General features: G+C 40.4%; 4 protein-coding genes across 4 annotated transcripts; 2 read left to right on the forward strand and 2 right to left on the reverse strand.

The window, feature by feature from the left end:
* Positions 1-30,127: 30,127 nt before the first annotated feature.
* slc38a6 (solute carrier family 38 member 6) lies at positions 30,128-54,888 on the reverse strand. The gene is made up of 16 exons (XM_007903834.2): positions 54,730-54,888; positions 52,116-52,246; positions 50,298-50,371; positions 49,847-49,899; positions 48,977-49,016; positions 44,813-44,891; positions 44,166-44,251; positions 42,698-42,756; positions 39,448-39,513; positions 38,682-38,735; positions 36,337-36,416; positions 35,447-35,547; positions 34,740-34,864; positions 34,054-34,198; positions 33,203-33,297; positions 30,128-31,329 (listed from the first exon to the last, which is right to left on the reverse strand). Exons 1-16 carry the CDS (start codon positions 54,796-54,798, stop codon positions 31,228-31,230), a joined length of 1,359 nt encoding a protein of 452 aa, XP_007902025.1. The 5' UTR covers positions 54,799-54,888; the 3' UTR covers positions 30,128-31,227.
* Positions 54,889-55,041: 153 nt separating this feature from the next.
* Positions 55,042-61,049, forward strand: trmt5 (tRNA methyltransferase 5). The gene is made up of 5 exons (XM_042338344.1): positions 55,042-55,085; positions 56,561-57,201; positions 57,871-57,995; positions 58,121-58,772; positions 60,651-61,049. The coding sequence occupies exons 1-5, from the start codon at positions 55,081-55,083 to the stop codon at positions 60,719-60,721; spliced, it is 1,494 nt and encodes a 497-aa protein (XP_042194278.1). The 5' UTR covers positions 55,042-55,080; the 3' UTR covers positions 60,722-61,049.
* Positions 61,050-62,841: 1,792 nt separating this feature from the next.
* Positions 62,842-107,291, reverse strand: mnat1 (MNAT1 component of CDK activating kinase). The gene is made up of 8 exons (XM_042338268.1): positions 107,174-107,291; positions 100,732-100,884; positions 96,529-96,602; positions 95,245-95,348; positions 93,152-93,292; positions 91,983-92,108; positions 85,425-85,546; positions 62,842-64,081 (listed from the first exon to the last, which is right to left on the reverse strand). The coding sequence occupies exons 1-8, from the start codon at positions 107,263-107,265 to the stop codon at positions 63,961-63,963; spliced, it is 933 nt and encodes a 310-aa protein (XP_042194202.1). The 5' UTR covers positions 107,266-107,291; the 3' UTR covers positions 62,842-63,960.
* An 11,269-nt stretch (positions 107,292-118,560) lies between these two features.
* Positions 118,561-130,562, forward strand: six4a (SIX homeobox 4a). Its single transcript, XM_007903884.2, has 4 exons — positions 118,561-119,207; positions 124,063-124,421; positions 124,533-124,748; positions 125,996-130,562. The coding sequence occupies exons 1-4, from the start codon at positions 118,561-118,563 to the stop codon at positions 126,796-126,798; spliced, it is 2,025 nt and encodes a 674-aa protein (XP_007902075.1). The 3' UTR covers positions 126,799-130,562.
* Positions 130,563-144,179: the final 13,617 nt, after the last annotated feature.

Genomic DNA, 144,179 nt, shown 5'->3' on the forward strand with positions numbered 1-144,179 from the left:
ATTACCAACACTGAGATTCCATGAGGAGGAACAGTGAGGCACAGTAGAAACAAAATGAAAATACACTGGTATTTTTACAGTCACACAAAGAATGTGCTTCAGTGGATTTATTTTTGGTGGGGCGGGGAGAGGGTGATTTTCTTGTGTTATGAAATCAGTGGCAGTCCTCTTTACAATAAGCAGAGCTAACCAAAATTCTTTAGAACATTCAGCAGCAAATCAAGAGCAGCAACCTCAATAATCCAGATTATACTGTATACAAAAATCAAGTCAAATAACAGGGGACAGTCAAGTGGACTATACTCTGTATATAGGCTGAACTTTAACAAGGTGCTTCACACAGCTTGTTGTGGAGGAAACAATCAACTGAAGTAAGATGTCCACTGAAATTACCATATCGTAGAGTTACCATCTCGAGAAGGTTGTTCTAGCACTGGAGCTCAGGAGAATCTAGAACCGTGAGAATCTGGGAAGATCAAAGGCTGCCTCATTTACAGCAAAGTGGAGCTCTCAAAAAACGGAACAGGGGAGTTCCAATAATGCCATTCTCAATGGTGCTATCAATGGCAAGCTATGTGGTTTTAGCTGGCTAGACTCCAGCAGTTACCCCAACGCACACTCTGGGGTCCCCGAGCCTTGGCTCTTGCCAACCTGTTCGTAATACTTTCTGAAATTAGGGAAGCAGGATGGGTTCCAATAATCTATCTCTGGGATTTCCATGAGTAGATGGGATGCATGGAAATCTCAGCTTGGTTTGGATATTTTTAAGCAATGGTGATGGGTTTCCGCATGTGTCAGACACCCGTCTGACCAACAAACTAAAAAGTCCTTTCTTACACTAGAGGCATTAGCTACTCATGAAAGTGTTGGACCATATAGAGAAGGTAGTGAGGAGAGAAGTGATTGGATTCAGAAGAGCAATTCCAGGGTAAGGTCAGGAATACATGACATAAGCAAGCCTTTATTACCCCGATGGACCTCTCCATCTTTGGTCACTTTTGAATTTATTGGCCGGATTACACAAGAGGAAAACCTCAGAATAATCTGAAGCTTTGATTCAACGTGTGAATGGCAATACTCATGTTGAATTTAATCAAACGAGGAAACTCATCATTTTCCAAGTACCACCTTAAGAACAGGAAATATCCAACGCAAAATTACATTGCATTTCTTAACCAAATCGCAAGTAAAAAAAATCTATTTAATTTTGAGGTCAGGATGCCGTACTGATGCTTTACATTATGCTGAATGGACCATAAGAATTTCCTGCATTATAGGGTCCGTTTTACATCCGATCATGTGTCAGGAAACTGAAAAAAAACACAAGCATGAGCTCAATATAAAGCTGCACACACGATCAATAAATTACCCTGCTCAGCTTGTAACACTCAAAAACTATCATTATGCACCCTTAACCTAAATTCATATAGGAGTTAAAATAAATTATCTTTATAAAGACATTCTCAACAAAACAGCCTTTCTGCCAGATCACCATATATCTCCCCCTCAAACCTCAAGGCAGTCAACAGCTCTATTACATTGGAGCGCACTCTGTTTACACAGATGTCTGGAGTTCTGCTCAGGATTTTAAGCCCTTGTAGATTTCTGCCCACGAAAAAGAAAATAAATCAAAAGAGGCTCTTGCATTAAGAGACGACAGAGTCGGTCGTGCCATATTTTTTAATGGATTTCTTAATTAACAATGGATTTCTTAATGAATAAAAATCAGAGCGATTCTGCGTTTGAAAGTGGGTCACCACAACTCAAGAGAACCCTGCTCTGAAAATAGATCGAGTTGCAAGCACTTTCCTGCGAGTCTGTGTTATGCTGTTCTGGATTTCTTAATCAAGAAATACCGCATAATTGGCTCGAAAAGAGAGAAATTAAAACGGATGATTTGTTTTAAAAAGCGAAGGAAATGAAGAGAAGTAGAAACACACTTGTATTTTGACTCACGACTTAAAATAGCAGGATGATCTGAAAAAGAGCAGGAAGGGAGCAGGAGAATGCAATTAATACAACGGCTTAATATAGTCCAAGCAATTAGCACACCCAATGCTGTTCAACTTGATGGCAGATTGTAAATCCACTGTAAACGTTTCGCTGATGCTATGTAAACAGTGAAGTGATGAGGGATTAAAAGCCTTGAATGTGGGATTTCTAAAAAGATTGCGCCACTTTTCTCCTGTGTTAGACACTGCCAGGTTTCATGGTTTCCAAGAGTGAAATTCTTACCTTTTCGCCTGAGATGCAAAACCTAGTTCCCATCTGCCTGTTTTGGTAAAGGTGAAAGAGTGGCAGCATGACTTCAAAAAAGAGGGAATATGTTTCACTCAAATTTAAAGTCATCCATGGTCTTTCATCGATATCATGTGTACGCTGTTTGTGGGACGATGGTGTACGCAAATTGGCTGACGCGTTTCGTCTACAAAATACACAGTCACTCCACTTTACAGTATATCCCGTGAAGCGCTTTGAGACGTCTTGATGATGTGATGAAGTGCTGTATTGAATGCAAGGATTATCATTAATTATTATTTTTATTGTTGTTTCCTTCAGAATAAATTGTTTTTCTGCCTTCGTCAAATAATAATAAGAGTACTCCCAAAGGGGATTTTCTGGGATCAATTTCTTATTTCTTGCCATTTTCCATCTTCCATTCCTGAAAGTACCTTTTTTTCCCTTTCTACTGGTTACCAACACTCTCCCAAGTGCCCCGAAAAGAGTGAAAAAAGAGTGGTGTGGAGGCAATCACAGCCAAACCCAACACTGTCCTTGGTGCACACAAACACATGTGCTCCTTCGAGAGAGAATTGGACCAGAGATCTTATTGTGTGCTCCACCACAATCCCCTGTTGATTAATCTCTTTAAACGCTGAGTGTCAAAGAGCTTCTAGCTCGCAAGCCAGAAAGTTGTGTTTACAAAACGCTAAAGCATTGTGAGAGAGATGAAATCCAAACAGTTGGATTCGAGAAACCTTAAAAGAAACAGGCTTGTTAACCCAGGTCGCCACAGGATAAATTCCATAACCCCCCCATAGCAGCATTGACAGATTTTATAAAACTAAATTGAACTGAATATGGAGCAAATAATCTCAATGGGGTGTTCGATGAAGAAAGGGGAGGGGAAAAGGTGACCGAAAGCACTTAAGCGGTCTGAAAAGAAAGGTCTTAAGCGGGTGTTAAAGTTTGTGGGGGAAGAGGTGAGGCAGAGGGACTCTGGATGGAGTTCCATAGAGCAGGGGCAGAATGGTTGTCCATCAACGGCTTGGGCAAATTGGGTGGAGGTCAATCAGATAACACGCTGATCCTCAATGCATGAGCTCAGGTGTGAAGACTGGCCACTTTATTGGTAAGTTACAGCTGTGGCCTGTGGAACCATATTCCAGGAAGAGCCTGGGCCTTCAGGAGTGAAAATTGGAGAGAAGTGTGGTGCAAACTAATACCATCAATAATTGAGTTGAACAAATTGTTAAGTATTTACCGCTTCAGTGATCAGGATAATAATCAGGCTCTTACAAAGAATCGGCACAAGCACAATGGGCCGAATGGCCTCCTTGTGTGCTGTAATATTCTATGTTTCTGTAATAATATCATGAAGAATCCATCTCTATGGGTTAAACTCTTTTTTTCTAAGTTTTTCTAAACAGTTACAACCACAGCGTTTCCTCCATCTCCCACTGTGGGAGGGCAGGGCGGTCCTTTACCTTTGAGACTGAAGCACACAGTTCACGAAGACCGTGAAGGGTTTAATACACAGCGAAGGTTTTGGAGAACTCCCTTCTCCAGCTCCTCCACTCTCAATGTCCCGATACTGCCAAGAACTGTTCAGCCATGTCACTCACCTCGCCTCTTCCCATTTCCAGCCAGTCACCAGGCAGGCTTTTCCCTGCAGATTGGATGAAGGAACTGCATTCAGTCAAGTTCTAACAGTGCCAGAGGGAGGAGGTTTATAGTAATACCATATGGCTTGCAAATAAATGAATGTATTCATGAGGAATGATTTCATATGAATTGATTTTCAACACTTCCAATTATTAGATATGGGATTGTACCGAGGGCATAATCCTTCACAGTTCATGACATGCTTATATGCCCTGCAGTAAATGGATACTTATGGGTGAAGCAATTAATACCGTAACAATTTTTCTAATTTTCTGAAAATATTCAGAGTAGTTTTATTCAGGTGTAATTCACTGCACAACAACTGTATTAAAAAAGGTTGGTTCTGGTCTGTTCCGTATGGCAATCGGTTCAAAGTCGACACAAATGAAAGACCGTCTTGAATCATAGTCTTAACGGTGAAGTTTGGATCAAGAAATGTATAAATCTAGGTAGAAGGTAAAAGAATAAACCAGAAGGTCACAGGTTCAAATCCAGGTCTGCACCAAGTTAGTTGATCTCAGTTTGGACAGCAGAAAGAGTCTTACAATTGGCCTCAGTGAATTGCACAAGGTGAAGAAAATACACAGTCAATCCATTTCACAATATATTCTGTGAAGCACTTTGAGCGTCTCAAAGATGTGATAAGGCAAATACAAAATACACAGTCAATTCACTTTACAGTACATTCTGTGAAGCACTTTGAGATGCCTCGAAGACCTGATAAGGTGCTATATCAAATACAAGGTTTAATATAATATTATTATAAATTTCAGTCAGCATTTTCATATCTGATCACAATACAGAAACCACTGCCGGTTGGGGCGTGCAAGTACACGCTAACGTCTCATCCACAGCGAGCAGTGAAATAAATGAATGTGGCTGTTATGCCCAATGGCTGTTTTATATCGGTAACATAATAATGTTCTTTAATATGTTTTGTGTCAGGAGAAAAGTTGATGAGGCGAAAAAACAACTAAGTTTCAGGTGTAACATTTCTAAGAAATAGCAATCATATTCGAATCACTTAGCTCTGGTTTCCACAGTGTGTATTTTTTGAACAGTTTATGTGCAGCTTAAAAGAGTTCAGAATAAATAGACATCATTCTCCCCCTCATCTAGCTAGTTATTGCAGTTTTAAATGCTTTTCGTCAGTGCCTAGCAGAGCTGAACCCCAGTCACATCACCATGGTGTTAAGACAGGGTCTAATAGTCTGAAATAAATTGGACTTTTCCTTATCTGGCCAAAACACCTCATCACTGCTCCAGATATTCCTCCCATCATCTCCATTGTCCTTTGTTCTTTAATTTTTTGTATTGATATCAATGATAAGTTATGTGGTTTTAGCTGGTAAGACTCTAACAGTTACCCCAACGCACACATTGGGGTCCCCCAAGCCTTAGTTCTTGCCATCCTGCGCCTGATACTTTCCAGAATTAGGTAAGCAGGATGTGTCCCTCCAAGGAAGAGACTGCGCATTCTAGTCCAACAATCTATATCTGGGATTTCCATGTCTAGACGGGATGCATGAAATTCTCAGCTTGGTGTGGATACTCTTAAGCATGGTGATAGGTTTCCGCACACGTCAGACACCCGGCTGACCAAAAAAATGTTTAATTGAAGAGGAGAGAGCATCTGATTGCTATGTCAGGAGGTTTAGACATTTAGAATATAGTTTTGTGACTTGGAACCAATCAGTTAGGATTCATGGTACTTGGCTGTCAGTCTGACAGGAAATATTAAGCTTTCAAAGAGTAGCTTCACAGTTTGTCCTGACATGCCAGTACTATTTTATTGCAACTATGCTGTACATTTTGTTGTCACCCATCTGGAAAACGACACTGATATGCATAGTGCCAACTTTCATTAAAAAAATGGTCTCTTGCCTATTGAAATTCCATCGCATCATTCAGCGAAGCTGTGTTCATGATAGGGGTCAGACGGCATCAAATTGCTTCTTGTAATAAAGTGGTGTTTAGCATCAGCATGTGGGAGATGTCTCCGACTCCATTGCCTTGCCCTCGTGCAGTCAGGGGAAGCTTGTGAATAGGTGGAACTGGACTATAGCAGGGTTCTTTACAGGTTCAGACTAATCGCCGTAATTTACACTGTTTCATTGTCAACATTTTCGGCCCAAGGTGCTCCATTCTGCTGCCGTTGTTTTGTGCTCTGTGACCAACTCAGCACAGTTCAGTTACCTGGTCTCCTGGAACAGAAAGGTTCTTGATGGAAAAGACGGTCTGGAATTTCAAAGACCCTTTTTGTCTTCAGCTTGCACGTGAAATTTGACCACCTTCTTTGTTCCGTTCGTTATTCGCTGCAGTACAATTTTGTACCGAGGTTTTAAAGAAACCCTAGGAGCAAATGTCACATGGTTTCATTAACTTGATAAGATTCTTCAAGAAGTAAATTGATTGACTTCACTTTCATAGACAGATGGTACCATCGTGAGATATCAGCGCTCGTTGAAGTAACGGCTCAAAAACCTTGATGGAAGGACGGTAGGGCGGGTTTCTTGGAAGGATGAGATATACCCCCAGCTTGAGCGCAAACCAAGTCCAGCACTTTGGTACGTCCTCCTGACGTGAAAGTCACTATATAAATGTAAATTTGTGTTGTATTGAGATCAAATAGGCCGAAGGACCTTCATCATCCAAACCAAACTTGTGACTCTTCTGGCTTGCCAGGCTCTGTTGCAGTTTTGTCAATGAGAAAGATACCAAATTGAAACACGCCCTCAAGAGCACTTTTCACAGTTAGGGTATTGATCTTGGGTACCACTGTACAACCTGCCCTAACTGTTGATTACCTTCTGCGTAAAAAAAAATTGTGATGTCTTAACATTGGACTTCACCATGCGTTAAGTCTACAACAATTGACTGTAAAACTCATGCTATTAAACATGCAGAATTATCCGACGCACACACATTACAGATTATCACAGAGTCACATTTCACAATGTTTGCAAACCGCTGATGCTTTCAAACCCATTAAATAACTGGGTCACTCCATCACATTAGGTACAATGGCACACACACACACACAGCAACACAGTGAAACCACACCCCACAGTGCTAGCCAAACAGTGAAAGGAATAAATGTAATATATAGCTTTCAGCCCATTTGTAAGTAACTGGTAAGCAGTTCTGAAGATCAAAATTTGCTTGAGATACATAAAGGAAACCTTCACAATGTGTTTTTTTTACACTGGATTCTTCAGTCCACTCACAAATTGACAAGAATGTTTATCGGATGAAATGCACTAACCACTTTCACAAATCATCACAACATATGAATTTATCAATGAGACAATTGTATTTAGTTTGGACTTTAACAGGCAAGCTTTGAGTTGACGTACAGGTGTTTACCTAGCTCACCATGAAGCAAGTTATTGGCACTTTCACAACAATAAAAAAATCCCACCAGTTATTTCTGCTGTCCGCCTGCATCAGTTAAAGTCTTTAAAGAGTGAGGATTACATAATCATGGCTAAACCCAGGTGACAATATATTATTGTAGACTCAAAACACCAATTTTAATAAGTCTGTTCACTGTATTCTCCACAAGGGGTCAATGTAACTCTGTGTGAATGCTCGTAATAGTTATTAAGACGAGAAATTCAGCTTTCCATGTCGCCTGGAGCAACAATGTTTGGCGAGGGCTGCACGGTTACCTGTAATATTTGACGGCACTGCACTTATTAATGACAATAAATTACCCTCGTGTCTCATTAACGTCCATTAAGCAGATGGTTAGAAGCAGCAGACAATACCGCCAGCTAACGTCTGAGGCAAATGTTAAATACAGATCATAGACGGGAGGCGAGGGAATTAGAGGGGGAAAGCAGAGTGGCAGTAGCAGGATCATTAATTCTAAAGAGGATGCCAAACCCAAATGAGACTTGCGGGTTACTGAGAAGACCTTTTTACACCATGGGTGGAGTTTAAAAACAGGTCATCCTCACATGATGTGTTTATACACAAACTGTGAGCTGAGACCCTGCCCACACTGTTAAAAGCTCCATGAGAGGAGGGAATATGCTATCATTTTCATGGCACACATTGCCTCACAAAGCTCTTCGAGGTATTATTTCAGTCATTAAATTTTGCACTCGCGATTATCATTTGGGTTTCAGTTATTCTGTACATAAACCATGTGAGTCTATTTGTAAATAGCTTACGGTGGGGGTGATGGTGATGGTGGAGGGGGGAGGGAGCAGGGAGGTGGACAGCACATTTGAAAAGTCAGCAGTTTTTGAATATGCAAGTTGTTATTTTGGGAACACATTTGGTCGCTGTGCTGTCAACACTGTGCAGAGTAATGGAGGACTAGAGCAGCAACAGACAGGTACCAGTTCAGCAGAAAGTGGTTCAATTCATTTGTTCGTACACTACACAGCTCAGTAAATCCAGTTCCACTCAGACCTTCTCTCTGTAAGGAAAGGGAATGCGGAATAAGGATTACCCGCATTACAGTAAAAGAGTAATGAATCCAGCATAAGCTTAATTTTTGTCACCAAGCACAATTGGATCACAGTTATTTTTATAACACAATACAGTTAATAATAATAATCCTTGCATTTGATATAGCGCCTTATCACATCTTCTAGATGTCTCAAAGCGCTTCACAGAATCTACTGTAAAGTGAATTGACTGTATATTTTGTGGGTGGAATCCGGTACCCATTTGCGCACAGCAGTGTCCCACAAACAGTCATGGATTGACCAAATTATTATTATTTTTTTAAGGGATTATTATTCCCGGAAAATTGATCCACTGATTGAAGATAGGAACAAGAATAGGCCATCTGGCAGAGCCAGGTCGCAGGAATCGTACAATGATATTAACATTTGGATTTGAAAGGGTTTCAGGACTGTTTTGCCCATTGATTTTGGAGACATGATGATTTCTCTCACACACAAACACAAGTACAAAAACACAGATAAATGTGTGCTCAGGTGGATATTAGAGATCCCATGGCACTGTTCGAAAACAGAAGGGAGTTTTTCTCTCCCCGTGTCCTGGACAATAATCCCTCAAATAAAATTGCTCATTCACTTCGTGGCTATCTGTGGGACAACTGCTGTGTGTAAATTGGCTGCTGCGATTGCCTACCAATACACAGTCACTGCACTTTACAGTAAATCCTGTGGAGCACTTTGAAACATTTTGACGATGTCTATATCAAGGGCGAGGGCTATTGTGGTAATTATATATTTCAAGAATGTTTAAAATGGAGAGTTGCTACATTTGATTACAATGGAGTCATAAACAAGGGACGTTATCAAATTACAGATTTTTAATTTGATAAACAGATGTTAGTTCACTCAGTGAGAAATGACATTAGCTGATATCAAGTTCAATTTTGCAGTGTTTCTTACTTAAGAAATTCGAAAGGGAACTCATTCCGGTAACAGGGCTCGAGGGAGCAGCAATCCCAAGCTTATGGCACATCTGTCCAAGATTTCTTACTTAAGAAATATCGCAAAATTCCCTGCATTATCACAATACAGTGCAAACCCCAAGATGAAGCCATTGCCATGTCAATCAAAAAGCAGAATACTGCAGATGCTGGAAATCTGAAATAAAAACAGAAGTTCGCTGGGAACACGCAGCAGGTCAGGCAGCATTTATGGAGAGAGGAAAGTGAGTTTAGGTTTCAGGTCGATGAACTTTCATCAGAACGAGAATCACGTCACATCAACCAAATCCACGTCCATCAAATCTGCTCTTAAGCACTGGGACTGTTGCCTCGCTCAAAATAACCATCGTGGTTGCCTCGCAGGTCAGCTATTGCTGGTCAGGTTCGAACCTTAGTCTTCAAAGGTAACCTCAACTACCTTGGGTGACAGAGAGAAAGAAGAAAAAAAGGGTTGTGGGCTCAAGCCAAACCTCGGGAAGAAAAATTATTTGAAGCTCTTTGAGACATCTCAATGGCGCTACAAGGATTTGTATTATTTAGAACCGTCAGATGGGCGAGATGCAAGAGACCAGTGACTGTGGGACTGTGTCTCCTCAGGAGAGAGGAAGGAGGGAAAAATCAGTCAAAATAAAAAGGCTGAAAATTGTGTTGCAAAATTATCGAAAACTTTTTTTTAAAAAAAAACAGCTGCACAGATGAAATATTTGATAGGACCTGGGCGTTTATTGAGTGTTATTACACTCAAGAGGCATTTCTACAAGACTCCCAGCTATATTATTCACAAGTTGCAAAGTCAGCCTCACTGAAATAATAAACACTGTGTCACTTCCTTTCTTTTTCAGTGCCCTCAGAACCCTTTATAATGAGGGGGGGGAGTTACAGTCATGTGCAAAGTCAGCATTATTCTGATCATATAATGATATATCTTCCATTTGATATAGCTCCTCATCATGTCGTTGAGATGTCTCAAAGTGCTTCACAGAATATATTGTGAACTGCAGTGACTGTGTATTATACAGCGCACAATGAGTTCCACGTTCAATGCTATTAAGGCAAGACAACCTGCTCGCTCCAAGGCCTTTCTTAAAGGCTTCTCTCAGAAAGTGAGTGCCGGGAGGTGTGTGGGAATGGTCCAGGGAGAATTGGGAAGTTCGCTCACTCCTTACCTGGGAACAGCCAGTCTTGGCTCTCACTAACCTGTGCCTAATACTCACCGAAATTAGATGAGCAGCGTGCGTCTCTCCACGGAAGTGAGTGTGCATTCCACTCCATACACAGGGAAATTTCACTGTGTAGGTGGAGTACATATGTGGGATTCTCGGTTTAGCTTTGATGCTCATAAGCACAGTCATGGGTTTGCACATGTATCTCACACTCCAAGCTGTTCAAAAGCCTCTTCTGTCTTGTGGGTTTGGCTGAAACTCAGGTCGACCAGTCCTGGACACAGAGCAGTGCAGTACTAACCAATACATTGGACTATGATTCAACCCCCTCACTCCTCTCCTTTTGCAACAAGCTGTCAGGAAACAGTGGCAATCCACAGTAAAACCTGTCAATGTCAGCCAAATCATTCAGGCCGCCATTTAGCAGTTCATGTTACACGGATACACAAACAACTGTGAAAATAAAAGGCTTTCTACCAATGGGAGATGTGTGCCTTAGATATCTACAGTGACATCAAGGCTATCACACCTACAATGCCTGGAGGTCTCCCAAACATCACTGAAAAGCTCTTGAAACTGAAACCAAGTCACACCATTTGTATTAGTGGGGAACTGGCAGATCACCATTCAGCTTCTGAGCCTCACCCCCCCTCCACCCCGTCCTGTCCCCACCCACCCCATCTCCTGACAGGACAATCAGGGATAAAATTAAAGCCACACGCAAGGACTTTGCATACAGTTCCTGGTGATTATGTCAGAATTTAGAGCAAGCAGTTCAAAGTGAACACATAATAATCTGCTCACCCAGCACAGTGTAAATCTAAAAGCTTTCTACTTACCCATCCATCTATCCCATGAACCTATTCATCTACCGTCCAAACAGAATACATTACAAAGAGCCACAGGATACCATAAGTGGCACGGACGCAATTCATTCCCGAAATGTTTATTTATTACTGAAAAAAAATGCGGTCACTCAATCCACGTCTGATTGTGGGACACTGCTGTATGCAATCGGCTTTACAGTATATTCTGTGAACTCTTTGAGACGTCTTAATGATGTGATAAGGTGCTATATCCAATGCAAGGATACTATTATTATTATAGGCAAGGATTATTGATTATTATTATTATGATAAATATCCAAAGGCGACCTTGCAACTGACAGCGCACTCCACACGGCTGCTATCTCAAGACACTATCTTAACTGTTCCATGGTTTACAATCACCCACAAAAGTTTGGGGCAACAACTACGAATACTTTCTTTCAAGAAAGGAGAATCTTCTGTGTCTGTACGTCAGGGGAAACAGAGAGAGAGACAGAGGGAGAGAGAGAGCAGCTGAACAGGCAGGTGTCACTTCCCTTCCCAATGATACCACTTGCATTGAGGACAAGTTTCGATGCAAATCTGTGCAAACAAAAATAGGGTTTTAGGGTTTTGCACTCGGTGGATTAATTGGAATCCAATAAATTAAATTGGAATAGATCCTAATGACTTTTTTTTTAAAAAAAAAGTTCTGGAATAGTCCTCATTCAGTGTCAGTGAGGTCAGTGTTCCAAGTTGCAGTCTGTGGGAACTGTTTTGGTGCCTCTTTGTCTGGGCCTCTGTATAACTGGAGTAAGGTTTCACACACAGCCTGAGGGTAAGCAAAACAGCTGCAGGCGAACTGCAAGGTTCCTCCAATTACACACAGTAGAACTGGCGACTTTCGAGTGGAAAAATTTTGCTAAAAGCTAGATTTTGCTCTTTGCATACAGTGCTGATTCACAGCAGCGTGGCAGGTCAAACGGCCGTTTTGTTTCCCCCCCCCACCCCCCCCACCCCACAAAAACAAGCTGCTAACCCGATGCACCGTGTATGCTTTAACTTGGACTCCTTTCAAAGTAACGTCTGGGAGTTTGGTTTTCTGGCTGCGGACCGGTCCTCCTTTGCTGAGTGCAGAAGTAGTGCAAAACGACAACTTGCGTTTATTGTAGTGCCCCTCATGCGGAGTAACATCCCAGAGCGCTTCAAAAACAAAACGAGAGCATCACAAGCCTGGATGGGTAGACTGCTCAGATTTGACGAGATACTAACATGGCTGTGAGCAGCGCCCGAGACAGAATGAGGATGACTTTAGATGCATTCAGACGTCCCAGGTCCCAGTCTGCCTACCTGCATCCAGGTGCATATTAAATGATCCCACGGCACAATTTGAAATGAGAAAGCTGTGTCTTCTGATATCCTGACTTACAATTCCGCCCCCCCCAACCCCGAATCAATTGGTCACTCACTACACGAGTGTAGGGCATTGCTGTGCACAGATTGACTGCCGCATTCATAATAATAATCCTTGCAGATGTGATAAGGCTCTATATCAAATGTAAGGATTATTATTAATATTATTTGATACAGCGCCTTATCACGTCTTTGAGACGCCTCAAAGCGCTTCACAGACTCTACTGTAAAGTGCAGTGACAGTGTGTTTGGTGGGCAAACACTTCGCTTTACAGAATATCCTGTGAAGCGCTTTGAAACATCTCCTGACGTGAAAGCCGCTTTCTCAAATGCAAGGATTATTTTTATGAATTATCTGCTAGGCAGTCTAGGGGGCATCAGATGCAGGCGCCGTACCAAATGCACGGATTGTTATGGAGAAAAATTCCTTCCCAAGGGTCACCCACATGGGTCCAGGTGGGAGATGTAACACACACACCTGACAGTGAGGCATGTAGATTTCTGTGGGCGAGTCTGGAGGGTTGGATTACATGGTTCAGCTTGGCTAGTCAGTGCAAAGAACTATAGCACTCTTGTGGTCCACAGGCTTTTGACCACCGCTATTTGATAAACAAAAGGCAACTGAGCCAATGCACTGATAGCAACACATCTGTTCACCTGCTGGCTTTTTGAGAGAACAATATACGGGGGAGTGCAAATGGGGGGAGTGGGGAGAGAGAGGTAAGCACAGGGAACTGGGAAAACTGAACCCAGCGGCAAAAATACAGCTGTCTTACATTTGGATCATTTAATTAATCTGAATGTGGAATTCTCCATTGGAAGCAATCTATGCCAAAAGGCTTTGTTTCAATAGTTTGTTCCAACACATTTTCACATTTAGCGTTGGCTCAGAAGGTTCTGTTTTCTCGGTTACATTCTTTTTTCTTCCAGATTTTCGCACTAGTGTTCTCTTCTTTGTTTTCCTCACCTGAAGGCTGTTTGGGCATCATGCTGGAATGGGCTGGGATGTGGTTCCTCGATGGCCTAACCCCGGAGTCTTGTGTCTAATCTTTAGGAGCAGATGGAAACATCACAGCCACACTGATGCCATCCACTTTCCATCAGAGGTTCATTTACTAGCCACGGTGTAGGCTGACACACCAGTGCAGTGCTGGGGATGGGCTGCATTGTTTGAGGAGCCATCCTCCGGGTGAGATGTTAAACTGAGGTCCTGTCTGCTTATTCAAGGGGATATTAAAGATCCCATGCTACTATTTGAAAAGGAAAGGAAGTTTTTCCCAGTGTGTTGACCAACAATCCTCCAAATAAAATTGATCACTCGCTTCATGGCGGTTTGTAAATATTGCTTTCGTCAACAAACACCAAGTCACCATCAAATACCACTCACATCCTGTGAATCTCTTTGAGACATTTCAATGATGTGATGAGGTGCTATATCAACTGTAAGGATTATTCCTGTTGTTATAGTGTGAATCTCCACAACTTTAGCAATTATTTGGGCTTTACTCAAGTTCAATGAACAAAATTTATATTAATCAAATGCAAGGATTATTAAAACATGTTTTGAAACTTAATAATAATCATTGCATTTGATATAGCTCCTTATCATGTCATTGAGACTCTCAAAGCGCTTCACATAATATACTGTAAAGTGTAGTGACTGTATACTTTGTTAGCGAAATGCAGCAGCCAATTACTTGCGCACAGCAGTGTCCCTCAAACAGTCGCTGATCGAGTGACCAAATTATAATTTTTTTTTTTGGAGGGTTTATTATCCCCGGAAAGTGACCTGCCAATTGACTAAAAACCGGGTTCCTACTTACTGCTAGGTAAACAGAGGCGTGTGGAGTAAGGAAACTTGCCTAAGGTTTCGCCCTGCAGGAAATCAAACTCAGGTCCTCTCACTTGCGAGGCGAGTGCTCTAACCCCTGAGCTACCGGACTCTAATGAGGGAGTCAGTGAAGACATGAATAATAATAATAATAGTATTGAAGAATATAAAAGGGGAATAGCAGGGACGAGAGCATTTAGTTCTAGTGAAGGAGCCATCACTAACATAAGTTCCATGAGCCAAATTAACTGTTGATAAATCGTTAGCCTAGGATGCTGACACTGATCTGATATCCTCTGCTGTTTTGACATGCTCAAATTTTGGCAAACCACCTCAAAGATAATTTTAACTTGATCCCAAAGAATCGTCAAACGATAACAATCTCTGTAGCCCATTTACACATGAGCCATTCATGCCTCACTAACAGTAACTCTAAAACAAGTGCGTAATATATTTCAGACATAGTTGCTCTGCTTTTTTAAAAAAGTGTATAAGAGTCTGGAGTCCTGTAGCTCAGTGATTAGAGCACTCGCCTCGCAGGCGAGAGACCTGGGCTCGATTCCCGGCAGGACGAAACCTTGGGCAAGTTTCCGTACTCCACACGCCTGATAATAATCCCTCAAGGGGAAAAAAAAATTGGTCACTTCAACACCCGCCCCCCCCAGTTTGTTGGACACTGCTGTGCGCAATTGGCTGCCGCATTTCGCCCACAAATATAGTCAATTCACTTTACAGTATATTCTGTGAAGCGCTTTGAGACGCCTAGAAGACATGAAAAGCGCAATATCAAAGGCAACGATTATTATTATTATTTAAAAAAGGAGAAACTATAAATAACAGATGACTTTACAATAGGTGGTGGCATGGTAAAAGATTGTCTTCAGTCTGTAAAGCTTCCTCATAGTTGTTTGTAATCGGGTTTTAACAGTGGGTAGGAGTCCAGATCATCACTTAAAGGAGACTATCCTCTCAGTATCTTTGCCTGTTCCTCTTTCCTCCTTTACTGAGACAATTATGCTCCTCCACCCACCTCCCCATGGCTGAGCAGACAGACAAGTTGGCCTCTTAGTGAGTCCCTTTGCTTCTATCCTGGTTCAGAGGTGCGCTTATGGGGGGGGGGGGAATACTCAAGAATGATCTCTCCCTTCCTCAGCTTGACACTCCATAAATCAGTCAGGAGAGTGAGTAACCAAACATTGCAGACATAGCTGGTGGGTAGGAGTGCTGCACCTCATCATAACTCAAACCAGTGACTAGTTAAGGCAAGTTGCAATAGGGGAAACATCTTAACCTTTATGCATGCTACTGGGTAAAGTATTCCCTAATCTTTACGAGTTAAGAGAGAATTCCACGTGAGGTTATAATGCAGTTTCGAATTTAGCTCGCGTTTGGCTGAAATGCGGAGATCGGGGACAAAATTACTCCCCAGGTTTCTCTTCAGCCGTAACGTGCAAAACGTATTTGGAACATGCCAACCACAAACACATGCTGCGCTCAAGAATGTGTCTTGCGATTTGTAGAAGTCAGGCCCCTGGAGTCTCAATGGCGCTTGGCTCGAAAGATCTTTTTGAGAATACTGTCCTGTATGTTACAGCGAGGCTGATATGTGACCATTTAGGCAGCTGTCTATAGGGTTGTTTTATGCATGAATGTGCAATATGCTATTCCCGGCCTAAAATAAAAAGATCGAAGACTCGTTGCGAGTGGAACTGCCGTTAATTCTATGTATAGAGCGGGTCCAAAGTGTATTTGTCTCTTTATGTAGGAGAATTTACTATAAACTGTTTTAGTAAACAACAGTCATAGCTTGAAGCAGCTGTTAGAATCAATCGAAGGCTTCTCCCTCTTCCTCATCAGTCAGTGTCACCAGCATTCAATACATTTTTATTGCACTAGAAAAGAGCCTGGCTGAGCATCAAGCCAACCACACAGTTTATCAAATGGATGATTTATTGACATTCAGATTTAAAACTAATTTGTTAGTTTCACTTGATAATGATTTCCACATTGGAGAAGTTGTACTTTCAGGAGAGAGGAAAAAAATACTCTTTTGACTCGTGTGTCTTGTGGAAGTTGCATCAATTGTTTCGAATCTAGAAAAGCGATTGTTTCCGTAGAGTGCATTTTTTATAATATTAATAATAATAATAATAATTCTTGATAAGCCTCTTATCATGTCGTTGAGACGTCCCAAGGCACTTCGCAGAATATACAGTATTGTAAAAGTGAATTGGCTGTGTATTTTTGGGGTAACATTGTATAGCTAAGAAAGGAGGGAAAAATCTGGTGTGAGGGAATTTGGAATAATGGTCGGAAAACTGTGTTGACGGTCACTGGAGGTCCACAGACAGATGTGAAGGTTAGCTAAGTGGGTTATTTATTGGAATCATATCCCCCCCACCATCTCCCACGTATAAGCAATTGTTTTCAGGAGAGGGTGAAAATCATAAGCAGAAGAAAAGCGAGGATACAAAACATGGGAAATTAAAAGTCACGTGAGCCCAGTTTAGAGTCTGTGTTTCTGGGGAAGTTGTGAAGGGAACTAACTCCAAACTGCTTTTAACTGATGTGACCTGAGGCTGCACACCTCTGCTCCGTGCTAGGAGTGTTTCAATTTTTCCCAACCGCTCACTCACTCGCTCGCTCGTCCCTGTCTTTGCATCTATTTCAGTGCTCAAGGGGTTAAGTGGCAAAGCCCACCTGACAAGGCTTCAATGTAATTAACAGGGAATTAAGTCAGGTGTTTGCTGATAGAAACCTGGGTTTCAATAGTTTAGGGTTTAAAATAATGAGCACATTATCAAAGTGCATTGGTCTGACTGAAATAGGATTACCCCTCACACACACACCTCTAACGACACACATGCAATGTTCCTCACTTGTGCAAGAGAGCACTGAATCAACCCCTCAGAGAGCAGGTTGCTTTGTATTAGCTCACGTGACAAGTGCTGCCAACACGGGCCGCAAAGTAGACTCCAGACCCAATTACGTCAAAGACATTCGATCTGCACAGGGACACTATATCCCCCAGCACTAAAAATAAACTTTTAAACTGCTCTGCGGAACCGGGAGACCTGGGCTTTAATCCTGGCCTCGTGCTCACACACTCAGGCTTCCCTGACCAGGGAATGGATCAATGACCTTGGCCCCAACACCAAGCAGATGGTTGGGAGGTCCTGGGTGTACGTGGTGAACCTGCCTCACTCCCAGCACCTCCAGCCAAAGCCACATTGGTAGGATCTCTGGAGAAACACCAGGCTAGTTCATCCAGGGACAGATATTGCTGGAAGGAAGGAAGGAAGGAAGGAAGGAAGGAAGGAAGGAAGGAAGGAAGGAAGGTTACACTTGGAGGACAATATTCCTTGGAGGACAAGGGGGTAATAATTCCTTCAAAATAAATAAAAATAATTTGGTCACTTCGATCCACAACTGTTTGTGGGACACTGCTGTGGGAAATTGGCTGCTGTGTTTCGCCCACAAAGTATACAGTCAATTTACTTTACAGTATATTCTTTGCATATTAAGACATCTTGAAGATGTGTTAAGGCCCTATTATCAAATGCAAGGATTATTATTAAGATTAAACAAAATTAAGACAGTATAAAAATGACAGCATCACTCACTCATTCATTTCCAGAAGAAACAGGTAGAGTACTGTTAATTACAGGGTATTTTAAGTAATCTATTCCCACCTGGTGAAGATGGATTACTCCTCATGACAAATTATAATACTTATGGTTGATATAGAACCTCTTACATCAAGACGACGTCTCAAAATTTACTGTGAAGCACGGTGACTGTGTATTTTGCAGGGAAATTTAGTAACCGATTGGCACACAGCAATATCCTACAAAAACAACCATAAAATGAATGAGCAAAGTAATCAGAGGGATTGTTAGCTGACACACTGAAATAAACTCCCTTCCCTTTCGAATAGTGCCAATGGGAACTTTAACACCCATCTGATCTGGCAGATGAGACCTCAGGTTAATGTCTCATTCGAAGGACGACACCTCCAACAATGCAGTGCAGTGCCAGTCTAGACTGTGAGCCCAATGTCCTGCCATAGGCCTTGAACAACCTATAACATTTTGCTACAAAGGCCAGAGAGCAACCAACTGAACCAGGTTGACACAACAGACTAGCATTTTAACTTGGGTCAGGGGGGAGTAAATCAGATGACTGCATAATCTCCATTTCCCTTTTCCTCTCCCTCCCCAATTAAAAAATATATGCATAAGCCATGGTAAATGATTGTACAGGGGCAGACGGTAGAGGTTTACTGCAGGGTCAATGGACCCAACTCAGACAGAGCGAGAGAACACACAGAGTGTGGAGGAGTGTGTGTTCGTTTGTGTGTGAATTTTCAGTAAATTTACAAGCCTCTACAAGCTAAGACATATTACACCCACCAGCTAGGGCACTTTATTCTCTGCTAGTCTGTAAATTTAATGACCCTGGTGGTGTGATCTTACAATGGGTTACTCAGTGAGTGTACAGGGTTTCACTGTGAAGATTTAAAAAAGCGGGAGAAGGGGGAAAGAAGGAAAGCCCATGGGATGTACCTTCAGTTTAACTTATTCCCTTCTACATACGGAGGAAAATAACACAGCAATAAAATGGTACTTTACTTATCGTGAGGACTCGTTGCTTTTCTACTCTACTTCTCTCTGCGTTAGGGCCTCTCTGGTGACTTATGTTACAGGGAAGACATGCATCAGTGACTTATTTCGTGAGGAGGAGCCCTGTGTGTCCCAGACGAGATCCATCGAGTTAATTGGGGCAGGTGCTTTGGTGTGGCCTGGGAGCTGATCCGGAGCTGCCTGCCCTGAAACACACACCACCACTTGGGTAATCCTTCCTACTTGTCAGTACTATGCATTCCCGGGTTGAGATGTCTCCAGATCAGCTCTCAGGCTGCTCCGAAACTCTGACCCCTCTTAAACCCCAACGCAGCAGCTCTGGAATCCATAGAACTCCTCCCTGCAACATACATCACTGAAGCAACTCAGGTACTATAGAAAAACAACAATCCTTCGCTTGTAAGTAAAACACAACAGAAGAACAATGTTTTTAATATCTAGGGGTTAGGGCTTTGCTCCGTAGTGTTTCCCTCCCCCTCAGTGCAATCGTTGCGTTAAGAGAATCATAATGTAAATCTAAACCAGATGGATGACTAATCCAGGAGATTTCTGGATTACACTGTTACAGTTGCAAAGATTATAAACACATTGAGGCACTGAGCAGTAATGGTTTGGCACATCTTACTCACATCTTGACTGTCTGATAACAAAATTGGAACAAGGTCTTTCATTGCGCTCCGCCACTTGCAACAGGTTCATGACTTCATGACAGGATTTTCAAAACAGGGTTGGCTGCATCTTCATATGAGGCGCCCAGCAAAGTCTAGAACTGCCTGCCAATATGTATCGTTAAGAATAATGGCTGTATGGGCAAGACACCAGAACAACTAACATTCATAGAACACCACACTGTAAGCAAAAAGGAGCTAAAAGGCCTTCAGGAGATGAAGAGAAAGATTTGGCCATGGAGCGAGTGACCAATTGTATTTGGTGAATTGTTGGCCAGGACACTAGAAGAAACTCCCTTCCCTATTTGAATATTGTCATGAGATCTATAACATCCACCTGAACAGGCAGGTACCATTAAACCTAAGCCAGGCTGACATGCAGTTACTGAAAATTCGCCAACGTAAGGGTTAATTTGAAAATGTTAAATCCACGAGAAGCCACCTTATTCGCAAGACACCTTATTCGCAAGACACCTGATTCATCGAGACACTTTCGCCTGCGTCAATTTGCCATCTCGGCCTGCTCTTTCCGGCCTTTAGCAAAGATGATGTTTAAACAAGTTCAACAAAGCGTTTCATACATTAGAACGTGTGGGTTTGTGGCCTTCAAAACAAATAGAAAGCCTTCCACCTCTCTTTGTGTAGGGATCGACATAATGCGTTTGGAACAGGATCATTGTCCGGCCTAAATGACATTCATGAACCCCTCCGCCCCCCATCTACCAAAAAAAAATCAATTGGGCTTCAGTTTCAGCAGTCGGATGTTCTTATCTCTGTGAGAAAGACTTGTTAGTGGCTAGTTATGTGGAGAGCAATAGTTGGGCTCCAATTCATCTCATTCCTCTTGCTGAGGATCATGCATGTGGCTTCCACAATTGGAAACAATAGTATATGGATTCAATGAGTCACTGTCTTCCTGGAAAACATTACCTTAGCAACCAGACCCACGTGACCTACTAAGAGGCCAATTTGTTAGCTGACACCGAGCCACAAAAATCACAACTGACGGGAACAGTCAAACACTCATACCACAGAAATTCTACTAGGACCTTGGAAAAATGTATTTGCGAAATAAGGGGATTTACATTGTTCCATGTCGTAAGGGGGAGTAAATCCCTTTTATGATGCTATCTTTGGGAGACATATCAAAAATATATTCTGAACAAGGAGGTGGGGGTTGGTGAGAAGGGGGGAAGACTTTATCAAGTAAAGGAGTTACATCAGCGACCACAGTATCTTAAACATCATTGTGGGAGGGACCACATATTTAAAACGTACGGTCTTGAATAGTCATCTGATAGCATAGCTGTAAGAATTTATTTACACTTGAAGCTGTAACCAAATATTTTACTAAATGTTCCTTTTCCCCCAGGTGCGAGATGCTTCTTTTAAAGCTATTTCACCCTTTCTCAGGTTTCACTGAGCTATTTATCAAACCACAATCAAGAGGGCAGGCAGGTGCCCTGACTCTTGAATAGGTTTGGGACCCAAAACAACCACTAGGAGGTGGTGTTGAACAGCTCAGGGTTGAAGGAAGCACCCAAGCCTTCAGTTATTTTATTTTTTTTAAAGGATTTTTTTAAATAAAACACGATTCCCAATAGTCATCTTCATCCAGTTGGCTGGGCTGCCGCTTTTCGCCGACAAAATACGCAGTTAATCCATGTTACAATATGTTCTGTGAAACACTTTGAGACATCTCAAAGACTCAATAAGGTGTTGTATTCAAACGCAAGAATTATTATTATTCGTAAAGTATTGGAATTAACTGAAGAGTCGTTTATTTTCAAAAGTAGCCCGTAGAATTATTTTTGTAAAACTTGAAAAATCTCTGGGATACAGCACGGCCTTATATAGATGACCCAATTGCTTGTCAAACGGAGATTCAATCAAAGTGACATTTTGATTGATATGGTGCCCTGTTAACCCACTTCCTTCAGGTGAGCAAATGTTACTTGCTACTCTGTCTGTCGATTGCACATGGGCAATTTCCAGTCTAAGAGGAGGCAGACTTGGGAGTCTTAGGAATCATTTTAGGAATCATAAACACCCCTTTCCTTCATCAGCATAAGGTTAAAACAACCCATACCAGGAGGCAGATTAGTTCTAAGACTCCAACACATGGGAGGTGAAATGAGGTGTATTGTGTAAGTGAATTAAATTACATTTACCTTATACTTCTGTTGAAGGTGTGTTGTTGTTGCGTTGCATTCACTTCCCCCTCAATTCAGTTGAAAGCAACATTGATAAACTCCTCCAACATTTTACAAATCGGAAACCACATTTTGTAAGTGTGAGATAAAAGCAGATGAGGTCTTTTTTTTGGGGGGGAAGGGAGGGAAAGGGGGCAAAACCAAAGCCCCAACACATTTCTCTGGTCAGCAAACATGTTCTCAAAATAAACATGCTTAATTAGTCTCTACACCTATTTTAATTGATCGCATTCCACTTTTTTTTTACAAACCACTTTAAATTCCTCTTGTTATTTATCCAATCTGGGAACATCAGCACCACCTTTTACATTCATGTCATTGGCCACATTCACTTGATTCCTCACAAGCCAATGATAGATAATTTATTGGCTAAGTTGACCAAATGAGGCATGCAACCAGTTTTGACCACACCAACTGCTTGTTCTCAAAATACTTGGGCAAATTCTTAAGAGCTGCGGCCACAAATAAGTTGCTCAAACAGTCTAGGGTTTTTTTTTGTTAAGATTTACTCCCCTTAGCAACCCATTTTCTCAAGCGTTTTGAAATGCCAGAAGATTATTTTTAAACTAATTTAATTTAGCTGGTACATTGCGGCAAAAATACCTATTACTTCTCCTTTAGGTCCAGAGAGCACACACAGCATTTACTGAGGGGGCAGCCAGAGATTTAAAATTCCACCGCGGCTCATTGCCTTAAAATTTAAGATCGCTTAATTTCCACAGAATTGTGGAAAAATATTAAATTCACTCTTAATTTGGAAGCCACCCCTCCCCATCCGCCCAAGGGAAGCATTTCATCTCCACTCTGTGTTCAAGACCAAGCTGATATCACAAGCCCCTTGTGCCTATAAGTTACACACACAATCCTGTATCACATCACAATGATATATATTAGTATAGTGACCTATTATACACCGGCACCTTGTTAAAATTCTTTAAAATTAATGTTGCAGAAAACAATGCAAGGCTCAATTTCCTCAGCTGTACATTGTGTTGTGTTATACTGGTTGTGAAAGGGGAGGGGGGGATGCAGAGAGAATATAAACTCTGTGCTATCATCAAAATGCTACGTAAAAGTTACTACTACAACAACTGTCAAAAAGATCATCTTGAGATTCTCCGTCAGTGTCAACAGGTCAGGATCATTACCCAGATTGTGCACTGTAGGCAGAAACAAGACGTGACAAGGCCCCAATAGAATTCCACTGATGATTTGTCCCTCACAAATTGTTTTTCATCTTATCAGCATAGCATTGCTTGTGTGAATGTGCTGAAATCAGTTATTCTATTGAATCGCTGCTATTTATCACCATAGAACCAAAAGTCCCATTACACATGTTGCACTACCTGTCTTCTTTTTCTCAGATACAAAGAGCGTGTTTTTACAAAAAAAAAGATTCCTCAATAAAGAATCCACCTTGTGCAAATGGGACATCTATCAATCCAACCCATGGGAACATCCTTCTGCCATGTCTACTTCTGAAGAGGAGTTCCGCAAGATTGATATTTAATAATAATCATCCTTGCATTTGATATGTAGCATCTGATCACGTCATTGAGACATTTCGTCCACGAAATACACAGTCAATTCACTTTACACTGTATTCTGTGAAGGGCTTTGAGATATCTCGAAGACGTGATGAGGTGCTCTATCATGTGCAAAGATTATTATTATCATTATTATTAGTAGTATTATTATTTCAAAGCGCTTCAAAGGATATAACTCGGGTCCTCTCGCTTGCACTAAGCACTAAGCTACAGGACTCCACTTTTTTTAAAGTTGCGACTGTTACTCTATCACCCCAACGCGTTACTCAAAATGTAAATAATCTTCTTGAGAAATCAATAGTGTGGCAGCAAATATAAAGTAATAACAGCACAATATAATAATAATAATAATGTGATATAGTACACATTTTGAAATTTTTCACTGGCCTTAAAAACAAATGTGTCAGACAGCATTGAACCAGATATTCTGACTAAAATGTCTGAGAATTCAACAAAAAAAATTCACCAGTTCTGCCCAACTGATTACTCACTTCACTGCATTTAATGGTGATACTAAATGGAACGTATTGCTTAGGGTCATGATTTGCGGTTTTCCTAACGATTAATAATAATTTTGACTAATGGCAAAGGTGCTTTCTTATCTTCATGTACCCCATGTTGTCCCTTTCAAACACAGATTAGATAGTTCTCTTTTAGAAAATAACATTATGGGATTTATAGTACATAGGAGTTTGGGACATATGTGCATGTGTCCGCCAGGAAGGTGGAAGGCTAACCAGATGGATCTTGATCTTTTTTTGTTTAGCATTTCTTATGTTCTTATGTCCCAGATGTTTTGGAGCCAGGACCTTCTTTTGATAACATCTAGTGTGTGTTCCTAATAGCTTCATCCTATAAAACCAAACCACCCCAGGAGTCCCAACTAGATACGACAACAATCTCCCTTAATCCCAGAACACTGCCCTTTCCTCCTACATTATTGACCTTACTAACGAAACCCTCTCCACTCCCCCTGCAGTGAAGCATCTGTACATTATTGTGACAAGTACAATGCTACATGATGGCCTGAGCAGAGCTTTTGACTCCACAGCACATGAATACGGAGAGAGACATCGTGGCTGTATTTCAGTTCTGCCAGTCATCTCAACACTACTATTTTTATGTAAAGTCCACTATTAACCATTGCTCCCTGCCGTCAATCCCTTAATGGAGATATTTGGAAGTGAATTGGCCTCTCTTGTTAAAATGCACTTCAGGAATAAACAGCACTTGATATGCTCTCTGAACAGGCTGACAGTCTGAATGGATCCATATGGGATTTAAACCCTAACTTAAACCCTAAGGATGTGTTTAATATAGACGGCTGCAATTCAGCAGTGAGGATTTACAGCACAAAACGTCCACACAATGCTAATTGAGGTCAATATATTGCTCCTCACTCTGTGCTGTCTTTCCTAGTCGAAGTATTTTCAGACAAAACCTTGCATTTGAATAACGTTCCTATTTCAAAACATCTCATTGAAATGAAACCACTATTTTAATTGAAGCGAATGGGCAGGGAGTGTTCATACAGTCTCATCCCACAAACAGCCACATAGTGAACGGTCAATTTTATTGGGAGGAGGCAAAGTACTGCGGATGCTGGAAATCTGGTAGAAACACAGAAGTCGCTGGAAACACGCAGCAGGTCAGGCAGCATCCAATGAAGGAGGAAAATTAGTTAACGTTTCGGGTCTGACAAAATGTCATTGACCTGAAACATTAACTAATTTTCCTCTCTCCATGGATGCTGCCTGACCTGCTGCGTGTTCCCAGCGACTTCTGTGCTTATCAAGTGAAAGGCTTATAAGGATTATTCTAGATGGCGTAAAAATTCCGCCTTTGCATTTCTGATCTAAGGAAACATCTTTACTGTAGATTGGTGACTGTGTATTTTGTTAATACATCGTGGAGTCCTGTAGCTCAGTGGTTAGAGCACTCGCTTTGCAAGTGAGAGACCTGAGTTCAATTCCAGGCAGAGGGCGAAACCTCGGGCAAGTTTCCTTACTCCACACAGAGCCTAATAATAATCCCTCCAAAACCAAAAACAATACATTGGTCATTTTCAATCTACGCCCACAAATATACAGTCAATTCACTTTACAGTGTGTTCTGTGAAGCGCTTTGGGACGTCCTCCCGACGTGAAAAGCGCTATATCAAATGCAAGGATTATTATTATTATTATTATTATTATCTGGAGGGTTGTTGGCCAGGACACCAGAAGTAAACAGTCTTTTGGTTTATTTTGGAATAAGGTCATGGGACCTATTCCATATAACACGATTCTGCCGTGTTTTATGATGTAAACGTCATGATGTAAATTAGAAAGCGGTGGTGATCAAAGTATCCAAGGTCATTTATGGTTGAAATTGTCATTTCCTTTTCAGGTTTGATTGCAATCTCATGATGGCAAGCTCAAAACTGAAGTGAGATTCAACTGTGCCTAACTTGGGGACATTGTTCAACGGATGTATTGGTTTCCTTACCCAGCGATTAGGAGTGCCACACACTGAGGTGCTTTGTTCAACCCAATAAAAGGCCTGGAACACACCTGTTCTTACAAGTCTGCACCTACATGGCCAGTCTTACTCAAAGCTCTTGCAAATTCTTATTTTCAAACTGTTACGCTCTGCTTTACACTATTACCTCTGGTTCCCATTAAACGAATATCTCCAAGCAATATGCTGAGCTGCTTCTGGGCTGCCAGGGTTGGTGTTATCTGGGGGGCTTTTTTGGATAACCCTCTGTGGGAGAGTGTGAAGAACAGATTGAGCAGGAACAGTGGAAGGGAGCCCTGGGTTACCATACTCTGTCAGGGTATTCCAGGGGTTATTTTTAGAAGACCTGATGAGAGCTGTGGTCAAAATTGATCTGCAAGCTGGTCTCAAAATCATCAGAAGTCCATTTCTCGGTAGATTTCACACACGTCCTACTTCTATGCATTTGTGTTACTCTGTTGTGTGCGGTTTGTTTAGGTGTTTCTAATACACATGGAAAGTTCTTCCTGTGAATGTTTATTAGCAGAGTGACCCAGACTCAAACTCTTTCTTTTTTTTAGAAAAAGTACTTGCATAAATATTTTATTGCATTCCCATCTTTTAAACGGTAAGAGGTTTGGGTCTGATATATCCTCAGAAAGGGTGAAATGTTTTATAGCGGTCCTCTGCATTCCTTTTACTTACCAATTTCACAGCTCCCAAGGGTAGACGTCTCAGTTTTAAGTTTCACATGTGGTCAAACTGTGATGGGGGTGGTTAACTGAGTACAGAAGTTTGCAATTAAAAGTATTGAAGACTATCTGATCAAAACAACACATAAACCAGTGTGTCAGAAGTCAACTGTGTTTTACATGTGAAGCTCCAGATAAAATGTGCGTGCACAAGACATGTGAAGAATGAATGTAAAAATGAGAATTCCTATTGAATTTAATTATTCAGGCCGTGCTTTGCTTTGAGAGCTGTAATGAACTGAAATAATGGGCATCTATAAGAACAGCAGGGTGATGGGAGCCAGTCTTCAGATTATTTGGTTTATTACAAGCAATTTAATTTGCCCCTTGTTCTTGTCTCACAAAGTACAAGGAAATGTCAATCCTTAATGTTTTCAAACATGTTTGTAATCTGCTCTCGACTAATTCAAATGGTCCTTTTCAGTCATTTATTATATACATGCTACAAAGTGCCCATGCCTATCGTTATCAAAGCTTTGTAGCTCCACTAATTGCTACAGAACGCAAAGAGGGACCAGGAAAGGACAACTTATCTAATTATCTCTTGAGCAGTTTCAGAGATAATATTTCATAAAATGGTCAATCTCCACCCTCAGTTAGCACACTTGATAAGAGTGAATGTAGTAACATTTTATTTTATTGGTTTGTTAAGCTCTGTATCATTTCAGCCCAGCCTCAATATTGTACCTTTTCACCTGATTTCCTTGTACCCAAAAGTACAGCTATGACCTTGCCTGTATCTACCAACAGGATTTCATAAAGTATTGCTTATGTAGATACTAGATGAATATTGTGAGTTGCGTAAGGAATTTTACTACAATTCAATATTAACACATGGTCGTTAAGCCTTGTAATGCTCTGGAGTTTGTAAGCTTTGTAATGTATGATAGATTAGCCATGAATGGTAATGACATACGTATTTAACTAGTATGGCTCAGTAAGGTACTTGCTCTTAAAAGGGTTATGTGTTATGGACCTGTTACCATCAGTGCCATCCAGACTTTTTTTTATTTTAAAAGCTCTGATGTAATGCTACAATAATGAAGTGTTGAAACCATCAATTATACTCTCTGGCTTTATAACCTCCCCACAAAAAAGTATGAGGAATTCTAGAAATGGTAGAAGCCTTTCACCCCTTCTTGCATTGAAAACTGCTTTGACCTTTAGGGTGCTGACAATAGTAGTCTGACATCATGTAAAACAACCTTTAAATGTAAACCAGGTGCAGATAGTTTGCTGGCGTCTTGCGGCTGACATTCTGTCCACAGACTGGTGGACAGAAGTGCTGAGGTACCGAGTGTGACTCCATAGAGAGCACACAGCTAACCGGAGCTCAAAGGCACGCCTTCAAGTCCACGTCAATCCAAAACAGTTCCACTCCGCCTGCCAAGATAGTGGATTGTACGTTCAAAGGCTTCAAATTTATATCAACTCCTTTTGTAGGGAGCAAATCAGAGTTAAAGGGCAGGGAGAGGGGGGTGTGGGGTAGTGGATTGGATTTAGACAAAATATCTTTGCTGATCTCTTCAGCTATGTGTGCTATCAGTGACATTCAATGTAGGATCCTGTAAAAAAAATTCAATGCAATGGATCCGTTCAATAACTCTGTGTGGACATTTTTCTCCAAGCAACTAATATAAATGATTTCAGGCACAGTACGAGGTGAAATTTGCAGCATTTCATGACACCAGGAATGTATCATAATATACTGGTAATGTCAGCTCTGCAAAGTTTTATTGTAATTGAACTGGACGACCTGCATAAATAAGAGAAACCGTTTATAACGTCCTTCAATGTAGTGCTGCCTCTCTTACGAGGCGGGCAGTTAGTGGACCTCAATAATTTGCGACATCAAATCCAGTTCTTGTGAGAATAGCGTTAGCACTACAGTGCAGCTCTGTCTGCTTACCCGTAAAGCACTGACCCACTGAGAAAATTTCCCGGGTTGAAATTTTCAGAATCCCCAAAATATTGTTAGAGCAAAGGTCCTCTGTGCCTGACGCATAAATACATGGGCCATAGTTTCAGCTTTCCACTTGGAAAACTAGACAAAGTAAATGCACCCCCAGGAGCTCTAATTGTCATGAGTTTCTTCCAACAATTGATTTAGATTTTGTGCCATTTCAAAGACAAGTTTAACTATGAAATAATTCACGAGTTTGCGACTTTCTTACTGCGGTTCTAGAAGCTTGGATAAGCAGCAATACTTGGACACCATTAAAAAAAATCCTGATGTTTATTGAAGGAAAAGAAGTGAGATGTTCATCATTATCATACAAAGGAAACAAAACGTGTGATACTTCTTTCAGAAAATACACACAGATACCAAAAAGCACAGGATCAAATCCAGCTTAGGATACACTAAACACACAAATATTTTACTCAGCAAATAACAAAAGCAAAGACAAAGAACACAGGACTATAGAAAGTGACATTCAATTTTAAAATGTGCTAAATATTAGCGTAAAACAGACCGCACTGTTAATAGACTCCAGTACTTTAGATTATCATCGCATTTTGCATTTGGTTAGAAATTCTGCACAACATGAAGGTAACTTACTGGGTCATCAAAACAACTGCCAAAACAGTGCAAATACTGAAGCTTTCAAAGTTAAAGTAGATTTTACCGAATTTGAAAACAAAACTGACAGCAATGAAGTCAAACTCACTGAAGGGCTTTTGTTTTTAAATGCTCCGAGACACTGCCCTGCGTGAAGGGCGCTATATAAATGCACGTTGTTTTCCCTAATTGCACACTTGTTTGCGAGTGCATGTAGGCTGTACTGTTACATGGATTGCACAGATAATGCATTGAATGATAAATGGCCAGAAAACTATCAACTACATACAAGGCTAAGCACCTTTGGAGTTGTGCACTATTTTCAGCGCCAGGTATAAGTTTACAATATGAAATCTTGCAGAGGGTACCAACTGCACAAATGATCCTTGATGACTGATAACGGTGTGCAAATTCAAATCACTGTCAAACCTTCGTGTTAGGTTTCTGTAGATACTTTAGGGCTGGTAGTTAAACTGAATCAACATATGCTGCTATCCCTCCCTAAACATAATCACCAGCTTTCAAGTGCAACATTTCAAGATAAATGTTAATCCCTGCCAATGTGGAGATTCGAGAGGTAGATAAGGTGGTAAAACAAACATAAGAACATAAGAATTTGCTGGCGAAAGAAGATCCGATGTCCCTCTAGTTCACCTTCCACCATCCCGGTAACTGCTTGACATGTCGTGTCCCGAACTATATACTGTATCCCCAGATATTATTTTCTAGCAGCAATCTATCGAATTTGTTCTTGAAACAGTCGACACTTTCTGCTTCCACCATCTCCCTAGGGAGCCTGTTCCATAAGTTTACTACTCGGTCACTGAAGTAGGATCCGCAGATTTTGTTCTGAATTTACCCCCCCTTCAATCGCAAACCTAGAAACAATTTGAGATACACCAGGGTACAATTATTTCAGGGTTGTGAAAGGCAATTTCATGCCAGGACATCAAACTAACAGCTTGATTCTGGAATTGGAGGCCTAAGGAGGAGTTCAAATAAACCGAAGGGCCTTCTTCATCCAAAGTTGTCTTGTAAAAGGATGATGACACCACTGGCCATGTGCACTAAGTCAGAGACACGTATTCACACCACACCCATAACATGCATTCAGCTAGTGTGTTAAGCTTTACAATAGGCGCTTGATAAAGCTGGATCGTGCAAAAAAAAAGGTTATTCACCAACAGTATATTTTTTAACAAAGTGTGTACAATATTGAAATGGTGAAAACATCCTTCCTTATATGTATTTTCACACGATAGATCACAAAAATAGCAATAACATAATGCTGTTCTTTAAAGTTAACTGTTCAGGACAAATATTTGGAGGTGGCGAGATTGGCAATCAAGTTGCACTTTGAGTACAGTGCCGTAAACAGATCTCACTTTATGTAGACCCTCATCATGGAAACATTTTCCACAATGAGATCCAAGTGGCAGAGCAACCTGCCAATTAATAACATTTCTATGAAACATCCCAGCTGGTCTCTGACTTTATTCATTCCTTTTCTCAGTGGGAACGCTCGCAATGTGGCAGAGTCCCAGACCAGCTGAACTCATAAGCACACCTTACTTTTAATCTGGCACCAATTGTGCTGGACATTCACATCTACGTTTTTGGTCCTTTAATTGGCACTAATTCTATTAACATTCGATCTGCTGACACTCAAAGCAGAAGTTACCATGTTGTGCTAATTTGTTGCTTGCAGTCATGACACGGTTTCCAAGGAACTTGAAATAAGTGCTAGGTTGCAATTACCATAGTGATTTCAATGCATAAACTGACGATTTCCTGAGAGGTTTTGATTTTGGTCATTTATCAATGTGCGACTTCTCCTCAGTGGTCTGAATCAGCTGTGAGGTAATCTCTGTTCGCTCTGTACCCAGTTTAGAATGATTACAGGCAAACTAAGCACACCAAGGCAGGAGCCGAGAATAATCAAACCGAGAGCCTGTCAAAACAAGAATAGACAATTAGTCTGAGACAATGCGAGCGAGGGGATTCACAAATACAAACAGGTTGATTTTTTATCGGAAATCTCATTCATTTTGCCCTTGTTTCAATTCAAGATTTATGTTACAGGTCCTTTTGGTGTTAAGGATGTAGGCTGACACTGGTGCAACAATTTGCATTTATATAGCATCCCATAACAGGGTCCGACTCTGAGCAAAGGAGAAGGGGAGGAGAGAGCAAACACAAGTACGGTTAAAGACGTGGGTATTAAGGAAGGATTAAAAGACAGATCAAGAGGGGGAGAGATTGAGGGGTAGAGGAAGCAAAGAAACCTCCAGGTAGAATCATATGTATAGGCGGTTTACATGTAACCACAGAGCCACACTATAGTTGTGCTGTCAACGTGCCCAATACTACACGCATGCGAGCAGGAGAAGCTGTGAAATCTTTAATGCCATCTCATTTGTGTGGTACCAGTTACCATAAGAGATGAAGGTCCTTTAGTCCATTAGATTTCATCCATCCAGAATACCCACCCTACCATCTTCCTGTCACAGTAACAAGATAAATTTTAAATCCGTTAGCTGTTCTGAGTACGACAACTCCACCAAACTCATGGGACAGAGACAGATTACAGAGGGAAACTGTTGAAGAAATAACACAGGGCTGTGATGTGTATATACACCAGACTTGACAGTAAATCCTATGGGCACTAAGAGATGCCCTTCTGATGTCGGGAGGCACAAAGGCAAGAATTAATCATGTATTATTACATGTATAGATGATATAGATTTATACATATAGGATGTGGGAAAGAATTTATTTTTCCTCTCTAGGTGAGGAGGGGCAGGATGATTCAATGCTGAGGACTGAAAACTTTCCGCATGAGTTGTGTGCGTTCAGTTATTACCTGTGGGACTTGAGGAGCGAGCAAGAGTGAAAGCAATGACTGGTAACTAAAGAAACATGTGCTTCGTAACATTCACATATGGTTATAAAGTGCACTCAAAAAACAGCCAAACTGGAATTCAAAAGATGTTATGCTAAATGTTTTCAAGCATGTACTTAGTGCTTGAATATTTAATTGCAATAGTTGGAGAATTATGTCAGTAATCACAATAAAGAACCTTAGTAATTTGACAAAAATAAGGTAAAGAATTCATCAACAAATGTCTGTCTTGCACTGCAGTTTTGGAAGAAGAAATGTTTTCACATTTTGCAACCAATGACTGTGTTAACATATGGGTTAATTACAGGGTAAAGCTGCCCCATCGCCGCCAAAATAGAGTGTTTAAACCTGAATTTTAGAAATGTTTCTCTCCCTCAAACCCCTCCCTGTGCCAATGAGGCATTCCCATAGGGGAAAGAATGGGCTTAAATTCATGGCCTCAGAATTGAAGGACGCTGCCCATTCCCACTACCTGTAACCTTAACTGAAAATCCACCAACTTTGAAATGGTAGATTGACAATGCTTCACCAACACAGACACTGGTCAAAATAATCTGCTTTCCAATCCACTTCCTCAAGGAATCTGGCATCGGAAGTGGGAGGCAAGACCCTTTTTTTAAAAATAACAGTTGCAAAGGATTTGATGCCTAACATAAAATTGTCTAAAACTGGCCAGTGCAATTTCATAGTTGGTGAATGTGACAACTCCCTACTTTTAGCACCAATGTGCAGACTAGACAATTATATGATAGTTAAATATTTAAAGTTATTAAATACTGGAATCAAGCAATAATAATAATAATCCTTGCATTTGATAAAGCGCCTTATCATGACTTCGAAATGTCTCAAAGCGTTTCACAGAATATACTGTGAAGTGAATTGACTGTATATTTTGTGGGCAAAACCACAACAAAAAACTCACCCCCAGCTTCTGGACTGATTTGAAAGGTTCGGTGCTTATTCGCAGGTAAAAGAGCCCAGGGTAGATAAAGAGTAAACAAGATGAGGTAGTGGAGCCTAAGAGAAAGGACAAAATTCAGACAGTTAATGACAAACTAAAGTTAACTCACTGGTATAGACCCAAGCGAGTGAGTTTGTGCGCCAAAACACATTTGAGTTCAAACAATTAGAAACCTAGAAACCTAAATCCTACAATCAGAACACCTTTTTTATATTGTGAGTGCAGCGTGACATTTTGCCACAACCTTTGAAGATATAAGATAGTGGACTCAAATCCTTCTAAAACTATACTTTAAGAAGTTTGGAACAAAACTTTGAAAGAGAGGACTAATCGCCAATTTAGATTTCATACGAAAGATTCAGTGAGACACTCCTTCACACTGGAGCACAAATAGAAACATCAGCGACTGTGTGAGCAGGAAATTGCAATGAGTTGAGAAAAAAGGCTTTCGCGCTTGTTAACCTCACGACCAATCCTTCAGCAGTCACTTGCGCTTCGAGTGAAATGGGAGCAAAGGCCAGGCCGATGCCTCCCCACAAAGATTCTTCCAGCACACACATCCCACAAAGTTCCTGGCATTCATCATTCACACGCTGCAAGATCATAGGTGCCACCCAACAGAATGCGTCAATTCTCCACATCTGCTGCGTTACATTTCGGAGCCAAGAGGTGATCAATCTGTTCGCGTGAGCTTAAAGGAAAAAGTCATTTATAGCTTGGTTTACATCTTTTCACAGCTCAGGCTTTGTATATTATTATCGCGGTCGCTTTGCTCATTAATGAGAGATAATAATCAGAAATCGACTACGTACCGACTACGCCAAAAATATTCTGGATGTTTGGCATGTAAATCGCCAGCAGCACGATGGCAGTGAGGTTAGCCAGCGTGACAGATGTGTGCCGGAGCCACGAGAAGGGACTGTTTGGAAAGAACAGCAGCATAAAAGACTTCCTTGCCTGTCAGAGAATGAAACGCCAAATGAAAGTGCAATCCTAAATACTTCCTTTCGAATACTACATTTCAGAGTCGTAGATGGAATGAACGGGGAGAACTGCAGATTCTAAAATGACAGCCTTACACGGGTTCGAAATTAGCACAAAACTTCTGACAACCTTATAAAAAGACTTGCATGCAAGGGCAGCCCCATCTCCAAGGGTGCAGTGGATCGAGCTGCTGCTTACAGACCAGAAGTTCACTAGTTCCAATGCTGAGTTTGCTGGTCTCGGTGTTTGCTGACAATGGGGAGGCTCTCCATCAAAGCTCTCCTTAAGACACATCTTTCCCTGGGAAACTCTCCTCTTGCCTCAGCCGAAACGCACTATATAAATATGAATTGTTGCTGTTATGAAAGCGATGGTGGAAATCTAGGTATCACTAGGGACTGAGGACAGGTTGGTTCAGGAGGATTCAAGCTGTCCGGCAGCTTGTTCAGCAACAAAGAGAAGCACTTCTCATTAAGGAATGTACAGGAACAATCATATCTATGTCAGGACTTACTGGGAAATGTATCAGAGGCACAGCCAGAAGCACAGACAACAGCATGCAGACTCTGACGGACATGATAACAGGATCCTGTGGCATGTACTGGCTGTAGCTGTGCAGCAACTCAGAATCCACTTTGTCTGGAAAACAAAGAGACAGAACCCGATTCCTTCAAAACTCAATGAAAGATTATTAAACCTCTGTCCAATAATAATAATTCTTACATTTATTATAGTGCTTTATCACATCGTCAAGATGTCTCAAAGAGCTTCAAAGGATATATCGTAAAGTGGATTTTACTTTAAATTTTTTAGGCGAAATGCAGCAGCCAATTTGAGCACAGCAAACAGCCTGAAGTGAATGAGCAATTCTAGTTGGGGGTTTGTAGGTCAGAACACCGGGAGAAACTCCCTTCTCTTTTCGAATAGCACCATGGGATCTTTAACATCTACCTGAACAGATAGACAAGACCTCAGTTTAACGTCTCCTCTGAAGGATGGTACCTTCTACAATGTAACACCCACCCCAGCACTGCATTGGAGTGTTAGCTTGGACTATGTGAGTTCAAGTCTTGAAGTGGGATTTGAACCCACAATCTGCCTCTGACTCAGAGGCAAGAGAGGTACCACTGAGCCAGGTTGACAGTTTGCAATTCATAGAAAAAGCATGGACCCGCCACCCCACCCCCACACACACATAAATTAAAATTATGCTATACTTACCATAAAAGGTTAAATACCCAAATAAGGCAGACAGTAGGTACACGGCAAAGCTCAGAGAAATTCCTGTGTTGACTGCTTTTTGCATCCTGCTCTTTGAAGGCCTGTTGAAAGAAATCTAGTTGAACAGGAGAGTATGCGGTTGGTTACAAGATGTGCCAGTCTTTAAGCAGAATCCGTTGTAGTTTACAAATCAAGGCTCTCCGAGCTTATAAGCAAAGTACAAGTGGCAACACTTTAATGTGTACAAGCTGCTTTAGGTTTAATCTTCTCCCCTAGTTTGGCTGCAAAATTTGCTTTCTTTTTATAACACACCGTAGCTGTGATCAAGGAGAAGGATATCAATGCTGGAAAGGGTCGTTTTGCTGCAAATATTGGCAGCCTGTATCAAGCACTCACTGATCAGTTACAGCAGAGCATAAATGTAGAGCAGAACTTCTCTTTAGCCCCAACCTTAGAAGATCAGTCATGGTTCTCTCCCCCCCACACCCCAATTCTCCAGGTCAGAAAATTCCACCCAGCCTGAAAGACCATTCTGTCTTAAAACGTAAGACTGTGCAGAGTTGTGAAAGATTGTTAAATCCAGTCTTTGTTTGTAAGCAGATTTTCACAGTAATAATAATAATAATCCTTGCATTTGATACAGCACCTTATCACGTCTTCGAGACGTCTCAAAACTCTTAATAGAATATACTCTAAAGTGAATTGATTGTATATTCTGTGGGCGAAACGCAGCAGCCAAATGCGCTTAGCAGTGTCCCACAAACAGTCGTAGATTGAGTGACCAAATTATTATTAATTCATTTATTTTTTAAGGGAAAAAAAATCATGGGTCAGTAGTCCTTAAAGGGGAAACGTGTTGCAGATTAGTGCATGGAGTTTCCTAAACTCACCTTTGCAGCTCGCAGTAGATGGGCAAGACAGAAGTGTGGCACAGAAATGAAAAGGCCATGGTTGGAATTGCGTACACACTCTGCAGGAACAGGATGGGTTTACAGCGTTAGAATTCTAAGGCAAATTTGTTTTACGGCCAGATTTTGTTACAGAAGAGCCATTGAGAACTTTTAACCTCATCAACTGCACATCTTCTGACGTTAGCGTTAGGCATCTTGCCATCAGATGTGAGCAGGAACACAAGGCTGAGTCAACTCACATCACATACTAATAAATAATAATACTTGCATGATATGTGCCTCATATTATTTTAAGCGTTAGAAAAATGGTTGCATTTCAGTGACACAAAGTCAAGTGCTGACAGAGGTGGAGTGCCATTTTGATAAAAAGGAGCCAATTTTAATGAGTTGTGTGCATATATAAAAAAAACCAGCCCATTTTATCCTTTACAGACACTTCTTATTCTGTGGTATTCAACAGGTCGCAATGTCAAACGAATATTGCTCTGTCAGTGGATAGTCAATAGGTACATTCATTCATACAGGAAATTGCTTTCACCCACCTCCCTTTTCTTTTTTTAAAAAAAACTTCAGACTTTAATCACCCACACCCACGAAACAATGGGTTACTTCATTAAAAGAATCAAGGTGGAATTAAATCACATTTCACTTGGAAATGGTGCAACTCAAAGTGATTTACAGATCCAACTTGTGTTTAGTTTAATATCAGTAGTTTTAGATCCATTTAAGTCATGTGCCCCAGAAACACGGAGAGCGTTAGCATTAGAAGTTTAGTAAAATGCATGACTGGATTGAAAACAAGAGATCCACTGGGAGATTTTGTTAATTACAAATAATATAGTTATTTTTATATACATATATATATTAATCCTTGCATTTATGTCGCGCCTCATCATGCCCTTGAGATATCTCAAAGCACTTCACAGAATATACTGTAAAGCGAATTGACTGTTTTGTGGGCGAAAATCAAAAAAGTACGGTAATAATAATAATAATAATCCTTGCATTTGATATAGCGCTTTTCACGTCGGGAGGACGTCCCAAAGCGCTTCACAGAACACACTGTAAAGTGAATTGACTGTATATTTGTGGGCGAACGCGGCAACCAATTGCGCACAGCAATGTCCCACAAACAGTCGTAGATTGAAAATGACCAATTTATTATTGTTTTTTTTGGTTTTGGAGGGATTATTATTAGGCTCTGTGTGGAGTAAGGAAACTTGCCCAAGGTTTCGCCCTCTGCCTGGAATTGAACTCAGGTCTCTCGCTTGCAAAGCGAGTGCTCTAACCACTGAGCTACAGGACTCCAATGAAGGTTGAGGTGAGAGAGGCGGTGAAGGAGGATAGAGTGATCAAGGAGGATGAGGAGATAGAATATCATTAGTGACTTTGACCAAAGTTGTTTCTGTGCTGTGGGTGGAAATCCGATTGGAGGGTTTGTGAGGAGAGGAAGGAGCGAAGCATCAATTTGTTCAATTATGGGAAATTATGGGAGTCCTGTAGCTCAGTGGTTAGAGCACTCGCTTTGCAAGTGAGAGACCTGAGTTCAATTCCAGGCAGGTCAGGGCGAAACCTTGGGCAAGTTTCCTTACTCCACACAGAGCCTAATAATAATCCCTCCAAAACAAAGCAATAATAAATTGGTCATTTTCAATCCACGACTGTTTGTGGGACATCGCTGTGCGCAATTGGCTGCCGCGTTCGCCCACAAATATACAGTCAATTCACTTTACAGTCTATTCTGTGAAGCGCTTTGAGACGTCTAGAAGACGTGAAAAGCGCTATATCAAATGCAAGGATTAATATTATTATTATTTCCATCACGACTTCCACGATAGCTGATTAATATCAACTTTTAAAAAATCATAATGGTCATAGAATGATTATGACTTCAGTCCTGCTGTCAAGATATTACTGCACCGATGTTCATGCATTCCCTGGACATGTCTATAAGTTCACTCAGTGGCGAGCAGGAGTGCCATTAGCATTCATACATCACTCAAGTTGGATTCCCCATGGGTCAATTTCTTTAGAAGTGACCGTCACAGCCCATTTCATTGAAAGCCCAAAATTCATTGCTTACGGCGCTACAACTAATTAATGGCAGGTCTCTCTGGACAATGGTGCTTTATCGATTGTCTTGAAATCTAGTTGCTGCTTTAAGCAAATTGTGATGATGGGGAAGCCTCAAGATTTTTGTTAATTGCAATATTTTCATATCTAATGTGTTGCACCAAATTCACACTCTGCGGGGAGAAAAAGAGTTATTATCTTGCTGTAAGTTTCATTCTATACATACTGTTAGAAGTGGTTGGAGTGCAAACCTTGTAGGAAATATCCAAAAGCTTTGGTTTACATTCATCAGTGGAGTTAGTGTTCTAAACAGAAATAAAAAAAATCAAGAGAGGTAGTTAGTTAGCAGCCTATCAGACCTCTACATTGGTAATGACCCGTATACTGCCAGCCCAGGAAAGATCAACTATCAGGACAGACCAGGAACTGAACTGGTGGAATTTCCTGAAGTTAACTATTAGTTTATCTACTGGAACTCAATATGATTCAAATAGAAATTTGTTAATGGTCTAAATTTATAATCGAAAGAAACACACTTTCTAGTCTTGAACATCATACAATAGAAACAATTCATAGCACTGGAGCATATTAAGATATTAATTATATTAATGTAATCACATTCACAGATACGGTTTGTTCAGGGGAATTTGTTCCTCTTCATGGGAATGTTCGGTTGCAGGTTTTAATACATTTTCCTGATGATGATGATAATAAGGGAAGGATTTGTTGTTGGTCAATGATATCTGTCACTTGTGAAAACCCACCACCTCGCTGAAGAGTATCCAACCCAGATCTCTACATATGCCACCTCCACATAGAAATTTCCTTGTATCTGGAGTGGAATGTGCACTCTCTTCCTAGAGGCACACACCCTGCCTCCCTAATTCCGGAGAGTATTACATACAGGGTGGTGAGACCCAAAGTCATGGAGAAGTGCTCCGGAATATTGTCCTAGGTGGAGCGTGAAATAAATGCAAGTTGTTGTTGTATAATGGTCTCGACAAAGGGTATATTTACCTGAATAAAGTCGACGGTACCATTAACTGGAAGTGGGCAAGGGATCATCCACTTTTTAACGATAATCTGAAAAATACAAGAAAGAAGGATAACACTTCATTTCAGCACAGACCCAGATACCAAGTTTATGTCGGCAAGCTTATGTTGCGGGTGGTTTTGTGAACAGCAATGGGGAGGCGAGAACTGAACCAGGCAATCAAGCAAACGAACAATGGAGCCCACCACAGCCCAGTCTGAATCCTCTCCTAACCAGACGATCACACAAGCTGACAAGAGCAGCATTTGAGTCCTTTCTCTGTGATCCGAGACCAATTGGTTACTCCACAACTCACTTGCTGACTGAGATTACCTTCTTGGAGAATGGAAACTGGTTCACTTGTCTCAGGACTATGCTATGAAGTGCATTTGCACCATATGCCATTCGGGTACTCCCTCTTAGAGGTTTTAACAGTTCTCACTTTAAAGTAAGATCAGGAGTAAAAAAAAAAGTAGTGTCAGAAGAACATTAAGAGATCCTCATTATGGTTATAACTGACAAGAACCCTCAAGATGACAGTTACTGTATTTAGAAGCAAAATAATATAAACGGGTTGCAAACAGTACATTCAGAGTGGCATACAAGTCAAAGGCTTCCATCATAATAATTTTTCACTAATCCATTCGCCTAAAAAATACACAAGTCACTACACTTTATAGTAAATCCTGTGAATCGCTCCCTTAACTTGTCTATCCCACCCTCCCTCAATGCTTCATGGCAACATACTGCTCTGTAACCAGCTACCGGGATTGTTCACAACTGGCCTGGGAATCACTTGCTCTCCAATCTGTGCTCACTGTGGGGGGAAAGGGCTAAAAGACCCAACTCAGCAGTGTGCGTCTGTGTGTGCGTGGGGGGTTGGGAGGAAAGGGCAAAGAAAATCGCAAAGAACTACTCAGAAGTAATGCTGAAATACAATACTCTGTCACTCTGCCAGAAACAGAATTATTTCACAAAATAATTGCCAAAAGGCATCGCTTAAATAAATATAATATATATATATATATAAAAATTCATGAAAACACATTGCACCGGGGAGAAGGATCTTAGTGTAACTGTTCAAAAGGAATCCGGAAAATGAGAAATGAGAATTAACTGTTAATTCTGGCAAACCGTGAGTTACTGAGAGTTGTTGGGGGGTGGGGGAACCCAAGAGGATTTTATAGGGAAACATGCAAGAATTTTGTGTACCACTGGTCGAATCTCATTTAAATTATTAAAGCCATGAAGTATTCACAAGACACATGCATCCTAAATCTCACTGGGTTCTAGTGAAGGGGAGAGAGAGCGTGTATGCCTGTGGGTTAGGAGAATGCCCTTCGACCTCTGGGTTTTTCCTTTGAATCCAGTCAGACTACTTTTTTTTGCAAAAAGTTAATTAAAAACACAAAACTTGGGGCTCAGATTCGACGCACCATTTAACGCTGTCTCAAACGGTTCAGATTTCTTGATCAGTCCTGGCAGTGTATAACACATAAACGACCAGACTGAACCAGAAACATAAGGAACACCCACTCAACAGAAGGTACAATTACACAGAACCCTTTAGTCAATTGTGTTATGAAAAATGTCACCATTAAACAATAAAAAATATGCTGCAGAGGAGTATTCAATAACTTGTAAACCCCACACAGTTTTCACATCAATGCAACCGTAAGTCGATGAAGCAAGTTCAACAAAGTAACTACATTCTTCTCTGGGATCATTTTAGGTCCGGTGTTCAGCAAAACAAAAAGATGAAAGTCACAGGAGAATATCTGCCATTGGTAGATGATGTGAAAAACAGCAGTAAATAATCTTAAGAGCCAGGTAAACATGAGAAAAGTTCACAGGGCAAAAGGATTGAAAGATAACTAAATCTATTAAGATTTACCTCTTTGACAACACTTTATCATCTCCCCTCCCCTGTCCCCACTCTCTTCAGCTCTCTTACCCCCCCAATCCCCCACACACACCTTTGGGTAAAATGCTTTGAGACATCCTCCTTACATGAAAGGCATATAAATGCATATCAGTGTAAACAGTGATCATTCAATTCATGGGCGATCGAGGGACACTGCTCTACGCAAATCAGCTACCACGTTTGCCTAGAAAATACACAGTAAAATTCTGTAAAGCACTTTGACGCGAAAGGCACCATAGCTAATTCGAGCATTATTTTTCTCTGTTGGATCTTCTCAGCACAATATAGAGACGATGTGGAAGATTAATTCGGAGAGGCAAGCTGCAAATTTGAGAAAAACCTTAGCATGAGAACCCGAGCACGGATTTGATGATTATGTTGTCCTGTGGTGCCAACAGCATTAGCACATGACTGTCAGTTTCTCTGGACTGCGGATCTGTATTACGTTAGGTAACTGTCATGGTACATATTTTGCAGTAATGTTAAATTACCCACTGTAATACCAGTGTAAAATATGACAAATAAAGACCAGCTGCTCTATTGAATTTAATGAAAAAAGTCTACAATAAAAAAAACGACATTGGCTGCAAATTCTCCACATCATCCAAACCCATAGTATGATCAGAGGCCATCTTTCCATGTTTTCTGTGACTTCCAAACTGCTGTCAGCCTGGCTCAGTCAGTAGCACTCTCTCTCACCTCCAAGTCAGAAGATTGTGTGTTCGAAACCCAAGTTGAGGCTTTGAGCTCGTAGTCTAAGCCAGTGGTGGCCAATCTTTTTGGTCGGCCAAGAAAATAAATGTTCTGGATTGAATATTTCTGATTTAATGCCATAAATCAAGACTTATTCAATCAAGGAAAACCTGGAAACATTACCAATCGAACACAGAATTATCTAGACTAATGCTTATCGATGTAGTTTGGCTGGCACTGGTCTAGGCCAACAGAAACATTTGATCATTCCCTTCATAGCTGTTTGTGGGACAATGCAAATTGGCTATTTACTGGCTTACAAAATACACTGCATTTTACACTGAATCTCAGGAAGCCCTTTGAGATGAAGCATTATATCAATATAAGGATTATTATTATTATTTTTCAACGGGTTTTTGACAGGTAGCAGAATATTTTTAAAAAACAAAATATCCTCCGGCTGACCAGTGACACAATGGAGATGTTCACCAAAGACACTGCAATTCATCTGGTCATTCTCAAAGTAAAAACATAATGAAACTGTTTACAGCGTATTAATCATTCAGAATATTTTGGTTTACAAAGATATGATTTAAGCGCTGAATTTAAAAACTTACCACAATAGCAAAGTAGACCATGAAAAAGATGGACAGACCACTTGCGTAACTAAGACATCCTTTTTTTAAAAAAAGAGAGAAAAAAATATATCAGAAAACTCTCCACTCCAAAGGTCCAACAACAGGGAAGAAAGAGATGTTAAATCGCATGATGGGCGGGCGGCAGTTTCAATGATGGCAATTTTTCCAGCATTCAATATGTCATGTCTCATGATGCGCTCAGAAGTAATCTCATTTTTGTCCCCATGAAACGATCAGTATGGCTCAATTGGCAGCACTTCCCTCCTTTGGCTCAGAGGTTGTAGGTTCAAGCCCCACACTAGATCCTGAGCTCAGAACCTCTGCTAACACTTCAGTACTGGGGGAATGTTGTGTTGTCAACCAGGTGTATGAGACACTACTATCCTCCTGATGTGAGGTGGTTCAGGTGGCTGTTAAAGATCTCAGGGATCTATTTATTTCAAAGAGCTCCTTGCGATAAGATGTTTATACATAATAATAAATTATCCTTGCATTTGATATAGCCCCTTATCACGACTTTGAGACGTCGAAAAGTGCTTCTCCGAATTTACTGTAAAGTGAATCGACCGTATATTTTGCGACAGAAACAGAATTGACAAACATGAGTCGCTATCTCAAATGCAGGTGTCTTTTGAAATAAAATATTGAGCACAGAAAAGATTTTAGTGAAAGCGTTGTTCTCTATAGCATTTCTAAATCTAACTCGTATTTGGTGCCAATATCTCCGACATGACTGAATTCTTCTCCCCCACCCATCCCTACCCCTCGGGAATCAATTTGATTAAATATATTTTAAAAATTACACATTGAAACATCTCCCGAACGGAGGGAGGTCACTATGTGTCAACAAGGGAATTTAGAGGTCTTTATATTTGATGAAACAAAAATAAAAGCTACCACAGGCCAGGCCAGCCCACCAGTGTCCTGCAGGGCAGAGCAATGAAGAGTAAGTTCAAAGTTTGGCGTATTCCTTGTAGTGGAATGAAACTACCATAAGCAGCAGGTCATAAATCAGACACATGCAGGGTCAAAGGAGGCTGAATTTTTTTTCATAAAACATTGCTCTTACTGACCAACCCCCCATCCTCTCTCCGCCCAAGCAACAAAATCCTTATTGGCCCCTTGAAGCCATTTGCAGGGTTAAAAAGCGAAGTAGTTTACAAAATAACTGTTCGATAAAGTGCACCTTGCAGTCACAAGTCATTTCACAACTTGGCATTGAAGTGCACATCAGTGCAATGTAAAAGAAAAATCTGAAATGCCACAGGTTCTTACCCTGTTAAGATCATACTGTTTTTTTTCCAGATTGCATCTCAAGACCTTCCTCTTCGAGAAATGGGTTTTTGCAAGCTAGAGATCATAAGGTACAGAATTCACAGCCGAGGAGAGGTCTGAATTCCTTAGCATAGTCAACCCTCTGTGAAGATGACACAATAGTGGAACTCACCTATTTTTGGAAGCATAGCAAGCGGAAGGACAATACAGAGAACGGTGATGATCAGAAGGATTTGTCCGTTGAGGTACCACGGTGTCCTGTTAAAATGTCAACATATAGTTACGCAACCGTGACATTCAAAAGGGGGACATAAAAGTCTAGAAAAAAATGTATGTTTGTACAAAGTATTAAGCAGATATAAAAATAATAATCCCGTCATTTGATACAGCATCTTTCACATCAGGAGCCCACCACAAAGTGCTTCACGGGATTTATTGTAAAATTGTACTGTAAAATTGTATTTATTGTAACTATTGTAAAATAGTGACTAATTTTGTAGGTGAACATAACAGAGGACAGTTATACAATAGACCACCTAGAGTGAGGAATTCTCACTTTAATACAATATCTGGAACTACCTACAGTCCTGTCCTGTGATGTCTGTAGAATTAAATAGTAAAGTTTCTTTGCACTCAGATTTTTGATCTGAAGTCAGCAAAATAAAACCGAAAGTCACAAGGTCTATCAATGTATATCTGTAGACACTGACGCTTATGATCAAGTCCGCATAGAGACACCTTAAGATCATGTCTGTTACGCATTTGTGCGCATACACACACACGTACACACACAACCATTGCTCTTCTCCAAGCACTTACCCGCTGTAATCAGAGTGTAGGAAGCCACCAATTGCAGCTGGAAGCTCAGACTTCACAATAAACAGATAGGAGGACATTGCTATAGGAAAGAAACCAAAAGTCAGACTAGCTTCTGAATATTTATTCTGCTCTGTTTCCTCCCTGTTGCCTTTTGATCTTTGCCAGGACAACACAGGGGCATGTAATTGGCTTTAGTGATCCTTGGTTTGTGGGGGTCGGGGTGGCAATACCCATTGAGATGTGTAGAATATGCCATAAATTAAATTTATTGGAATACACCACTTTGTCTGACATAAACATTTAAAAGCAGACAACCATGGTATGCAAAATCGAATACATGTGTTCCGTGCAACCTTGCCTCCCTCTTTTTTTTCTCAACAGGAACTAGCAACAGACGCATCAAGTATTTTTTGCAACAAATATGAAACGTCAGAAAATAGGCTTTCAGCACGGGTTTCAGGTGAGCTAATGGAAGGTATTCACTGTGCTGTCACTCAGTCAGGCTCAAAACCCTTATATATTTAGTAGCAGTTGCACAACTGTTGAACATCAAGTCAATGAAGTCGCTTTCCTGACCTTTGGGATTAAGGAATCTGATCTGGCCCAGTCTGGAGGTCACCTAAACATCATAATTACTTCCACTCAACTTCCTGCCAAAAGCACTGCGTGCCAGGAATGACTGCACTCCTTGTTGCCTTGGCTCGGCAAAAGGTTTTACAATGAAGGTCAAACAATGCCAGCCATTCTACAGGCTGGTTTTTATTTTTAAATGAAGTGCAACGTTCCTGTTTAAACTGTTTGCTAAGAGCATGCGAGGAGACGTTTGCGATCTGCAGAGTCAAGCACATCATTTTCAAATCAAGGTCAGCAGGTGGTCTGTGCTCTGTGTTGAGCACGGGGCTACCCTGCAGGTCTTATTTATTGTTGAGCAAAATTCCTCAAAGGCTCTATTTACACAAGTTCTGGAAAGAGCAGAGCATTCTTTCATTGCAGGACAGTGTCGGCTGGTTTGAAGAGCACGGGTACTCTTTCTACTGCTGCTGTACAATACAATTTACATTCATACGACGCCTTTCACGTCAGGATGTACCAAAGCACTCTGTTCCGCCTGGGAACCCGAGCTGGGGGTGGGAGCCGAGGGAGGCTGTGGGAGGGAATAGATGACCGGAAGCCCCGGTCAAAGAGGCAGATCTTGAGATAGACCTTAAACGAGTTGAGGAAGGAAGCAAGTCTCGAGAGACTGGGAGCAGAAAGGCTGAATGAAGATTGGCAGCTAACAATTTCAGCAAATTCTATTTGGGGGATTGTTGGCTAGGATACCAGGAGAAACTCCCTTTTCTTTTCGAGTCATGTAAAGGATCATTAACATCCACCTGAACAACAACAACAAAATTACATTTGTATAGCAGGACACACACACAGAATGCTGCCATGCGATAACCAACAGCCAACAAGGGTTCAGCACCACACAATGTTTGGGGCAGTCTTGGCTAAACACTCCAGTGCAGGGCTGGGAGATCACTGAGGATTATTATTATTACCACTGTTACTATTGCTGATGCTTCTGCGCACACATGGCAACAAAGAAAAGGTTAGCGCTGCACAAAGAGCATTGCCTACATAACCATCACTGATGCCTACAGTCCTGTGTGAGGTTTCCTTTTTATCATGAACAGTCCATTAACACCCCTTTCACAGTCTGTTAATGGTCCATTAGCTCCCTCTTCGTGCCTGTGATTTTTACAGTTTTAACTTTTTCCTTATGTCTTGGTTTCCCTGGCCTAGTCCTGTTTGTCCTTTACCCTATAAACAGCGTCTTTCCCAGGCCAAGAGTTTCAGTACAGATGACGGCTGAAGTAATGAATAGAGGAAGTAAAAGTACAAGGCAAAGAGGGAATCTCTGAAATAGATCTAGGGGTGATGGGATCACCTATAACAACTTGTATTTATATAGCGTCCTTCACGATGGACAGTGTCTCAGAGTGTTTAACAGTGGCGGAGCCGGATGCCGAGTCAGGGAGAGGGGGAAAGTGACAGTATGGATGGTCGAAGAGGAACAACAACAATAACAAGATTACAATTGTATAGCGTCTCTCACGTCGGGAGGACGTCCCAAGACGCTGCATTTCAGACCCAAGCTGGGGTTGGGGGGGGGGGGGGGAAGGTGAAGAGAGGTGGCCGACGGCATGGTCAAAGAGGAGGGTCTTGAGGTGGGACTTGAAGGAGGCTAAGGAGGGGGCAAAGCAGAGCGACTGGGGGATGGAATTCCAGAGATTGGGGGCAGAGTGGCTGAAGAGATGAGAGCCACACCACCGCCACGGAGATTAGGCTGTGGGGTTTGGTAAAAGGTGTAACCTGGAGGTGTGGGCCTCAACTAGTGGGAAGCTGAAAGGTCTTCAAGCGCACCTGAAAATAGGAAGAGAGGGGACGGCGAAGGGATTGAGGCAGAGAGTTCCACAGCTTCAGGGTGTAGTGGCTGAAATGCCCCTGGACAGTACATACCATCAGATCACTATTCCTTAATCAACGTTGAATCAAAACACTATCATGGAAGCACCATCGCCCCAAGGACTGCGAGAAAATGCCCCGTTACCACTTTTTCAGGGCGACCAATGTGACGGACAATAAACATTGGGACCTGCCAGCGGGGCCCACATCCCGAGTGAAGTACAAAAAATACAGGAAGGGTTTACTCCAGAGTGTTCACAGCAGCTGAATCAATACTCGAGTCACTGCCAGAATAAATTCTACAGTGTAAGGAGGGCTATGGTAGTCTGACAGGACATCGGGAATCACCTGACAAACTGTTAGCAGCTAAAGAAGCATTACCATCCACAGGGCAGCCTTCTCCCATATTGAAAACATCACAGTGTTGTTCAGCAAGCCTGAGTTTAAACTGTTTGAATCCTCTGTGAATCCTCTGTGGAAGAGCAGGTCACGGGGCGATTCTGAGTGATTGGCAAAATGCTGGGCTTTTTCCAACCCGCCGTTTGAATTAGCAGAGCCCACAGTTTGACCTTCGTGAAGCGAGAGCTTGCTTTGCTGCATGACAAAAGCTTAAAGTACCTGAGAACTCACTTTTAAAACAAAGTTAAGTTGATTTATTTTGGGGAGGGGAACAATGTGACAGGGAAAGAGAGGGGAAAAAGAGAGAAAGCAAAGAGAGGCACCAAATCCTCAGTGTTTGCTATTGCTGGAGTACTGTGCAAGCCAGATGTCTCACAGACTCAACAAGCCCGAGCAGCTTACATTGCAGTTAATGGGCTTCAAATGAGGAATTTGTAAACTGGAAGTCACTGCGCTTTTAGCAAAAGAAATTGCAGGATTCACTATAAATGATTAAAATACACCAAATAACGAGAATCTGCTTATAGGGGTTATTAGTAATAACTGGAACACCAATTTCTCCTCCTTGCACCCTCCTTCCCCTATTTTAGATCATGTCTGAAGAGCTTCCTCTTTGAGGTGCTTATGGTCACTACCTCCCTCCCCCGGCTTGGGGTCAGGCTCCGCCACTGTTAAGCGCTCCGAGATGCTGCACCGTGTGAAGGGCGCTGTGTAAATGCAAGTTGTTATTACACTGAAACTCTGATAACTAGCACCTGGGAGAAGTAATGAACCCCACATAACTAGTTACTCAATATCCAGGCTATTCGGGTATGTTGTATTTCGGGATACTGTACTTTGGATAACGAGTTAACTTTGATAATCATAACTTGTTGGTAAGTAAGTCATTTGAGTGATTTCCCTTGGGGTGATGAATTATCAGAGTTTGACTGTATTAATCATAATAATCCGTCTATTTCACATATCACCTTGCACCTCAAAGCGCTTCATAGGATTCACTGTAAAATGTAGTGACTATATCTTGCAGGCAAATGTGGCTGCCAATTTGCGCACAGTAATGTGCCATGAAGTGAACAGCCAGTTTTATTTGGGGGAATGTTGGCCTGAGCACTGAAAACAGTCTGACATCAACTTCAGTAACTTAGCTCTGAATTTGTCTCCACGTTTACTTCCAGCACTACAGCTAAAGTGTGACCGATACAACATTCATTTACAAAGCGAATCGGTTTCTCATACAGAATTCCAGTTTGAACTTCATTACTCAACACATGATGCTCACTTAACATTAGTTTCCTTCCACCTGACAGGGTAGCTTACCTCCAATGTTCTGCATTAATATAGTGCTGGCAACAAGAACCTGCAAAACAAATGGAACAGAGGCAGAGTTCAGCGGTCTCTGATATAATGCAGCAATCTTGGTTATCTGTCATGACCCCATTCCAACCAAGAACCTGATTGTCTCAATTATTGGGCCTGAGCCACCGATCAGCTTACTCAACCAGGCACAAAAAAGAAGCTAGTCTTTTGCATGTCTCAGTCTCTATTCGCCAGCCCTGGTACAGGTCTCTTACCACACTCTGTCAGAGTTGAATAGAGAAGGAGCTCCAGACTTTGCTGTGGTGTTAAATGAACCATGCAAATTTGGAGAGACGGGAAAGAGATACAGAGTTATCAGGTGGAGGAACAGCTCGGGGATTGGATTGTTATATTCACAAGCCTTCCTCCCTCCCCTATACCTCCCTGAATTCTGAACCAGTGAGGAGAGGAAAATATTTGGAGTTACAGAAGGAAAATTCCACTTTTACAGGCAATGGTTGAAATACTTTATAGTGGTTCATAAGGGTACAACAACAACTTGCATTTATATAACAATAATAAATAATAATCCTTGCATTTGATATGGCGCTTTTCACGTCTTCTAGACGTCTCAAAGCGCTTCACAGAATGTACTGTAAAGTGAATTAACTGTATAGCTCTGGGTCAAACGCAGCAGTCAATTACGCACAGCAGTGTCCCACAAACAGTCACGGATTGAAGGTGTAGCATCCTTCCCACAGGGTAGGGTCCCGGAGCATTCACAAGGGTACCTGACTTATTATCTTCATAGTGACAGAAAAAGAACACATCTATTGGCGAGCTTTTATGGGAGCCAAATAAACCAGATTCAATATGAGATGATTCACGTACCTTTCCAGTGGTCTTAAAGGCACAAAACCCAAGGTCTTCATAGGATTTCTGCTCTGGATACATAAGGGAAACATCAGGGATTGTTGAAAGCTAAGTTTCAGTTTTAATACCTAGTTATGAAATATCATTAATATGAACACGTTCCTTTCTTTTGCTGCTATCGTGCTAATTTATTGTAGCAAAGTCCAATTTATGATGTAATTTATAATCCAATAATGTATACATCCAATATATAAAACACAGCAGGCAGACATTGCCATTTGACATCTGACAAAGCGCAGGCTGGAGTCCTCATCAGGTATACTGTACTAACACAGGCTATTTGTCTTCTGACAATACAGAACACTATCCATTTTGCAGCAACGTTGCCTCTGTTAAAAAACATTACAAGACTTATTGAAGGCTGGTGTGCAGTCGGTAGGGCGAGTAAATGTGCAAGTCTTCAACTCACCAGTTTGTGTACACATGTCAAGCAGCAGGTGAACGGAGTATGCCGCCAGCGAGGCAACTATCAACAATAAGGCACTGCAGGAGGCAAAGTTCAGACAGTGTGCAAATTACACTTAAAAGCACATTAATGTAATACTGATAATCATCTCCCTTGTATATATAGGGAGTAAAACATCCATCAGGGGGTGGAATCCTGCCCCACCTTCAACCGCGAGTGATAATATATAATAATCCTTGATACAGCGCCTTGTCACCTCTCCGAAACGTCTCAAAGCGCTTCACAGAATACATTGTAAAGTGAACTGACTGTATATTTTCTGATGCAGAGTTAATGTTCCGTGATATCAATACGCATTGATGAGGAAAGAGCAGACAACATGCTGAGAATGGTTTGTTTGCAAATCAATAAGTATATTTCTATGGCTCTACAATGGCCCCAAACCAGACTGCTAAAGAACAGTGCACTAGACTGCACTAGCACCTCCCTCCCTGTCAACAAAGTAATGCACGTGCAAATAGCTCTAATGCACATGATTATGTAAATCTTATGCCCACGTCTGCAATGGAAANTTTTTTTATTTAAATAATTGGTTTGACAGTTTGTGTATTGGCAGGGGAAACAGGCAGAATCCGTGAGTTAAAGGGACAATCATTTCAATACCCAGACAATTGACTTTACAGTCTGTGAAGCGCTTTGAGACGTCTCGAAAACGTGATAAGGCGCTATACCAAATGCAAGAATTATAATTATTATTAACATTAAGACCTGAATTTAACTCAGTCCAAAACGCGTCTCTGCTGGCTGAGTTTGGATAGTCTGAACTTCATTTCCACTAGACATGGGACCAACAGCAAGAAGACAGCTCATAATTTAGCACAAATCGGCAATCTCAAGAGAAGTTATATGCTTGGCTAGTCCAGGAAGTGGAAAGACTCACAACAGTGCATAGGGGTATGATCCACAGGGCTGGGAGTTGAGCCATCTTTATTGTTAAACCATAGCCAAGTGGGGGGTGCTTGACAAGTGAAAATAGGGTTCTATTTCATACTAATGACATTGAGTTGACCACCCACCCAGAAAGCATTCAATAAAAGAAAAAAAAATTTTGCTACTAAAATAAAATTATCCTTGTATTTAACATTGCGCCTTATCCCACCATTGAAAAGTCTCAAAAAGCTTCATAGGTTTTACTGTAAAGTGTAGCGTAGTATTTGTAAATGAACCCGGCAACTATTTTGCCCACAGCAAAGTCCCACAAAACAGCCTTGAAATGAAATCCTGCCTTGCTCTTTCCAGACCTTTGAAAGCTCTGGAACTTCACCCTGGGTGAGGGGCGCTATATAAATGCAAATTGTTGCTGTTATTGTTATTGGGTCTGAAATGCTGTACTCTGTTCAGCGCTTTGGGACGTCCTTCCGACGTGAAAGGCGCTATACAAATTTAATCTTAATGTTGTTGTTGTTAATCCTTACAATTTTGGTTGTGTTTTTGAAAAAAAGTTTTTTTTAATGCTCAAAATCAAAGTCCCTTTCTGAAATATTTTCCACATTCTCTGGAACATTTTCCACTTATGTCAGCATTGAAAAAAATCCTATGCCTATTCTGCTAACAATGTTCCTTAAACTTCATTCCTGTTACACAGGTCGCCTTTAATACCCTGCCAACTATCTGCGACAGTGCGTCAATTAGTGGGACATTTTTGTTTTGTGAGTGGCATTGCATTTTTGCATCCTTGGAAAGGAATTACAAGTGCAAAGGAAAGCCCAAGGTCAGCTCATTATATGAAACTGAAATACAAATACATAGTGTTTTTCTCACCTGAATCCAATAATGCCTGTGTTGGCCATTGCATACGCTAAGCCGAGAATGCCACTTCCCATAATTGCATGCATCAAGTTGAACACAGAGGAACCAAAGGAGGCACCTGATGATCCATGATGCTGAGGCACCTTCAAAAATACAGATACATTACATTAGATAGGATCATTAGCATAGGCATGTGAAATTATGTAAGTCAATTCGCACAACTCATACAATCCGAACATGCGTTCTGTGCCTTTGATATTTATTAATTTTCAAAAGAACTGCAACTTGAAAACTACAAATAAAAATCTGTGTATTTGATACGGCATCTTTTACGTACAGTCGTACAGAGTGCACTATGGAATCAACACAACATACTTCAGCAGGGTTTCCTCGGGGAAAAAACAGGAAGTATTGGTCGCTATAATTTACTGGTTGGAGGGTGCAGGATGGAAATTAGGAGTACAAGGATTTGAGAAAACCAAAGAAAGATAATTAACTGTATTGTAAAAGATCAACTGATCTAGTAAATAATTAACTGTTACAACAGGAGTCAATAGATTTAATTAAGTATCTTTCACTTGCACTTATAGATTTAAGTGTAACCATTGCTCAAAATCCCTACCCATTTAAATAAAACCTAAGTTAATTAAGTTTTTTTGAATTTCACTCAGAAGTGATGTGCAACATCAGGTTATTGTATCAATACTCAGGTTCCTCGGGTTAAAACAATAAAGAATTTTAACAACATGGAGATCGGTCTACATTAAAGGGTTAACTCAGTTGTGAAAGAAATTCAATTGGAATCTCAACAAACTTTTTAAACTGGTTATACTTCGAGTTGGTGGTGAAAACGTGTATCCATGTACATGTTGTGTTACATTTGCAGTGCAAATGACTTGTGCAAGTCAACTTGCCTTCAGCAAAACTGTTCCCAGTAAATAGTGTAACTCTGTCAAAGCTCTCTGTTGGTATCAGTGTAACAGCAGACCCCAGGAGCTAATACGCATCATGTCAAAACTGAAATTGCCCTACTTTTTAAATCACATGTCACATCATGTTTTTTCTGCATGAGTCACTTCTGGATATACGTTATAAGCACCAACAGTGGTGGTTTCCATTGAAAAGCATATTCATCAGCAGTTTACAGAGGAAAAGGACTCAGAAGACTAAATTTGTCTACCGCACTTTGGGTTTATTGAGACAGACAGATTACATTGTGAATTAAACGTTAATTCCTTTCTCTTACTGCTCCATCCCGCTGATCCTTCTCTTTCCCTGGCTTTTGTCTCCAATGCTAGTCCACATTGTTCCAAATCCCAAACTTCCATGATAAATGACCATTTTCAGATCCATGAAGTAGGCAGAGCAGTAGAAGGAGTGAGAGCAGAAAGGAACTGCTATACAACAGCTGAGAGCGAGAAAGGAAAAGAGAGAGAAAATGCAGAGGACAATTATTAGCCCATAAACGAGGTACTCTGATATTCCACATTCTCACCTACAGCATTTGAGTGCTTAGCTTGAGTGACTCAAGAGTACAATTAAACTCGCTCTAATAGGGTTTCAGCAATGATTTATTGCTCTGATAAATGCTGGGTTATAATTACAGGTCCATTGATAATGGCAAAGCTGCCCTAAACAATAACGGAAATTAAACGCTTTGAGACGCTCCAACAACAACAACAACAAGATTACATTTGTATAGCGCCTTTCACGTCGGGAGGACGTCCCAAGGCGCTACCCTGAGTGGGAGGGCGCTATAAAAGTGCAAGCTGTCGTTACTGTTGCAAACGAGGCAGCCGGCTTTGAGGTGTCCACAGCCAAACTCCTTCAGTCACTTTTGTGTACCTCGTTCCAGTTGCCAGACAGACAGCCAGTGGCAACATTTTCTCCTGATAGCCACGAGCTAAATAACACTGGCAATAACTGAGAGCGGGTCAGAAGCAAAGTCATTTGGTACTTCAGGCACAGATTTTGTTCCTGTTGTTTAGGCATCGGTGGCATCACAGATCAGTCTGACCTCAGCATCCACAGGCATTCCTAGAAGTGGTTACCGGAGAAGCGATCAGAAGTAGAAAACCCGGCCAACGTTCCCGGCCCTAATAGCGAAAGTTAAAGTCAAGTTACGAATAGCTGGGAAAGAGCATTCGGAAAAAGACCCTCTCAGTACATTACTCCGTAGCCCCCCCCCCCTCCGGACGTACCCTATTCCTTTTAACATCCATCCATCCATCCATCCGCCTCCGCTTCCTAACGTTCAGCGCGGAGCGGCTGGACTGGGAGGTGGGGGGAAGGAGACAAATGCTGAGGCTCCGCAGCAAATCAAACCGCAGTAACGATGCTCCCGTCGGCCGCGGCGCCTGTGGCAGCTGCAGGCGCTCGGCTCAAAGCGCTCCACAGCATTGACCGTAAAAATAAAAAAAAAGGGGCAACTGCGCGTTTCGCCGGAAGGCCAATCGGCACTCAGCGACGGCCAACAAAACAGCCACGAGGAGAACCACCCACATTTCATCGTGGTCCGGGGACAGAAACTGCCCTACAATCTCAGCGGTGCATTGGGACATATATTATTATATATACGTATATATATATATATATTTTTTTAAAAAAATCTGCAACGTGCACTCACGTGTCCCAGGAGCACGAGAGACTGTTCGCCCTGTGGGCTGTCAGCACTGTCAGTGGGGGCACACGGCATGGCTCTGCCCCCCCTCCCCCCACACCCCCACCCCCAGGGGCTGCACCCACAGCCCAGAGCAGGGCCCCAACCGCCAGCCGACCGGGAGGGCGGCCACCAGAGGTGGTCACGAGGTCCACGCCCTTCCGCCCGGGTCACGTGAGCCGGCGGGCCCGCCCCCCCCGCAGCTTTGCCGTGACGCGACGCGTTGGAGCGCACGTTCCGGTGACGAATCGGCACGTTCCGGTGACGATCGGCACAGGCTCGCCGCCCCCTCCCTCCCCCCCGCTGGAAGCCGCCGCTATGAGGTGAGTTGCGAGTGAGTGGGACTGAGAGGAGGGAAACGTGCGGCCGCCGGTCCCACATCTCCTAGCAACCGCCGCCGGCGCCGCGCGCGCGCGCGCTCTCCCTCTCCCTCCCTCCCTCCTCTCCTCTCTGTGTCCGTTACCGGCTGTGTCTCTCGTGAACGCGACGGTGGCGCGGAGGAAAGGGATGAGGGGGAAGGTGCAGGGAGCCGGGCCCGGTTGTCCTGGGCCTCCCCCCCCCCCCCCCCCGCCCGCTGCTCCCGCCGCCACCGGGCAACAGCTCACTCAGGAGCGGGGGGTGAGGGGTGTCTGACACACGTGGAAACCCATCACCATTGCTTCAGAGTCTCCCAAACTAAAGCATTCCCAGGTTTCCCGCCTACGCATGGAAATCCCCGGAGATAAGGCTGTGCGGAATGGGATGCGCTCTCTCTCTCTCTCTCTCTCTCCCCATCCCCGGAGGGACTCATCTTAATAATAATAATAATAATCCTCGCATTTGATATAGCGCTTTTCACGTCGGGAGGACGTCCCAAAGCGCTTCACAGAACACACTGTAAAGTGAATTGACTGTATATTTGTGGGCGAACGCGGCAGCCAATTGCGCACAGCAATGTCCCACAAACAGTCGTAGATTGAAAATGACCAATTTATTATTGTTTTTGGTTTTGGAGGGATTATTATTAGGCTCTGTGTGGAGTAAGGAAACTTGCCCAAGGTTTCGCCCTCTGCCTGGAATTGAACTCAGGTCTCTCACTTGCAAAGCGAGTGCTCTAACCACTGAGCTACAGGACTCCACTAAGGCGCTCCCGAGACGCCGTCCGGCGTGAAGGGCGCTGAGACATAAGTGCGAGTTGTCGTTGTTGTTTAATAAACGCCGGGAGAGGCCACCCGAGCCTTTGTAACGACGCGAGTGGAGACCTCGCACCTTTCTAATGATCGCAGTTCCTTCAAAACCAGCTTCCAAATCCAATCCGCTTCAGAACGCAACCCGCCCTGTGAACCGCAGCGTTCAGAGTGATTCCGGTTGCTAATTTTTTTTTAAAAAAAAAACTCGTCATCTTCAAAGAACCAAAGTGTCACAAATCCCACAGTGTTCACAAAAAAAACATTTATCTTTCATTAATGCATAGCTGCTTATCGTATTCAAAAACAATACTGTACTTTTAGTAGAGCATAAGATACAGTCCGTTCACTTTACGGTGTATTCGGCGAAGCGGTTTGAGACGTCTCGGAAGACGTGATAAGGTGCTGTATCAAATGCAAGGATTATTAAGTATTATTATGCACTCAAAATGATAAAGTAATTTGGGTTTGGACGTCTACATAGTAGCATAGACCATTGGCCAAGGGACTTTTTTGTCTTCTGGAACTCAATTGGGATATTGCCTAGATCTGGAACCTTTCTGGATTACATCTCATGTATTGCTAATCTTACGGATTAATTTGTATGTAATATTTGTTTCATTTTGAACTAGGATTTTTGTCTCCCTCACTAAGATTTGGAGAAATATTGGGTTAAGTGCTTCTGCTAAGAAATTGACAACTGGGCAGCACCTTCAAAGCTTAACTGGGCAGTCTAGCTACTTGTCCATATTGTGCATTTCCAGCGATCATATCACTGAACTGATTACAATGCCAGCACATAAACCTGAAGAGGACACGGACCTTTACGCAGCGCCAGCTACAGTACGTGGCATGACTCAACTGAACAAGAATTCATTTAGGAAAAAATTGACTCTTCCAGCGCTCAAGGTGAAAACAGATGAAATAAACAAAGTCATGAAGTCTCTTAAAAATGTAGCCTTAAAGAGACCTGGGTTAAAGCGTGTAGTTGACCTTGGAGATGAAGCCTATAAGCTTATTTTATTGGACCCATTCAAAATATCAAGCTCAGATTCTTTTGATGCTTCACAGAAGATGATTTTAAAGAATTACAATATTGACGCTCAGATCCATAGATACGACTTAACAATGACATATGAAAATTTCAAGTCCGAAGAAATTCTAAAGGCAGTTTTACCTGAAGGGCAGGATGTAACCTCTGGATTTAGCAGAGTTGGGCATATAGTTCATATGAATCTTCGAGACCATCAACTTCCGTACAAGTATCTGATTGGTAAGTTTTTAATATCATTGCAACCCTGAGGTATTTTGTGTTTGTTATCGGTATTGTTTGGGCACATAGCAAAAATTACAGAGCAAGTAATAGAACAAGGGGGAGAATTAACAAAATTATTGCAAATAGTAAATAAATGTGTAAGCATATTAATTAGGATATTAATCTTAGGGCTCTTAGAGCAGGATACTGCTTTTTACATGTATACTGTATATATAATTCCACTTGTGCTGGTAAAATTAAGTTGCTTTATTTGTTTTTTGAAGAATATTTTTGAGAGAAAGTTAAATGGATCAAACCAATCGCCAACGGAACATAGCTGTATTAAATGACATGTCATATAGTTAAAAAATTTAAATTATAATAATTTTGTTTAGAAAATAGTTCTTCAAAGAATTTATGAATATCTTTCTTCATACGAGTATAACTGGCATTTTGTTTTGTCAAACTTTTGCTGATCAAATAATAGCATTTGTTACACATATTTAAGGTTTAAAATGGTTACATTTTTATAATTATATTTGCCAGTAAGTTGAAGTTAAGGAGACCAGTCACTCAGAACTAGCAAATGCTTCTAAATAAATATATAATCAGTAATATGTTACAACGCATTGAATAGATTTTTCTGAAAAGTTTTTTTTTTTTAAAAATTCCTATTGTCTTTTTTAGGACAGGTGATAATGGATAAGAATCCTGGAATAACATCCGTGGTTAATAAAACCAGTATGATTGACAATGCTTACCGTAACTTTCAGATGGAAGTACTAGCTGGGGAAGACAATATGATAGCAAAGGTAAGATTTTTTTTACAACTGTTTACTAATGCAGTCAACCATACCACAACAAAGTCTGTTGGTATAAACTTTTATGTGTATTATTATGTTTTGGTATTGATGTTATATAGTTTGTTTCTTTACAGGTCAAAGAAAATAACATTACCTATGAATTTGATTTTTCTAAAGTCTATTGGAATCCCAGGCTGGGTACAGAACACGACCGAATAGTTAATCTCCTAAAACCTGGAGACGTGGTGTATGATGTGTTTGCTGGAGTTGGACCTTTTGCTATTCCAGCAGCAAAGAAAAAATGCAAAGTCATTGCCAATGATCTGAACCCAGACTCTTACAAGTGGCTGGTGCACAACTGCAAGGTGAACAAAATCGACAAAAATGTAGAGATTTTCAACCTGGATGGTAGGGAATTTATCTTGGGACCACTTAAAGATAATTTGGTGAAACAGTATGAAGTGCTTTCATCCAAGGACACAACCTCCATTCATGTTATTATGAACTTGCCCGGTATGGCTGTCGAGTTCTTGGATGCTTTCAGACGACTGCTGAAGGACCAAAACCCAGTGAACATCTTACCCACGGTCCATTGCTATAGTTTTTCCAAGTCTGACAAACCTGCCTTGGACATTCAGCAAAGAGCAGAGAATTTCTTAGGAGCTTCGTTAGAGGGTCACTGCTCCATTCATCTGGTTCGGAATGTATCCCCAAATAAGGAAATGATGTGTATAAGTTTTAAGATTCCTGCTGAGGTGCTGTACAATGATTGTCCAGCAATGGAAGGTTAGTACTACATTTGTCAGAATCTTGAATGATTATGTGCTAGATTTCCTGCACGGCTTGTGGCATGCAATACATCATGTTTATCATTGCACAATAAGGTAGATTTCATAAGTTTGATTTACACTGGCACGCTATTGTTAACAACAGAAAATATTCTACTAAACCACTTGTTCTAAAGAGGAAACCAATACTATTGTTTTTTTTGCTGTACAAGATTTCTCTCTTGGATATGCTGAAATTACCACCTGTAAAAAGGGAGTTTTAAATTTTTATTAAACATTAAGACTGCGGCTAAATAATTATCCATAGAAATATGTCCTGGATATGCGCCAGCTACACGTTTATTATTTCTATAGTAATGGTAGATTTTACTTTGCTTTTACATCAATCTTCATCACAGGAGGGGAAAGTCATAAATTTACTTAGACTAGAATGAATTTTTTAAAAAAACTGAAAAATTATTGTCATATCAGCACATAATCAACTTAATAATAATAGAAGAGGGCTCCCATACAAAAGATAAAAATAAGCAAAATGATTTCAAAATTTTAATGATCATTTTGTATCAGTTTTTTTTAAACCAGAGATTTTGAGAAGCAAGATCTCAAATAGTTAATTTTTAAACTGATTCTCCCCCATTCAGTTATTTATCCTACTTTCTGCAATCAGAATGTGCCATAAGCTATTCCTAGGCATCCAGTCAATACTCGAAACTGTCCACTAGGAGGTATAGATGAGAACATATATGACTGTATTACATCCCTCTAATGACTTAGGTAAGATTGGGTATTTACTCTGGGGGGAGGGGGGGGTCATGGAGGAGAATATGAGTCATCTAAGGTAAACTAATGTGCATCTCGAACATTGACTGCAGCCAAAATCACAGATGGATATTCATCTGTTTCTAATGTGACTCGTTAAGTTTTATTGCTGTGATCATTCTTGGTTCGTCCACAATGGAGGGAAATTTGCATCATTAGAAATTACTGATTTATGCACGAGTAAAGATTTAAACATGCAAAGGATGTTGGGGAGAGGAGTTGATCTGCAGCAGAGTTCAGAATGATGGATTAATTAAAAAAAAAAATTGAGCATCTACAGCATTATTAAAAAATGACAGATTTGGAACAAATATAGCTGAATTATTTTGACCAAATCATTTCAATTGAAAGCAAGCTTGGTGTGGTAAGAATAAGTCACATACATGTTTTTGGCAACTTTGTATTTGGTGCAAACCTTCAACTGTCAATTGGTCTTCTTCCCAACGTGAACGGTGCTATATAATTGCGGTTTGTTGGGGTTATATTCTATAGTCATTGCAATAGTAAAGGTGCATGCACTATTTTATCAATTGTAATTGAATGATCTCAAGCAGTGGAAGCTTCACAGTTTTCATGCTTTTGTTTTCCTGGATGCACTGGAACAAGCGCTTAACAAACCCAAGTTAAAATGAATCTGTGTAACAAGGCAGGTACAGAATTCATGATGTCTAAGTTGATACTGTAACTTACTACTTAGGTTGGAGTGAGTTACCAGTGTTAAAACAAACACAATTTCAGCAGCGTAACATAGTTATTGTCTGTAATGACGGTACCGCAGTTCCCTGGTGCGGTACAAATGGTCTTAAAAATATAGAATTCCAAATGATAACCCAGTACTCGGGACAAAGGAATTAGCTCACATTCTGCTTAAGAAAGGTCAACGAAACGGGAATATTCTTGACAGTGTGTTACTGGAAAGTAACCAAATATGGAAATACAATCGTGGATATAAAGATCAAATATAAAAACAGCTTTCAGCTTTTTCTGCAAGTTTCAGTTTGGCTGCAGTTCAGAATCTTTTGTCATTAATACGCGATCTTGCTTTCATCTCTTCCAGACAGTGCTGAAGAACCAGCTCCAAAGCGTCTACGGCTAGATGAGATTAGTGCCTCCACAGGACCACAGTGACTTGTGATAAATGAGCAGTGTCATTTTTAGCCGCTAAGAAACAAAATACACTGCAATTTAATTACCAGCCAGTAAAACGAATCTCGGAATGTTTGCATCATTTCCTGGAATCCATTCTCCTGGTCATGATTTGCTTCTATAAACAGCCAGTGATTTGTTATAATGGGTAATGAAACCCTCTCAAGGGCTCACTTTTCTTGCTCACTAGGATAGTTTTTCCACTGTGAATATTGAATTCTATCATGTTAATAAGTAACTAATGGTAAATCCTGACTCCAGCAACATGCATTACAAGGACAAATAAAAAATCTCATTTTTAAAACAAAAATTGCATTTGTATTTTTCATTACAGTTTTTGGAACACTTTCAAAACATAATTAACATTGAAATAGTCTGAGTTATGTTCTGCATAGCACAGTGATTTTCAAATCGCTTTAAGAATAGATGGCTTGGGTCCAACTGCTGTAAAATAGGAAAATAAATTGCATTTGTCATAGAGATTTTCTTCGGCTACAGCATACGGTGATTAGGGTTCAGTTTACAAGCGGACTGAAACAATTTGTATTTCATTGCAAGAATGTATTGTTATTCATCATACTAAAAATTACATTTCATTTTATTACTTTTTTAAATCTCGTGAAGTCAAACCTCCTAAGTTGGTTAGGCATGATATTCTGGCTGTTTAGGTAGCTATTTTACATTTATGATGCACTGGATATTTGCTTCAGCTGGAGGTAGCTCAGTAACAGCAATAACAAAATTACATTTGTATAACGCCTTTCACGTCGGGAGGACGTCCCAAAGCGCTAATAATAATGACCATATCTGGCGTTTTCCATGACCAAACTAAAGTTTTGTTTTAATATGTTCTGTAAGTAAGTTAAAGATATCAGGTGAGAGTAGGATACTGGATAATTCCAAGTCTTGTTTGCAGGACTCGTACAGATGTTTTGCCCCACAGCTGCCTCGTCTAAAATGATGAAAAATATCCATCCTTTATTTAGTTTGTAAAGTCAATCTCCCAGTGGCTTAGTTGGTAAAGACATTAGCTAAAACCATCAGAGACCAACAAAATATTATTTCCTGATCTGCTAAATTAGCTAATGTCAGCCAGAACTGCAGAAGGGATGCACAATGTATATCCTCAGTGTCATTGGTCTAGTGAACTCTGCTGTAAATTGTAAGTGTGTTTGTGTGAATGTCAAATGAGGATCAGGTTTAATAGTGAAAACCTTAGGAAAATAGGATTAGAAGTTGGCCATTCAGCCCATCAAGCCTGCTCCACCATTTTATTGATTCATGGCAGCTGATTCTTTCTAATTCTATTTTCTCCATGATCTGATGATTCTTCCTTCCCAAATATCTATCGCTCCCTCTTAAATACCTCAAACGATTCTGCATCCCTGGCTTAGGTACGTTTAGCTCTTTGTCTCGTGGCAATCAAGGTGAGCATCATCAATGCTAAGAAATCAAATGCATTGCAGGTGTTTGTATCCAGTGTAGCACAGATTGGCTGCTTTACTTCGCAGGGTTTAAAATTGCATCTTAACCTCCAAAATCAGAAAATCACCACTTACTGCACCACTGCTGTAACCGCAGAAGATCACAGTGCTAAGAGTATGCATCGATACTCAGCTGGTATGAGGCTGTGCTTCCTTGGGATTGGATAGCTTCCAAACTGGTCCAAGTACCTGATTCTGTTAAATAAAGTGGAAGTGCTTCAGGGCACACACAACTCTTCCCCACAATACATCATCACCTCTGGCCTAGCAGCTGAGAACAAAGTTTCAGTCATGTATTAAAGGTGAGGATTCTATATACAGGATAACGGAGACTATCTCTGGATGAGAAACTAAGTAAGAGATGTTGTAATTTTGAAGTGGACAGGCAAAAAATGCAATGTAACACTGATGATTAAATGAAAAGGCAGAACAACACCAGATGAAGTTTAACGTTGCAAAGATTGAAATATTACACTTCAGACAAAAGAATAATGGTTGGTAGTATTCTCTAATTGGGGAAGCACTAGGATGTGAAATCCCAAAGTTCTCATATCATATGAAGCAGAGAGCTAGATCATTAAAATCCAGTTTGTGCAGAAAACAATCATAAATACAAAATGATTATGGGCTTTTATTATAAAAGATCTGGAATATAAAAGGTCAAGCTGGGTTTATATAGAATACTGGCCAGACATCGTTTGGAGTTGAGTTTTGGACACTCAATCTTAGAAAGGATATACTTAGAGGGTGTTTACCTCACTCGGGAGAGTACGTTGAAAATAAACTACTTTCCTTTGGACTTTTAAGAATACCAAGTATCTTTACTGAATATACATGGTAACTGTTGTATGTTTATTATGGTATCTATTGGGATAATATCAATGATACAAACTTTCTTGTGTTAAAAATGCATCTCAGACATTTGTGAAAAAAACTAAATCTGGATGTTGTACACAGCTGTTTCAAACATTTCTCAAACTCAAGGCAAGTCAGTACTGTATTAGGATGCGGGAAATGTAAGTTAATTCATTCAAATCTAATCAAAACAACTCCTTTTCAATTACTCTAAGTACAATTTCAGCAAGTTATGTTTGGTTAATTAATGTTGAAATGGGTTGGTAAATAGTAACTCCCAGAGTTGCAGCATAGAAGTATATAATAACGACATTAGAACTTTGGGATTTCACAGCACCACTTATGTATTTAGAATTACCTTTTAACTTATATTAAGATTGAAGTGATTAATGGAGCTCAGGATTTAAAAAGGAACCAAGGAATTTTAATCAAAATAAATGAAAACTGTTACAGTTGATTGGACAAGCAAAGGGACTGCATATCTTTGTACAGGTCACTCCCATGAACACTAGGAATGCTATCATCTTGGACTGTTGTTGTGTGAAACACTTGTGCTTCCTCAACCTTGAGTTCTCAGATGTCAAACACTCTTATCAAGTGGTGCTTACACATTTGTGACCAACAGTGTTTAGCCTGCGCCTCCTTCTTCCTGTAAGAGGATCTTGACACACTCCTTTTAAATAGAAAATGCTAATCTTTTTCAGTTTAATACAGCTGCTGTCTCCTAACAGCTGTCCAAGTTTAAGTTCTTTGGCTGTGTGTCAGTTTTCCATTCAACAGTGGCGTTGCTGACAGTTGGTTTTATAGAAATCTGGCTGTCAAAGCTACTGGTATCAATCCAATAGCTATCATGAAGCCTTCTCTCTTAGTTAGGAAAAATGGCTAACTGGGCTGCCAGAAGAGACCACTAAATGCATCTTGTAGCGCACGGTAACATGCAAGTGAAGAAGAGTAGCCTCCAGCAAGATCTTGCGGTGTAGCAGCACGTACATGGTTCAGGTACCTTAAAGAAAGCAGAATTGACAAAGTGAAACTCTTGTATGGTTATATGGTCACATTAAAGAACTCAGTGTAAAGCATTTGGGCAAGAGTAAATGCATTTCAAATAAAAGCTGCTTATAATCGAACAAATTCCCATAATAGCTGTACTGGTACTAAATCCTGTACAAATTGGAATTCAGGAAAACATTTTATTTACTGATACTAGATTTGCAAAACAATAATTAATTTGGCTGCAACAAGAATAATCCATATACATCAGTCTTCCTGGTTTCAAATTAAATCCATTAAAAGAGAAATGGTAGACAAAGGGAATAAGCAACTTTATTCAAATTGAATGAATTGTAATCTCACACAGGTTTATCTAAACTTCCGTTTGCGATTCATTCAATAGGTGGTTCAATCACAAAGGCGACTCAAGTCTAAATCTATTTCTGTCTATCCATGTTGAGTTAACTGGTATATGTTAGCTTGCAGAACTTGGAAATAATTATGTACACATTAATTATTTAATAACAGCAGTGAACCTTTGTGCAATTCATCATCAATTGACAAAATTTTGAGTAACAACAGGTTCCAGTTAAAGCTCAACAAGAGAATAGAACATTTGATCAAATACTAATTAATTCCCCATGCATTCCACAATATCTGCTTGAAGGCACTAATCAGATAAAGGGAACATTTACTTGGTGGTATTCCAAGGAGGAGGCCTCAACTCTACAGGGTTCTGGCACATCTGTGTGTGGTAACTTTGGGAAGGATGTCAGTTGAGTGTTTGGTTAGTTTTGCAATCCTCAATTCATGGTGTACATGCATTGCAGATTGTCAGTCCATCTGAGAAACGATCAACAGCTGTAACTATAGCAAAATATAAAGGCCACCGGGACTTTAGTGGAAAAAATGTGAACTTTCGTGTAAATGAATTATAATCTGATATTAATCATCAGAGTTTGTAAGCGTAAGGTCTAGCTTGTCAGTCTTATGTTTACAAACTTGTTAATAAATATATTTAGGAACTTTAGAAAGGCCTAAAATATTAAAAAAATGTATGTCAAAAGCATATTTTGAAACACAAAGCTTCAGTAAACACAGCAATTTCCCCAGACTGATTCATACCTAAACAGATATTTCTCACAATTGAATCAATTTATACGATTATTCCACAAAAAATGCGGTCATCAATTATATCGGATCCTACTTTAAGATAAATTGGTTTTGTTTATAAAAGCATCGCCTATAGTGAAATGGAGCTATGTAGAGCAGAATAGCCTTTGGTTGAATCACATTCTCTGCTGAGTTAGCTGATCTCATGTGGAACAGCAACAAGAACACAATTGCCCTCAGGACCCGGAGTCAAGGAAGGGAGACAAGAAACCTCCCTCAGGATTCCCACTGTTGATTTTTATCTAAGGACCGCTGCTGGAGAGTACTTGTATGTGGATGTCAGGTGAGGGCAGAGTTGGGCTCGGTAATGATACTTCTTCCTCCCTCTCGGTCCCTCTCTCTGAAGGATAGTCAACTATCCTTCTGGCACTCAATGTCTAAGCTCTCATATGAATACTCACTTGGGTGAGGTATCATAGTACATATAGGTATGAGGAAACAGATTTCAGAATACGTCAGGCTAATTGCTCTGCCCAGTAAGATGCAGAATGTGGTAACTAGTAAAATTCAATAAAGTTGCAAATTGTAAATGACAATAATTTCACTGCAACGTCAACTGGTCTGTCTAGATTTCTACGACAGTATTTTCTAAATTTTTATTGTACAATTCACAGCTTAGCACATCTGTATTGGGATGAGGTCCGGTTTTCCACTGTTGATCTTTATTTTTAATATAAAAAGCACTGTTGGATAGCTTCCAGGAGTTCAAATAAACGTTCCCAAGGTTTCCTAAAAGCACTAAATGCAAAATAAGGGACTAATAAAAATGTTTTAAGTTATTTTCTTAAGTATTCCCAAGCAATGAACTGGAACTGAACACATGAAGCAATCTTAAAACTGTTTCAAGTGGATTTAGGGTAATAAAGATGCTCAGCACTTCGGTTTACAATGTTCACGGGATGGATGAAAATCAAGTCACCATATTAGGTCCTCACAAGAGGAGACATCAACATTTTATATGAACCTCTAGTAATTACACACCTCTTTAGCTCCCATATGAAACTAGTATTTCCAACATCTTAAGATTCCTTAAGTAATTAAATTAAAGTAATTAAATAACTGCTGTGTTATTCAGGCTTTTGTGGCCCTATTCAGCACTTGGAGGGGGGAAAAAAAAGCAGATATGAAGACCAGTACTTCCTGGCGGTAGAGAGCAGACAATTATTATTATGAAGGTGTACATGATAACAGGAAACACTGTTTGCCAAGGATGCTTCCAGAAGCCAAAATCAGTAGGAGCCGGAACCTCTAACTAAGCTCTTTTGGCTGAACATCAGATTCAAACACACTGTGTCCATTCTTTTTATTAACCAACCGAACTATAAGTATTTACAGATGTTATCAGCAGAAATAGCAGGAGCATTCATTTCTATGTTCAGTTCTTCCCAATGTGTTGTTACAATCTTTAGCACAAGCGCATCAAAGCTGTAGAACTGGACTAATTCAACATTCTAATTTGCTAATTTCATCAGGAAGGGAAGGAACAGGATTTTGTCCAGGGGAAGGGGACATTAGGTTAGAGGTTTCAACTATTTTTGTAATTCTGTCATCAATGATTAGTTCCCTTCCTGTCGTATTTAGAGGGCAGCATTCTTGAACCTGTGTAAACTTTGACTCGTCTTTCAACATATCTCATCAGATCATTGGCTATAAATTCCAAATCACTGAATTTACTTGGCACTTGGCGTATTAACATCCCGTTAAGTACGTACGTGCATGCGTTCATTTTTCGTGCAAATTTCAATTCATTATATACACGGCAACTTTCTAAAAATAGACTTACACGATTGCTGCTGGTAACATTACTCCAGTGTTCATCTCGGGACCGGGGGCTGTGAAACATTCATCAATTTAAAAATAAAAATACGCTATCGAAGAATTTCCAGGTAATAAACTGCAGATGGTTTCTCGATAAATCCGCTGTATGATGCCATAATTGTTAATCCCCTTCTGTGAAGGTCGACACGCCGGACGGAAGGTCATGAAATGCAACGACAGTTGCTGTCTGCATTGAGAGCCAATGTCAGGACAGGGGTGGGGAAAAAAACACCTAAGCAAAATAATATCCAACAGCATTACGGAATTCAAACTGCAAATGGCACAAAGATCAGCAGATATAGTAAGGAGCTATACACTACAAGTAGATTTGGGGGTTCAAAATAACTGCTGCAACCAATTCTCACAATTTATAATATTAGTTCTGCCCCTCAACTGCTTTATAATGCCACAAGCCAACATGATTTCTGTCCCCAGGGTTCACATAAATCGCTCGCAGTAGTGGGGTGGGGTGCGGGGAGGGGGTAGGGTTAGGTCACTAAACAGCAATCAGGAGCAGAAATCCAAACCTCACTAACACAAGAGCTGAGGTCAACTAGAGTGCCCCTTACAGATCAGCTAACTCAATTCAAGTCAGGTTTGAAACTTGGGACCTTCGCAGTCTGTATGGTTTAGCAATACACTGAATACAGTCACTGAGCCATGGGGATACCCTAGTTATTTTTGATGGTGAGATCACAAATCTACCCATCCTAGATACTATTTATAGTCACTAGGTATCACTTTGGCTCAAGAGGAGAACTCTCGCCTCCGTGTCAGAAATGTTGTGGGTTCCAATCCTATGTTAGAACTTGAATTCCTAGTCTAAGTTGATGGTTTATTGCAGGGCTGGGGAGGGTAACCACATTGTCAGAAGTGCTGCCTTTCAGTTGAGGCATGAAGATAAGTTCCTGTCTACCTGTTGGGCTTTAAAAATCGCATGACGACTCAAAAAGAGAAGGGAGTTTGTCCCTCCAGATTAATTGGTCATTCACTTCATGATGACTGCAAAATGCCTGCCGTGTTTCTCTGCAAAAACAGTTGTTACACTCGAGAGTAATCCTTTGAGGTGGCCTTTCAAAAACTATAAAATGGTAAGGCTCGACCTATAAAATGTTAAATTCAAATATTTGCAAATGAGTTATCATCTTCATCCTCAATGCTCACTGAAAGTCCTCAAGGATAGTGTTGGATTCAGAGACTGAGAATGTTTCCAAGTCCTGATGTCCACAGTAAGGCTGGATTTTTAACAACATATTAAACAAATACCTGCTGGGATCCTGCAAATAGAACACTGCAACTTTCAAGGCAGGTCCTATTCACAGATTCTAGCCACAATGACCTCTGAGACCTTGTTGCTATATATATTGCAATCTTGGCTATACTTTTTTAATTAAAAAAACTGTCGGACAGACAGCTGGAGAAATAATCCAGTGTTTAGAACTCCTGCAAATAAATGTTGCTAATAATTTTTTTGAAGACAGTAAATAGCACACTTGATAAAGAGGATTAGGACTGAATTTTATGAGATCAGGACACCTGCCCTGTCATTTGTAATCCTGCTTGTGTCAATATTTCAGCTGCCTGCCTCATCATCACCCTCTGCCTTACAAAGAAAAACAGCAAGTGTACTCCAAGCTGTGCTTCCATTTCCAGTTTTCAACTGCTACATAAACTGCGACAATAATTTATCAGTCAACAATTCATTTGTTGAACTTGCAGAACGAATCATGGCATTAACACGACCATCAACCGTGAAAAGAGGAATCTGATGATTGCAGGGTTTCCTGACTGAACTCAGTTTAAATGAGACCTGAGGGTAAGTTACTAACAGCAGATACGACACGTGAGGTGCTCTGCAACACAGTGTATTCCTGACATGTAAATAAACGGTCTACTTAAACATTTACATTGAGAATGGGCATGACAATTAATTACTGCTGAAATATTTGTGCTTTTGCCAAAATTTTTGTTTAAAAGGCCAACAAGATTGGCAATGTTGACGTGACCAATACCTTTCTAAAATGCTATTTTTATAATTAAAACATGTTTCACACTAATGGAGGATGGCTGATTGTTAGAGCCACGAGGCAAAAAGTGGGGGTTATAAGTATTTTAACAGGAACAATTTGGAGAACAAACAGACGGAGTTAAAAAATTCAATCTCCAGTCAATAAAGTAAAGATGTTTCTTGTGCGATCCTTGTAATTGAGAAGAAACTACACCTAGAATCAAATCATATAACTTAATATCCTCTCTCCAGATAGCTATGAATTGGCAAAATCTAAAATGAGATCTGTAACATCCAGCTGAACAGACAGACCGGATCGCAATTTAAAGTCTTATCTGAAGGATGGCACTTCCAACAATGCAGCACCTCCCCCAGCTCTGTAATGGATTGTCAGCCTGGACTGTGAGTTCAAAGACCACGACATGGGGCTCGAATCCACAACCACGTGACACAGAGGCAAACGTACTGGCACTTGAGCCAGGCTGACACTCAAAATGCATCCGTGCAGGTTCCCGATTGCTGGTTTTTAACCCCATTGCTGGTAAAATTTGGAAACCCGTTGCTACTGCGTCTTAAAAAAAGCACTTTACATTCAATATTTACTGGACACAGAATTTTGCACAAACCAAGTGCAGTTTATTTCTCAACAGGCTTGCAGTAATGAGGTTAATTGCTTGTCTGAATGCCATCCTACGTCGAGGACATATAACATATGGACAGATGAAGCCTACACAAAAACTGACCAAAAGAGAAATAAAAAAAATCCATATAAAACTGAAGCTATGTATATTATAAAGAACAAATGATTTTAATGTTGTAGTGTAGGTTCAAGTGCGAGTGGAGGTGGGGGGGATGAGTTCTAAGCCATTCCTATGGTTTCAAGACAATATCTGAACAGGAATACAGTCTTAAAATAACTCCCAGAAATGCCTTATTCTCTGTCATGAAAAAAACACAGCCAAAGAATTATGAATTAGATTTCAATACTGTGGCTTTATACCCACAATGCTATTTTGGCAATATCTGTGTCCTCTACTAACAACCTTGAATCCCAATGTATTTTGTAGATTAAGATTCCCAGAACAGCTGACAGGTACGCACGCTAGATGCAGCTCTGGACTTATAGTAAAGTTCAGTTGGTGCAACAAAATGTACTCTTTCAAAAACAAACAGCTTCACACCTTCGAGCAATGATTACAAACCTGCAGACATGGTTTGCGCAGCAGTACAATCAATGCATTAGACTTTATGGTACCATTTTACTCGCACTATTTTACAAAAGGTGTGCTTAACGCCACTGTGAAATTGAGGGTAAGAGGACAGAACAAAGGGTGTTTGTTCACGGCAATACTGAGCAGGAACTGCAGTGTAATACAAAACTTTCCAGCAGTGATTTACCCACTTTATGCACCAATTAGAACAAGCCTTAGGTTCCTAGTTCAGAGTAACGAGAAATTCTACAGATATGCCTCTGTCTTCCACTCGTCGGAAGATATCTTATTTATAATATCTATTGTTGGCATTGGGATTTCAGAAAAAGCATAATGGTAGTTATGAAACATCTATGCAATTGAGTTGCAATATTTTATTCAATTATTCCCAAAGAGGGCCCAAACTTAAACGTTTACACCCTGAAGCAACGTACATCTGAAAAAATGCTGATTTTCCATGGTATACATTTTAAAATTATATTTTGTAAAGTCAAATACCTTAAACAGCAAATTTGTTACAAACATTAGCCTATAATATTTATATCAGTATGCTAAATCATTCACCCCAGGAGAGATGAATTGTACGGGGCCACTTTCTCTCCCACTGTGGACATTATAGGATGGACTCACTGGTCTAACAGCTATGCCCCCTTTAACTATAAGCTGCAGATACCTGCAGACCAAACCCACATTGCCATTCTTTCATAGCAACCACAGTAAAAGGAGACCTGAATTAACCTTTAGCACCTTTTATATCAGGGTGAAATTTCAAAGCGCTTCAAAGGATTGCATGCCAGCCTCGCTCAGTTGGTAGAACTCTTGCGTCAGAGTCAAAAGGTTGTGAGTTTAAGCCCCATGTAGGGACTTTAGAGCTGATATAATCTGGGCTGTCACTCCAATGAAGTGTAGCGGGTGCATGCATTAAATACAATTTACACTTATACAGTAACTTTCATGTTGGGAAGACGTTCCAGAGAGCATGACATTGTTGGAGGTGCCATTCGGATAAACTTAGGTCTGTGTTCAGGTGGGCTTAATCCCTCAGATAGAGAAAACTTTATGGTTATTCTCCTCTGTTCACTACAGGCAGTACATTTGTTGGATGTGTGTCAACCGCTACATTAATTAACTCCTCTATTTAATACGATGATGAATTTCTCATGGCGCACTTAAAAATAACTATCGTGTGCAATTTTAAAGTGTAGCTGATGACATTAAACATGAAATTATGCTTTTGAAATCGTTTTTATTCCTAAAACCATAAGAACAATTTTCTCAAACATATGCAAAAAAGAGCACCTTTTTGGGGGGAGCTCACCAGCATTTCCCTTCTGCCATAAGTTATGCAGTAATAATTATGCTCCATGTTTGGCAGTGATCCACTGTGATTTGATGGCAGTATATAAATGAATGCTGAGACAGCAGGAACTATGTACAGCCACAGTCCTGACACCACCTGGAGGAAGTGGTTTCAGTATCAATGCAATCTGTATCCACGCTGCATAAAAACAACAGGTATGAAATACACTGGGCTTGTTTTCTGATTGCCAAATGAGAGCTCTTAGGAGATTGATTTGATCAGCCAGTTTTCAAACATTTTTAAACAATTCTTTCACTAATGTTAGAAAGGAACAATACGTCAACCTGTGCAGAGGATAACAAGTATCGTTTTTGTTTGGAAGTTTACAGGCCAGATTCTGTGTGATCGAAGGCGAGACCTAAAAATCAAACTCAAAGCTCAAAGTCACTATCCTGCAACAAGGACACATTTGCACCCTGTACAAAAATCTTTTTATCAGAAAGTTCCAGTTACTAGTTATACTTATTCAGCTGCAAAGATGGTCTGCAAAGCATCAGAATGACCAAACAACACTAAAATGGGAGCATTCTGCACCAGTGCTCCTGATCTGGTAATTTTGGTTTGGCACCTGCATGAATGGGTGGGGGGTGGGGGGTGTGGGGGGAGAGAGGGAGAAGGCTGGTAGGAAAAGAAATATGATACATCCATCATCCCTTCAATCAAATGAAATCAAAATCCATTTACCATCATGGGATCAGACTTTCCCTTGGTGGGGGAGAGGTGTGGTGGTATTCCAAAGGCTTATAACATGAGTATACTATATATGAAACAAGATGTAGGGTCGATGACCTATGTTTTCTAAAGCAACTTTTATCAACTCTTTCTGCTGGAGAGATTCTAAATTTTTCTAAGAGGGTTGCTTAAATAAGCTGTGAACAGCAGGATTTCTGAGTACAAAGAATCGCTATAAGTTAGCTACAGAGAGCAGTAAAGGTTATCTCTTATACTGAAATATACTTAGTCATACTGAACAGTCATTTGTAAAATTAGCAAGTAATTTCACAGTTATTCAAAACACAAAAATTCAAATAAGAAAACCAACAATATTTTTTATACAATTTACATTTCAAACAAGTCTAGGCTCAAATAAAAGTTGTGCAGACTGGACATAAAATAATCCACCTTTAAATCCTTTGATAAATGCTTTGACTCTTGAGGACAACAACCAAACTGCTTTAGTAAATATCAAGTTAACAATCCACATATTTTGTTTGAACAAGTTGCACGGAATGCTCCCAGAACGATGCCAGATAATTTCCTTGAACAAAAGATCAGGATTCGGAGCCGAGTTCCCAGCAGAAAGCATCCTTAATGTATAAAGCTTCATTATAATTAAAACATACCTCCACCAATAGTTGGCAGCACAGAAAGGTTGAAAATGTGCCAAAATATCAATTTCAGCTCAGATAGCAATGACACAGCTGCAAGTCAAAAAGATATCTACAACAGTATTCCAGTAAAATGGTTGTAAAAACGTTTTACTAGATTAAGACAGAATGAGGAAGGTATCATATTAAGTGAGGCACTCAGAGGTCACCAGACACTAACATCACAACAGCTCTGACTAAAGTAGCCCACCATATCTGATTGTAACACTGGGACAGAGAGATAGACCAATATCCACCTGGGAATGTCCATCTTCCCAAACTAACTTGCAATTCTTGTAAAAAATATAGTTTATGGGGGAGTGGAGGAGGAATGCTTGTTAAAACAAAATTCTGTGACCAAACTTGAGTTCCACACCAACTCTTGAACTTGAACTCTGTACCTTTCACGTAGAATGGATCTCTCAAATCGCTTCACTAAGATAATAATAATAATAATCATTGCATTTGATATAGCGCTTTTCACGTCTTCTAGACATCCCAAAGCGCTTCACAGAATATACTGCAAAGTGAATTGACTGTATATTTGTGGGCGAATTACAGTTAGGAAACTGCAATTATGTTAGGAAACATCGAATAGCGAAGAGACAAATGAGAATTTAAGGATGTATTGACCAAAGGCAAGGTCAAAACTATATTTTTAAGAGGGTTTTTAAAGCATTTCATTTGATAACCTGGGAAATGTATACTATATCCCTCTCACACACAAAATAGTTTTTGCACTGTACTACTCTAATCCCACTAGACAAGATTAGACCAAGTGTTTAAGTCGCAACAAAGAAATTAGATTCAGGAAAATCCACACTGTTGCACAAGAATGCAGCTTGCATTGCTGGTCTAGACATGTCTATTTTCCAGCTGAGGGAAAGCAAACCAGCAGGGTATGAAGCAACCGAAGCAAACACCTGCACAATGTTAAATAGGTCTCTTATTGATGAATAAACAACAACAACAATAACAAAATTACATTTGTATAGCGCCTTTCACGTCGGGAGGACGTCCCAAGGAATGAAGGCCAGTATATGGAAATCATTTTGTTTCACATATCTAATTCAAATTATTAAAATAATACTTTTATACTACAGAATTGTCCTGAGCTAAGTAATAAGATCCAGCCAATTCAAAACTGCTGCTCGCCTCCTCACCTGTACCAATCTCTGCAAGCCTATCACCCCAATCCTTGCCAGACTCCTCATCTCTGAACAGATTGACTTCATGGTCCTCAATCTCACCTACAAATCCCTTCATTCCCTAGTACCTCCTGATCTCTCTGATCTTCTCCTACCCCACTCCTCTGCTCACCCCCTCCACTCAGCTAACTTGGGCCTGTTGCATGTCCCCTGCCCTTTATGCGCCATCATTGGCGGCCAAGCCTTCAGCTACTATGCCACTAACCTCTGGAAAGCTCTCCATCTATCCCTCTGTCTTTCCACCTCTCTTTATAACTTTAAACCTACCTCTCGACTACGCCTATGGTTACCTTCCACTTTGCTTGGTGTCTGCCCCCATCATTGTGAAGCGTTCCAAGATAGTATCCTACACGAAGGGTGCTAAATGTGAACAGTTGTGGTTTACTGACTTCACCAAGTAAAATAAAAATAGGCGGAAAACCCAACAGATTTGTCAGCCAATGGTCACTTTGAAAAACACATCAGTGATTACAAATCTCTTTCACGCCATTGAAGCACCATGTTTATTGTAGGTTGAAATGTGGCCTGTAAACACTGCACTAATAAATCTGTAGTCTAGAAAGCCTTCAAAGCAGTGGTTCCTCAAATGTCATAGCTTCTCTCAACCATAAAGCTGTCAAGCTGCTTCGAAGGTGGCAAATTGAGGTCAACATTATTCAGTTCGCTCACTCGCCCTCTAGGGCAGATTTGATAAAGCGAGTTAAAATCCTATTGGTGTACATCCCACACTCCCATTCTGAGATAAAGATAAAACTTTGTCCGTGTAATTTGAAACTAGATGCTGTATCACGCACATTTTACAGTCTAAAGAAAGTATAAAGAAAGCTTTAGCTACAACACTGCAGAAAGAGTATATATTAACTGATTGTAAATGCATGTCTTTCCAGTAAACAATTAAAAAATGTTTTTAAGTGTTTAACAGGATTAAAATATTTTGGTTAACAAGCCAATAAACCAAAATTATTCTATAGCTACGAGCCAGACTAAAGCAGTATCTGCCATCTCACTGTTTGATCATTCCTGATATTTCGATTTGTTGGCTGCTCTTGGTTATTTATGACAATTCTTCTCCCTCCCATCAGGAATAAACCCTCCTAAATTATGCTCATTAACTAGAGCTTCAGTAAGCCCTTTGGCATTATACAAATTATTCTCCAGGAAGAACAATCTTAAATACTAAATAAATTGTATTATGTGTAGAAATGAGTGAAGGTTTTCAATCTCCCACATGGGTCATGAACACGTTACCTATGATTACTGCCACCATTTTCGAATACCACCTGGCAGTTTTTTGATGTTCTGAACATATTTTTCCAGTCTCTTTTTATTTTTATTTTTAGAGGAAACATGCTCACAACGGTTAAGAGGCTATTTCGCCACCGAACCCATTGACTGGTTTCATCCACTGGAGCTAACTACACCAATTCCAATTGCCAAGTCTTTCCCCATATTTAGTTGGTAGAGCTCTTAACTCTGAATCAAAAGGTTCAAGCTACAGATCAGGACTTTGATCTCATAGTTTAGGGCTGGATTTGCACAGCGTTGTTCAAGATTCCGTCCTTCAAATGAGACACTAAACCACGGTTGCACCTACCTGTTCAGGTAGAAGGTAAAGATGACATAGCAATATTTGAAAAGAGAAGGGAGTTTCTCCCGGTGTCTACCAACCAATGTACCAAATCAAATTGGTCTGGCTGTTTGTGGAATACTGCAGTGTGCACATTGGCTGCCATGTTTGCCCACAAAATATACAGTCACTACACTTTACAGTAAATTCTGTGACGTGCTTAAGACGCTTTGACAACTTGATAAGACTCTACCAAATGCAAAGATTATTCACATCATCCTTTTACATTATTCCTCTTTGAATATTTATTTAATTCTCCGGATTTTAAATCTTGTTATGGATTCACCCTCAATAGCTACTTGTAGCAAAACATTTCTTGTCTTAATACTCACCGCATGACTTTTACAATATCCCTCATAACTTCTTATGACAATCTTGTATTTATGCTCACTTACCAGATGTAAGGATCTCTACAATTTCCCTTTGTACAGTATAAATGTATAAAAATAGTTAAATTAGATCAAAAATCTAGTTCAAAATGGTACCTCTAGCTTAATAATTTAAAAGGTTTTAAAAATTCAAATGGAACTTCTCATATTAGACACCAGGATTTTATAGACAAATCCAAACATCCAACACATCCTGCATGTATATCAACAAACAGAGAGAAAGGAAATTGCAGGGAAACAATACACTGTAATTAATGGGTTTGCTTTCATTTTAAACCACAAGACTTTGTAATGCTGAATGCAGGATACCACATCATGTGAATAATAGAAGAGAACTAGAATTTGTTTCGAGGGGAAAGTGAGGCAGTGAATAACCCGGTATTATAAAATCAACAAGACCATATCATTACAATTAGCATCTGAACAGCTGACCTATCAACTTGTCCCAGGAATTTTCTTTGTACCATCATTTTGGTGAATTCATCAACTATAAATGAAACAATATGTTAATAGCACCAAACAGATGTTCCATCCAGATCTAAATGGATCCTCGATGGTTTGCCTGATTTCTGCATGTAAAATCTTGACTTAGATTCACTCCTATAGTCATGAAATTTTGGAATAATAATAATCCTTGCATTTGATTAACGCCTCATCACGTCTTGGAGACGTCTCAAAGTGCTTCACAGAATACTGTAAAATGTAGTGACTGTATATTTTGTGGACGAAACGCGGTAACCAATTGCGCACAGCAGTGTCCCACAAACAGTTGTGGATTACATTAGAATACATTAGAATATACAGCACAGAAACATTCGGCCCAACTGGTCTATACCGGTGTTTATGCTCCCATGAGCCACCTCCTGCCCTTCCTCAACTAAGCCTTCAAGCATAACCTTATTTTCCTTTCTCCCTCATGTACCTCTCTCACTTTCCCTTAAATACATCTATGCTATTTGTCTCAACAACTCCTTGTGGTAGCATGTTCCACATTCCCACTACTCTCCGCGTGAAGAAATTTCTTTTAACTTCCCTATTTGATCTATTTGTGTCTATTTTATATTGATGGCCCCTGGTTTTGGTCTCCCCCACAAGTGGAAACATCTTCCCTATGTCTACCCTATTAAAACCTTTCATCATTTTAAAGACCTCTATCAGGTCACTCCTCACCCTCCTCTTTTCAAGAGAAGAGTTCAAGTATGTTCAGCCTTTCCTGATAGGTATAACCTCTCAGTTCTGGGATCATCCTTGTGAATCTCCTTTGCACCTTCTCCAGTGTCTCTATATCCCTTCTATAATGGGGACCAGAACTGCACACCTTATTTTAAGGTGTTTGTTTTGAACTAGGAAATCAAGTGAACTAGACTAAGCTTTTGAACATTCAAGTTTTCATCTGATTTTGCAATTGGAGAATGTTTGGGATATTCTGCATCAAAAGATATGGTTTTATTTTGATGTGGACCCTGAATTCAAAGGAACTTTGCTTATTTAAACCAAAGAAATCTCCCATTTGCTTTGGTTGACTGACAGAACATCGTGGCTGAAGATTAGAATAGCTCCCAATGTAATAGTGAAAATCCAGTCAGTAAAGGTAGAACTTCATTTCTTTTCCTTTTTTTATATAACTGTGTGGACTTTCATAAGAACCATTGCAAAGACACTTTTTACTTCAAATAGCTATATGTTTGTGTTCCCCTGTTGTTTAGTTGTTGTTTAGTTGTAGCTAACTTTTGTTATTTAAGTCTATTCTGCTTTATTAAATTCATATTTAATGCAATTCGCTATTGCTGTGTCACTTTAGTAAAACTTGTCACTGAAAGAAAAAAGATTCAGCTATTAAAGGCCTTTGCACTGTTTATTATTAAAGGTCAAATGGTAAGGCTCTGGTGAAGGGTTTATTAATAATAATGTTAGTGTTATCTGAAACAACGACAACAACAAATTGCATTTACGTGGGAAGAGGCAGAAAGAGGACAGTGCACGTTTGCAGGACACACACTGCTTATGTGAGCTGTGAATGGATATTCATTTAAAAATGGGGCTTTTACTAATTAGAACAACTGGCTCCAGTGAATAGGAGCAAAGAAGAACATTGATACTCTATTTTACTGAAGGATTTGAGAGTTCCGAGTCATAGTAAATATAAGATGACTACTGTGTGCGTATTTAAAGAACGTATTAAATCTTTTTCATGAACACATTTGAAAAAGTAAACTGTCAAAATGCTCAATATTAAAAAGCATTAATTAGTCAACAGTCAAGAGTCTGCTACAATTATTATAGTTATTTTGGATGAGATTAAGAAATATTGATTTTCAATAGGTGCATTTTGAGTAGTACTGACAAAAGCCAAGTACAGTACTTATCTCCACAAAAGGAAAAACAGTTCTCACTCACTCATTCTTGTTGGTGAAGTGTTAGAAAAACAGAGAAGTCTGTAAAAATGGAACGCTTGTTACTCACTCAGCAGACAACATAAAAGCTCTCCTCTATGCAGGAAATAACTAAGGCCCCACTGAGTAAATTCAAGAATTTTCAAGTGCTGATTTATGAGCGGTGTGGTGAGGACTACTGCACTTTTATTACTGATTAAAACAGTACACTCCTCAATTAAAGCACAAACAAATTGGATTTCTCGTCAGAAAGAAGTGAACCGAGCAAAGATTATTTTGTTGGGCAATATTAAACTGCAATTTTCTGCGAGGATCATTCACAACGATTATGAATAAAAGTAGCCAGCAAGACCCTACAAATTAAATAAACCTTGTCTGAAAAACATCATTTTAATTCTGAATGACTTATAAAAAATTGTATCTGCACACCTGCTGCTCTGTCATTCGGTGCAGGAAACCATTTCAGCTCCACATCATAAAGTGGAATAACACCGCTTATTAAAACATTAATCAGGCCCCATTATGCCCTGACAGACTGGCAATATTTACTGTTACATCACTAAAAATATCTATTAAACAAAACCTGATTTTGACATTTTACAGAAACATATCCTTCAAAACTTAATAGAGAAGTCTGCTCAAAAAGTCTTTCCTACACTTAACTGTCATTAATTTAACAGCGGAGCATTAAGAATGCCACTGCTTTGCATGACATTTACAACTGCAAAAAGTGATTTAACTGGCAATTTGAAAATACCAGGCTCTTCTGATAGCTTTAAAATATTCCTGTCCCAAGCCAAACCAAAGTACAAAAGAAAGGGCAGTGCATTTTTCAAATGACACAAATGGTTTGAATTTATTTCTAAATGATGTTTTACTCAATGAAGTGCTATAACTTGTAGAACTTTGCCCTGGCATAATACCCTTTCCTTTCCAGATTTTCTTTGTGCAGCTGCTGTGTCAAAGAGGTTTAAAATATCACATCAACAATGAAGCAAAATTCATGTAATGTTGAGAAGAATAGTCCATTTTTCAATATTGGTCTAATTTTTAAAGCCACGATATAAAATAAACTCACCAAAAAGGTTCATGAAGCATAACTGGAATAGATTTGTTTAGAACTAAAGGTAAGCAAAAATGAAACTCAGACAAAGTACAAAATCCTAAGGCCCTATGCAAATCATAATAACTGACGGTAGTAAATTAGAGCCAAGAAGAACATTTATATTCTCACTCCTTGTAAAATAGTTCACAGATTGAGGTTGTGAAGCACTCCAAACACTTGTGGGTTCCTCTAACATAGGCCTCACATTTCTCCATAAGAATGTTAGTTAATAGGCAAACTATTTAACTTCAAAAGCAATTTCAGACCCTACTTTTTAAATAATTAGTTTTTCATAAATGAACAGGTTATGTTTATTGTCCTCACACCGTGGCTGAAGCTTTGGCCTCTTGCTGCCCAACACTGCTCATCAAGAAAGGCCAAGGTATCAATCAGATCACATCGCCCAGACACCTCCAAGATCAGGCCTCCAGCCATGTTTAGAGCTTAATTTCTACCAAACAGAACAAAGTATCTGTTTCACTCACAAAATATTCAGTCAATTCATATTGACAGTATATTCTATGAAGCGCTTTGAGACGTCTCAAAAACGTAATAAGGCGCTATATCAGATTCAAAGATTATTATCATCTTATTATCGACTGACATTACTGCAACTATACTTACTGAGGTAATGTATTGTTGTACAAGGGCAGACTACACAGATATGCCACCAGTCTTTAGCTTACCTTTGACAGGGTTGACAATAATTTTATAGCTCCCTTACTGGTACTGGCAAACTAAATTTTCTTTATAAGCATTCAAGCAAATGACGAGATTGTTTTGCAACAATATCCACTGCAGATCTTTTAAAATATAGAAAGACCTTTTCCTTAAAAAAACACATGAGGAACTATTTATCTATCTTTGAACTTTAGTCTCCAGTTAAGGTTTTTTTTTAAAAATCATAAATATACAAAGATTTGGCACTAATAAAGGTTGCTTTAAGACTTCTAAGGGAAAATGTTTGTAAAACATTACTGAATTTTATTAAAAATAATTATGTTACTGACAGTGAAGCAAACTATTAACATTTACAGACATAAGAATGGGACACAATAAGCTTTTTTAATATGAAATTATTTCAGGGCAGACTCAAGACATCAAGTCAACAGAAAATGACCCATAATTCAGGATGAAGTAAGAATTAAATGCATATAGAGACAAAAAGGATGATGTGACTGATTGTGAGAAAACAAAACGTCACAGTGATGATGTGACTGATTGTCCAAGCTCATCCAAGGTTAGGTATAACACATGTTATTAGGAACAGAGTAAAGAGCTATACTCCTCATCTGTTACCTATACCTAATTTGGGATTACTTAGGGTTAGGTACAGGACTGTGGAGTCCTGTAGCTCAGTGGTTAGAGCACTCGCTTTGCAAGTGAGAGACCTGAGTTCAATTCCAGGCAGAGGGAGAAACCTTGGGCAAGTTTCCTTACTCCACACAGAGCCTAATAATAATCTCTCCAAAAAAACAGTAATAAAATTGGTTATTTTCAATCCATGATTGTTTGTGGGACATTGCTGTGCGCAATTGGCTGCCGCATTCGCCCACAAATATACAGTCAAATTCACTCTACAGTATATTCTGTGAAGCGCTTTGGGACGTCTAGAAGACGTGAAAAGCGCTATATCAAATGCAAGGATTATTATTATTATTACTCGGTAACAACAAGAGGAACAAAATGTGGAATAGTATTTCATCTTGTTTAACTACTTTTTTTAAAAAAAGGCACAATGTACAAAGTAAACTAGAGAGGACAGATGACAAGGTTATGCTATTGCCACTCTGGACTTTGGCGGTGAGCCATTTGTTTGGACGACCGGTTTTTAATGCATTAGTGGCTGCTCGCCAGTCAAGTGAAACACTATATCTGTCATTCCAGACTCAGATGTCTATCCATAGAGAACAGAATCAATCTATGTGCTGGGTTGCTAAAAAATCAGTTGCTTGTTAAATGACCTCATTTTTGAATAGTTACCTCTGGATAAAAAGACACATTCAGCACATATTTTTTAAAAAGAATATGACACCAACAGGGACCAACCATCTTGGTCAGGTGGCCTCATCATTACCACTGTAAATAAAAGATGACATTCTGAACAACACTACATTCTTGACTGGAGGAGGCAGCAGAGAGACAAAGTTGAAAAGAAGGAAGTTTAATAATTCATAATGTATTTAATAAGCTTCAAATTGCCTCAGGAAGAAATAACGAAGGGGTGGGGTGGAGAGAAGAAGGGACAAAGCTATATATGTAAAGATCGAATTGTATTCAAAGTATGAGGAAAACCACACAAAAGGCAATTAATAATAATCCTTGCATTTGATTCCACTTTTATATCACAAGTTATTTCCAGAGCCAAACCAGTTTTCAGAAGCAATTCCTGAGCTGCACTGAACAATGTGCTCAATGTATTTTTATATCCTGAGGTAGTCACCTACCATTCAACATACTTTTTAGCAACTCTAGAAGCAAGTAGAATAAGCGGTTTTCCCAATTCAACAACATCAACTGCTTGTATTTGTATAGCACCCTTCACATAGCATGATGTCTCGGAGCTCTTAACAATGACGGGGTTGGATTTCGGATAGGGAGAAGGGGGAGGTGACCATTGAGAGTCAAAGAGAGACTTTAAGGCAGGACACAGGTTAATATTCACTTGAATAGGCAGATGGGACCTGGTTTCACATCACATTTGAAATATAGCACCTGAATCAGTGTCTTTTGTGGCAGTGATAGATCTCAAACGTTCCAAAAATGGAAATTTTCTTCCAAGGAAGGAGTTTGTGAGGGCGCTGTCCTTTCTGAATACTGGACAAAACAAAGTGGATCTACCTCTGCAGCATGGAACTCATTTACCCTGCAAGCTGAAATACAAGCCAACTATGAAAATTTGATGACGAGTGTAACTGATAGTATTGCAAAGAGAAACAGACAAATTAAGATATATTAAAAAGGTAGTGTTAACCCTTCCAGCTCCAGAGGCTAGTCTAATTGGCTGGGTGTTGCCAGCCTGAAAGAGCTGTTAAATAATAAATCATTTAAGTAACAGACATTTTGGAGAACTTCAGCACAGTGGGTGAGGTTAGGTTTTATGCGGTCAGTAGAAGGAGTAATCTGGATGGACTGACAAGTCTTTTATTGCTCTATGCTCTACTAAGCTTGTTTCAACATCACACAGAACAAACCGAAAATGTTAGAACTCGTCAGAAAGGGGAGAATGGAGCTTTCTTGTTAAAGGAATTTTGTTAAGACTTTGTATCAAGGGAAAAGTACACAGTAATTTAGTAAAACTTACACATTTTCTTTGAAGATCAAAATTCATTGTGAAAGACTCAAAACATTCACATAACACTCAATTCTCATGAAATTGTTCTCCGTGTTGTACTTTTAAAGTACGTTTGTACGTGTTGTATATTTCGACCACAAAATACACAGTCAATTCACTTTATAGTTTATTCTCTGAAGTGCTTTGAGACACCTCGAAGACGTGATAAGGCGTTATATCAAATGCATGGATTATTATATCAACAAGATGCATGACACTTTAAATCTGAGCTATTCTTGATTAAGATGTAATTGGTCTAATTTAAAAAAAATGTTTTCAAGGGAATGGCTGCTACGGTTTCAAAATTACACACAAATCATTCACTGAAAGCAATATTGAAATCCTCATTTTGCAATGTACAGTACTAACCTTTACAAAACAAAGTCACTGCAGTACAAAGGCATTGCATTTCATCGCAATTCGATTTTGATGTCATACATCAGAAATATTAGAGTAATTTCTTTAGTTTTGACAGTGATTGATCTTTAAAGGTGTTTAAGCTGGTAGTTTTCAAGCCAGAAGCGCAAATTATACATTGTGAATGTAAGAATGTTCCAATCTCTTTGTAAAGTGCCAGTCAAATTTATTCTACTGCTTAACAGTATTATTAAGACTCAAATAGTCTTACTTGTTATACGATAATATGTTATAATGATCTATGCATGGATTCTTCCTAGAGGGTATGAATGATATATTCATTCCGATATACAGTTTAATAATTCTTTTGTCTACAGAGATATTCTCTTGAGCATTTTTGTGAGACTAAACAACACTGGGTTGCTTGCCTTGCTTCTGAATGATAACAGGAAGCTGTTTTGACAAGTCTTTAGGGTTCAAAAGAACAGCTTCCATGGTTGGGTACTTGTAAAATGCATGCCAACTGGCCTTTAGCACATAATTTAATCTAAAGACTGATTCAACCTAATGCAGTTAATGTGGTTAGAAGCCAAGACAAATAACTATGGTTACTGCTGCTTTGATTTTCATAATATCAATCAACGACCCAATGCTGCCAAACACACCACAGTAAACATGGACTTGTGTCCAGGGAAGTAATTCCGCTCTGCTATAAATTAAGATTATACCATACATTTACCTGTGACAGACTTCAATTTTTAAGAGAACACATATTTACGAAACCTATTAAGAACACACAGCTTTGTGTTCTTTCCATAACTGGAAACAAAATTAGACAGGGGTCATTTATCTTGACCAGACTGCTCAAGCCAGTCAACTGAATAGAAGTTTTGGTTATAAAATGCAAATACATTATATCTGGCCAAAACAGAACCCCAATTAATTTATTCTCAGCAGAGTGAATACTGGAGCATCAAACCCTTTAGAAACAGATGTCACTTTGTACATGAACTGGCATCAGAAACATGTATTGCGAGTGACACAATCAATTTAATACCTATTTGTATCTTATCGTGGACACATCTGTGCTGTGCATTGAGACTATCCAATTTCATTTGATTTAGCACTTACACAGCTGTTGAAAGTGTAGGCTCTGGGCTGCAATCCCAGACTTAAAATCTGCCCCCCTCAAGGACACTGTCCTTGACACCTATCCATTTTCTAGTTCGGAACAGCTTTTTTTCTTACTGAAAAGTAGCTTTTATATCACAGTTTTTCCTCAAAAGTAAATCCAGCAGTGTTCCTGGAGACTGGACACATTTGAGAATCAGCTTGATGCTGGAATGAGATATTGATAGAGTGGTAGATTAATCCAGAACAAATACTTTGTCTGAAAATCAAAATTGCGTGATCAAAATCCTATCATTGTGAAAAATGGCCATCTTCCAGTTTGTTGGGTCACTGCACACTGCACTTCACAAAGGGAGTGATGATGTCAGTGGCAATCTGACAGCCCATAAATAAATTATTTGGTTGTGCCTCTTTGCAACGCAGGGCTTGAAGCTACGCTATAAAGGGTTAAAGCACAAACCACTGGAAACTTTTAAGATGCAGAATACAATTACTGCAAAATGGAGCAAATATTCCAAAAGGTTTCAGGCACAAACATTTTTGGTTTTGTAATGTATGCTTAGAATTTCCATAGAAGCATTTCATACAGCACTGTTTTATTATTTTTTATCCGTGTGCTTTGAGTTATCCGCACTTCAGTACTAGCTACCGAGTACAGTGCCACCTGTATTTTATCACGTGAGGTGGGGGTCAAAGGACTGAACACTAAGTGTAGAAAAACAGGTCGTCAATCGAGTTCTGCAAAACAAATAGGGACTTAAAAGAGGAAATCTCAGTGGATTAAATAGTCATAGTATATACAACAGAGATATTTTTGTAAGTCATGATGCTTTCATCAAGCACTAGGCCTGCGTGGCTGTGAATTTACAACTTACCCAAGCCTCCCGAGCAGCTCAAATTCTGGAACTTTAGGCCCATATGTCTCCACTTGCATTGGCTGGTAAACATATAATGCCTCTTCTATCTTTGGTGGTGGCTGCAAGGATATTTGTTGACCCTGTTCACACAATAAGACATGGAATATTAAACAATTCTTAATGTACCAAAAAATATGTGTTCCACATTACATCTGTTGCAGGGAACTAGCTGGACTACAATGCAGTTCCAGTTAAATTTATTTAACGGTAACATGGCAGATTACTTCACATGTAATTTTGTTGTTGATATGTCGGGGAATGCACACACCCGCACACGTAATTTTTAATCATTTTGCCAGAAAGATAATTAATTCTACTTGCTTAAGAGTACCTTCAGCAAATAGGATTTTGAAAGCCCAAATTCAGAGGTGGTCTTTGACACTGAACTGCTTTTATCATTTGCAGCAAAGATATAGTTATACCAATAAACTGATGAACTTTAAAAAAAAATAAGTTTGAATGTTCTTGGACAATCAATTAAACCCAACCCTTATATTTCCAGATCACACTCTTTTAGTTGAAAACTATGGAATCAAGAGGAGTCAGCAAAGATCAAAATAAAGACAGCTTGATAGGGTTTGCATATAGGTTGACTTGGCAAACAAAGTTCAATACAGGTAAATACCCTGTGCTGTATATAGGAAGTAAGAATAGAATATGTAGAGTATGTATTCTGGAAGGATGAGATTAAATGGACCGAATACCTATTCATCCAAAACTCTCTTATGATCTTGCAACAATTAATATTTGTTCGCTAGTTGATGCTGACTTTCATTATCTCAAGGTGGAGGCTATTTTTAGGAAATAAAATGAAGCGTGCTGATGACTCGATTAGCTAGCTGAACCAGTAACTGACTTAACCGTGAAGCACATTAAAACAGATTTTTACCATTAAAAGGGTAACCAATATTATGGTAATAGAAATTTAAAATTGTCTGTCCTTAGTTTGGGATTCACAGCATCTTAATTAAAAAGGTGGCAAAGCTTTTGTAATGTGTAGGTGGTTTGCGAACATTTAACTGATCCAGGGAATGGGGGATGGGGAGGTGCAAAGAGAAGCTCTGATTCCGTGAAGGTTTTTTTTCACTGACGGAACAACCACCTGCAACAGCTGCAACAACAAAACCGTTCAACAGAATGTTCCGAGAACACAAAGGCATCACAATTCTTAAAGCGAAGAGACGGGCAATAAAAAAAAACAAATAATTTAGAGGCAACCTCGGATTAGTGTCAGCCTGGTAACGCTCTCGCCTCAGAGTCAGAAATTTGGAGCTCAAGCCCCATGTGAGGTTTTGAACTCAGAAACTGCAGGCTGACATTCCAATGCAATGCTGGAGATGTGCTGCATTATTGGAAGTGCCATCCTTCAGATGAGATGTTAAAACTGAGAATCCCTTAGCCCATTTAAGTGAATGTTGAAGATCCCACGGCACAATTTGAAAAATGAAGGAAGTTTCTCCCAGTGTCCTGGCCAACATTCCCCCATAAAAAAATAAAGATAAAATTGATCATTCACTTCATGGTTGTTTGTGAGATTTGGTTATGTTTAAATTGGCTGCTGCATTCCCCAAGAAAATACAGTTACTATACTTTACAGTAAATCCCATGAAGCGTATTGAGACAACCTATCATTATCAGTTCAACTTTTTTTTAAAAAAATGAAAATCTGCCCCAAATTATTTTGAGGTCACATTAATAAAAAACAACTAACATGCTTAGATTTAGTATTTTGGCAATATCATACTATTTTTATTGACTTGTAGTTTGCCTAAATACAGAAATATTGCCCTTGTTGTGCCTTGAGCAGGTTCGCTATACCAAGGTCACACAAACTTAGCACAGTGTCATATTATTTGCTACCAAAAACTGGACCAATGCTCAGTTTAGAACACGTGGCACGAGAACTGCACTTTCAAACACTGCTGCCTAGTAATAGGTTTACATCTTGTTTCTAAAGGTACAACTATTCAGGTTTGATAGACTTTTTAGCTCAGGGGAAAGATGACCAAATGCACAGTCAAAGAGGTAGATTTTGAGGCAGACCTTGAACGAGCTACGAAAGGAATGTGCTGGAGGGTCTACAGAATGGAGTTCTGGAGAGTGAGGGCAGAAAGGCTGATTGCCCATCCACCGATGGTGGGGCATATAGGATGGAGAACAGGAACCAAGCCAGTGCACACTGAGTGAAGGGAGGGGCCAGGACGATAGGAATTGAGGAACACTGCGATATTTTAAGAACCTCAGAAAACTGATTTCAAAGATAAGACTGAACTCAAATTTACCAAATTGTGCATGTTCTAAAATGCTACATAAATAGAGTAAATCTAGACCCAGGTGGAAATTCTTGCACATAATTTGTGATGCCTTGAAATTGATCTTTTTTCAGAAATTGATTCACAAAAGTGATTCACAAGGAGGAATCCATCAATGTTGCACGACCCGATCATCTAACACTCAAACAAAATGACTCCTAAATAGGCTTTAATATCCACTTTTCCACCCCATTAATCAAAACCTTAAAGCTTAAACACTGCTTATTGCATTCAAACTGTCTGTTGTAGAAATGTAAATTATTACTTTCTGCTGACACTTTTAAAAATGTGGATCTACCAAGCGTAACTGATTCTCAATGGGAATCACTCTTAGAGAAAAAAACTTAACTGGTTTTCTGCATAATTCCTGTAGATTGGTTACTGTGTAATTGCCTCTATTTCTTTCAATTTACTGTTTTGGATTACAACCTCTTAGTTTTGGCAATGGTCTGACCTTGTCGAGTGTGCAAGTGTCAAGTGTTGGGTGGCAAATGACAGCTTTAATGCTGTATGGGTTAAAATCCAGTTGTTATGATGGAAAATGTATTACTGTACAATTATATACTGAGAGGTTTGTTGAAGTTGCATTTGTACATATACTTAGCGCTGCACCAGTTGCCATGGCACATGTTGATGCCAATCAGACATTTGCTGCCACACTTCCCAAAATCTAATTAATCCTGGTATTCTGTCCTTTGCCGCCCCCACTACTCCCCCCAAAACAAAATCTGGCTAGTTGCCAGTACATCAAACTTTTTCTAAAATCAGTTTCTAACTGATCTCCATTTTTTTTCAGATTAAGGTCACTTGATAAACATCATCTTGAACCACCTCACCTAAACAGTAGGTTTTATAGAGTTTTGCCTGTCATTGAGCTTTCTATGCTGCACAGACGAGATGTAAATGGCTTAAGCACTGTTGTATATTCTCATTCTACTGACCTCTGAAACGACCTATGCAAACACAGTCATGCATTGCACTGTGGCATAAATCTTCACAGACAAGTAAAACCTGTTCTGTTTGGCACACAGCCCTATAGCTGTAAGAGCTACTCATATTTATGGGGGGAGGGTAAGAAGGGGCCACATTTATACAGTACATATCGTTCATCACATGGCAAACAGCACTGTAAAATCTAATGATCTAACAATCAGCTGAATGGATGCAAACAAATAGGACGTCCAAAAATATATACATTTTTGATAAATTTTAATTAAATTAACAACCAAACTTTATAGACATCGATAATTCTTTCAACAATTCGATTGCTGCAAACCACCTTTATTCACCTTCTTGTGTCTGTCTGACAGCAGTGTGCTTTGGGAATAGATGGTTTGAAATAAAATAAATTGATTTGAGATTTGAAAATGTAATAGCTAAGGCTATAGCCTATTAATACACCAACTATAAAACAATACCTCAGCTTTAACGAAGATGATGTTAGTGCTCACCATTCTGTAGTTAAAGGGTGGCAGAGCTGGGACTAGCACACCCTTGAAACTACTCCCTGAAGATGAAGGTGTCAGAAACGCCTCGGTACCCCTACCTTAATGGAGATGCAGAAGCTTCTCACACAATGGGGTCTGGATTGTTCTTTATAAACTATTTATTTATAAATATATTTTATTGAAAAAAAATGCTTCCAGTCAGCCTGGATACACAGGACACGAGTACTATAAGTGATGAAGTGCTAAAATGGGGTGGTGGGGCACTTACTCCAGGTTGACTGGTATATAAAAAAATTGTATTAGTCACAGTGTGCATTAATTACTCAAACGAATTGGCAATCTATCTGAACTCAACCACAACTTGTTGATGTGTTTTTGTTAAGAAAACTGCAGTTTAGCCCGAGGTCACAAAGCACTACACAGAAAACTTCAAACTCATCCAGAACAAAACCTCTGTGTTACCAATAGGCAGTCAGAATTTGGATTTTTGCCATTAATTAAAGCTCGCATCAGTTATGTCAATTGAAATTATTGTGGGGATTTCCAAACTCCTGTAATAACTGCTACTGACAACCCAAACATCTTCCTCCACATAATACAGTATTTGATGATCTTGGAACATCTCAACACCTTGCAGGATTCTTTGTAATCATGCATCCTTTAGCGAACGCCATATAAGCTGTCTTTTCATCCAAAACCAGATTCAATGTCATTTTCACTGTTAGCCAGCAATGAGAAAAACCACAAGGTAGATACCTCAACCATTCTTGTAATCCTTGCATTTGATATAGTGCCTTATCACATCAAATGTCTTGAAGTGCTTCACAGTAATCACTATTAAGTATAGTGACTTTATTTGTAGGTGAACACAGCAGATAACTTGAATTGAACGATCAATTTAACTGGAAGATTTGTTAGCCAGGACACTGGGAGAAACTATGTTCTCTTCTTGAATATTATTAGGGTTTTTTTAATTGCCACCTGAAGAGGCAGACAAGACCTCGCACGTGAAAGACAGCACCTCGAACAGTGACGTGCTTCCCCAACACTGTGCTGGGGATGTCAACCTACACCATAAGCTTAAAAATGAGTGAAACAAAGATAAAACTAAAACCTCTAAGCAACCAGCTGATGCCAAAGAAACTCCAAAAGAAACCTTTTTAATGCCATCTGAAAATGTATGAATTCGAGGTCATTAAAAGTTATTCAAAGTTTCTCTAATCATCTATCTGCCTTCCTGATTGACTCGTGTGGTGGATTTCGAGCACAGGTCAGAGGCAGTTGCTCCAAAAGGTCGTCTCAAAGCGAGAATGACTTTGAGCTTTTAAGAAGTGAAACAGCTGCATTCCCTACAAGGAATGAACTTTCCCGGTGGGCACTGACACCGAACCAGTTCAGGCTTCTCCACAAGCATTAAAGTGAACCGCAAGATCACAGATCTGGATCAAGATTCATTGTCGCCATATGTCTGCATCACATTATTATAACCTGTATCATGTTAATTTAGGGGGTGGGGTGGGATTATGAAAGTATTATAGAATTGAAATGCTCTTTTTATTGCTTTCACGAAAGATGTGAATGAACAAAATGTCCTAGCGCTCTACAAAAATCATTTAAATCTACTTGAATATTCAGTATCAATGTGCAGTGATCCTTCCAAAAGAAGCGGAATGCTATTGTTGCTAACCAAAGTGTGCCATTTTCTCTTGAACTCAGCAACTATCAGAGGCACCATCTATCCAGCCATATTATTCTGACGAGCTGGGGCAAGGAAAATGGACGGGAAAAGCACTCTGCAAAAGTATCTGAAATCCCCCTGTGATTTATACACCCAGGCACCTGAAATCAGATTGAGTCCATTTAAAAGCAGAAAGCCTCTATAACAGCTTCTGGGAAAGCAGCGCTCAGGGTCATGGCTTTTGTCTTGATATCATTGATAGTCAATATATAGCCTTATTAACATCATCTCTGCACTACCTTAGCCACACATCTCATTATCAAGTTCACTAATACAATTGTTACTCTAGTTACATCCTGCCCTTCCATCACCACACCATTCCACTAACAGATGCCACCATTTTAGTTGCTTCTATTGGATTATCATTTTAGTTATGAGACTTACAATGCCCTCATACTCACCCCACCCCCCAAAAGAATTTCCCCTCTTCCTCTCCTAAAAACATCAAGACACTGCAGCACCAGGTCAAAGTGATCTTCTCATTCCAGGATTTCCAATCCCCAGAAACTGAGCATGCACAGCACTACATAAGGCAATATGTGTTAATAAATTATCATGTACTAGTTGCTTCAGAGCAGCAATTTATGGGTACCACCAAAAATGGAAACCTGAGTGCTATCTAAACTCACAAAAATAAATTTCACGAAACAATGATGGTCTTGTTTGAAACAATTGTTGTTTACTACCTGGAACAAAAAAATAAAAGGATTAAAGACTTGGGGGGAGGGGGGAAAGGGGGAGGAGAAGGTGCTTTCCTCTTGCCTTAAGGATAAGAAATTTTAACGCTGTACATGGGCATCATGTTTCCCTTGATGTAATGCTTTATTGCTGAACTGTAACATTAATTCTATCCATATGTACATTCAGTAGTTTCGAAGAAGGAAAAAAAATCAGACTAATTAGGATTTGTACAGTGATTCATGTATTGTATATTAAAAATCTAGATAATCAAACGGTCCAGTGCAACATTATTCTGATTGAATACAGCTTTGTTACACAAGACGGAAAAATCCCTTACCATTTTGATGCCTGTTGAGAACGTGACGGATTTGACCTGTCGTTGTGTTTCCAACTGCGATTCCAACTGTGCAGTCCGGTCCTTATGCTGAGCCAAAAGCATGCTGGCTGGCAGTTGAGAACTCTCCTGCCAAACACATCAACAATAGATTGGGTTTTAGGCAAAACCACAAACGTTTCTTCTTTGTCCCTCCACCTCTCCCTTTGTCAAGACATATAGTTACTGCATTATTACAACCAATTATTACAGTGACCAGTATTACTTTTGCTCTTTGTAAACTGCATTGAAACTTTCAAACCAACATTCCTAATACATTGTATTGGAATTCAGTTTTGCCGTCCTCACTATCTAAAATCTTGAAAAGCTTGTCAGTTCTTGGAGAACTGTGTAAATTGAAGGCTCAACACACCATTAGATTTTGTAATTTAGAACTTGTGCCTATTACCTGTATTACAGAATTCTCTGTAGTGATGCAAACTCATTTGTCCATTTCCTGAGCTACATTTTGAACATTAAAAAAATTGTTTTCAGTAAAGTTAAATTGCACAATAAAATAATGAATGTTTCTTGACACTACAGTATTTTTAATTTTTCCCTAAATATTTAAACCCTAGCATTAAATTAACTTCTTGTTACAGCCCCATCTGGTGGATGTAATGCAATGCATACAATGTTTAACAGTGTTGCACACATCATTCTGTATTGAGAAATGAGCTCAAAATAGGTCCAAAAACTGACCTTGAAGGCGAGTTTGAATCCAATGCCCTCTGAATACCTGCAATGTGCTGAGATCTCGCTTGCAGCAGAGAATGAAGCCACATGAGGTGAGCCTGAGAACACATCGCAGCACTGCAGAAAACTGGTGTTGAAGTGAAATTTTATTTGATTATAAATGGCTAGAGGGCGAGATCATCTGATGCCTTCTGGGTTGAAATCAAACCCAAGTCCCAGAGGTCCAAGGCCATTGTGCAACTCTGAACATCTGAGCTGAACTACTCACTAAAAGTATTAGTTTTACTTATTGTAATTTACATGTGAGGGTGGAATGCATGGAACTCTTGGTTTGGTTTGGATATTCCTAAGCACGAGGATGGCTTTCCACAAGTGATAGCCATCCGGCTGACAAAAAAAAAGCCAACAAAAGACTTAGGTTTCAGGTGCACACCCACCAGCTCATCCAACAGAGCCTGCTTATTCTTCTTTTTTGCCAATTGTTGCATTTGTTCTTCTTTTAGTAAACGCAACCGTCTTTGCTCATTCTCCTGACGTTCAAGTTCTAAGGCCTCTTCCAGCTCATCTTGCTCCCGAGTCTAAAACACAAGAGGGTCTTCACTGAAGGGTGCAAGGATGATTAAACTCTAGTTTACAAGAACAAGATTACATTTCACGTTGGGAGGACGTCCCAAGGCACTGGACAGTGTACAGCATTTCAGACTCGAGCTGGGGTCAGGGAGGGAGAAGGGAGAGGAGGTGAAGGGAGGTGACCGATAGCATGGTTGAAGAGGAGGGTTTTGAGGCGGGACTTACGAGGTTGGACACATTCAAACATGACACATTTTAAGTAAAGTGCAAAACATGGAGCCCCGGTATCTCTTGAAACAACAGTGGACATGACATTGAAAGATCAAGTATTGATTTCCAATTAGAAGGCCATTTTACCCACTCTCAATGGGAAAGAAAACTTTGCCATTAATCAGCCAGTATATATAGGCACCATATGTATTTATCTTGTGTAGACCTGTATGTGTCACCATTTTGTATTTTTGGGCAAACTATTATACACATAATATACCATTGTTAGTCCAAGCAGATCACAACCAAATACCATCCAGATCAGTGATTTTTTGGGGAATTAATGATTAGCAAGTAAATTGGAAAAGAAGAGAGGTAATTTTGAGATTTGTTTTTAGCCAGTACTCTTGATCGACAGGGATTAGTTGTCTCAGGAATCACTAGTATTTGCATTGGTGGATGTGTACTCTATTAACACACAGTGCATTGTATTTCAAGTCTAGTAACCTCATTGTTCCACAACCATATTCCATTAGTGTGGTTATCAGACTTTCTACTTAATATACAATCAAATGTTGAATTTACTTTGCTCTCATTGTAAACTAAATCACTGCTCAGAATCTGTATTTGCATGCGGTCACTTTCTACATAAAATCCTGCATGACTCTCTTCCCCTCCTCAATTGAAGGTGACTCATGCTGGAGACAAATGTACAGTTACCACTTCCTTGCCCTAGGGATCTTACGAACCTAAATAACAAACGATGGAAGCCAACTCAGCTGCGTAAGCCAGGAGAGCATGACAACTGAGCTAAACTTCTAAAGGATCGAGGGATTAAGGGATATGGGGATAGGGCGGATAAATGGAATTAGGTTAAAAGATCAGCCATGATCTTATTAAATGGCGGGGCAGGCTCAAGGGGCTGAATGGCCTACTCCTGCTCCTACGTCTTATGATCTAAACTGTTTATCTGACATCCACATGCACACACACCCTGCCTAGAACATGATTAGAAATAGGCATTCTGGCATTTCACCTCCCTTGCCCAGAGATATTGAGGCCAATTTTGTTGGCAGCAGTTGCTGGTTGCTGAGATGAACTTACTCAACACCAATCAGGAATCTGTGATGATCTTCCTCCTCTATATGGCTCTGTACCACAACAATCAGCGCATTTACCAATTGAGCCAATTAGGGTATATGCCACAGGAGCCCAGACTCCTATTACCTTCTTTAATACCCCCTTGTTGCCTTCTCCTTCACCTTCTGTTTGCATCATTTATTCTCAAGCACATTGATGCTTTTTGCTTCAACCACAGCTTCCAGCAGTGAGTTCCACAATCTCATCACCCTCAACTTGAAGAAATTCCTCTTAAACTCCCTATTGGATGTACGGTATTACTAGCTATTTTAAACATATGCCCTCTCATTTTGGATCATCAATAAGTGGAAACAGCCCATTAACGTTCACCTTATCAAATCATTTCACAACCCTAAAAACCTCTTTCAGGTAAAGTTGGCGTTCAGTGGGTAAAAAATTAACTGAACCTGTTGGGTAACTTTGTTTAGCAATGCAGAAAACAAAGAAAGTCCTTTTATTCTTGTTGTAGGATTTTGGCAGTTGTAAAAATAAGAGTGAACCACAACTGACACTCGGCAGCCAAAGGGACACATAGCAAGAACCAGAAATAAATCAAGACAAAAGTATTATAGATTAAAATTAATTAGCAAACATTTTATAGTTAACTAACCAATTTTATCTTATTCTTGTAAATAACTTCCTTGTTGTCTCTCTGGTATTGTTCCATTCTTCTTTTAGTATTCTCCAAATCCACATTGTTGGTCATATTATAAACTGTAAAAATATTTTGGCACACAGTAAATATGGCAACAAAAAAAAACTCACAAGTTAACTCATTATTGTGATTTCAACATGTTATAAGGATTTCTGGAAGAAAGAAGGACAGAATTCAATCGTGAAGATATGAAACGTGTTTTAATATTTGAAAATAATAGAATACGAAAAGCACTCTATTATTTTAAAGTGCTTCCTAAAAGTTACATATCGCTGTTCACCATTAGGACATAGGAATAGGATATTCAAATATATTCTTAGTTGAATACTATAACATTAAACTATCAATGATCATATTTATCATATTTATTTTGTTTTTCGGTGTTCAACCAAAATCCACTTTTGCTTCAGATTCCAGACATTCTGTCGTTACTAGTTCAACTTTACAAATATGTCGGCTATTAGAATTTTGTACACAGGTGGCAAAGCAATTTTGTTAAGAACTTGTGCCGTTATAGAAGCTGAGTTATGGTCAATTGACTTTGGAGCAAGCCAAAATCCACATTATAATAAGGAGTGTTAGAAAGAGAGCCCCACATCTGTCTTCAGCTGCATGACATTCAAATGTGGAATCTGGAAGCTTATTTGTCAAAAATAAATATATAAAACAACCCAGACATGTCTGAGAGTTTTGCACTTCTGGCTGGAGACCTGCAGTCCTGAAATCAGAATTCTCATCTGGAATGTGTGAATAACTTATTTGGTCTGGTTTTGCACTATTAGGTTGGGTTTACTGGCTGTGCACAGTGTGTAAATTAGCAAAGCTATCAAAATCCCTTCAGATGCCACTTTGACAAATACATTTTGAGGCCTAAAAGGGTGAAAAATAATTGGACGCGCTGAATTTATATTGAAAAAAAGTGGATGAGGAGGAGGAAAGCACTCTAAGTGCTTCGGGACGCTACCCCGTGTGAAGGGTGCTATCTAAATGCAATTTGTTGTTGTTGCTGGAAGTGGGGCATGGCGGGGAAATGTGTTTAAAAGCTTCAAAATAATGGGCTGTAGAGATCCCATTCAAACAAGAGGACACAATGAGCTCAAGTCTAGTATTGTAAACAGGCAGTATACTTTTATCTGCTTCCAGGACAAATCTTCAGCATTACTGACCAGCTCAAATATTTTGCTTAGCTTGTTTTAGCTTTCAAAAACTGATCAAATTTTGCACGTATTTTGGACTTACCAATATCCTCCACCTCTTCAAGAAAGTCATTGTATTCACAGAGACTGGGAAAGTCTTCTTCTCTTTTGTTGTATCTGTATGGTCAATGGGAGCAAAGTCATTCAACACTTTTTACAAAAAAGCTTTTCTTAATATATAAATCTTATAGATTATAAAAACAAGATCTTTATCTTTAAGTACAATGTGACGAACAATATTCCATTGTTGATTTCATTCATCAAGAAATCAGGATCTGTAAAAGAGCTTTTCAATTCATTTCAAATTCTACTCAATGTGTTGAGGAAATGCCAGCAAGTTAATTTCAGGAACCTACCAGATAGGTGAACAATGGTGACCAAAGGTCTTATGTCAGGAATACCCTTCATCAACTTTTCAGAATATCAATATTGATGTCTGGAAAGGATATTGTTTGAGTCATTACCTTGAAGTGATTGGCTCTTTGGAGGATGTCAGCTGATCTACTCTGAGCTGGGAAGGTAAATTAGTAGCATTTGCAAGTCTAAGTAGATGAACATCCAAATCTCCAAGTCTAATCACAACCACAAAATGCTAGACCAGGCAATAAGGATACCCTATTTCCTTCGTTCTCTGTCATGGGGAAGCACCAAAAAAGCTTGCAATGGGACCTTGATTATCCACCAGAATAGTCGGGACCCCCATGATGGATAATTGAAATTAGCTAAATCAATCCATACCAACTTCAAACAGAGGGCAAACCTCCCCTTTGCTTGGAATGGGTTCTGTGCAGCGCGAGACCCGGGGGCAATGGGGCAATGGTTTAATCATTCCCAGGTTCCGTTGAATCAGGATGTGATTATTATTACCTTTGACAGCTACGTGAGAGCAGTCATTTTTCACTCACAAACAGCTGCCTGGCATTCTACATGCACATTTACGCTGATTTTATTTACATGTTATTTACAAGACACAAAAAAATTAAAAGAGGATAATCAAGCATCCAGTGCAACATATTTCAAATAGTTTTTTTGTTAGGGATTGAAGATATTTACTTCTTAAGTATAATAGATTTTAAATAGCAAATAACTATAATTTTAGGCTTGGTAATCATTCAGCAAAAGCATAATAGGAAAATTAATCTGGACATTGGAGCATATTTTAAGGGCAGAAAGGAACGGCATTGTCAAGCATAGAAAATATCCCTTTATACAGATGGGTGAATAGGTCCTCATTCTTGAAGGAAACACAATGGCCGACAATAGATTTTCATCTTAAAGCTTCAATATTTTTACTTCGACTTCAGGTAAGTAAAATTTAAGTAAAACTATTGAAGCTTTAAGATGAAAAACTAATTAAGAGCTAAGATTCAGACAGGACCAGAATGATATTTTAATACATTTACTGAAAATGGAGCATTTAAAAACAACTTGCCTTTATATAGCACCCTTTAAGTAGACTAACGTCATGTGTTGACCTCACAGATGGTCGGAGTCCATTACTTACCCGTACGTGCAGCTTGAACGAGGTAGTGCTATGTTGAAGCATGTTACAATGGGGTTCTCCTTGGAATTTTCACGCTCAGTAAAATCTGTGTTATATTTACCACAACAAGACTTCCCAGTACCTTAGAGCAATGCTGTTATTGGTACCAAATGCTACCATGCACATCAATAAAATAAACCATGACAACTGTTTTCAATTTTTAAAGTGGTAAACTCTCAAAATGTTGTTTCTACCAGGAGCTCAGTCAGAATCTACTTTGAAGGCTTGGCTGTAAGAACTTAAACTGTTAGTATAAATATGTACAATAGTTACTCTATTACAAGAAACACATCCATTTGTATCGCAGGAACATTTACTCGACATTTTACAATAGAGTATTTATGATTCAATACGGCCTCCAGTGCTTTAGCTACAGATCTGCACACTGGAGCCCTCCACGGGCTCAAATCTCAAGCCGAGACCCAGCCTCTGATCAGTTACTTCAGCCTGTCTGCTGCTTAATATTGACTGCTAGCCAGATCCAGCCACATTGCAGAATAAATTTTTACCGTTAAATGGAATGTGAATTCAGAACTACTGTACGTTGCACACAGTTGAAAAGCCTTCTTTTCGCCTGCTTTTCATCTTGAAGAAAATCAAGCAATCGCTCTGGCTAATCTAATGTTTCTGGATCCCAATTAAACAGGTTTGAATGTGTGTGTTGCTGGTGTTTTTTAAGTACTGTATTCCTAAATCACATGGCTTCACTAATTAATGCTTTAATAAAGACATTCAAAAGCATTTATTCAAACAGAGTGGAGTGGCTGATTTGATTTTCTCAACCCCATCTAGGCCCCCGGATTTATGCAACACTCCCCAACGGAGAGGGTGGCCAAATGCCTGCTCTCAGGCCTGTACCAGTGTGCTCTGTAACTGGCTGTACAAAAACAACCCACAATCACAAGCTTTCCAATTTTCTCTCCCTGTGGGAAAACACCCGATCTGTGCATGTTGCCTCCACCTGACAGCTGGCTGCGGATGAGAACTCTCCATATGGGGAATTGTGCAGAAGAAATTACATTGCCACTCCACAGTTGTCAAGCGCTTTGAGGAGTTCTTTTATGTGAACGGTCCTGCATAAGTGCAAGCTCTTGTTTATGATGGGCCACTGTAAAGATCGAGACATTTGCTTGGAGGAATTCCTAAAGTAAACCTGTTAAATACTGGAAGGCTATTTAAACGTTGCGTAATTCTGTTCTCCACCGCTACGAACTTCTCCATTCACAGTCTTCCTCAGTAAATTAAGAAAAAAATGATTTCCTGCAGTAATTGCTATGTAATCTAAGATTTAAAACAAAGAAATAATTCAGGGAAGATGCTTTCTGAGGAGGAGTCAGTGTACAGAGTGGCTAAGCAAGGTAAAAATATTTTTTGTACATGGTTGCAAGTTCTTTCCTGGCTGGATATTCTATCTCAATTGTGAATTAATAATAATAATAATAATCCTTGCATTTGATATAGCGCTTTTCACGTCGGGAGGACGTCCCAAAGCGCTTCACAGAACACACTGTAAAGTGAATTGACTGTATATTTGTGGGCAAACGCGGCAGCCAATTGCGCACAGCAATGTCCCACAAACAGTCGTAGATTGAAAATGACCAATTTATTATTGTTTTTGGTTTTGGAGGGATTATTATTAGGCTCTGTGTGGAGTAAGGAAACTTGCCCAAGGTTTCGCCCTGTCTGGAATTGAACTCAGGTCTCTAATAGGGTTATGTCCTGAGCTGAATTTCAAACATCACGCCTGTCCCATTGCTAAGATCATTATCTTTCACCTCCATAACATTGCCTGCATATGCCCTTACCTCACTCACCCCATCACTGCTGCTATATTCAGCCATGCTTCCAACAGCTTTTCAATTGACGTTTCTAATGCTGTTCTCACCAAGTCTCTAGCTCCATTACAATAATAATCCTTGCATTTGATATAGCACATAATCATGTTGAGATGTCTCAAAGTACTTCACAGAATATAATGTAAAGTGGATTGACTGTGCATTGTGTGGGAGAATTCTCCAGAAACTTCAATTGATCCAATTCAACTGCAGTTCAAGTTCTCTCCTGCACAAGGCTCTGCACACACAATACCCCCAGCCTTATTATGCTTGGTTGGTTCTCAGTATCTCACAGGATCCAATTTAAAATCCTGGTCTTCAAATCCTTCCACCCATATCTCAACTCCCAAATTTTGCTATCTTATTCAGTCTACATTTTAGTCTATACCCTCTACCCTTCCAAATCTGGTCTATTGTTTTCACCTCACTCCCTTCATTCCTCCAATGATTGGTTGGTGAACCTTCATGCCCTTGTCCTCTGGAACACTTCCAAAACCACTTTGCCTTGCAATCCTCTTTCCCTGCCTTCAAAAGCTTCCTTAAAAAAAATCTCTTGGTTAACATCTCTTATTTCCCTGCTCACAGTCCACCCCTATATTTCTCAAGTGCTTTGAGACCTCCCTTTACGTAAAAGACACTATATAAATAGAAGCTGTTGTTGTAAGAATGATTCTCAAAGAACAAATAGCAGCCAGTGATCCATTAAAGAAACTAATTAAACTGAAGTTATTGCAGACTATTGTTTCCTTAATGTTCACCCAGAATGAAACCAACTTCAGTTTGTTTCCTCTGTTATATGGGTATTGTGAAGTAGATTTTTAAGGAGGTTTCACTCCACTGCACACTCAACACAAATAATATTGCTTACACTTTCAGCACTTTCTTGCGAATCTCTACTTCCTTGTCCACTGTTGGATCCTCAAAGAGCTGCACTCGGAAGTTGCTCTTTCGGAGTGGTGTGTTACACTCCTGACAGTTTCCAGAGCCTCGAACAAACAGCAGTTCCACACAACTTTCGCAACTGTTTGAAAAAAAATTAAAGGTTTTCATTATTTTAAAGAATACAAAAAACCCAAATAAATTTATTTCGCAACAGAAAAGATGCAGATCCATGGCATGTCATTGTGCCTATTCTGCATAAAATCTGCAACGAATTTAGAAACTTATTAAAATTGTTGTCATATACATATATACTGAACCCTCTCCAAGAGATGGACTTCAGTAATTAAGCAACAAAAATGACATTTTTGATGTTTTCTTCTGATAGAGAGATCAAGATAAACCATATTACCAGAGATTGTGATAGAATATGAAAATCGATAGCAGTGTATACTGCATTAAACAGCTGAGAAGTTGTGTCAAGGCAGCTCAATTCAGGTGTCCACTTTGTTCTTGTAAAGGAGCCACAGTAGTTCATAGCTCTTAGAGGGCTGTGTTGCTGCTTTACTCCACTTGGGGTTGTCTGCAAGCCACTTCAGTGGTTCACCTCATCCTCCCATTACCAATGTCAGCAGGAGCTGATGCATTGTACCACATACAACACAAGGCAGCCCTTAGAAATCACAGTGTTAGAAACGAACACTTTGTTTAGCTTCATCTAAAATGTGAATTTATCTCAAGAGAAGAGTATACTTATTTTAGAGGAACTTAGAGCGGAACCAAAATTTCTCGCTTTTTTCTCATCATTTTTATTTGGGAGCGAATTGGAATGAAAGTATTGAGTTCATTTTGTGTCAGTAGAGAAGAAAATACACACACCGCAGGGCTATTTCGCCAGTATTTACTACTGGATGTTATTTTCTTAATGTTTATATTCAATTCTTCAATTCTGACTTTGGTCTCTGCCTCTCTTCCTTTAAATAAACAAGTACTTAAGATGGCAGTGAATTTAAACAGAACCACCAGCAGCATTCAACAGACCTCAGGGAACTGTGCTAACATTAGATAATGCTGTTCAATGTTTGTTTTGTGTGTTTTTCTTCCTCGATTTGCACAGAAAATTATCTTGAACCTTCCCCCTCCTGAGAATGTTCGAAACTGGCTCAATTGTCTAACTTGGTCAGCCTGCTACTATTATTACCGGGATCAGAGTCCTGTTTCCAGACATGTTCTGGTATATATGAAGCCATGTTCGAAATAATTAATGAGGATTGCAAGAGATACAAAATAACAAATCAGTGTGTTGGTTTCATTTCAAGTATGATTTTCACAACCTTTGTATTTATTTAGGGGTTATTTAGATATTCAAAGTTCCCTGACACACTGTGCAATTCATGGAGCAGCCCAGGTCTTATAGTGAGTAAATGCATCCGGAGGCGGGGTGCGGGGGGTCGGGTGCGCGCGGAGAGGAAAGAGAAAAGATGTACTGAAAAATGATCATTAAATCTTTTATGTGAATTCTAATAGGGGTAAAGGATTTCTGCAAGCAAACTACAAAACAGTTCAACAAAGGGGCTCAGATGGCATCATAAAGCAAAACATAGGAAGTTTAATTTTGGCATCTAAACCCAAAACTGAATTTTGCTGTTTAATAATAATAATAATAATAATAATCCTTGCATTTGATATAGCGCTTTTCACGTCGGGAGGACGTCCCAAAGCGCTTCACAGAACACACTGTAAAGTGAATTGACTGTATATTTGTGGGCGAACGCGGCAGCCAATTGCGCACAGCAATGTCCCACAAACAGTCATATGGATTGAAAATGACCAATTTATTATTGGTTTTTTTTTTTTGGAGGGATTATTATTAGGCTCTGTGTGGAGTAAGGAAACTTGCCCAAGGTTTCGCCCTCTGCCTGGAATTGATCTCAGGTCTCTCACTTACAAAGCGAGTGCTCTAACCACTGAGCCACAGGACTCCACATGTTTGAAATGTTTGATATTTCATTGACAGGTGCACTCTTTATTGTTGATGTCTCACATGCATGAATTGTCTAACGGTTAAGACACTGGATTCGGTTTCCGATGAGGTATATGTGTAGTGCCTTAGATTATTATTATTATCCTTGCATTTGATGTAGCACCTTATCACATCATTGAAACATCTGAAAGCGCTTCACAGAATATATTATAAAGTGAATTGACTGTATATTTTGTCAGCAAAACACGGCAGCCAATCGCACACAGTAGGTTAATTCACGAAGAGCTTATGAAGACAGTGCTGAATTTACCAGTTTTATTCATAACAAGGTTGCAAGATAATTAATCAGTGATATTTTATGGAAGGAAGGCTTCACTTACAAACCTACAATCTTCTGATACAGGCAGGAAGGTTGCAGTACAACTGATCTCAACCAGGCTTGCCAGTTGGGGAGGGGAAACATTCAAGTTTTAATTTTAAAACATTCTCCTCTTTCTGTGTTTCACCTAAATTGGGCTCTTTATAAACTTTATTTTGAAACTTGCCTTCCACACAATTGTTGCAATGTTGCAGAATTTTCTGCTTTCTGCTGAACAAACAGGAATTGTAATGGAGCTATCATAATAATTGCAGTGACTAAGTATTTTCTGATCTCCTTTCCTGACAGACTTTTTCTTTCCATAGGATTCTCATTTCACCCACAAATTATAGTCAGTTCACTTCACAGCATATTCTGTGAAGGGCTCTGAGACATCTCGAACACATGATTAGATGCTATATCAAATGCAAGGATTATTATTATTACTACTACTATACGTTACCTTGCCTGCAGTCAGAGCTTCAAAACTGCTTGGCACCATCGAGTCTAAACCCTAATTCTGAGCTAGGGAAGGGAAACGAGAATCAGCCACAGGTCAAGCACCCTATCATGATCCAGTAACTTCTGCGAGAAAGTATGCGTGTGTGTACGTTGGGTGAGAACAGGATTGTATCCAGCTGTGACGTTCTCCAGGGTTGAACACCAAACCAACATCTACTATCTGGGCTGACGCATGAAAGATCTGCCAGTGGGCAAGTAAAAATCATGGAACCGTATCCCAGAAGCAACTCAGCACTTTCAGAAAAGAGGCGAAAACTTGGAAGGAAAACAAAAAAAAAGCATAACCGGTTTTGAAAAGATTCCTCTTGTGAGCTAAATGGTTTGGATTCTGTTTAAAAAAAGTTACACTTAACTGCTGCTTAAAACTCAAAACTACAAAGTTTTGTTTACACAAGTGTTCTATGGAATCACATTGATTTCATACACGTAACATATCAACATCAACTCCCTGAAGTGTTGAATAAAGGAATTTGTTTTACTATCACATGCCTCATTCCTGAAATTCACAAGCATTTAAAAACAGTTCTCCACTGAACTTCTGCTTAAACTATGGTCACAAAGGCACACCCTTTTCTATTATTCTAAAAAACCTTTTTTGTAGAAAAAAACAATTTTACCAACGAAAGCATCAAAGGAATTGGAGTATTTAACAATGTCAAAAAGGTAACATTTACCTTTTTAATCAAAATATAATCGACCAATTTTTCTTAATTGATGGGAACTGGCTAAAACAGTGGATCCATAATATAGAAATGCTTTGCAAGTTTAAAAACATTTCCAGAAAAACAAATTATGACATACAATCACACACTAATCAGGAACACGAGGAGGCCATTGAGACCATCACCATTTTACCACCATCTACCGTGCATGTTCTATCCCATTCTATTCTCCACCTTTCCTCCAAATCACGTATTTTATCTCATATATTTTATAGAAAAATACATTGGTCAATTTGCACAATGGAAAAGATGTTAAGTGAATAACTAATTTATTTGAAGGATTATTGGGTAGGACACAAAAAGAAATTCCCCTCTGTTTTTGGATAGTACGCTGGCATTTTTAAAAGGCCATCAAAAGAGGCAGATCTGAAGATGGCACTCCAACTGTGCAATGCTGCCTGAGTGTCTGCACTGGAATGTCAATGTAGATTATGATACCAAGTCCCAGTGGAGGGGCTTGAACCCATAACCTTGAGGATAGGGTACTACCAACTAAGCCAAGATGACACCTTTCCAGCAACAATAGCTTTTAACAATGACAAGAATAATCTCAAATGTAATACAGAAAATCACTATGACCTCCAGCATAACAACAAGTTACATTTATATAGTGCCTTTCATGTTGGGAGGATGCCCCAAGGAGCTGGACAACAACAACTCGCATTTATGTAGTGCCCCTCACAGGGTAGCATCCCAGAGCACTCGACAATGGTAGAGCACGACATCGAGTCGGGGGGAGTGGGAGGTTGGAATCAAGAGGGGTGGAGGGCAAGGAAGTTGGAGGTGAAGAGCATAACCGAAGGCAATGGCAAATTAACTATACTTCCTAGTCACATAAAAACTGAGGAAAGATAGTCCAGGCAGGGAATTTGAGACCGTCTCTCCAAATTGGTCCAAATTTTTTGGAATAGCATACCATAATACATAAAATGCAACAAGTACTCTGAACAGTTCTTTTCTTCTCCTATTTAACATCAAACTCAAACAAAGTAGAATTTTAAACACACCTGCAGCCTGCAGAGCACTTCCATGCAAATATTAGATCATGTGATGCTACTATGCTGCAGTTCCTTGGCTTGCTGAAACCATTTTCCTAAAAGTTAACTAAATTTAAAAGTAAATTGGATGTTTTCACTAATGTGTAACTTCCATCAAGATTTGCAGGATTAATCAGACGCACGTTTGGCAAATTAATGTCAGCTAAAATAGAATACATTTCCTAGTCACATAAAGACTGTGGAAATACAATCCAGGCAGGAAATGTGGGACTGTCTCTCCAAATTGGACCAAATTGTTTGGAATAGTATATGCATTTAAACTTAAGTCTACATGCATCTACAAGTGCTCCTCTCACAACAATTTAAAATAAACTTTGTTTTAGGTAACCAACATACTGATTTTTACTGGTTCATATAAACAATTGGCTTCAAACCATAACAAGAGTGTAATTTTATTAGAGCAATTCTTGAATAAAAACAGATTGCAATCCATTGAAAGCTTGGCACAATTGATTTTAGAATGAAACGGGTTGTTGTCAGGTTCCAGACAACCATTCAACTGTTCGGTATAAGCCCAGTACATAGCTGTTCTAAAAGACATCAAATGCTATTGTATTCTTATTAACAAAGCAATTGAATCACACAGAATGTACAACACGAAAGCAAGCGATTAGACTCAACTCATCCTTGCCAGTGTTTATAATCCACTTGAGTCTCCACCCATTCCTTACTCCCTCCCATACCATTCTATCACCCTCTCCCTCACGTGTATATTTAGCTTCTTCTTAAATGCATCTGTACGCTAATTCAACCACATCTTTGGGTAGTGAGATCCACATCCTCACTAACCTCTGCATGGAGTAGTTCTTCCTAAATTGTCTTCTAGGTGCCCCTGGTCGCCGTTATACTTGTGATCCCTGGTTAGGGGCTCGCCAACAAGTGAGAGCAGCAGCAGCAGCAACAACAACAACAAATTACATTGATGCAGCACTCTTCTCGTCGGTTGGACCTGCCGAGGCGCTGAAAGCAGCGAATTCATTGAACCCCTTTCCGAACTATCTCCGAGTCCAACTCACCGACGCCCCTTCCCCGCCTGCGACTTGCGCTGCCGCCCTCGCCTACGAAACGCACAAGTGGCGACCGCTTTCCAGTGAAGCCCGTGAAGCCATTAACTTGAAAGGTGCTGAAACTCAGGATTATTATTATCAATTATCATCATCATCATCATCCCACATGGGTTGCCTGTTTCCTCTGTGGGTTGCAAGGTCAGGGAGGAACAATAATAATAATAATATAATATAATAATAATATATTTACAGATATTTACTGGAAAAAAATAAATGTGTGAACCATTATGAACCTGAATATTGAAATACTGTGCGTGTAGAAGATAGATAGATAGATAGATAGATAGATAGATAGATAGATAGATAGATAGATAGATAGATAGATAGATAGATAGATAGATAGATAGATAGATAGATAGATAGATAGATAGATAGATAGATAGATAGATAGATAGATAGATAGATAGATAGATAGATAGATAGATAGATAGATAGATAGATAGATAGATAGATAGATAGATAGATAGATAGATAGATAGATAGATAGATAGATAATAGATAGATAGATAGATAGATAGATAGATAGATAGATAGATAGATAGATAGATAGATAGATAGATAGATAGATAGATAGATAGATAGATAGATAGATAGATAGATAGATAGATAGATAGATAGATAGATAGATAGATAGATAGATAGATAGATAGATAGATAGATAGTGGTGATGGCGGGGGGGGGGGGGGGGGGGTGTGAGGGGGGGTGTAAAGACAGACTCACAGCGTGTGGCCGCACACATTGACCATCAGTTTGAGCGAGGGGTTGCGATATTTGGTGGTCTTACACCTCGGACAGCCCTGGTCATCATCCATCTTCCCCCTTCTCCCCCTCCCTCCCGCCCACACTTCACTGCACTGCACTTCACTTCGGCGCCTTGGAAACGGTGCAACGTTCACAAAGCTCCGCCCGCAACTCGCGGCGACATCCGAAAGGGCCGGGGGGGCGGGGCCGGCGGGGGGGCGGGGCCTGAGGGGCGGGGCCCGTGGGGGGGGGGGGGGAAGACAATCGCCGCGGACCGGCCCCCCTGAGCAGCGACGTCACCACACACACACACACACACACACACCACCCACGTGGGCGGGTTGGGCGGGTTCGCGCCCAAATTGGGCGGGTTTGTGTTGTGCTGGGCGTGGGGATGGGGGTGGGAAAAAAAAACTACTTTGGGCGGGTGCCAAATTTCTACGTTTTTCATTTAATACCTGTAATACGTTTCCACCGCACCCACACCCCCACCCCACCGCCCACCCTCTCTTCTCGCACAGTTTCACACTCACCGAGACCTAAATCCACGTATAATATTGGGCTACTCTTCGGGCTCACATTGGGTTGACCTTTTGGGAGGTCCTCCCGACGCGAAAAGGCGCTCTACAGACGTAATGTTGTTGCGGTTGACTTTGGGCCACAAGACATGCTTTAATTTCTGGCAACCTCGCTCAAAATACGGGTACTTGCTAACCCGAATACTCTCCTGTGGGTGAGGTGTCTCTCCTCAACAAAGGTTACGAGGACCGGTGGCATAAGCTTTGGTCTCTACGCCCTTGAGTTTAGAAGGTCGAGGGGGTGATCCGACCGAGGTTTCTAAAATGATTGAAGGGATTCGACGGGGTAGATACCGAGAAACTATTTCCTCTGGTTGGGAGAGGAATCCAGAACGTGATCTTACAGTTAGAGCTGTGTCATTTAGGAGTGAAATCAGGAGACAGTTTTTTTTACCCAAAGGGCAGTGGAAATCTGGAACTCTCCCACCCACCGCCTCCCAAAAGATCCAATTCTGGTTCCATTCCCATTTCAAGACTGAGGTGGATAGATATTTGTTAGGTCAGGATATTAAGGGATAAGGGCCAAGGGCTGGTAATTGGACTTGAGGCACAGATCAGCCATGATCTTATAGAATGGTGTACAGGCTCGAGGGGCTACTCCTGTTTCTATGTTTCTATCAAATACAAAGTTTATTATTATCATCGCTGAAAAAAGTGATGCACCTTTGCTGCAATCATTGTTCTTTTTATGTGTTTTTTTTTCATCTTTAGAAACGGTCAGCTGAACAAACATGCAAGCAGATTACAGAGCCCGTGTGTATTTGTATACAGTACATTGAATTCCTCTCCAACATCCTTTGCGTTCGGAGACCGGAGAATACTCATTCAAATGTATGGTGTAAAATTCAGATTTCTCGCAGCTGTTCAAATCATAAAGCAATGAGTTTTATGAAAACATTTCATGAGTTAGATTTCGACAGGGTGGATTTCAATTACTCTTTTACACTGATGACACATAAGTTGGGAATGTTCTACCAGTATCTTGCCCTATCAATCCTCTAGATAAATTTGGTCATTCACTTCAAAGCTGTTTATGTGGGATATTGCAGTGACTGCTCCATTTGCCTACAAAATGCACAATCACTGCACCTTACAGTAAAATCCTGTGAAACGCTTTGAGACACCCTCTTGACACAAAAGGCGCTGCATCAAATGAAAAGCTAAAAAATACATTATATTGACTAATATTATTTTATTTTGCATTCATAAGAACCTACACATCTTTCGATAAATAAAACATTATAAATAATGCCAATCAATTAATATGTGGCTCATATTTATTGAAACGTTTTATTTGACAATAGTTTTCCCTCCTCAGTTCTTGCTGGAGTGCAGTCTCATTGAAGTAACAGGTTAATTGCAATGTTGCCAACCCACTAATTAATGGGCTGTAAAGAAAAAGAAAAATAATTCAGCATAAAAGCTATGAAATCCCTTTTGCAATAACCAAACCATATTTATATACTGTCTGCATTTTTTGCATGTTTATCTTAAAAATACACTAAATGGCAAATATGGACTTTGAATACTGAATGTTTTAAATAGACCTTTTGAAATAAAATCTTGGAATAAAATCTTAACAGTAAATAGGGAAAGCAGCCCTGGTTTAATTGTCCATTGAATTCTAGTTCTCTGAATAAAAGGATTTGACAAAGAACGAAGAAAAGGCATTTTTCAAAAAAAAAGATTTTTTTTAAAAAAAACTTTATTTTTTAAACAAAATCTTTTCTCACCTCAAAATAAGCCTCACAGGCAGGGTAGCGTCCCAGAGCGCTAGTTCAGAATAAAATTTTGTCAGAATTGGGAGAGTGAGGCACGAAAGTAGTGGAGCGTGTGAGTGTGAGATATGACTGGTGTGGTGGGAATGAAAGACAGACTGATGAGTATATGTGACTCTTTCATGCACTTTGGGAAATTTGCTGAACATCTTGTTTTTCCAGTCACTATCCCTTTAAATTGAATATTGTTTATTTTTTTAAAAATTGGCTGAGCAAGGCAACCTGCTCCCAGGTTTCCTCAAACACCAATGAACCAGAAGCTAGGATTAGTCTGACTCAGGGTGACTTGGCTCTGATTCTGCCTCCTCTGCAGGAAGGTAGTCGACCTCTCTCCCATCAGTTTCAGGAAGCCCTGGATTTAAAGCATCTGGCTGCCCGTGATTTATACCAGTAAACTGTAAGAGGTTATAAAATATAACTCACAGTGTGTGGCCTGCATATGTTAATCATTACAGTGCTTTGGGTAAGGGGGTTATAGCATTTGTTGGTTTATCGCCGCAGACATCCTTGATCATCCATTCTTCCCAGGTCCCCTGGAAACAAAGAAACACACACCATGGTCTTGACCTCAAATATTAGCACTTAACAAATGGCCATTGGCAGCACACCCATGAATCACAATGCAAGCACATTCATCTGAAGAGTGGGACCTTTATATATTGAAAAATCAAGGAACAAGCCCACCCCTTTAACAAGGTATGGCATGGCACATGGTACAATAATAAAATAATAATCCTTGCATTTGATATAGCACTTTTCACGTCTTCTGGACGTCTCAAAGTGCTTCACAGAATATGCTGTAAAGTGAATTGACTGTATATTTGTGGGCGAAACGCGACAGCCAATTGCGCACAACAGCGTCCCACAAAGAGTCGTGGATTGAAAATGACCAATTTATTATTGTTTTTGGTTTTGGAGGGATTATTATTAGGCTCTGTGTGGAGTAAGGAAACTTGCCCAAGGTTTCACCCTCTGCCTGGAATTGAACCCAGGTGTCTCGCTTGCAAAGCGAGTGCTCTAACCACTGAGCTACAAGACTCCACGTACATGAATGTATATGATGTACATGTATATGAACATCCCAGGTCACTGAATCAACCTACTGTGTTTTTTTAAATATTCAACCTACTGGCAGCTTTCGTAATTAATGTTGAAAATTGTAATTTAGAATACAATAGCAGCAACAACAACAACTTGCATTTTATAGCACCCTCCACGCAGGGAAGGGTCTCAGAGCACTTAACAGTAGCACACCATGATTATTACATTACAGGATCTTATAATGTTAATAATAATATTAATAATAATCAACGTATTTGGTATAGTGCCGGAAGGACGTTTCAAGTTGCTTCAGAGCATGTTTGAATGGTAATGCTCTAACCACTGAGCTACAGGACTCCACAAGTCCTGTAGCAAAGATTATTATTATTATTTATTATTATGGTATGACAACGCACATTGAAATGCAAATATGACATTAATATAGTTTCTCTACGTAAGAGATGCAAAATTGTAGCAAAATTGAGATGCAGAATAGAATCCTGCAATAGGCTTTGAGAATGCTGTTCGTGCTTTACCATTGGAAACCTCTCATGCAAAACAAAACAGATAAATGCAAATGCTTCAGATGTTTTTGGTGAAAGTATTTTCTATTTACATTTAATTTTTTTCATACATCACCTACATTGTTTATGTTTCTTTCATTTTGTGTTAGCTTGACTTAATTAGTTTGGGTTTCACATCAAGTCCTGAATGACAGCAAATTTCCTACAGTTGAATGTGAACAAGACTGAGGCCCTCTTGATTGACTCGCGTCAGCGCCTCAGCACCTCCGGTTCTGACAACATCAACCTCCATGGTTGCACACTACAACTCACCAGCCAGTCAGGAACCTCGGTGTCTTGTTCGACCCTCAACTGTCTTTTCTCCCCCACATTCAAGCCATGACCCGCTCTGCCTTCCCTCACCTCCGTAACATCGCCCGACTCCGCCACTACCTCACCCCTCAGGTCGCTGAAACTCTTGTTCATGCCTTCATCACCTCCGGCTCGACTATGCAAACGCTCTGCTTGTCGGCCTTCCCAACTCCTCCCTCCACAGGCTGCAGATAATCCAGAACTCTGTAGCCCGTGTCCTCTCCCGCACCAAACTCCGTGATCCCATTTCCCACACTCTCGCCCGACTCCACTGGCTCCAATCCTTCAGAGGATCCAGTTCAAGATCCTGGTCCTCACATACAAAGTCCTCCATGGCCTCGCCCCACCCTACCTCTGCGACCTCCTAACCCCCTACCAACCCACCCGTTCCCTCCGCTCAGCCGGCTCTGGCCTGCTCCACGTCCCCCAACCCACCCGCCCCATCATTGGCGGGAGGGCCTTCAGCTACTCTACCCCCAATCTCTGGAATTCCATCCCCCAGTCACTCCGCCTCACACCCTCCTCAGCCTCCTTCAAGTCCCACCTCAAGACCCTCCTCTTCGACCATGCCATCAGCCAACCTCCTTCACCCTCCCCTCCCTTAACCCCCAACCCCAGCTCCGGTCTGAAATGTACTCTGTCCAGCACCTTGGGACATCCTCCCGACGTGAAAGGCGCTACACAAATGTAATCTTGTTGTTATTGTTGTTGTAGATCAAAAATCTGTGTGTTTAAGCCTCACGTTAGGTCACCTAAACATATTATGCTTCACAGTAAAATCTTGCGAAACTCAGAGAAACTGCACCACAGCATGAAGTGGTAGGGGGAAGTGGGTGAATATAATACAGCGATGAGTTGTATTTTCCTAAGAAATAGATCTGGATTCAGGATATAAAAATTTCATAAATTTTGTTTGCACAAATGAATTAGAAATAGCAACAGTGAAGAAGTCCAGTATTCAAAACCAATGAAGTGGTGGGACGAAGGATAAGTTTCAAGGGCCAGCCTTAGCGAGGTTACCCTGGGAAGGCCCAGGGTGGAGTTGAACTACATTCCAACAATCAAGTAGAGTCGTTGCCTCAGGCTTCTCCTGTCAACTGTAGCAAACTTGGTCTGAGTGGAGTTAGCAGAGGCCTATTTGTGGTCAGAGTCACAGTCATTGCCCAAGTTGAGAATACTCTGGATAACTCGACCCTGGCTTAACTTGTAACTGCCACTTCAGTTGCCATGCTGTCAATATCTCGGTCACTTCTGGAATCCTGCAGCTTAATGGTTAGAGCACTCACCTCGCAAGCAAGAGGACCTGGGTTTGATTTCTGGACAGGGTGAAACCTTAGGCAAGTTTCCTTACTCCACACAACTCTGTTTACCAAGCAGTAACTAAGAACCTGGTTGTTAGTCAATTGGCGGATCACTTTACCGGGGGTAATAATCCCTTTGAAACATTTTTTTAAACAAAAATAATAATTTGGTCACTCAGTCCGCGGCTGTTTGCGGGACACTAACTGTGCACAATTGGCTGCCGCATTTCGAACGACAAAATGTACAGTCAATTCGCTTTAAACCGTCTCCAAGATGTGATAAAGCGCTATATCAAATGCAAGGATTACTATTATTATTCCCACGCAAAATGTTGATAAGGGAGTTCACTTTACTTGTCACGCTGCTTACCAGGTAACTGGTCGCATTCTACAAATTCTTGTAAGTGCTTACAAAGTAAAATTGATCAGATAACAGGTCATATATGGCATCTTGCATTGCAGAGGCCTCCTCCCTTATCCTATGACTGGTGCATTCGGCGGAGGATGGGCACTCATCGCAGAGGCCTCTTGTCTATTGGAAGGCCACGCCATGGTCTCCCACCGTATCCTGTGACCAGGTCTTCCAGTAGACCAGAGGACTCTGCGATGCATCTGAGCAGCCCACCCAACCTACATCAAGCTCACCACTAGTCACAGCACCCCCTTGTGGCCCGGGAGTACCCATGCCTAACTCACCACTACGGATTAGATGCTGAGCTCTTTTCCCTTGGAGTGACGAGTTATCCAAAGTTTACTCTTTATTATGGTCACTCAATCTATGACCGTTTGTGGGACGCTGCTGCGTGTGATTTGGCTGCCACGTTTTGCAGCCACACCCCTTCCTTTCCCTTCTCCCCACCCACCACCCCTCCGACCCCAGCTCAGGTCTGAAATGCTGTACTCTGTCCAGCGACTTGGGACTCTATACAAATGTAATCTTGTTGTTATTGTTGTTGTTTGCCCACAAAATAAACAGTAAATAACAGTAAATCCAATGAAGCGCTTGGAGATGTCTTGACGACATGATAAGGCACACTATTAAATCTAAGGATTATTATTATTATTACTGTACTAATAAACAAAACGAGAAACATTATTTACACTGAAGTAGCGGAATACAGAAGTAAAGTTTAGTGTCCTATTTTACAAATAGCAACAAATGAGTTCAGTTGTTACTTCTCACTCCCTTGTTGTACAACTTGATGTATATCCTGCCCATTAGCGCTCCAAATAATCTTGTAACCAATCTATCAATTGCTTCACAGATTATCGAGGACTTTCCTACAAACCTATGCTTTGATTTCAAGCTGTTTCGCCCACATATACACAGCCAATCCACTTCACAATATATTCTGTGAAGCGCTTTGAGTCGTCTCAACGCTATAGGCGCTATATCAATTGCAAGGATTTTTGTTATATTATTATATTTACTGATGTTATTTTCAAGTAGCTCCCACAGCAACACGTAACAGTAACAACGTTAAACTTCTAAATTTGCATCTAACCCATCAGTTCTCCTAAACAGTGTAAAAAGCAAGGAGAGCGAATGATTTGGGATGTGTGAATGTACCTAGCCTGCCGTATGAACTGCTGTGCTGTGCTGCTACTTTTCAAATATGACAGAAAAAACTGAAAGCGTAATTATTACCTGATTGTATCCCAAGCAACTGACATTGGGACTGGAATGATTGATGAGTGCTTCGATCGTGCTTTGCTCTCGTGAAATGCATTCCCCCTCCCCCCCCCCCCCCCCCGCCCACCCCTGCCCCCTTCTTTATTTAGTTAATTTCCCTTTTATAAAGTACTAGTTTGCTCACTTTTTTTTCCCAGATCAGGACTAGCAGAAACCAGGAATTAAATGGCCTGAAGCAAAGAGATCATTGCTTATACTGTATTATTAATATATATACATATATATATGTGTGTGTGTAGCTTAGTCTGGTGCTGAGGCTCAGAGTGGGTTTCAATATTTTCCTTTTGCTTCCTAGGAAATGGGTTGGAATTCAGTCCAGATGGGCTGAAGGTTTCCACTCTCTGCTGGAATGAAAGAGTTGTAAATTAAGTGAGTTTGGGTAGCCTTAATCTGATTCATAGAGTCTATATTTGGCATTGGCAGTCTGATTCAGAAATGATAAACAATATGGGAGGAAAAATTTACACTTGTACAATAGAGTCTTCAGTGACTGACATGAAGACAGAGCATTGGAGCAATGTAAAATAAGCCTTGCTTTTCAAGTGGGAATGCTCGATAATAAATGCCCCAATTGGAAAACTGTTCCATCCCCAACACTGATCTGCCTCAATGTGATGATCTCAGATACTCACCTACATTTTAAGCAAATTTGTCATAAGAGAATAAGATTGCTTCTCTAGGACTAGGGCAATATAAGTGTTTTGGTTATTCGTAGAATATTTTCTGTTTACTTTTGTTTTATGATCTGGCACTTTGTGGGCTTTAACCGTGAATGCTCCTAGTACTTTGCATTCCCAAATCAGCTGCAAAGGATCTTAACGACTTCTAAAGTTCTCACATTATAATACTCCTCAAGTGCTTAAACCTAGCCTTGCCCTACACACAAAAGAAAATCAATTGGTCACACAGTCACACCCCAAATAAGAAAGAAAAATTGGTTTTGAACAGATTTAGCAACCTGTCAGCGAGCCAGTCTGGCTCAAGCGGTAGCTCTCTCGCCTCTGAGACAGAAGGTTGTGGTTCAAGACCCACTTTGGGACATTGAGCCTACAGTCGAGGCTGATGCTTCACTGGAGTGCTGCATTGTCAGAGTTCATGAGTTGAGATGATAAATCAAGTTCATATTCACTATCTCAGGTGGACATTAAAGATCACGTAGAACTATTTCAAAAGAGAAGGACAATATTTCTGGCATCCTGGCCACAAATCCTCCAGATAACAACAACAACAATAACTTGCACTTATATAGCGCCCTCCATGCACGGTAGCATCTCAGAACGCTTAACAGTGGTGGAGCCTGACTCCGAGCTGGGGGGAGGGGGTAGTTGGCCGTAAGTGTGGTCGAAGAGGAAAGTTTTCAGGCAGAACTTGAAAGAGGGGTGAGAGGGGGCAAGGAGGAAGGATTGAGGGAGAGTGTTCCAGAGTTTTGGGGCATAGTGGCTGAAAGCGCGACCTCCGATGGTGGGGCGGAGGGTGCGAGGGATAAGCAGGAGGTCGGTACCAGTCGAGCGGAGGCGCCAGGTGGTGGATTAGGGAGTGAGGAGGTCATAGAGGTAGGGAGGTACCAGGGAGTGAATGGATTTGAACACGAGTGTGAGGATCTTGAAGTCGATCCATTCAGTGACTGGGAGCCAGTGGAGCCTGGTCAGACCTGATGAGATGTGGGTACAGAGTTTGGTCCGGGTCAGTATGCAGGCGGCAGAGTTTTGAAAGAGCTAGATCTTGTGAATGGTGGAGATGGGGAGACCAGCGAGGAGTGTGTTGTAGTAATCCAAGCGGAGGTGACAAATACATGCATGAGGCTTTCGGCTGCATTTAGGGTAAGGTACGATTGGAGGCAGGAAGATAAAATTAGTCATTCACTTGACAACTGTTTGTGGGACATTGGTGTGTGCAAAATTGGCTATTGCATTTGTCTACAAAATATACATTCACTACACTTTACAGTAAATCCTCTCTAGTGCTTTTTTTTGTTGATGTAATACGTTGTTATATCAAATGCAGGGATTAGTCTCATCCAGGTGCAATATTCAAACACAAAAGGTGAGTGTGGTTTCACTGGGTTCCCACTCTACCAGATGGTTTGTATCAACATGCAGATGATCCCAACACATCTGCAATAAACCCCTTTTCTCTGCTGCTCTGATGGGAAGCAAAGGTCATTCAAATTGCAGTCAAAGTGTACCATTCATAGCTGGTGAGTCTTCCATCATTTATTCCTGGTGAGTCTTCCATCATTTATTCCATCATTGACTTGCCACCTATTCTACTGGGAAACAGTCCAATTCACATTTGGATCTTCGTTCCAACGATTTGTCACTTTCAGGGCTGGTCTTGTACAAAAAATAGTTACAGTATTAGCGAAATCTACAAGAGGTCATTCTGTGTGAGACTTAAGGCCCTAAAATAGTTGCAAACTGCAGTTCAGAATAGACAATTGCAAAGAAAAAGCAGACACATTCAATACGATTTTCATACAAAAAGCAATTCCTGTCTCCATTCATTCTGGAAGAAAAAAAGGTATGAATGTAAAAATGCCTCTTTTAAAAAAAAACAATCGAGAAAATTACAGTAACAACGGATCATTATGATGAACGTTATGGAGCTTACCTTGAGTGTTAACCTAGCTTTTCCCCTTCTTTTCAGGCCCAGACTCGCCGGTTATAGATTTGCAGCTTTTATTTCGGATTCCTGGTTACCTTGTGTTTTTTAATCAATAAAAACTCTAATGCAGTCCACCTTCTCAACAGTGGCATTTCAATGGGTGCAAAATTTCCCACAAAAAAATTTAGCAAATTGGTCACTTCAACCCGTGGGACGCTGCCGTGCGCAATTGGCCGCCGCGTTTCGCCCACAAGTATGCAGTCAGTTCGCTTTACAGTTTATTCCGCGAAGCGCTTTAAGGCGTCTCGAAGACGTGAAAAGTGCTCTATCAGGTGCAAGGATTATTCTCCTCACGAACATCGTCATCTTTTTCACCCAAATGGGTTATTATTATTATTATGTGTCGGGAGGAGGGAGTTGCGCATAATATTGAGAGATTGGCTAAACAACTGCGGGTAAAGTCTTCCAGGAAACCAGGAATAAAAACGTGGAGGATACTGCACTGTACACATTGTGGTTCCTTATCCAATATAATCTCTTCTCCCCCAAAAAAAAGTCCAAGGAAAATAAATTACAGTTGATTGACAGTTGCCAGGGAAACGGCCAGATCTGAAATCGACTGGGCCCTCCCCCCGCATGGCGTTGGACCAATGGGGAGGAGAAGCCAATGGCTGGGCCCTCCCCCCGCATGGCGTTGGACCAATGGGGAGGAGAAGCCAATGGCTGGGCCCTCCCCCCGCATGGCGTTGGACCAATGGGGAGCAGAAACCAATGGCTGGGCCCTCCCCCCGCATGGCGTTGGACCAATGGGGAAGAGAAGCCAATGGCTGGACCCTCCCCCGCATTGGGGTTGGACCAATGGGGAGGAGATGCCAATGGCTGAGCCCTCCCCCCGCATTGGGTTAGACCAATGGGGAGGAGAAGCCAATGGCTGGGCCCTCCCCCCGCATTGGGGTTGGACCAATGGGGAGGAGAAGCCAATGGCTGGGCCCTCCCCCCGCATTGGGGTTGGACCAATGGGGAGGAGAAGCCAATGGCTGGGCCCTCCCCCCGCATGCGGTTGGACCAATCGGGAGGAGGAGCGAACGACCCGCTCCCGCAACACAGTGGAGGTCGGCGTTACGTTGAAAACACACAGATCCCCCATGTAGCAGAGAGATAGTTATCCGAAATAGTTGGTGCACAGCAGAGCATGGAGTGGGGGGCAACTAGACCTGATCGGCTGGAACCGGGCCACAGTGGGTAGGAGTTGGGAGCACACAACTCACTCTCTGTCTCTCACTCACTCACTCACTCACTCAGTCACAGACTCTCACACTAAGGAGAAAGAAAAGAAAGGAGGGGGGGAAGAGAGAAAAAAAAAGAGCAACATGTCTTCCTCCTCCTCCTCCTCCTCCTCTGCTAACGACACCACGAGCGCAGTCGAGGTCAAAGAAGAAAATGCGAGTCTCCAACCACCGAAGGTCGGTGCCGGTGCCTTGGCTTCTGCAGCCTCCATGGTGGTGGAGCCCGAGGTCAGCGCGGCTGTCCTCCCCTCCAGCCCCGAGCTGCCCGGGCAGCTCCCGGTCGAGCTGCTCGCCCACCCCGCCTCAGCCTTGACTTTCTCCCCGGAGCAAGTGGCGTGCGTGTGCGAGGCTCTGCAGCAAGGGGGGAACCTGGACCGGCTCGCCCAGTTCCTGTGGTCCTTGCCCGCCAGCGAGCTGCTACGTGGCAACGAAAGCATCCTGAATGCCCGGGCGCTGGTGGCTTTCCACCAGGGGAGATACAAAGAGCTCTACGGCATTTTGGAGAGTCACAACTTCGAGGCTTCCTGCCACACGTTCCTGCAGGACCTGTGGTACAAAGCCCGGTACACAGAAGCCGAGAAGGTCCGCGGTCGACCTCTGGGCGCTGTGGACAAGTACAGGCTGAGGAGGAAATTCCCTCTGCCCAGGACCATATGGGACGGGGAGGAGAGGGTCTACTGCTTCAAGGAGAAGTCGAGAAACGCTCTCAAAGAGCTGTACAAACAGAATCGCTACCCATCGCCCGCGGATAAGCGGAATCTCGCCAAACTGACCGGACTCTCCCTCACACAAGTCAGCAACTGGTTCAAAAACAGGCGCCAGAGAGACCGAAACCCCTGTGAAACGCACTCCAAAAGGTGAGACTTTCCCTCCCTCTCTCCCCCACCCCCACCCCTCCCTCTCTCCCCCACCCCCACCCCTCCCTCTCTCCCCCCCCCCACCCCTCCCCCCTCCCTCTCCCCCCCCCACCCCTTCCCTCCCTCTCTCCCCCACCCCCACCCCTCCCTCTCTCCCCACCCTCCCCCCCCCACCCCTCCCTCCCTCTAACTCTCTCCCCCACCCCCACCCCTTCCCCTCCCTCTCTCCCCCACCCCCCCCCCTCCCTCCCTCCCCCACCCCCCCCTCCTCCCCACCCCCACCCTCCCCCCCCCACCCCTTCCCTCCCTCTCCCCCACCCCTCCCTCCCTCTCACTCTCTCCCCCACCCCTTCCCTCCCTCTAACTCTCTCCCCCCCACCCCTTCCCTCCCTCTAACTCTCTCCCCACCCCCACCCCTTCCCTCCCTCTAACTCTCCCCCACCCCTTCTCTCTCTCCCTCTCCCTCACCCCTTCCCTCCCCCTCTCTCCCTCCCTCTCCCCCACCATCTCTCCCTCCCTCTCCCCCTCACCCCTTCCCTCTCCCTCTCCCTCCCTCTCACCCTCTCCCCCACCCTCACCCACTCCCTCCCTCCCTCTCCCTCCCTCTCTCCCTCTCGAGGCGCTTCCCAAAGCCAATGCTACAAAATGGCGGTTATCTAGTCTTTAATTTCCTACTTTGTTTTATTACCAAAAAAAACTTTTTTCGGGGGAAAAAAAAATGGATCGGGTTTTCCAAAGAGCAACTCTTGTCCCCAAAACTCGACCCCCTCTCGGCGATCGCCGGTTAAGTGCGATCTCTTCTTTTTTTCTCCTTCTTCTTCTTCTTCTTCTTCTTCTTCACCGCACGATCGCTGCTGTTTAGGAGGAGCTCCTGAAAGTGTGTGTTGTGCTTATGGGGTTTTATTTGGAAAAGCCAAAAGAAATTGGAACAAAGAAGCCTAACAGTTGTTGTGGGGGGAAAAAAATGTCTAAAGGAGGAGAAAGAGAGAGAGAGAGAGAGAGGAAGAAATCCCAGAGATTTTTTTCCCCCCAAGTGTTAGTTTAGTTAATTCAGTTTGATACATGTGTGTGTGTGTATATATATATGTGTATATAATATTTTTTCGAAAAGCTGGCTTCAGGCATGACTGTGCAATTGGCTTTGTTTTGAAACATGAGTCTTTCCCATTCAGATCGAATTTCATTGCAGTTCACTTGTGGAGAAGCTGAGCTGCAACTTTGCTGAAAGCCCTCATGTTTTATTACGAATTCTGCAGAACCTTTCGAGTTTGCAAAGCTTGGGGTGGGGGTGGTGGGGGGGGGTTAGAACTCACATTCTCACAGTTGCACAGCTTAGATATACTGTGTGTGTGTATATATATATATATATGTGATCCTTTCTGCGGGCTCTCACTGATCCTTCCTGCAAACTTTTTTTTTGTGTGTGCGTGTGAAAAAAAAAGCAAACTTGCCTTGCATTTTGCGCAGCAAGTTTATAGAGAGGAGGGGGGTTGGGGGGGGGAAGCCACTTGCAAAAGGCTTTGTGTTTTAAAGGACAGACAGACAGACAGACAGAGCACACCTGGTGGAGGTAGGGTCGATCCACCAGCTCCATGCAACCAACCAACTGTAGTCATTTCAGATGGTGATGTAAGTAAAGGGACTAACTGACTGCTGGAGGGCATTGGTAAACCAAACGAGCTGAAGGACGCCTTTGTATTGGCCCAGTGCACCATGCAACAGGGTTTGGAAACAGTCAGGTCCCACAAATAGACCTGAGTGCCCCAGGCTCTCACTGGCTATTCTTGTCAACCTTTCTTTCTCTCTCTCTCTCTCTCTCCCTCTTCTCTTCCCACTCCCCCAGTTTAAAAAAAAAACACCCACCACGCGTCTTACACGGGGAAAAGAAGGGGCAGCGTTTTTCAAGAAAATATTGTGGGAGTCAGCTCATGCAAATGTTGTCTTTTAATTGGAGTCGGGAGAGTGTTATGCGCGGTGTTTTTACCACTGGACTTTGCTGGGGCCCTAGTGGGAGAGGGAAACACAGGCCAAGGTCAACTTTTAAGATACTTTGCTTTTAATTACAATCAGACACGGGTTTTTTTTTCCCCCCCCAGAAGAGGATTAGACAGCAGTTTGGATCGCGCACTGTTCAGGCCCCCTTTCCAGTTGTATTTAAACATTCCTGTTACAGTATTTACAGAGCACTAACACTGGATAACCGTTTGGTTATGGGTATCGATGAATTGGGTCAGTTTAATGTGGTCATTAAATGTGGCCATTTTAAAATCTTGTCTATTGTGTAGTTGCCAAGTTTGTGGTAATCCTTGCATTTGATATAGTGTTTTTCACATCTTCTCGACGTCTCAAAGCACTTCACAGAATATGCTGTAAAGTGAATTGACTGTATAGTTGTGGGCGAAACGCAGCAGCCAATTGTGCACAGCAGTGTCCCACAAACAGTCGTGGATTGAAAATGACCAATTTATTATTGTTTTGGAGGGATTATTATTAGGCGTGTGGAGTAAGGAAACTTTCCCAAGGTTTCGCCCTGGTGTTGGTACCTTTTGGGGGGCGAAAAAATTATGCACCGCAAACTTGTTCCAAATTTTTAGCGAACATTCCCGTAAATGAGCAGCATTACAAAAAATGAGCAGATATGCAAACTTGTCTAATGTTGAGCCAATTCATGTTGCCCATATGTCGTATGCTTATTATTATTATTTGGGCTCCAGTCCAAGAAAATGAATGAACTATTGCACTTATTCAATTAAATGTAGAGGTCATTAAATGCAAAAGGCAAAATTGTTTCAATGACTGAAATATTTTAATACTTGGCAAAGCTTTAACTGTTTTTGGTTTACCCTTCTCCTCCCCCTGCCCCCTCAGTTTTATTGAACCTGGCATGAAGAGCTCAACATTACATGAAGGTCGCAGGAGTCCAAAATTTAGTATAATAAACATATCCTGTAAGTGAGGATGAAATATTTTCAGTGAATTCAGTGGTTTAGGTCTGCTGAGTATTAGGACTGTGGAGACATTAGGAACAAGACAGAACATAACAACAAATTTAATTTGTAATGCACCTTTGAAGTCAGGAGGACGTCCTAAGGCACTGGACATTCAGGGATGTTGGCCCGAGCTGGGGGTTGAGATCTGGATGGGTGGAAGATAGGAACGGTAGGGATAGGAGATTGGCCGAAGGCACAATCACAGAGGAGATGGACCTTGAAGGAGGCAAGGGAGGGGGTGAGGTGAAGGGATTGTTTATTCGTTTATCTTATTGGCATGTCAAGTTGAAGAACCTCATCTTTGAGGAATGAAATACTGCATGAAATGAAATTTATTGACTGTCAGGCATTCACTGCTAACATCTTTGTAAAGAATGGTGAGCTCCGAGTAAAATGCCCTTTGGTTTGCCTGCGGAATTGCCCCTGATCAGAATCCTTCACTTCAGTAGCAGTGTGAATTTTTACACTTCCCACAACAGTCCTTGTGGTTTCTTTCACTGAGATTTTCAGCTTGTGTGGTTTTCGGGGCAGTGTTGTACCAGAAGTGCTGGCCTCTGATAACTGCGTTGAGACTCTTCCACGCCCATTCTAACATGAGACCTTTATAGCTGGTGAAGAAGGGGCATTTTTTGTTCCTTCAGATTGGACCAGGCTAAATTGAAGCCAGGCTGCTGACGTGAAGGGGCACATTCTGAATCCGCTGAATCACCTTCTCTTTTCCATTTTTATTTGCTTACAGAGAACAAGTGACAATAGTTATTGTTGACTTGAGATGTAACACTTTGGACAATAGGAATAATAATAGGAAGTCAGAAAATAGTAACTTTGGATTAAAGGGGACTTTCCATCGGATAGGTTGTTACACGTAGCACCTTCCTGCCTCTTTGACCTCCTCTGCCATCAACAGCTACTTACATCTGAAGAGCCTTTGGCTAGTTTATCGCACCTATGTTGCACACGATGAGATACGGATTATTGTGGGCAGTTTTTGGGCACCCAACCTTTCATATGTACTTAAAGCATTGGCTAAGGTTCAGAGATGAGCAAGAATAATTCAGGGATTTAGAGTTCTGAGGGAAAGCTTGCAGCACTGAAGGTTTTGTTGGGAAAAAGATTGGGAGGGATTGTGATCCAAGCCTTTAAAGTGATCAAAGGCACAGATCAGATAAATGTAAGCTGGCAATTTGATGTCAAAGGCATGAGTTTAAAATATAAAGCTTCAAACGTGACTGGAGATTTGATTTGAACCTGCTCCTTCTTCACTGAGTACTGGATATAGGGAACAGACTCCAAACAAAAGCAATTGAAACTGCCTCAATTCATTCCTTTTAAAAAAATAAAGAACTGGATAAGTATATGCTTTGGAATGTACAGTAATTGGAAGAAATGGATAATGGTCCCGACTGAGATGAACAAATACTGAGATGGACAATCATTATTTGGACCTTTTTCAGTGCTATAATTAAAATCATGCCATACACGTCAATTCTTTGTTGGATTATATTCATACTTTTTGAGCAAAGTGGAACATCTAACAATTTCATAGTAAAACTCAGGCCATGAGCTTGATTGTTCATAAATCCTCTTCAGCACTAAAATGTGGAACACGTTTAAAATAAATGGAAACTGATTAAACTTGTCATTGGTAGAATGTTACAGTGTATCCCCTTTTCCATGTTTATAATGTGAATACCATGCAATTGTGTGCTTTTAAGTTGTGCAAGGTTTTACTCTGCAATAGTTTTAGTTAGCAGAATTCCAGTTCAATACATTTCAACTCCTCTCAAGAGTGGTAGAAGCTTCGAGGTGGTAAACGTTGAATATTAATAGAACGGCACTTGTAACTTTTAACCCTGTTTCTACAGTGAGTCCGATGGTAATCACAGTACTGAAGATGAATCCAGCAAGGGTCAAGATGACCTGTCTCCTCGTCCACTATCAAATCCACCAGATGGAATGAACCACTCCAGTATCCAAGCTCATTCAGAAGGCATGTTCATCCAACATATTGGGGATCTGAAATCCACTCCGAGTTCATCTGGCATACTACTCAATGGAAACCTTGTAACTACAAACGGCACTCCTGTGTTTTGCAATGGAAGTTCTTTCATCCAAGGACCTAGCGGAGTCCTTGTTAATGGACTGCCTCTAGGAAATGCCCAGACAATCAGTTTAAGCCCAGTTGGAACCACTCCCAGTGTGCTGGTTAATAACATTTCAAACGGTGAGTTACTCGTGAATTCCTCTGCCTCAAATAAGGAGTTTAAAAGCCTGACTGACTCTGTAACCTGTTCAACTGTGACTTTCAATCCCAATTCATCTGTTCCTTTCTCAGGATCCCTTGGCGCCACTGAGCTTAAGACTGAAAGTATACATATGCTCAACTCTCAAGACTTGGGATCTTCTGGCTCTGTTGACAATGGTCCTGTACAAATAAACCAATATGGACTCGTGCACCTCCATAATTCAGAAAATAATGTCCAACTGGTGAATGGAAATATTGGGTTAACTTCTCTGCAGCTACCTTCTGTGTCTGCTGCATCATCACAAGGTGAGTTCATGGAGTTAGTGTTCTGTTCTGTAATATCCTTCTGGAAACCACATCACTCTATAGCTAGACACAAATTCTACAACAATCTGGCACAGCCGTGATCTATTGTAACCACTTACTGTCTTCTTCCCCACCACCATTCCCTTTTGCTTCAGTTCTCTTTGGTTTGTGGTGAATAAGTCTAGACAGAGCTCTGCAAGAGAGACGGTATGTCTGGCAGTGATTGCATGTCCTGTAAGGTCCATGCGAGCCAATTAGGTGGTTGGCTGTCAAATCATCAGCGTACTAAACAGGACTGGTATTTATCATACTTTATGCATGGTATAATAATCCACGTTGAATCTTCAGGAGGCCCTTCGAATTTAGTTTCTCTTCTCCGCACTCCCCCCCCCCCCCCCCCCCTCCCCCCCCTTCATACAAAATGGCATTGCTAGCACAAATCACACAAACTGGAACCATAGGTACAGGAGTGGGCCATTCAGCCCCTCGAGGCTGTTTCACCATTCTATTAGATTATGACTGATCTGTACCTCAACTCCAATGATTAACAAGGTTGCTGGGGTGCGATTGTCACATTTGCAACATGATGTGCCTGCTGAAAATTGTCGTCCCTAGTTTTTCTTGGCTCTGGGTATTTCAGTTGTGATCTTGAGCTGGTGTTGATTTGGCTGCTTAGCAAGAGAGTGATACATTTTTTGGTTATGTGGTGACACTGGATCAGGAATGATCATCTTTCCCGCAGACACATTTATAACCCTGAGAAATCCACATGCTTGCTTAGCAAACCTGCATGTTACCCAATAGTCCAGAGATAGGAAGGAATAACGGATCTACATTTCAGTTTTTCTTACATAGGTGAGATTTATTGGGAAACTTGCAAGTTTTCAGAATTGAAAAGTCATTCCCTGATGCTTGTCTATTGCCCCAAACTCGTCAATTTGAATGAAAAATTCAAAACTATTACTATGTACTAAAATAAAGTAGAAAATTATTTCAATGAACAAACTATAGAATGACCAAATTCTACTTGACTGAGCAATGGTTATTTATTGGCTGAAATAACTCAACAACAAATTACATTTATATAACACCAACTCTTATTCAGTTCTAACTTAATTTCGATGTGATAGAAAGTGTTGGACCTTTGGATTTGCCTCTCCTTCCTCTGACGGCTAACAAGCTACTCAATAAGGAGAACAGCCCACCAATAAGCCTGTGGAAGACTCATCCTCTTTTCTGTGTTGCAGGGAATATTTTAATAACAAATACTTCCGATGGAGGAACCCTCTTAAGCGGTACAGCAGCCACTCTTCAGCAAGGTAAGGTCTTCTTGACCACCACTCTTCCACCCAGTGCAGTCATGTGCACAATCCCTAATTCAGGACAGGCTGTAGCCCAAGTTAAGCATGATGCGTTGGAAGGTGGCCTGGTGTTTTCTCAGTTAATGTCGCATAACCAACTGAATGTCAACGCATCAAACGGGAATCAATCTGGAACAGTACTTAATACTCCGTCCTCGTCTCTGATAAGCACGGGTCCACCTCAGAATCTCCCTTTGACTTCCTCCAATGTGCTGAACGGATCGGGTACTTTGAGCTTCAGCCTCACAGTGAGTCTGCCTCTGTCCACTGCTACACACGCGACCCTCGATCAAAATGTGTCCACTGCAATCGGCGATTCACTTCCCATTGTGTCCATGGGAAACAGCGTGTATGCCACACCTCAGAACTGCGGCCTGCTTTCAAACTCCACCCAAGAGAATGTATGTGAATCTGTTGTTGTTTCTGTTAGCGGAGATAAACCGAGAAATGATCTTACAGAGGGACATCAGGAGTATGAGCACGTGTCAGTACTGCATCCGACAGTAAAGGAGACCTACATTGCTGTTTCAGAGAACAAATGCAGCAACCACATGATGATGATGGACTCGAAATCCAAATACGTTATACATGATGTGGTTAACAGTGTCTGCAAAGAATTGGAAACAGAAGAAAAAGAGCTAGCAAAACTGCAAAATGTACCAATGGACGAAGATATGTGTGATATATAGTTCACTGAGTGACTGGCTGCTGAAAGTGGGTCTTCTCAATTTTTCTATCCCCCATTTCAAGCACCCACAGACATTTATTGTACTTTATCTACTTTGTAGATGGTACGAAGCAGAATGAGGTAGTTGGGCATTGTCCGATTTTTAATGGACACGTTTAATGGTGCCTTAAGAATTTTAGTTACAAGTAGGCATATTTTTAAAAGTATATGAATTAGGTCAGTCGTTCATAAACCAGGAATCATTTGCTTCATATCCACGGTTTGATATCCACACACAACCTGGCAGTTTAAACATTATTTAAGAGCATGACATTACACCATTGCACAGTGAAGGCACAAAAATCCTGCCATAAGCCATCAGCTCTCCTGAGACCTGCTGTGAAAGGCGCTATATAAATACAAATTGTTGTTGCTGTGACCTCAATCACTGCCAGACACTACCTCTCTATCTCTAAATTAAAGTCAGAATCACAGCATCCTTCATCTTTTATACACACACACACACCCCACCCTCTCTCTCGTTCCCCTCCCATATGGAAAGCACCACTTTTTTTTAAAAACAGAATTATTTCCCGTAACCTTAAAGCTTCTTACCAAGAAAGAGTCCAAAGAATATTTACTGTATTATTTTTAATAGACTTATTGGATTGGTCAATTTTACTGTCAATCTTTTTTTAATTGACAACCAGCATAGCCAATCCAAATTGAACTGTGCAAACTGCATTGTCAGACTTAACATTAGGTACATAACTTTCTGTTACAGAATAAAACGTTTTAATCTTATAAAGGTCCTGAACCGAAGTACTGTGAAAACTAATGGGAAATGTTTTTTTTACTTCTTTCTGTTATCAAACTGCACAAACATCAACTTAGGTGGTGGTGGGTGATTGACTTAAACAAATTGGTACTATTACAAGATCATGTAGCAAGTCTCTTTTCCAAATTTCAACTTACTGGTTGGGACTTAAGAATACTTAGTACATTGACGTAAATTAACGGTTAGTCAGGAACATCCTTGGTAATAATTGGCCTCCTTTACTTTAAGTGCCTTATAGTCACACAGTCCATCATTCATTTGTGATGGAGGTTATAACTTAATATACACCTTAATTAACTGGTCAGTATATGTCAATATTCAACCGTAAAACAAAAGTGTGCAATACTTCAGTGTGAGTAAGATAATGTCCATTCAGTTACAGGTTAGCAATAGACAGTTTGTTCTGATGCTGTAATGCTCCACTGATGCCAGCATTCGTTCCCTCCAGTTAATGTCTGCCTGTTAAACTTTCTTGTCCGTATTTCCTCGTCAGAGTCACCTGAATAATGTGCCTTGACCTGCATTATGTATGTACTGTATTGTAAAAGAATGCACAGCAGTAAGCTGCATGTAGGATAACTCTGCACTGTGTGAGGAGGTTGTAGCAGATCAAAGAGCTTAGATGACGCTCAAGATTTCATGGTTTTCTAATCTCCTCTGGACTCCGTGATGAGTTACAACTTTATAACATACTAAGTAGAAGCTAGATTATTCGGTTAGTCAGGAAAACCCATCGATAGCACTGCTTGTTACATTACGAACTCTAAATAATGTCACACATTGTTAAATTGTCTGATTTGTTTGTGAAAGGCAGCTCCACCCAAAAATAATCATTGCATACGATCAGGAATTAATTAACTTCCCATTTGACAACAGCCTAACAGTATATTTCACAGGTTTAATGGGTTTTAAAGTACAGGTGGTGTTAATAAACCACTCAAGCTTTGCTCTTGTGATTTTTGGTGTCATCTCTATGCCTTGAAGCAAACTCAAGTCTGTGTGTTCTATATATTTAACACATCATGTTAGAATGTTCAAAGGTAACATACAATTACTGAAGTCCCTTCTCATTGAGCAAACCTTGCCAATTGACAAATGTTGTTGGTTACCGAGCGCAGTGTCTCCTACTTTAACGTTTCTTCAAAGAATCCTTGTGTTGCCTCCTTTTCCTCCAGCCCCCCCCCCCCTTTCAGTTTGTATTTATTCAAGTTCTGTGAAGCATCAACTTGTCCACAAAGGTCTGTGCAGAAAAACATTTGAGTTTTAAATGCACTGATGCAACCTACGTCCATATCACTCCATATTAGGAATTTTGGTCTGTTTCAGAACAAATTGAGCAATAACATGGTTCCTACAAACGTTCAATTTAACTTGTTGGCTGTGTTTTTCAGTAGCTATTCTTTTGAAGAGTTCAAAGCGACTTATCTCCTGCTTCGTTTACAACATTATAACATTGTGTAGCCATTACCAGAAGCGTTCCCAAACTGAAGGGAGGGAACGGTTAAAACATCATCACCCTAAGCTGTGAAATGAAAATTCTGTCTGGTTATAAGCCACTTGTTGGGAACGCAAGGTACCCAGCGGTGCGCACATATAGTAGCAAAACCCCACTAATCGGAGCATGTCACTGAGTTCGTTAAATTTATCAGCCGGTAGATCTAGAGTATATGTTTGTGTACATAATGTATGCATTTTCATGTTTTGTGCAGGTATGTGCATTATTTTAATCGCCTCTCAGTGATGATTGCCTTTGCTTTTGTTTGTAAAATGTGAAACTTTTGAAAACCCAACAAACTATAGTAAATACGGTAGAAACATCCTGTGATTGTTCCACAGAATGTTTATGAAGTGCAGCTACCATGACGGTTTTGGTGGTAAATGATCGCCAGTTAATACGCTTAGACAATCTTCACATTATTTAGATAAAATCGTGTTGAACGACCATAAAACTCTCAAAGCGAATGACCGTTCTGGCAGGAAAAGTGTGCATGAGTGGTTTGATTTTCGCCTTTAGGAAGCTTCTGCCATGCAAAGAAATCGGATCTTATTGAAACACTGCAGGGACATTCTGTTTTAATAGAGTAGGAACAGTGAAAATCTGTGACTTGGGATTGAAAACAAACTGCTCTGTGAATAGTTTAAGGAGCACGAGAGTGATTTTACTCAAAAGGACAGTCAGTAGGTATTCTTTGTTTATTCTTGAAACAATTGATATCAGTCTGGCAAATGTCAGTCTCAAACTGCCTGAATTTGCTGGCCAAATAAATAATTGAACTGCCTTGAACAAAATATTCCTGGCTTATTTTAAATTTGACTGTATTTTCGAGACAATTGCTGCCCTTTGACACACGCAGGCATTCTGTGAATCATCTACATTCAGTACTACAATCAGTACTATCTTAGATGGTTATTGAGAAGCATCTGGTAGTGTGTTGTGGTATTAGTTCAGGGTGCTTCCATATTTATCTAATATTTAGGCTAAATAAAGAGTAACTTTTTCCCTATATCCTTATGTTTGTTAGTACAAATTGTTTTATAGTTTTGCTTTGAAGGGTTTCTTTATTTTTTATTTAAAGGGAAGGTTTTTCTTAGCTAGTGCAAGTAATATGCTTTGATTTCAAGTTGTTTTATTGTACTGGAAATAGATTTGGCATGATGCTTTATAAATGTTTTACATTGGTTTGAATTTGTCTATGCACACACTGAGGGAAATGGGTCTCTTTTTTTAAAAAAAGCATCTATACTGCACTAACTTCTTGGTGATGGTACATTGAGCATGTATTACAGTGTTTGTGTGCACCCCCTTGTGATACCAAAGATATTTTAAATGCCCCATTTAAAATGTAATCTGGTTTTGTGTCTGAACTGTTACATGGCTTTTGTTTGTATTCTGAAATTATCTGAGCTTATTTTTCTAAACACTATACTCAATGAACTTTATATTTATACAACTGTTGTGCTGTCGTTTTCTTTTGGGGAAGGCGGGTTTTGATAAACTGGATGGTGTAAAATGTTTGGGTTAGGTGACCAGGGTTCTGGTCCACTCTCTCCAGCCTAAGGACGATGATTCATGCTTGAGGAGGGTTACAAAAGCACCAGCAAGTAGACAGTGCGCACTATGTGATTTCATCACACATATAGAGTAGGTCACATTTCACAGCATGATTCGAGTTGGTTAGAGGAAGTGGGCGAACTACAATTCTTTGTTCTCCTGTGAAAATCATGGCAATTATTCATGTCTCTAACCGCCACAAAGAATCTTCTCTGTTCATACATTTCTAGATGTCTAGTTGTCGCCTCCGGGCAAAAATTGTTTGTATTTTTGACTTTGCTGTGTTTCAATCCCCGGTTGCAAAAATTTTCAAAATCTTACTGGAGCTTGTTGAGACGTTATTATTACCCATGACGGAAAAAAGAAATAATCCTATCAGTTTCTGGTGTATTTTCCTACAAAAATACATAGTCACTACACGTTACAATAAATCCTGTGAAGCACTTTGAGGCGTCCTCCTGACATGAAGGCCACTGTGTGGAAAAAAAAATTATTATTATTATTTATGATTTTAAAAGCAGACCTCAATCTGTAGTAGCTGGAAGTATTTAGCTGTGGTAAAATGAAATCCATCATTTCTGGATCCACCTGGTTTATTTTGGAAGGCATTCTACATAGTCCGCATTCTTCTAAATCATGCTATTTTTGGAAACTCTTTCCAAAAGAATTCCACTTTCCCGCAGAGCAAATGTAATTAGCGCAGACTGCTTTAGCTGAATATCTGCACAATAACTTAACTAGAAGCTGTATTACTTTTTTGACCATTCCAATCTTAATGATCTCCACTTCTCCTTGCTGGAAAGTTGTGATTTTTATTTTTATCCTTGCCCAGCAGACTGTTAGAGATACAGTGTTCAAAAAAAGTAGCAGCTAAATATGATGGGATAGAAAAACTACTGCTGTGGTGTGATTTTAAAGTCCAAAATTAACATATAATCTTTACCCCCCACCTAACCCCCCCACCCCCAGTCATGCACTGGATTACAGTATTTTGTTTCAAGATCAACGCAAAACTTCTTGCCTTCTGGAGTTTCAGTAAAGGATATTGTGTCATGTTTGTGTTATGCCACACTGCATTTGCACAGCGACTCCAGGCCTCAAGCAGTGCTGATGTCCCTTTAATCAATGCTGCTGGCACCAGGCAAACTTCAGTGCTGGCAGACAACATACAGATCAGCAGTGACTGGGCGGCTCCTGCTGGCAAAGGCATTCAATGCTGGTTGTGTCAGATACACTGGGGTGGGGGTAGGGGGGGGGCAGCTTAGCAAGACACAGAACCAGTCAGGTCAGCACTTGGGTGAATCTAATGCTGACCTAATGGACCAGGAGTACCGTGAGATTTTCTGGTCATTAGTGGGTGCTGCTTATATTTTAAAAAAAGGATTTGCAATCTGAGAGATAGGCTTCTTGTCTATATAATTCAGTATCGCACTATCTTGGTTAGATAACAAAGCCCATGGGCACAGAAGTGAGAAAAGGAACTACTTGTATAGTGCCTTTCACATTAAAGAACAGGTCAAAGCAGTTGCTAATCGCAGTGTTGAACATCAAAGAAACAGGATGTTGACCAAAGACACGGTCTAAAACATATGTTATCGTGAGTTTGTTGAATGCAGGGAGATGGGCAGTAAGATTAAGTGGGAAAGATTTTCAGATGATAAAGAGTATGGTCACTGAGGCTTGCAATAGATCGAATGGAATGGAGAGCGAGCAATGGAACACGTTTAGGTTGAAGAAGATTGGATGGTTAGGGTGGAGTAAGACAATAGTGGGATTTGAAGATTGGCCAAAGATAATGAGCTTATCTTCTGAAGTACTGGGAGCCAATCTTGCTCGGAGAGGATGCAGATAATAAGGTGTGCAGAGCCTTTTATGGGAAAGACCTCAGGCTGCAGATTTCTGTATCAGTTGAAGCTTCTGGAACCTATTGGAAAAGCATCCTCGAGGTGAAGAAGACATGGTGAAGGGTTTCAGTAGCAGTGGGGTGGACTAAAGCTATAAGAGTTCCAGAGACAAAGACCACGTGGAAATGTACCAGATGTAGAAGTTAACATACGGCAAATAAGATTATAAGAAACGATGAGAGAGAGTATCAAGACAGAAAGAACAATAAAAGGCAAAGAAAGAAGATCCAGATGCTTCGAGGCAGCTGGATTTTTTAAAGAACCGTTAAAAATAGAGGAAAAAAATGCAGAATAGAAGATGATAACTGCTTGGGTTTGGTTGTTTACTTAAAAGTACTAAAGTTAACGTTGTAAAGACTTTCCTCGGTGAAAATGGAAGTGTTTTGAATTATTTGCCTGGTGGCTCAACATTTAAAGTTTCAACCAAGACCACACAAAAGGCAATTTGTTGCATATGAATGAGAAACTGTAGTTGACAATGGTTAGCATCTAATAGACCAAACCAGTGCAGAATTGTTTATTTATGGGATCGTAGTTACCCAATCGGCGATTGGCAGTACGTTGGTGGTGACGACATCCCATCATGAAAGGGTACATCCCTCCTTCCTGTTCCAGGTGTCCAAAATGTAGATTTTAAAGTAAGAAGAACTTCGCACCACCTAGTGGAAGGAGGGCGACAGCTGTCAACCCATCGGGCGAAGTTTCATACTTGGTATTGAGTTACTCATATCAAGATTTAAATCTGCTTCTCCGATTTAGATATTAGTGGATTTTGGCTGTGTCGCTACCAAGTCGCAAGTTTGTTGTACGTCAATTATAACTGAAATTATCCCACAGTAAGGCTAAAAATATCAACAACTATTTAGCTATGTTTCACTGTTCAGTTCTGAGTGGAGCATTCGAGCGTGTGAAATATATTAGACTATTAACTGGACAGCGTGCTATTATTATAATAATCTTGCATTTGATATAGCGCCTTATCACGTCTTCAAAACAATGCTTCCAGTAATACTCCTTGCATTAAGCCACTAAAACTTGGCACAACTTGCCGATTGGGAGGTTCTGAAGTTTCCAAACTAAGATGCCATATATTTAAAACCAAGCTGTATAAATATAGTTTTGATAAGTGGCAAGCTGGTGGAAACATCTAACTTAATGTACCTAGCATGTTCAAATAATCTCGGATAAATAATATTTTAGATGTTATCTCCAGCCAGGAACCGCGGGAGATTTCGCTGCTAAAGATTTCTATTTTTTTAAAAACACAAATTTTAAAGCTTTTTTAAAAGCAATAATGATAATAATAAGAATCCTTGCATTTGATAAAGTACCTGATCAGGTATTCGAGACGTCTCAAAGTGCTTCACAGAACATACTATAAAGTTGATTGACTGTATATTCTGTGGGCAATAATGATATTGCACAGAGTGCAGCTTATTACAGCACAAGATCTAGTTTACAACTGATGTTCCTCCTCAAATACTGCCCAACCCTGGTTTCCATAGTATCGTGTGTGCAGAGACTGGTGTAATAGGTTAGTTCTGCTCAAATACAACCAACCAGATCTTTTGGAGTCAGCCCACAAGCAGCTAATAAATATGAGCAATACTGGCCTAACCGGTTCCTGTGTAAGACTTCAGTGGTTCTGGTTGAGCAGGTTTCTCCAAAAGCATCTTCTTTATTCTCTCACTGGTCAATTATTCCTAAAGAAATTATCAATGGCAGAAGTAGTTTCCCTACAATGTGCAGCATTTACTGAAATTGCTCTGTTTCAGAGTTCCTATTGCAGCAAGATAAAAGAAAGAACCTAAAGACTTAGAAATAATAGATTTTTAATATGACAAACAAAAAAAAATTTAATATGAAGAGATGCAATTTTTTTTAATATGAAGCGAGCGACCAGTGTCCCAGGAGAGACAAGACTGCATTTTTCATGTTCACTTTTAATTTTGAGATGACCCCATCAGGAGTGAGGCAGTGAAAAGGAGCTACTTGCTTTATCATAGGCAATCTCGCTATCAAACTGCAACTATTCAAGCCACCTCATCATCCAATTTATGACTGTTTGTGGAGTAAGGAAACTTGCCCAAGGTTTCCCGCTGCCTGGAATTGAACTCGGGTCTCTCGCTTGCAAAGCAAGTGCTCTAACCACTGAGCTGCATGACTCCACATGCAAGAATAATAATAATAAATGCAGGTCTTTTTAATGGTCTGACAAGATGATCCACACTAATTCTCTCCCTCCGCTCATGCAGGAATATAGTCCGATGTAGACCAGCCATGTAACTTGCCCAACTGACCAATCTTCATGTGTGGCCCAAGACAGTAAATGTTGGCAAGCTATTGAACAGGAAGAGGGGAGGGAAGAGAAATCAATGCTGAGCACTATCTTATTCTCACCCAATAATCAACACGTGTGACTTTTCTAACAAGCATCACCAGATAGCATCAGCATTGGGTAACAGTAAATCAAAGGTCTTTCAAACTAGATATACTGACTGTTCTGACAGATTTCAGATCATTGGGTCCCAGATGTTGTGCAGTCTATCTTAGAGAGACATCGTGTCTGCCAAGTTAGTTTTCATTTGGGGGATCATTTAATATTAATATTATTTCATTTAATATAAAAAAATTAATGAGTTAATTGCTTTCGTCCTCTTTCTGCTTACAGCTCTTGAAACCTATTTTGCCTTCATAGGGTCTATTTTCAGACTGTCAGCTTTAAAGTGTTGAGGACAGATTGAGGCAGGCATCAGATACTGTTACCATCCAAATAATTGAGCTCCCTTTTTGGCTTCACAGAGCTCCAACATGCTGTTGGGTGTACGTTAAGCTGCTAAACTGGATGTAGAATTGAAATGTTACTTTGTTAACAGAAAGGAGCCTCACAACCAATACAAATGGTAGATCTCACAGCTCTAGTAATGATACAGGTGGAAAATTGCTGTCTAAATTAGACAACTAAATGCTAACTTATAGTGAAATTAAACTTCATGGATTGATGGCAAAATAATATAAAAATAAAAGCACATATGCATATAATATTTGGCACAGAAACAACATTACTGTTGCCACGGGGCTGCTGAAAGACATGGCGCACAATTGACACAACCGCCAATTGATATGCAAGTCTTTGGAACTGCAGAGAAAGGACTTTTGTAAAAGAACAAACAAACAGCCCGAGTGAAACTGCACGGCACAAAACAGGAGGAAAACGTAGAAAGCAAGAAAGCCCTTTCTTCACCAAAAATGGCTTCAAAATTAAAACTGGTTTACAAATTGCTCACAATTTAGGAAGATCTTGGTTTTTAAAACAAGCTAAGACTAGGTGTTTCTTCAGGCCCCATTAATTCCTAAGTCAAAGCTGCGGCTGAATTTGGGACGTGATACAAGAATGTTGGCTGTCATTTTGAATGATACATCTATATTGTAGTAATGTCTCCTTTACAACACAAACCAACACTACATATTAAACATCAAAGCTGCTAATATCCTGTGTTCTTCTACGTTTGGTGTGTTTCATATAAATACATTGACAGCTTGCTGATTTATTGCAGATGCAGAGGAAATCTATGCATCCTGTGGTTCACAACCAAAAGTCATATTAGAAACTGTCTTGTATGTCGCCACGATTAATCCTCCATATGAAGGTCTGGAAGGCAACCTCACAATTCTTATAATTTCTCATGATAAGAATGGTAAGGACATTACCATCTCCCATCACCTGAGGTACAGGGGATAATAATTTTGACGGGTCAGGGTGGGAGTTTGGGTAAGTCATAATCTGGGGTTCACTTGGTTGACTGTGATGTCAACTAGAGAAAGACACCACACCTGCAACAGAAATCTTCACATTGACTTCCCTGTATTGTGTGATGCATTGAATTGGTAGGGAGTTAGGGCAACCTTGAGTTGTCTAAAGTCCTCAGGTCAACAGGGGATGGTTTATGAGGCTAGGCTTGCATCTCCAGCTAACATGGCTTGCATGTGTCACCAACATTGCGCACCTAATACCCCTTTGTCTTTTTTTTATTTTCAGGACAAAAGGAGGCCACACAAGAGGATAAATTATAGCACTGAGCTCTGGTCAGAAGCTCAGATTTACTTTATTCTGCTTCATTGAGCAGCAATTATTGCTTTGCCTAAAATGCTGTAGTCAATCCAGTTTGGCGGTCTGTTGTTGAGAGGAAGAGAATAAGAATTCTTCTTTATCCCTCTGAGATTTACTGTGAACTTTTTACCATTTATGGTTGTTCAATTTTTCTCGACCTTTATTGGTTAAATAGTGCTCTTTTGATGTTACTGGCTCCTATCGTGATCTCACCTGCATGNTTTTTCAAACACCTTTTCCTCACCCTCATCATATTACCTCATGTGCCTCAACACTGGAGCATTTTTAATTCAGCAGGTTCTCACTCGTACTGATGTAAAGAGGTTGTATACAGGTGAGACTCACATTGTCACTCTCTTTAAATGGGAATTCATCATCATATAAAGATCCCTGCAATTTATATAGAGCCTTATTATCTCATTGAGACACCTCAAAGTGTTTCACATATCTGATGTGGAGTGAAGTGACTGTGTATTTGTAACACCAACAACAACACCTTGCTTTTATATAGCTCCCCTCATGCATGGTAGCGTCCCAGAGCACTTTGTAGGTCAATTTATGTACAGCAATATCCCACAAACAGCCATGAAGCGAATGACCAATTTATCTGCGGAATTGTTGGTAATGACAAATCTAGCGCTATAAGGATCCGCAAACACAAGTCATTTGGGCCAGTCTTCACTGAAATGGTTAATCTGGAAATTTGCAGGGCTGGGTCATCTATACTGGGTTTCCTGTGTAAGAGCTGTCATCGGATACCCATCAAAGTTACTAGTTCAAGGTGGTAACATACAGAGGATTATTGTTAGAGAACAGACTGGGATTCTCTCTCTACCATGCAACCGGATGCATTGATGACACTTATTTGCATACTCAAATAATTTTGTTTCTTCCTGCATTGTCTGATAGTCCTCTGGATGATGCTGACACATGGCTAACTCTTGACATTTACTTCTTCCTGCCTCATTTGAAAGCCCCCGTACACCATCAATCTGTCCTGTCCACAACTGTACTGCCCGATAGAGTGTGTGTAGGGGGCCCTCAAGCAAATATATTACCCCTCTGCCATTGTGCCCTGTTCCTCTAATTCCAAAGCTGGAATTAATTAAAATGGGTATAATTATACTTGTTGGTGATGAAGATAATAACAAGTTCTAGTGATAAGTGTCTGCTGGCCTGAATGGCGCAGCATATTTTACACCAAATGGTGAAAAGTAAGCTTTTTCCCAGGTTTTAGACTAAGGGCAAATAGATCCCACTGCGATTACTGAGCGAAATGCCACTTGCACCTAGGGAAGTGCTAAAACTCCACATTGTGTAGAAATGGGAGAATTGAAGAGGTGCAAAGGTGAGAGAGGTGGAAATGTGGCTAAAGAGAAGCATGAGGGGAATAAGAAAGATCAAAAGGTCCATTGAAAAAACACACAAAGTGATGATTGTGAGGATTGAGAGATCAATGAACCATCAGGAGATCACAAAGATTCCAAGTGACTCTCATTTGATTGTCAACACCTCTTGACCCTCATAATAACAATGCAAAAAAACAAATCTGAGACAATCCAGCAAGTTACCACTGTGGTTGTGTTTTTCACAGCTGCCTTTGTGAGTTTTATTTTGAGGGGGGGGGGGTGGCGGGTGGTGGTTCTGAACACATCAGGTAAATTGTGGGGGGAATGTATGAGACGTTTCGGGTTTATATATAGAATTCGAGTCCCCAATAAAATAAAATTTGGATCTGCAGGATTTAACGATCTGGTTAAAAGAAAGCAGATTGGAATTGATTGGAGAAATAAGGATAGGAAGAAAAGTTGCAAAAGGAAAGAGTAAGTGAGTGACTTAACGAAGGAAGGTTTGGAAAGAGTGGAAATTAATAAAGAGGATGTGGAAAGTATAATGTAAATCAATAAGAGATATGAAGGCATTTGGAAAAGGGATAAAGTTCAGTTTGTAAAACAGTATCTATTCTTAAGACAGGACTTAAATTCTGGAGAAAGGTAAAAGTAACTTTTAAACCCATTTAAATGCTTTGATTCAACTTTTGAAATTCCTAGCAGATCTCTGATGCACAGCGCACACTTTATTTACAGCAGTGGAGTTCCACCATTACTGCCATTTGCAAGAAGCTAAAAAAAATGCAAGTATTTATGTTTATTTCATTATTGAGTTTTCAATAAAAGTAAAGAAACACAGCTATATGCTCCAGTCTTTATGAAGCCATTAATATTGTCAAAGTTTAACCAAATTAAATAGATGTTTAGAAGCTGTTTCATATAAAGGACAATTTTGTTGTTTGTGGGCCAACCACCTGGGTCTTGTTACAAAACAAGACATGGATCTAATTCAAGAATCTGATTGCATTCAAAGAGAAAGGCCACTAAAGCCAATGCCTGTTCTACTTTGGTAACATTTGTCTTGGAGTGAAATCCTTTTAAATCACCACCAGACCTTACAGCCTTTCATAGGTATTTGGGGGTTGAATGAAAATGAAGAACAGTGCTTTCCATTATTCCCGTTATGTTCCATATGCCTGTGCAGCCTCTCCTATGGAAGTCTTAGCTTATTCTATGTGTTTGGCTGACCCTGGAGTAAGCCATTTGAGAACTACTTCTGAAGGTTTTAGTTGAAGGATTTCTCTCTCTCTCTCTCTCTCACCAAAATTGCAGGTTCAGGTATTTGGTGGTTGTGCTTGGCTGAGGAGCCAGTGGTAAGAAGCTACCATCTGTCGGATTGTGATTTAACTTCTCTAAATCAGAATTCCTCTAAGCATCAGCTCTTCTCCACCAGGAACTGTGTTGGTGTACAGTAGAGCAGTAGCAATCAGGAAAGATTACCTGATTTCCATCACTGATATATATTAAGCATATCTCATTAGGAGCACTGGAACAAGTCGTAATATTAAATAATAATAATCCTTCCATTTCAGATAGGGCCTATAATGTCATAATGTCTGTTAAGAACATAGGAACATACGAATTACTGGACGAAAGAAGACCAGGGTCCATCCAGTTTGCCTTCACATGTCATGTCCAAAACTATATGCTGTAACCAATATATTATTTGGAAAGAATCAACACTTTTTGCTTCCATCATCTCCCAATGGAGCCTGTTCCATATATTTACTAAAATAGTGTTTCCACAGATTTGTTCTGAATTTAGCCACGTTTAATTCCAGGCAATGGCCATATCCTCTGTTCTATTGTTCTGGACAAGGTCCATTGGTCTCAAAATGCTTCACAGGTAGTTGCTGTCAAGGGCAAAGACTGTATTTTGCACAAAAGTAAGTTACTTTAAGAGCTTATTTGCTCCATTTGCTGTGCAGATTTCTTTCCCATTTGGTTCTGAGTCCAACCATAGTTTCACTAAATAAAGGACTGTTGGTGCTTCTCCACAACGAAAGAAGGAAAATTAGTGAGCGAATCACCCTGGGTGGCTCTTGAATACTTTGTCCGATTTAAGACAGATGAGAGTTTGGTAGGTACATGCATTTGATCATGTCTATACAGTACATGACTTTGCCTTACTCTTATGCACAGTGATGTGCTCCTTGGGGATTATGATTCATCTTTATAGCCTATCATCCAGGTGAAGCTTTATCAGCTTGTTGTACATAAGTAAGTTGCATACAACAGTTACATACATCACACACACCACCACACACTCCATCACACACACACACACATTGCATCACACCCCACCATCACACACACTACACATGTGTACGTGTGTGTGTGTGTGATGTAATGTTGAATCTGACCAGGTTACAACTTAAAGCCAAGAACATTTGTGTGAAAAAAGGTATGAAAGGCAAGTCAGGCCTTGTATGTAACTTGGATTGAGTGAGGGTATGAAACAAGACCAACAGTTACAGCGGTGTGAGGTTGCGTGTGTACTTGAACATGAGGATGAAGCAGTTACGAATAGTTCAGGTGGGAGGGGATGTTTGCATGAGTGATATGGTGATTGTCATATCAATAAATGGTGGTAGTTGCAGGGGGTGGTGGGGGTGCAATGTGGTTTATGAGCTGCAGCTCTGGAAAGTGCTGAGGATTTTTGCTGTCAGTGTAATCTGGGGACTGATGACAGCATGTGCTGTACTCGTAGGAGATTTGAAGCATGACTTAAAATAGTTTGTGCATCATGCTCTGGAAATCACCCCGAGTAGCATAAGCCTTTTGGTATATTTGAATTGTTGGATAACACTTGCAGCTTAATCTGTTGTGGGTAGAATTAGTTATGGACGAAGCCAACGAGGTATGTCTTTGAATTCAATATGCAGCCTGTAGGAGTCAATAAATAAATACTTTGTTTTCAGCGAGTTACTCTATGGCTAGTTACCAGAGCAATTTTTCAGTCAAAAAAAAAATCTCTTTATGCTGTTTGTTAGTCTCACAAGGAAGGCAGAGAGAAAAAAAAATTCCGCAGAGAGACAGGTGTGAGCCTGCTTGGAGATCAGCTCTCTACTGGAGAGGAATTTGGCTGCATGTGTTTTTTTTTTCTCCAGTTTTGAACTAATTTAGAAGTCATCTGTTTGGCTCCTGGAATCAATGAACATTTCATTTGGAGCCAAAATTGATTCCACGGCTCGTTTGCCCACCTGAGATAACATCCTGTTTGCTCTTTATATAATGCAATGACCAGGTCCTCCAGAAATGCAACACATGTTCAGAGCTATTTTCCCTGCTAGAATCCACATCTTGAAAAACATATGCTATGATTTTTTTTTTATCCTCCCCACCCATCATTATCAGTTATTTCGCGTTTTAACAACGAAGTACTATTGCTAAGATTTTCTAATAATATAGTGGTAATCTTTGCATGTGATATTACGCCCTATCAAGTCATTGAGACGTCTCAAATCGCTTCACAGAATACACTGTAAAATTAATTTACTTATTTGGAATTTTATTTGTTTTTCCACTGGACCCCCAATGCATGATTTTTTTTCAATTTAAAAAGGGAATCGGAATGTTTCATCGATGCACATGGTTTGCCAAAATAAAAACAACCCCAGAATCAACGGTGATTAAGCAATTGGCTGGTAAACGTGTAGTTACAGAACATTGTGAATAATGGGGAATAACATAAGTGTGAATCTCACACGCCCTTTTAAAGGGTCGAAGCTGATGTGAGTTTAGTGAATATAGAGCCAATTTAGTTCCTTGTGGACAAAGAAACCCTTTCATTATCAGTACTCGCATTGGATATCACTGTGACTTCGAGAAACAAACACATCTAACTGTCAGTGCTTGAGCAGAAATATCTTACATTCCCTGTCCTACATTTCATAGTTTGGGATTTGATTTCCGTTAACGTTGAATTAGTGTGAAAACTCACGGCCATTAAAAAAAACATTTAACCCGTTACATTTATCGCATGTTTGTTTTGATAGCAATCCTATTAATATCATCCCTCTCTTGGTAACAAGCTCAAAGGGTTCTTGTAAATAATATTTGCTTGGGAATTTTTCCCCATTTTAAAAAAAAAGAATGAAAACAAACATCCTCTAATAAAAAAATAACAGTAGGCACTTTGGAGATAAAAAAAAACTTGTATTTTAAACGACCTTGGCTACACGGAAGTATATGGGAATGAATGAATAAATAAACAAACGAATAACAATAGACTTAGACTTACTTTACATACCCTGTAGGAATCTCCTTTACATCTCACTCAAATCCTATAATTTACCAGTGCTTAACTTCAACGCTGCATAAAATAGAAGTCCTGCACTAACTGTAACCTTAAATCTAACTCGCATCAGTCACTTGTGGACAGATTTTAAGTTATGGCAATTTAAGTTGTTAATTTAATTCACGTCTTCTTTATGTGGTCAAAAACTCAAACCACATTATATTCCTTACAGAGAAATGCTGTTAACCTTTGCTAGGGTTAGTATCACATCATGGTTAATATGGTTATAATTAATATAGTGGGTTATTTTCTAAAAGATAAACGTGATGCGTAGCATTACTGGGCGATTGGCAGCGCAAGATATCAATCAAAATATTTTTAAAAAAAAAAACGATGGGAACTCGAGGCAAGGAATCTGATTTACAGCGTCTCAAATTGCAGGCAAACTCTCTGACCAAGGCTTATTCCTGCAGACGAGTGAAGAAATAAGGCGAAGGGCGAAAAAAAAATGTTTCATTCAGTGTGGAGCAAAAGAACTCCGTCCCCACCACCACCACCACCAAAAAAAAAATCCATTTAAATAGAGGGATAAAAAAAAATGATGGTAGTCAGTGAGAGATGGTTGCGAGTCGATGATGGAAGTCTTTTACTGCTTATTTGCCAGCTGATCATTCCATTTGAGCAGCAGTAGCAAATGCACAGCATTAGCCCACAGGCTTTTCCCAACATCTTGAAACAAGCAGCAGCTTTAAATGAGGTCGGCCCTCCAGCTTCTCGGGTTAAAGGAGGCGGGCCTGCAAAATGTGGTAGAGCCATTACAAGAAACCCGAGATCCATTCATCATGCACTCAAATCGCCCCATTGCATTTGGATTGATTAGCGACAAACGATACCGCACAGTCCAGAAACACAGGGGCAATGCAGCCTTGCAGACTGCAAAGAGTCTTTTTGACGGTGTCTCCCCCCACTCCACCCACACCCACACACCCCCCACATACACACACACACACACACACACATGGTTTCACGTTTGTGACTGAAACGAATCGCCATGAAAGTACAGTATTGATATATTTCTTTTTAACTATCATCTTTTGGGGTGGGTTTGTTTTTGAGACTCGGATGCATTATTTAAATAGATATATATATATATGTGTGTATAAGGCATACCATCCCATCGCAAAAAAAAGGTCAACACCTGAATCGGATCAACTTAATTTCACTTTGGAAGGATTTGCTTCTGAAGAAGAATATAAGAGAAAAACAAATGGTTGGTTGGTTGGTTGGTTAGTCGACAATGTCCTACCACAACAGGACAAAATGGAGCACATTAGCCATTGTGGTGGCGGAGAGGCATTTTAAAAAGTCTCACAAATGAGCAGAGTGTTCACTAAAGTGGAAATGCTAAAGTACAGGACTCAGACGCCCACCGTGTACCATCCCCATGGATCCCACAGCCTCCAGATAAAGGAGTGTACGGTTCACTCACTGTCTTCAACCTCATCCTCTGTGATCTCCTAAAGTCGGGCTGTATTGCCATCGCATTGTAACTGTGTCACTGCCACTGACGACGCGACCAATATTTCTGTTCTATTCGCACCCTTTTTGCAAATCAAAAGGAGAGTGTTGTTTTGTGGTTATGAGGTCCAGTTTTCCTGAAGAGGAAAGGATTGGCTGAGAACCTCCCTCTAACATCCATTAAACTGCGCCCAAACAAATCAACCTTCCAGAGTCCTCACTTAAACAGAAAGCAGCAGCTAATTAACTCCATCTTTCCGGCTGTTTATTTAATGTCACCCGACATTAGTATCATTCGCACTTTTCTTCTTGCTAAAGCGAAATGTTTTCGTCATCTCGGAGAGCATTT

This window comes from Callorhinchus milii, unplaced genomic scaffold, assembly GCF_018977255.1.
Source record: "Callorhinchus milii isolate IMCB2004 unplaced genomic scaffold, IMCB_Cmil_1.0 Scaffold9, whole genome shotgun sequence".
NCBI lineage: Eukaryota > Metazoa > Chordata > Chondrichthyes > Chimaeriformes > Callorhinchidae > Callorhinchus > Callorhinchus milii.

Bases quoted from the DNA above. Each gene is read 5' to 3' on its own strand.
- slc38a6 (XM_007903834.2), bottom strand. From the start codon at position 54,798: ATGCCGTGTGCCCCCACTGACAGTGCTGACAGCCCACAGGGCGAACAG. The intron at 39,514-42,697 runs GTAAGTTTTTAA...TGTATTTTTCAG, and splicing joins TGGTCTACTTTGCTATTGTG to ATTATCGTTAAAAAGTGGAT. The intron at 34,865-35,446 runs GTAAGTATAGCA...TTTGTTTTCCAG, and splicing joins TGGGTATTTAACCTTTTATG to ACAAAGTGGATTCTGAGTTG.
- trmt5 (XM_042338344.1), top strand. The intron at 57,202-57,870 runs GTAAGTTTTTAA...TGTCTTTTTTAG, and splicing joins TCCGTACAAGTATCTGATTG to GACAGGTGATAATGGATAAG. The intron at 58,773-60,650 runs GTTAGTACTACA...CATCTCTTCCAG, and splicing joins TGATTGTCCAGCAATGGAAG to ACAGTGCTGAAGAACCAGCT.
- mnat1 (XM_042338268.1), bottom strand. From the start codon at position 107,265: ATGGATGATGACCAGGGCTGTCCGAGGTGTAAGACCACCAAATATCGC. The intron at 93,293-95,244 runs GTTAGTTAACTA...CTTGTGTTTTAG, and splicing joins ACAAGAATAAGATAAAATTG to ACTCGGGAGCAAGATGAGCT. The intron at 92,109-93,151 runs GTGGGTGTGCAC...TGTGTTTGGCAG, and splicing joins AGGCTCTGTTGGATGAGCTG to GAGAGTTCTCAACTGCCAGC.
- six4a (XM_007903884.2), top strand. From the start codon at position 118,561: ATGGTGGTGGAGCCCGAGGTCAGCGCGGCTGTCCTCCCCTCCAGCCCC. The intron at 124,422-124,532 runs GTGAGTTACTCG...TTCCTTTCTCAG, and splicing joins GGTTAATAACATTTCAAACG to GATCCCTTGGCGCCACTGAG. The intron at 124,749-125,995 runs GTGAGTTCATGG...TCTGTGTTGCAG, and splicing joins GTCTGCTGCATCATCACAAG to GGAATATTTTAATAACAAAT.